General features: G+C 38.9%; 5 protein-coding genes across 14 annotated transcripts; 2 read left to right on the top strand and 3 right to left on the bottom strand.

Annotated features, from left to right (window-relative positions):
• Positions 1-1,544: 1,544 nt before the first annotated feature.
• DCLRE1C (DNA cross-link repair 1C) lies at positions 1,545-39,160 on the top strand. 5 transcript variants are annotated; one of them, XM_037141274.2, is made up of 14 exons: positions 1,545-1,720; positions 5,257-5,308; positions 7,690-7,774; positions 11,823-11,882; positions 15,879-15,934; positions 16,482-16,583; positions 16,971-17,043; positions 17,194-17,334; positions 20,680-20,781; positions 23,031-23,167; positions 23,875-23,929; positions 27,393-27,481; positions 28,153-28,247; positions 36,216-39,160. In XM_037141274.2, exons 1-14 carry the CDS (start codon positions 1,612-1,614, stop codon positions 37,127-37,129), a joined length of 2,070 nt encoding a protein of 689 aa, XP_036997169.2. In that variant the 5' UTR covers positions 1,545-1,611; the 3' UTR covers positions 37,130-39,160. The 5 variants fall into 5 exon arrangements, with proteins under 5 accessions (XP_036997169.2, XP_053521701.1, XP_053521702.1 ...); XM_053665728.1 differs by lacking the exon at positions 11,823-11,882 and adding an exon at positions 6,551-6,635 and having other exon boundaries at positions 1,683-1,720; XM_053665726.1 differs by lacking the exon at positions 11,823-11,882.
• Positions 39,161-40,555: 1,395 nt separating this feature from the next.
• On the bottom strand, positions 40,556-68,660 carry SUV39H2 (SUV39H2 histone lysine methyltransferase). 4 transcript variants are annotated; one of them, XM_037141278.2, is made up of 6 exons: positions 68,559-68,660; positions 65,855-66,000; positions 47,788-48,456; positions 45,991-46,137; positions 43,964-44,093; positions 40,963-42,944 (listed from the first exon to the last, which is right to left on the bottom strand). In XM_037141278.2, the coding sequence occupies exons 1-6, from the start codon at positions 68,587-68,589 to the stop codon at positions 42,838-42,840; spliced, it is 1,230 nt and encodes a 409-aa protein (XP_036997173.1). In that variant the 5' UTR covers positions 68,590-68,660; the 3' UTR covers positions 40,963-42,837. The 4 variants fall into 4 exon arrangements, with proteins under 4 accessions (XP_036997174.1, XP_036997173.1, XP_036997176.1 ...); XM_037141281.2 differs by lacking the exon at positions 65,855-66,000 and adding an exon at positions 55,255-55,364 and having other exon boundaries at positions 40,982-42,944; positions 68,559-68,616; XM_037141279.2 differs by lacking the exon at positions 45,991-46,137 and having other exon boundaries at positions 40,556-42,944.
• An 11,635-nt stretch (positions 68,661-80,295) lies between these two features.
• HSPA14 (heat shock protein family A (Hsp70) member 14) lies at positions 80,296-114,769 on the bottom strand. Of its 2 annotated transcripts, none has more exons than XM_037141267.2 (14): positions 114,621-114,769; positions 113,367-113,447; positions 113,209-113,291; positions 105,661-105,709; positions 105,426-105,531; positions 104,494-104,584; positions 103,713-103,817; positions 101,963-102,124; positions 98,783-98,938; positions 95,449-95,551; positions 84,430-84,642; positions 83,655-83,828; positions 81,372-81,442; positions 80,296-80,514 (listed from the first exon to the last, which is right to left on the bottom strand). In XM_037141267.2, the coding sequence occupies exons 1-14, from the start codon at positions 114,675-114,677 to the stop codon at positions 80,436-80,438; spliced, it is 1,530 nt and encodes a 509-aa protein (XP_036997162.1). In that variant the 5' UTR covers positions 114,678-114,769; the 3' UTR covers positions 80,296-80,435. The 2 variants fall into 2 exon arrangements, 1 of the variants encoding a protein (XP_036997162.1); XR_008391723.1 differs by having other exon boundaries at positions 80,340-80,514; positions 83,655-83,779.
• Positions 107,191-113,290, bottom strand: MSANTD7 (Myb/SANT DNA binding domain containing 7). Of its 2 annotated transcripts, none has more exons than XM_053665808.1 (3): positions 113,209-113,290; positions 110,544-112,206; positions 107,191-110,035 (listed from the first exon to the last, which is right to left on the bottom strand). In XM_053665808.1, the coding sequence occupies exons 2-3, from the start codon at positions 111,103-111,105 to the stop codon at positions 109,512-109,514; spliced, it is 1,086 nt and encodes a 361-aa protein (XP_053521783.1). In that variant the 5' UTR covers positions 111,106-112,206; positions 113,209-113,290; the 3' UTR covers positions 107,191-109,511. The 2 variants fall into 2 exon arrangements, with proteins under 2 accessions (XP_053521783.1, XP_036997164.2); XM_037141269.2 differs by having other exon boundaries at positions 110,544-111,269.
• A 230-nt stretch (positions 114,770-114,999) lies between the features above and the next one.
• On the top strand, positions 115,000-143,580 carry CDNF (cerebral dopamine neurotrophic factor). The gene is made up of 4 exons (XM_037141266.2): positions 115,000-115,304; positions 133,375-133,502; positions 137,311-137,452; positions 140,122-143,580. Exons 1-4 carry the CDS (start codon positions 115,190-115,192, stop codon positions 140,298-140,300), a joined length of 564 nt encoding a protein of 187 aa, XP_036997161.1. The 5' UTR covers positions 115,000-115,189; the 3' UTR covers positions 140,301-143,580.
• Positions 143,581-144,179: the final 599 nt, after the last annotated feature.

Here is a 144,179-nt window from a genome sequence, read left to right as displayed (position 1 = left end):
GAGCATCCAGAGAAAAAGACCATTTGAGGACACAGCAAGAAGCTGGATAGCTGAAGGAGAGAGAAATCAAATTTGCTGACATGTTGATCTCTGATTTTCAGCTCCCAGAGCTGTGAGAAAATAAGTTTCTGTTGGTTAAGCCACCCTGTCTGTGAACCCAGCTACCAGGCCCACTGCAGAATTTGTCTTTTAGGTATAAACAACCTAGCCAATGCAATAGCCCTCCTTTGTTTTAAGACAAACCATCTTATACTGAATCAAAGGTGTTGGCAATAGTATATTAGCAGAGTGCTCTACTTAAATTAATAACCATGGTATCTATGCCTCTCTATCACCACCACCATTATTTTCTTTTCTTTTCTGTCCTCCACCACTTCCTCCTTAAAAAAAAAAAAACACATTTCCTAAGGATCTGTATTTGAACAGAACTCTTAAGTAGCATGGCTGCAGGAACATGTTGATATTCTCAGAGGGTGGCATTCTGATTCTTGATTCCCCTGGTGAGAACTCAGTTGTTCCTGGATTTATTCCTATATTACTTTGTGTCCCTGTGGAAACATTCATTTAGAACGTTCTTCAAACTTGTTGTCTCTGATCACTACTCGAATGTGCACCTGAGTTACCTATGTAACCATTGCAAGGCTTGTCACTGTGCTATGCACAAAGCGTTAAAAGTGAGTTTTTTGTTTTTATTAATATTCTGGTGTCAGAGAATTACTAGAAAGGGAGTGACAAATGCCATTGTGACAATTTGGTGAATCTTAATACTTTAACAAATCTTTACATAGAGTTGTTTTGGTGCTTAACAAATTCCAGACCATTGTCCCATCATTCTACCACATTTTCTGTTTGTTTTATGCAATTCTCAAAAAATATAACTCAAAAGGGCAGTGGAAGGGGGAGGGAGGCTAGCAGCTAATATATCCTTGGGATCTTTACAAGTCTACCGTAAGAACATGCATCTGAGTTGTGATCATCAGGGATCTTGTATTCAGTGTGGAGTTACAAATGGAAACGGGAAGTAATAGTTACCACGAGTCAGATATAATTTTTTTCTCATATCATCCTCATGGTTATCCCATAAGGCAGAAAGTGGGAAGAGAAGGAAAACTGAGTTCTGCTTTCAAGCTGACAGTGGACAAGCAGGAAGAGAAGCACAGACTTGATTTCAAGAAAAGCTCCGCACCCACTTTGCATTTTTGGGTGGAGCCGCCTGCTACCGCTGTTGTTTCTCTTCGCACTACTTATTGTTCCAGCATGGGTATGGACTACTCTTCACCAATACGATACCGTGCAGCGTCAAGGTTTCCGGCATGGGCCACACTCCTCGCGCGACACCCTAGATCTAACCCGGCTGCCCTAACCCTAGGCTCAGAGGCCTCACTACAGAGCAGCGCAGTTCTGTAGTTTAAACCCCCTGGTCGCTGGCGGAGAAAACGCTCCCAGGCTCCTCCCCCTCGCCGAAGAGCTCCCATGATTGGATGTGGCTGAGCCCAACCGGCCAATGGTGAGGCCGCAGCAGCTTCCCGGAAGTGTAGGCGCGGTGGGAGCGTTCCTTGGCTTCCGCGGCGGGCTTGTGGGGAGGCTAATCCGCGGGGGTTGACTGGCGCTATGAGTTGCTTTGAGGGACAGATGGCAGAGTATCCTAACATCTCCATAGACCGCTTCGACAGAGAGAATCTGAAGGCCCGTGCCTACTTCCTGTCCCACTGCCACAAGGGTGAGTGAACGAGGCGTGCCGCCCGCTTCCGGGCACCGGAGCACCTGAGCACTCGGGCTGCGCGGGTTCTAGCCCTGCGGGGATATCGCCCGCGGCCTGGAGTGGAGGAAAGTAGGGAGTCCGGGTCTTGGAGCGAGGGAGTGCGGGCTGTGGGGGGTTAGGAGAGAGACTCGCACCTGCACCTTGTCCTAGTCTGCCTCTTCAGCCTCCGAGGCTTTATTATTATTATTATTATTATTATTATTATTATTATTATTATTAATTATTTTAATCTATACAAATTGTCAGTTGCTCACCGAACCGGGACAGTGTGATCAGGGACAATGATTGTGTTCTGGAAGCTCTCCTAGCGGCCAGGAGTCGTAGACATTTATTAGCAAGAAGGCACACTCGCACTGTGAAATCAAACATCCTGTCTCTAAGCTCAACAAACAGCAAGCTCTCCCCCGACCCCTGCTCCGCTTTAGCTAATTTGTCCATATCCAATAGAAAAGATTCATTTGAGTCCCGAGGCAGCATATGGTTTACCATATATACGTAGATGGCCGGCTCAGGCAACTGGAAGACTTCAGATTTCACAGGTGGATCCTGTTAGGGATGAAGCCTGAAGCTTCACCCCTAACGATACGGCCTCCAGGCTAGATGCTCCCGACAAGGCTAGAGTGTCTCTAAAACATTTCAGCCAGTCTTCGGAAATGAAACACGACTAACTTCACAGTCATTGTCCTTTTAAAATACCTATTATGCTGATTAAAGAGTCCCTAACTTCACCAAAGAAACAGTTTTAACATCGTTATGTTAATTAGCACTGCCTTTGGCACTGATGAGAGGCGAAAATAAGCTGAAGCTGCGAGTAGCTGCTAGTGGGAGGCTCCCGCCGCTCTTGGAGTGGATTGGAGCGCAGACACGTCACACGGTGTGATTTTAAAGTAAATTATGGATATCAAACCCTGCCCTTCTTCACGGGGTTGGTGTTAGACCAGCTGTTGTCTTGCGTGAAATCAATCACTTTAAGTTGGTGTAAATTGTTGGCGGTTACTGCTTCGGGTGAGCACAGGGTCCCACAGAAGTAACGCGTGCTTGAGTGTGGTTGGTAGGGAAATAATGTGGGTGTAATAATTTATAGTTTTAATTTGAACATTTCACCTAAAATGTTATGTGGTGTGCTTGAATGTGATATTGTTATGTTACAGGATTACATGCTTATGATTTTGTAATAAAAAGGGCATTATTTGTTCCAGATTCTGTACTTTTCTTACTCAGAGCCACTAATTATCTCTCTTTAATGAGGAAAATTTGAAGCTCCTCTCTCCGTTTGCTAAACAGCACTGTGAGCCTCTTTGAGGGTTTTTCTGCGTATTCTTGAGAATAACATTATTTTGGTTTGGTTTTTCACTGAGAGTCTGCTGCTGGATAAGGTGCCCCTGGGTGGTTTTTTTGGTTTTTTGTTTTTTACCTTTTATGTTAAATGTCTCTGGAGTTTCTGAATGTGTTAGCCATGATTAAAGTTTGGCAGAGGGGTTTGCCTTCATGTTTAGGAGTAATGAGTTTGGAGAAAGAATTTATCTAAAGAAATCTGTGAAGTCAAATCATTAGTTTGTATATTGAGGAAGAAATTGACTTTCGAGAAGTTTATAATGCTTCCTGTTCTGGAGTCACCTGTGGGTCTGCTCACTCCTGCAGGGTGTAAACTCTTCAAGGGAAAGCACCCAACTTCTGCTTTTGGTGGTTTCCTCTGTTGCCTGACTTTTTTTTTTTTTTTTTATGTTCTGTGGACTGAATTGTGGCTTCTGCCAAATTCATGTTTTGATGCTCTAGCCCCAGTGAGACTGTATTCAGAAATAGGACATTTAGAAAGTAATAAGGTGAGATGGGGTGATAATGGTGGGAAGAGGAAGAGCTCTCTCCCTCTCTCTCTTCGCACACACCTAGGAGAAGTCAAGTGAGCAGACAGCAAGAAGGTGACTGACCGCCTGCAAGCCAGGAAGAGAGGTCTTACCAGAATTCAACTTTGGACTTCAGACTCTTGACCTATAAAGAATAAATTTCTGCTGTTTAACCCCCCCTCCCCACCCCCATTTTTGGTATTCTGTTATGACAGCCCTAGTATACTATCTGATAAAATCCATGAACTCTTTTGCTAGAAAAAGTGCACATAAACATGTTTTGATACAATTTGGGGTAGGCCGTGGACCCACTTGATGCTAGTTTACGGGCCACCTGGAGCCCAGTGCTGTTTGGGGTGGGGGCAGGCATCACTAACCATCAGCGAGGGCTGGAGGATCAGAGGGGACACATGGCCTGAAGCAGTCACCCTACTGTGTTGGGGAGGGTTTACCCTGGTCAAGGAAGAAGGGCCCTGGAAAGGAGTCTGGGTACACTACTAGCAAACTCACTCAGGCTCTCTTGGCAACCAGTCAGGAGTGGGGGTTGGGGCGTCTTGATAAAACAGCTCTAGGGTTTTATCCAGAAACTAAAGCCTGCTGACTTAGTTTCAGAGCACAGAGCAGAGTCCTGAGCCTGCCTCCTTTTTGCCATGGCACCAACCCTCCAGAAACCCCAGTTACTGAGAGTCCCACCCTCTGGCGTACCCATAGGCTCTAAGGGCCTGGGCTACGAGTGACCTGAGGAGATCCACCCTCTGAGGGGGGCAGCTGGACCGTCCAGTGGAGGCACCTGTGAAGGCCTGCCACGTGCGGTGTGCCACGTGCCTGCCTTGTGTTCAGTGGAGTCAAGGATCGCTGCAGATAAGCTGGGGCGTGTGTGTAGGGGGTAATAATTAGAATTGGTTTAACGAAACAATTTAGAAGTGTTTGGTCATTGTTATCTAGGCCTTTGTATGCTCAAGATTCAGAATGTATTTAGAATGCACTGTGTATTAATGTGCTGTTTGGTTTAAATGTTACCTGTCTTTAAATGTCATTCTGTGTCTGTTAATCTAGAAGGCTGAGGAGCAAGCCTGTGTGGATAGAAATGTCCCACTTTCAACCCAGCAGTCACAGGAGGCAGGAAGAAAACAAAACCCTTCTCATTCTGGCCTAAGCCTGAAGGATTTCCTAGAGGATTCCATGAAAGCAAGATTGAATTTCACAATGGACTAACTTAAGTGACTGGAATTGAATGGGTCACAGAGAGCAAGGACTGAGGGGTCGTGGGATTGAAATGAAAGAAGGGGGTAAAGGAAATTGCTGGAAGCAGTTCTGAATGAATGAGGCCCTGGTCACTCATTCTTCTCTGGCTACTCAGAGTGATTTATACTCAGACCTAAGATTCAGGGGACCATTCTCCTTTTAAGTGGCTTCTGATTGTTCCAAGGAAGAAATGGCCAACCCTTAGTAGTTTCTGTCCTATTTTCAGATGGATTCTTCACCTGCAGAAGAAAGAATCCATGAGTTTGCTCTCTTATAAAAGTGTACCTGTCATGTACTTTCTCTTAAAAGGAATTTTAAAAAAGAGCAGATGACTGGTTTTCCTTGGGCTAAGTGAGCATCTGAAGAAATAATGTGTTTATGATATTTTATTATTTTTGTTTTTAGATCACATGAAAGGATTAAGAGCCCCAGCCTTGCAAAGAAGGTTGGAGTGCAGGTAATGTATTTTGCTACTTATTTGTGTGTGTCTGTCTTTAAGTCACCATTTTAATTGAGTTGTAATACCTATACAGAAGAGTACATATATCATGTTACAATCTGATGAACTTTTACAGTTGAACACATTTTGAAGCTTCCACCCAAATCAAGAAATAGAACAAGCTAGCTCTGGCTGGTGTAGCTCAGTGGACTGAGCACAGGCCTGCGAACCAGAGGATCGCGGTTCGATTCCCAGTCAGGGCACATGCCTGGGTTGCAGGCCAGTTCCCTGCAGGCCAGTTCCCAGCAGGGGATGTACTAGAGGCAACCATACATTGGTATTTCTCTCCCTCTCTCTTTCCTCTCTAAAGATAAATAAGTAAATAAATAAATTTTTTTAAAAAAGTATTCCTCTTCCTCCTCCCAGTCAGCCCCCCTCTCCCTAAGGTCACCTCTGCTCTGACTTTTGTCATCATGGTTTAGATCTGGCTTTTGACCTTCATGTCAATAGAGTCACACTGAATGGACTTTTCTGTTTCACTTAACACCTTTGTGTGATTCACCCATGCTCTTGGGTGCGGCAGCAGCCCGTTTGCTTTCATTTCTGTAAGTGTGTGTGTGTGTGTGTGTGTGTGTGAATGGTTGTCTTACTCTAAAGAATCATGTAATATTGCTGGGCTTTTAAAGAAAAAGATTTTATTTATTTATTTTTAGGGAGAGGTGGAGGGAGGGAAAGAAACATGGATGTGTGAAAGTAACATCCATCAGTTGCTTTTCGCATGCCCCCAACTGGGGGCCTGGCCTGCAAGCCAGGCATGTGCCCTGACTGGGAATCAAACCCTAGATGTTTTGGTTTGCAGGATGATACCCAATCCACTGAGTCACACTAGTCAGGGCAGATTGTTCCTTAAAGCTGAACTATTGTATTGTTTTCCTGCAGCCATTACCTAAATCTAAACTCCAAATTCCCAAGATACATTTTGGGAAAGGGTCCCACTGACTTTTTGACTTTTGAACCACTGAATGTCAAGTTCAGTGCTGTCTGTTAAGGGATATCAATGGTCTGTGTTCTTGATAATGATTGTTATATTTCTGAGTACTTATATATATGCTAGGCACTACATGTTTATTCAGCAGCTTCTCTGAGTGCCAGTGTTGGGAATGCCATAGTCAGCAACCCAGATGAAAATCCCTGTCTTTTGATAACTTTAATAGATATTATTTAGGTATTATTATTATAGATATTATTTCTGTTTTACAGATGAGGAAACTGAGGAACCAGAGAGGTTAAATTAGTTGCCCAAGGTCTCACAGCCAATAGGTGGCAGGACCAGGATTTCAACCAGGTCTGTCTGATTTTAGAGTCTGAATATTAGGTACCCATTGCTGAGTAACAAATGACCCTACAACATAGTGACTTAAGTCAACTAATTATGTATCCTCTCTCTCTCAGCCTCTGTGGGTCAGGAGTTCTGCTGGGGCCCAGTGCGGGTGGCTGGTTTCTTCCTGACCGGAGCACCCTGTGGGGGCCGACCTTATCTCAAGGCTCATTCCTGCCTTGTGTGACTCCTGGGAGAAGACTCAAACAGCTGGGGCACCTTGGGCCTGCCTAGCTCTAAAGAAATCTCTTCCCATGGTGGTTTCAGGATAGCTGGACTTCTTAAATGGAAACTCAAAGGAAAAAAAATGCGTTATGTCCCAGGAGAAAGCTAGCAGGCAGCCATATGGCCTGGAGATCTAGCCTCAAAAATTCTGCAGTGTCCCTTCCATCATGCTCTGTCGGTTAACACAGGTTAAGTTCTACCCAGGTTCAGGGGGAGGTTAACGCAGAGACCTCGGTCAGTGGAGGGATTTCCATGTCCATTTTGTAAGAAGACCGTGTATGGATGGGATATTGTCAGTGTGGCTGCCTTTGGAAAATACAGTTTGCCACAGACTATATTCCTAACCGTGAAGCTATACTGTTGAGTTTTTAAAATTTATCATGAAATTGATCTCTGTGCACTTAAAAAAAAACAACAAAATATGTTCATATGAAGCAAAACAGAAGCTTGCTGTCCTCCTCTCCACATTCCCTTTCCATACCCAGAGGCAGCTTAGCATTTGGTGATCAGACAGAACTGATCAGGTACAAGCATGCACCTTTAACAGAAAATTGGTGAGGGCCGACCTTTTGAGGTCAGAGGACACTTTTTTCCATCTGTTTCTTCCCTGTTCCTTCACACTCTCCATGGGACTGAGAGAGTCTCTGGGGCGTCGGCATATTGGGGACCCTCTAACACTCCTCGTGCCAGTTCACTTATTCCAGATGAACTGACATGTGATGAAATGTGCTCCCTGGTCACCAGGGTGGCTCACTTTGGATCTGACTGAAATCGGTTTTTTCCCTTTCTCTTTCAGCTTGAAGGTTTACTTATACTGTTCGCCTGTTACTAAAGAGTTGTTGTTAACTAGCCCGAAGTACAGATTTTGGGAGAAAAGAATTGTAAGTTTTATTTTTTTGAATGATGCTAATTCTTCTTTTGTGACTGGGGAATATTTTTTGAGGTGGACTGAACAAAGTGTTGGGGTTCCCACTTACTCACACACTGTGTTTATCTACACTTACCACAATATTGGTGGTCTTTGTAGTGCAGCAGTTCAGAAGAGGTCAGCATTTTTTGATTTACTTTTCTTGTCCCTCAACAGTTTGATCTTGGTTCTTAGTTTTGTTTTATCTCATTGACCCTCTTGCTAAGTTGCATTTTAATACTCCAAGTGTCAAATGGTTATTAACATAATTAATAAATCCTATATTTACAACATGGGAAAAATAAGACTTAGGGGTTATAATAAGAAAGGGCTAATAACCAGAATAAAAACAGAATGAGTAGTTTTGATTCTGGCAGAATAAACTAGATCTAACTAATGGAAGGCAGATACAGGGGAGAAAAAAGAAGTATGTGAAGATGGCAGGAAAGGTTCTGTTATAACAGCAATTACGGTAAATATCAGTGGACTTAATTCAATTATTGATCAAGAGACAAATTCTCAGGTTAAAAAAATAAGAAAGGTCCACTTGTCTTAGTCTACAGGAGACATAGTTAAAACAGAAGGATATATGCAAGTTGAAATGGGAAAAAAAGGAAAATGTGTACCAAACAATTAGAAGGTAAAAATGCCAGAGTGGCAATTTTTATAGCATATAAAGTAGAATTGAAGGCAAAAAAAAATCACTAAGTTTCAAAGAGGATGTTATTTACTGTTAAGAGGAACAATTGATCAAGAAGATATGAACATACATGAATCGACAGAGTAACCTCAAACTGGATGAAGTAATAACTGATGGCCCATGTTTGATGAGATAAATGACCCTCAGTAAATGAATAGAATTAGGGTTCATTATGTGGGTTAAACCCTAAATAATGTGGAAACTGGCACAGAAGTCTGAACAGGTGTCATAGTCTGTCTGTTGTTTGCTGACAGCTTTCAACTTCCACTTCCTCTCTGCTTCTGCCGCACACCTGGGCAAGCTGATACAAAAGCCTACCCCCCTGGGGCACCCACTTGGAAGTTCAAACCAGGCAAGCTCAGCCCCGCCTCCAGCCTCCGCGAGAACCAGGGCCACTCACCCCTGCTCTCTCTCTGACCCCATGAGCCACTTCCAGTTGGGGTGGGGTCCATCCTCCCTCCACACAGGGACACAATACAAGACTGTAACCTTGCCCTTGGTATTAGGCCTTGGTCAGCAATCAGGAAGGAAAGCTGAGAAAGAAGTGGAGAAGAGCAGAGACAGGCTGGAAGCTGCGTCTGTCCTTCCCTCCTCCCAACCCCAGTAGTGCTGCCACTCCCTTTGCCACCAAGCTCCACTCACCTGGCCCAGGGCCCTGAGAGGTTGAAGGAGGACAGAGATCCCGCAGAGGATGGGGCTGCTGCCATCCTGCCGCGCGCGCGTGCGTGCGTGTGTGTGTGTGTGTGTTGAGCCAGCAGATCAAAAACACACATGAGCTGTTACAATTTCTGGTGTCCTTCTGAGCATTAAAAATGCCTGTTGGTTTACTTCTGCCTTCTCCATCTCAACCCTGAGTTGGAAGTTTACATGGACTTCTAGCACTGTTTCGGCTCAGCTAAGTTGGTACAAGGCCACCACACAGTTGAAGCGGGCAACAGGCACTCAACAGTTATTGCTGGCATGCTTCCTACAGCACTCTCAGAATCCAGAAGATGAAGGAAGCAGGAAATAAGGGAAAATGCAGAAGAGTTGAATGACATAATTGATCAAAGTGAACTAATAGAAATCCAGAGCTTCAAACACAAACCGAGAAAACAAGATCTTTTATCAAATTGTCTATGTATTATGTCACAAAAGAAATTTTAAGAAATCCTAGTGATCTGTTCTCTAACCATAATGCCATGATGTTGGAAACCAGAAATAAAAGGAGAGCTAAAGTCATCCTATTGTGTGCATCTGGGAATTAAATGTGTACAATGAACAACTCTTAGGTTAAAGATGAAATTGTGAAGAAAAACATACACTGTGTAGAACCGAGGGGCAATGAAAGCAGAACATGTCCAAATGTGCAGGACAGCTGAATTAGTACTTGGAGGAAAACTGGTAGCATTAAATATGTTATTTAGGGGAGAAAGACTAGAATTAAATGGAGTATCTTCAACTCAATAAGGAAAAGGAGCAACAAAGCAAATCTAAGGATATGTGAAGAAGGAAATTGTCAATGTAAGGAACGTTCAAACCGATGACAGGAGCCTGGAAGCAAAACCTCAACGGATTGAGGAAATGCCCCAGAGAATGTCAGTTCTGCACCCTGCCTCATCCCTTACAATCAGAAGACGTCAGCGGGTTACAGGAAATCTGTCGTGATAGATTAGGGAGGTAGAAGAAAGCAAAGCATGGAAAACTTTGGGGTTGTATAAAAAGCAAAATGATAGACTCATACTTCTTTTACATAGGTGGGTACAGGATAGTTAAGAGTCAACAATTAACTCAGTAATAATAGAAGTGAGGGGATTTGTGGTCTTTGGTGCTCTGGTGCAGTCCTGTGCTTGAGGGGTCGGGAAAAAGGGAATGACACTGACATTCCACAGGCCTGTTATTGTAGGTGTCAAAGGACAACAGACGGGCTTAGTTAAGGCAAAGATTTACCTTTGTCAGGAAAGAGCCTAGGACATGGCTTCCTGCCATAAACTGCTTTTAGTTAGGTAATAATTTTAAATTTCAGCCCATCGCTTGTGGTTACTGTAGGTCTCAGAGCCTTAAAAAAGGCTCCAATACAGGCCTCCCTTGAGCTCAGGAGATTAGTGTGTGGCCTCTTTTTTATTCCACAAAATAATTTTTTAAAAAGGACGAGATAGTGATATGGAGACTAACAACTACCACAGGAAAAGGAAGATAAACAAAACTAAAAGCTGGTTTTCACCGAACTAGAGAAAAATTTCTGCCAATATTGATTTTGAAAAGATTCATGTAAAAGTACAGAATGACAAAAGGAAAATAACTATTATTAACCGCAATGCATTTTTGACAATTATTATGGTGGTGTATTTGATAATCTAGACAAAGTGGATAAATATCTGGAAAAGTGGGAAAATACAAAATTGAGGCAAGAAAAATGAAAAACTTGAATAAATCAGTAACCAAGAAATTAAAACTATTTATCTATTTATTTATTTATTTATTTATTTATTTATTTATTTATAAGAGCAGGGAGGGGAGAATCAAGGGGGTGGGGGAAGGCAGCCAAGAAGAGGGAGGTGGAGAGGGGACAGGCAGGAGGAAAAGGGAGAGAAACCTAAAACAATTCTTAATGATCACTTCTTCAATAAAGCCCCAGGGTTAGATGTTTTTTTTATAGGTGCATTCTGCTAGATGTTGGAGAACAAATAATCCCTATACTAGATGAATTATTGTAGGAGATAGTAAAAAGATAAAACCTGCTGGCCAAATAGTTAATAGTAGTACAAAGGAGGAAAAGGCCATTTCATGTGTGAACGTAAGAGATGAAAAACTATGCTGCTTCATTCATTCCCTCATTCACTCATCATCTACTCCACGTTAGGCGCTTCTCCGTGTTAGCTGCTGTGCTAGTAAATGTGCCAGTCTGCTTCGGAGCACTCAGCAGCAGCTCAGGTCTGTGAGCCAGACCAACTTGTCACGGACAGATCCAGACTGTTCTGCAGTACAAAGCCTAAACACGTAGAACACAGGACTACATGTTTTACACAGACTCAAGTTCAAAGGGGTGGGAAGGTGAAGGGAGGAAGATTGAATTTGTCAAAATAGAATTGCTGTAGATACCAGTTTATAAGGCAGTTAATATACTTTGCCACATCAGCCTTGAGAAAGGTATTATTGTAGCTTCATCATGTTTTCAAGCTGTTTATAACATTTATTATGGTGAAATTAGAAACTGTTAGAGAGCCTGGAACTTCTGGTAACCCCCTTTCTGTGTTTGAGATGGCAAAGGCATATAAAGCCATGGAAAACTGTGAAAGTATCCACGGTGATGTACACATGACCTCTTATTTTATTTTAATAGATATCAATTGAAATTGAAACTCCTACCCAGATACCTTTAGTTGATGAAGCATCAGGCGAGGTAACTAAATATTAAATATCATGTTTTTGAAAATTATTTATTGCTAAAATGATTATTTGCTTTTCTCCTTGAGTTTGAATGCTCATTTAACCATAAATAAAAATTACTGGAATTGAGTGACTTTGTGGGGAAAAACACCATATGCAACATATTTATTTTCTTCCTCTGAAGCCTTGGGTATGACTTCTGTCAGGATGGCTCCGTCTTAATATTATGTGCTGATGATGGAGATGTCAGTTATTGATATTGTGTGATGTCATTGTCACATTCAATAAGCTTATTTTAATGTTCAGGATATAAAACAGTCCTTAATCTTTTTGCAGGAGATTTATGTACATTGTGATTTTTTTTCTGAAAAAATTTTTTAAATTTATTGATTATGCTGTTACAGTTGTTCTATTCCCCCCTTCATTCCCCTCCACTCTACCCCCCCGTCCCCACCATTACCCTCCCTTTAGTTTATGACCATGTGTCTCAAGTCCTTTAGATTCTATATTTCCCATACTATTCTTGCCCCCCCCCATCTATTTTCTATCTACTGTCTATGCTACTTATTTTCTGTACCTTCTCCCCCCTTCTCCTCCTCCCACTCTCCTGTTGCTAACCCTCCTTGAGATCTTCATTTCTATGTTTCCACTCCTGATCTAGCTGTCCTTTTAGTTTGCTTTTGTTTTAGGTGTGGTTGTTTAGGTGTGCGTGTTTGTTGTCCTTTCACTGTTCATGTTTCTTTAACTTCTTTTTCTTAGATAAGTCCCTTTAACATTTCATATAATAAGGGCTTGGTGATGATGAACTCCTTGAATTTGATCTTATCTGAGAAGCACGTTATCTGTCCTTCCATTCTAAATGAAAGTTTTGCTGGATAGAGCAATCTTGTTGTAGGTCTTTGGTTTTCATGACTTGGAATACCTCTTTCCAGCCCCTTCTTGCCTGTAAGGTCTCTTTTGAGAAATCCGCTGACAGTCTGATGGGGACTCCTTTGTAGGTGACTGTCCCCTTAGCTCTTGCTGCTTCTAGGATTCTCTCCTTCATTTTAATCTTGGCTAATGTAATTATGAGGTGTGTTCCTTGGTGTGTTCCTTCTTGGGTCTAGCTTCTTTGGGACTCTCTGAGCTTCCTGGATTTCCTGGAAGTCTCCTTTACTATTTGTTCAAATAAGTTTTCCACTGGTACCTGTGCCTTTCCCCCTTCTGGTACCCCTATAATTCGGATGTTGGAGCGTTTAAAGATGTCCTCCAGGAACCTCCAGGTTCCTAAGACTCTCCTCATTTCTTTGAATTCTTGCTTCTTGATTCTTTTCTGTTTGGCCATTATTTGCTTTTTTCTGGTCCACTCCATTGATTTGAGTCCCAGTTTCCTTTTCATCGCTACTGGTGTCCTGCAATTCATTATTTCAATTAGTTTCGCCTTCATATATTTGTCTAATTTGTGGCTATAATCAACCAGTTCTGTGAGGATCCTGATCACCAGTGTTTTAAACTGTGCGTCTGAGAGTTTTGCTATTTTTTCATCGCTTCGATTTATAGGCTCTGGGGCTTTGAGATCTTCTTGAGCCATTTTTGGTCTCTTTGCGCCCTTTAAGTGTGAGGAGCGGAGCCTTGGACTCCCAGGTCGCTGGGTTGTGACGCTGTATGTGGGGGTGTGGTCAGAGCAGGGAAATGGCGACCCCCTCTGCTGTTTCGCACCACTGGATGAGGAGCAGAGGCTTAGGTGGTTCACCAGGGCCAGGCCACTCAGAGTCGCTGGGTTATGACGCTGTATGTGGAGGTGGGGTCAGAGCAGGGAAATGGTGGAGCCCTCCCTGCCGCTTGCTGTGGGGACCCGCTGGGTCCCGGTCCAATTGCCCACTCCCTCGCTTGTCTATCCGCGCACAAATGTGCGACCACAGTCAACCCGCAGCCCTGCTCCCTCGCTGTTTCCCCCTGTGGTTGCTGGCTTGGTCGCTTGCTCGGTCGCTCACTAGGTCCAACCCTGCGCCTGGATTCTACGCGCCTGAGTCCCTCTGACCGAGTTTTCCTGTGCAACCCCGCTCCACCAGCTGCTGGTTTCGCCCCTTACTGGTCAGGCTGAAGAATTTGTTGTTAACGGACTTCCGAAAAGTTCAATTTTCTGTGTTCTGGCTGTGTTTTCTGTTGCTAATATTTAGTTGTCTCTAAACTTGGTTGTGTGAGAAGGCACGGCTTATCCACCTATGCCTCCATCTTGGCGGAAGTCCTCTGAAATTTTTTTTTTATTCAAGAAAAAGACCCTGTCCAGGTGGATCCAATATATTTTTTGTCCACAAATTTAAAAGCGAGTTGCCCTGGCGGGTAGCGCAGTTGGTTAGAGCCTTGTCCTGATACACCTAGGCCGTGGGTTTGATCCCCAGTCAGGGCCCATACAAGAATCAACCAATTTATGCATAGCTACTTGGAACAGCAAATCGATGTCTCTCTGTGTGTCTCTCTCCTTCTCTTTCTCTGTTCTTCCTTCCCTCTTCCTTCCTCTCTCTAAAATCAATGAAAAATTTAGAAGCAGGTGTTTTTGTGTTGTGAGTATATTGTTATAATAATAGTAGGCCTGTGGACCTACCTTTTATTTATTGTCTCCTAGAGCTGGGAGGTATTTTCCTATTTTTTTGTGAATCTAGTGAATATTTGTTCCACAGTCCGGTTATGACCTGCTTTGTTGACAGGGTGAACTCTGAGGGTGTCCTTTGCTGTGAGGCTGTGATCAGACAGTCAGGGGCTGACTTTTCCCATTTCCTTCTTGGAGAAGATAGGCTTTCCCAGTTGTCCTCATCATATTATTGTCCTGAGGGAGAACTGCACGGCCAGTTTAGGAGGGGGGGGAAAGGGGTGGCCTGAGCGTTTCTCACCGCCATCCCAAACTCTGTTTGCTGACTTGTTTTGAGTCTTTTCTCATTGCCTCTCTGCCTTGCAACTATGTTGGTGGGAGGCTTTCTCAAATTGGGCCCCAGACAGCAGGCAGCTGTCACTGAGCAGTCTTGCTGTCCCCCTGTGGCTCTTTGTTTTTTCTTGTGCTCTGTGGTTTTTGTGTGTTGTGTCTCAAGCTCCAACCAGTGGGAGACCCTGTTTTAAAGCAGCCTTTGGAATGAATGTTGGGCTTGTAGAAGGAGCTGGTGTGTCCAGAGCTCTGCACCCTGACCCCTACCTCTGTCCCAAGGGCTGAGAGGCGTTATTGACCATCAGGCTCAGCCCTAACAGGACAGGGTGCAGTAGGGTGACTGGGAGCCAGGCTAAATCATGCACACACACACACACACGTCAGCTTTATTGAGATACAATTCACACACCATCATACAATGTCACCCTTTTGAAGGTATACAGTTTAATGACTTTTAGTATATTTACAGAGTTGTATATCTATCACCACAATCAATTTTAGAATATTTTCATCGTTCAGAAAGAAACTGTACCCATTAGCAGTTGCCCCCTCTTTCTCCCTCCTCTCAGCCCCTGGCAACTGCTACTTTCCTGGAAGTGTCTATAGGTTTGCTTATCCTGGAAATTTCATAGAAATGGAATCATACGAATGTGGACTTTTGTGACTGACTTCTTTCAATTTACCTAAAATGTCTTCAAGGTTTACCCATGTTTTAGTATATGTCAGTATCTTATTTCTTGTTATGGCCAAATAATATTCCATTGTATGGGGAGACCACATTTTATTGGTTCATTCACCATTTAATAGGCATTTGGGCTGTTTCTTCCCTTGGCTGGTACGGATGAGGCTGCTGTGAACTTGGATGTGCAGGTGTCTCTGTAAGTGTTCATTTCTCTGTGCGCATGCGTCAGCGTGGAATTGCTGTGTCGTGTTGTAACTCAGCATTTAACTCTTTGTTTTGTGGGTAAGGACTCCATTTGTTTCCAGGGTTTGGAGAGAGAGGAAATGAGGAGAAAGGGCACATTCTAGAAGTACTCTAATATGTTTTATTAAAGAGGGCTTTGTGTAGCTGGGTCCTAATGATAATTATTTTCTTTATTTTCTTTTTAGAAGGAAGAGATTGTCGTGACTCTCTTACCAGCTGGTCATTGCCCAGGATCAGTTATGTAAGGGGACTTGTCTAGTTTGCCATTTTATTATGTGTAGATATGTATAATATTTGTAGCAATATTACATTTTTAGGGTCTAGAAAATAATATGAATAGGGAGATTAGATTTTTTTTTTGGCATTTTCTGTAATCTTCGTTTCCAAATTGGACTTGCAGTGTGGGGGGCTGAAGTGCAGATCAGGTTCGAAATGTGGGTTTCTCATCATGGGAGTCTTCAGCAGCTGTTTCTCCATTGGCTTTGCACTTCCCTGTCACGTAGATTCTTCTCTCCACGAGCAGGGATGATCTCAATGTATAGTCAAGCGTGCTAATCTCTTTCAGGGGACCTCTGTCACAAACTCAGTGGCATCTCCGTTGTGCCATTTCCCCCCAGGGAAGAGGTGGCAGTTGAGTGCCCGGTGTGGTTTAGAGCTATTGAAATTCCATTAACACTGTGCCATAGCAGCTGCGTGTGGCAGCAAACACTTGCTATGGCTTTAGTATATACTGCTTACTAGGGTTTTGTGTGAGACTGAGAAGTCACCGATGTGTGTGTTCTTTACAGGTTTCTGTTTCAGGGTGACCGCGGAACTGTCTTGTACACGGGAGACTTCAGAATGGCCAAAGGAGAAGCTGCCAGGATGGAGCTTCTGCACTCTGGGGGCAGGTGCTGAGCTTTGTGTGACTCTGAGTGTAAGACCGCATCGTCTAGAAAGTGCTGTTGCCCAGCTTTCCCCAAATACAAGCCTTTACTTCTCTTGGAAATCAAACTTGATTGAAATATTTGTAGCAGTACACTAATTTTTCTTCTTGGAACAGGGTGGTGGTAACACTCTGTGTTGAGTGAGGTAATATTACGTGTATTTGTCAGGGTTCACTGAACCACACATGCAATGTATATGTATTTCATTGTTTGGAAATCATTTTTTGACAAAGTTGTTTTAACAAAAAAACTCCAAATGGAATGAAATATCATGTGAAATAACCGAGAGTCTGTAAACTTTCTACATATTTGATTTCACATGAGAATAACACCAATTGTTTTTTCCTCCAGAGTGAAAGACATCCAAAGTGTGTACTTAGATACTACTTTCTGCGATCCAAAATTTCATCAAATTCCTAGTCGGGTAAGTCTCTCTGGAATAGTGCGGCAAGAGCGGACATGGCATATTTCTAGTGGTCTGTGGGATACCGAACCCGATCACAGCTGCTCCCACTGCATTAATACCTGTGCATGCTGGGAATGTGAGCGTTAAATGCCTTTACCACCCCGCCAGGGAGAGTGTCTGAGTGGGATGGTGGAGCTGGTTCGGAGCTGGATCACGCGGAGCCCGTACCACGTGGTGTGGCTGAACTGCAAAGCAGCTTACGGGTATGAGTATCTGTTCACCAACCTTAGTGAAGAATTTGGACTCCAGGTATGGTGGCGGCTCTTTCTTTTCTGCTGCCCTCTTCCATCCTCCCTTCACCTTTCCTCCCCTTCCCCCCAAACCTGCAAGCAGTAAAGATGCAAACAACCTCCGCAGCGTGAGTAGGGCTGCCACACTCGGCAGCCCCTGTGAAGGAGCGCGTCCGCTTTGTTCATTGGTGTCCTCGTGGGGGGACTTGACGGTGGCCCTTTGGTGAAACGTCCCATAGAGGAAGTGTTTTCAAAACCTGTGGGTCATGAAATAAATTTAGTGATTGTGATCAGCACTGAAAGTTAAGTTTAAACTAGAAAATACTCAAGTGTATTGCTTATGGGCAGTGAGAGTAATTATTGTTTTGTGAAAATTTATGGTAGAATCAGACATGTATATGTGTATGTACTGGGTAGCCAGGGAAAACATATTTCCTACTGTGGGTCATGGTCAAAATGTCTCAATAACCTTGTCTTGGAGCACTGAGCCTTTACGGATCCGTACCTGACCCGGCTGGGACGGAGCTGTCCTGTCCCTTGCGAGTGGCTCAGTGCTGGGCTCTCGGGACGCGGAGCAGCAGAGCCCAGTGTGTGTGAGCCCGTCTGCCGAGCAGGGAGCCGGTGCCTGCAGCGCCCTGGGGAGCCCGGGGCTTCTGCTCTAGTCCGGGAAGACAGGATGGACCATGTTGAACAAAACAAAGCACTGGGGCTAGCTGGACATTGGAGTCCTACCTCACTTTCTATCTTTTAATGTAGCTCCCCTAGCTAACAAACTTGTACAAAGAACTTAAGGATTATGTGCAATATAATTTAGTACAATAAAATGATGTAGTGGGGTTTTTTTTGCATTTGAAATTGAAAAATTCTTTCCTCCCTCCCTGCCTATAAATCGTTACTTCCTAGGTCCTTCTTTAATTCCTTTCTTCCTGAAATCCTTCTGTCCAAATATACTGGCATGAAGTTGCCAGTTCTCCATTTTAGGAAGGATTTGCTTTCATTCTGAGATTTTGGTGTTAAATGGCCTTTTAAATTAAAATCACAATGATAATAGGTTGTGTGTACACACATACACAGAATTATCTACAGCACCCTCCACCATTTTTTCCTTCCTGTCCTGTCTTGGCAGAAGATAAAGGTAGTAACTACTTCCCAGTCCCAAATTTGTTTTGTAAGTTTTACTGGTGTGTGAAACTGAGCCGACTGGACGCTCCTGCCCCGCAGGCCTGGCCAGGAGCGACGCTGCTGAGGAGGGGCTGGCGAGCAGGTCTCGGGTGGTGCCCCAGTCACCCCGCAGGGAGCCCTCTCTTAGCTTGTTTCTGGGACAGATGCAATCTCAGATCAGGAATTTAAAAAGGGAGACAGGTTTTTGGTTAAGGGACCTATGGCCACTTTTTTCAGGCTTCTTATTTTCACAAGGATGAGTTTCCTTATTGCTCTCTGTATATCTCAGAATATACCTCTTTAAATATTTCCTTGTTAAAGAGGCCAGAAAAGCAAATTCATTGTTACTTCTTAGTCCTTAATAAACAGATAGTGAGTGGAACAGGCCACAGGTTAAGTAAGTGATTATGCTAGGATTCTTTTTATACTTGTCTCAGTATTAACTGCCACAGCAATTTGACATTATTCTAATATCTCTGCTTCAAAGTGACAATACTTTTTTTAGTGCCATTTCATAATTCTCACTTCAACTTAGGTACCGCAGGTTTTTGAATAACATTTCATTGAACATCATTTCATTGTATCGGTGAGATGCCCTAGGACAGGGGTGTCAAACTCATTTCCACTGGAGGCCACATAGGCCTCGAGGTTGCCTTCAAAGGGTTGAAATAATTGTAGGACTGTATAAATGTAGCTACTCCTTAACTGTTACCGAGTTGAAATTACATTCATCCCATCGAAGGCAACTGGGAGGCTGATGAAAATGAGTCTGACACCCTGCCATAGGAACTTAACTTTCTTTTAAAAAAGATTTTATTTATTTATCTGTAGAGGGGAAGGGAAGGAGAAAGAGTGAGAGGGAAACATCAATGTGCAGTTGCCTCTTGTGCGTCCCCTGCTGGGAACTGGCCTGCAACCCAGGCATGTGCCCTGACTGGGAATTGAACTTCGATCCTTTGGTTCGTAGGCTAGTGCTCAATCCACTGACCTACACCAGCCAGGGTGGAACTTAACGTTTTTATTTTTTTATTCATTGATTTGGGGGATGGGGAGGGGCAGGAAGAAAGAGACAGAGAGAGACATCAATTTGTGGTTTCACTTATTTATGCATTCATTGGTTGATTCTTGTATGTGCCCTGGCTAGGGACTGAACCTGCAACCTTGGAGTAGTGTGGCCAGGCTCTAATCAACTGAGCTACCTGTCCAGGACTAGGAACTTAACTCTTGCTTATATCAAGTAGTCTACGATAAAACTGGCTTTGCTATACATCATTCTGAGCAGTTCCAAGAACCTGCCGATGACATTAAGTAAGGACTTACTGTATGTACATGTTATTTAGTTTGAAGTAACTAGAAGAGAAACTTTAGGTAAAACTGACACATTAGTTTTATTCTTCAAACTGTATTAGCCTTAAAATTCTAAAGGTGGCCAAGGTTTTATTTTTTACTTGTTTATTTATTTACCTGCATCTGCACTCCCCCTTTTCACCTGGTAAAGAGGAGCGCGGTCAGGGAGACTGGGCCTCTGCTTCCCAGTCCGGCTCCCGTCCCACGCCATCTGCCCTTCACCGGCATGTTGTGTGTATGTGTTCGTGAGTGACTCTTGATCGCTCGTCTGCTTGCATTCACTGCTGCATTCCCAGTATTTAGAACATATATAGTAGGTGTACAGTAGCTATTAATTGACTAACTTTCTTAACACATTTTTAAAAGATTTCATTTATTTATTTTTAGAGAGGGGAAGGGAGGGAGAGAGGGAAAGAAACATCAATGTGTGGCTGCCTCTCACACGCCCCCTACTGGGGACCTGGCCCACAACCCAGGCCTGTGCCCTGAGTAGGAATCACACCAGCGACACTTTGGTTTGCAGGCTGGCGCACAGTCCACTGAGCCACACCAGCCAGGGCTAACTGAATGACTTAATGGACCGAAGGGCAGTGTTAGCGTGATCCAGTGAAATCCACCAAGTCTCTAGATTTCTTTTTTACCACCAACTGTAGGCGGTAACATGGCTGGTGGGAATGTGATCTTTGCCCTCTGCCTATTGACATCCTGACAATACTAATGTGCACTGAAATGCCAAAAACCAGGTTTCAAGAAAGAGTTAGCTCCCTAACTGGATGACTGACCCCTGTATAATGACTCTTGAGTAATTTATTTACAGAAGTACCATTAAAATAATTTTCTCTGTAATTTTCCTCAGGTTCATGTGGATAAGCTAGACATGTTTCGAAACATGCCTGACATCCTTCATCACCTCACCACGGACCGCAGCACTCAGATCCACGCGTGTCGCCACCCAAAGGTGCCGAGTCACTTGCTCTCTACATTGTGTGTGGGATCCGTGAGAAACAGAATTTCAGGTCCATAAGGAACCTCAGGAATTTGATTTTCTAGGCGCTTCTTCAATTTACAGTTAAAAACTGAGGCTGAGATCTTATGTTATTAGCCCAAGGTCATGCAACTGTACATTGTTGATTCCATGACCATAAACTTCATACGTAGTAAACAGATACATATACTTGTGATTTTTAACGCTATGTATTCATACCCATTTGATACATGTTTATCTGTAATGCTTTATGTAATAAATAATTCATTTATAATGAAATTAGTAAAATATTAGAACTCATAATTTAAGAAAACATTAACAACCCATTGCTATTTTTTAGACTCACGATACGTATGCATTTATAAACTGTATTTTTATTCTCATTTGGGGTAAATATCTAGATATAATATTGCTTGGAATTTTGAAATAGTTACATGTTTTGCTGGTCTGATTTCAAGTGAATGTTTCTCATATCTTTGCAACTCATGATCTTTTTTTTTAAGATTTTATTTATTTATTTTTAGAGAGAGGGGAAGGGAAGGAGAAAGAGAGAAACATCAATGTGTGGTTGCCTCTCACACACCCATCACTGGGAACCCAGCCCCACAACCCAGGCATGTGCCCTGACTGAGAATCGAACCAGTGACCCTTAGGTTCGCAGGCCAGCACTCAATCCACTGAGCCACACCAGCCAGGGCTGTGATAGTTTTTTAATGCCACCGTAGAACTCCCTCTTATTAAATGGCCTTCTGTTATTAAATCCCGGGTATTAAGTTTTGAATTTGCCTTTCACATTTAAAAATTTTTAAATTTTTAAATCACCAATACTAAGTAGTGATCTTCAAATGTACTAGTATGCATGATCGTAATTTTCCTCTAGATATAAAGTTTCTTAGTATTCAAGTGCTAAGTACTTTTTATTTTAGTAAACACTGCCTGTACACATTTAGATAATTATTGTGGTAGTAATATTGGCTTCATTGGATAAAAACCTAATGTAAAGTTGCTCAACCCTAAAATAAAGCATAATTTAAAAAAAAAAAAAAGAATTCTTATCCACAGCATGGAGTACCACTGCAGGGGAGCTACCAGGGAGGAAGTTACTTTGATGATCAGCAGGCTGCATATTGTAATTCCCATTCATTAGTCTATTTCATCATTTCGTTTGTGTATATACACATACGCACACACAGCCGGTGAGTTCATGGATGGACAGAAGCGATGTAGATACAGAATGAAACTGTCCTTTTTTTGCTGGACTTGTAGTCTTTGGTTTCCCCTACAGCCCATAAATCTCACAACTGGCCAATTTTTTTTGCTCTGAGTTTTCTCACATCCCACAAAGTAGTGTAATTTGTAACTGCTACTCCTGTCATTTCCCTCGTAGCTACTTGCCTTGAGCCACTACTTCCAGTGGCTTAAGAGATTTCTTAAGTCATGTCGCCCTGACAACACGGAGTGGAGGAGACAGCAGTAAAGGCCCTGGGTGACGTGTGGTCTTAGTGGAGGGCGTGTGCTTTTGAAGGGTCCTGATCTAAACATGTTTTTGGGAAAATAGTCCCATTGTTTTTCAACCTTTTAGAAACATTTTTCTCCAACTTTATTTTGAAGAATTTAAAAACAGTAAAATTATGAGATTGGATCCCCCAGTTAATGCTTTGCCACATCTGTGCTCTTGCCCCTCTGCCTCTGTGTGAACAGCCCCCCCAACTCCACCTCTAACCCATTCGAGACTCAGTCACAGACTTCGTGGCACTTCACCCTAATCCTTCGCTTGTATCACTGCGGAAGGGACATTCTCCTGTATCACTACAGTGCGATTCCCACACTCAGGAAATTTAACACGGATATGATACTGTCGGGTGTAATACAGTCTGGGTTCAGTTTTCCTCAGTTGTCCCATTAGTGTCCTTTATAGCCTACAGAGGGGATTTAATGAAGAACCACGTGTTGCATTCGCCCAGTCCTCTCTAGTCCCTTTTGATGTACATCACATCTCCAGTTTTTATTCTCCTTCCATCACGCTGATATTTTTGGAGTCCAGGCCAGTTGTTCTGTAGTTAGTTTCTCACTTTGAAATTATCTGATTGTTTCCTCATGTCTCCAATTTTTTATGTCTAAAAATTTATTTACTTCTTTTGTTACTGAGATCCTGCCTACACATATATTTGTTGAAAATGTTAAACTGCTTCACTATATGTTTAAATTTTTTTTTTTTTTAGGCAGAGGAATATTTTCAGTGGAATAGGTTACCCTGTGGAATTACTTCCAGAAATAGAATTCCACTCCACACAATCAGCATTAAGCCATCCACAATGTGGTTTGGAGAAAGAACCAGAAAAACGAATGTAATTGTGAGGTAAGAAAGCAATGTCACAGGTTTTCTCAGGCAAACCCTGCTTTGAGGTAGGTGATCTGATTTATTTTACTTTACTTTATTTTATTTATTTTTAGAGAGAGGATAAGGGAGGGAGAGAGAGGGAGAGAAACATCAATGTGTGAGAAATATCAATCCTTTGCCTCTCACACGCCCCTTACTGGGAACTGGCCTGCAGCCCAGGCATGTGCCCTGACTGGGAATCGAATCAGTGATCTTTCAGTTAGTTTAAATGCAATCTAGTCTAAGCCCAAGAAGAGGATATATTATAATTGTGGAAAATAACTTTTGACACTTAAAGTGAAGACAAGCTGCTTCCAAACCTACCTCATGGCTAGTTGCATCAGCCAGTCCTTCCTGAGGCCTATCTCGTTGGGTAGACAAGATGGCTGGAGGTTGAATCTTGCCGGGCAGGGGCTCGCGGATTGCTGTCGGAGGGCACAGAGCCCTTACTGAAGTAGAGGTGTACCATAATGATCATCATCTTGGGGGAACAGTTCCTTAATGTTGGCTCTTTGGAATGTCTACAAATATTTATATATATGGAAAGAGTTCTCTCATGTTCCAGGAAGAAATTCTTAACTGTAGGGAATTTTTACTGGAATAGCCTAAATGGAAAGCCTCAAATTTAGAACTCAGTGTAGTTTTGATAGGTGACCTTTTAATTTTGTGTTTTCATTTCCCTTTAGGACTGGAGAGAGTTCATACAGAGCTTGTTTTTCTTTCCATTCCTCCTACAGTGAGGTAAGAGGACCCCATATACCCAGCACCCTGCTGCTGACGGCTCAGCTGCCTTCACGGCTGAGTGCAAGTCCCCTTGACTTCCGGCAGCATCTCTTTTTCTACTGCTGAAGAGCGGCTGTGGTGTTTCCTAAAGAAACTGCAGGGAAAACATCTCAGTGGATGAGCTATGTTACTAAGTACCAAGGAAACTGCAATTATTACCTGTTTTCAGCCCAAATATTGAAGGGTATATTTATGATTAAGGTTATCTTCCCATCTTGCTTCCTGAATTAACTTCCTCACTTTGATTGTCATATCGAAGAATCATATCATAAAAGAATCTTACCACTTATCATAAAAGAATCATAAATATTATTTGAAGGAGTACTACTGGTAAAATAACCTTTAATGTACAGATTCTTGGCCTCCTTCAAAATTTGATTGTATTTAAGCTACTTAAAAAATAGTCCTGAATATTCAGCATTGGGGAAGAACAAAAATGACTGCACTTGTCCTTAAGGTTGTAGTATACTAGAATTATCCAGTTTTAAGAGGAGTTAAAATGGTTCAGTTATGGTACTTTTTATGTAGGAAACTGACCTGCCAAAATGGGAACTTGATATATATATAATTTATTTGCAAAATCCTCCTACATTTCCAAAGTAAATGCCAGCAACTAAGAAGTCCAGAGATTCAGTAATTTCTCATAATGGAGAAAAAACAATATAAAAGCAGGCTTTTGATGACACTTTAAGACATACATAATTTTAGTTTTGCCATTTCTGCACTTAAAACCCCATTTCTCTGACAACTATTATTTTTGTATTTGGGCTATAACTACAACCCTGTAGCAGTGAGCTGCAGATGTGTTAATTATTTGAACAGGTAGATTCTTCCAGAACTCCAAGTAGTGGCATCCTTATCAAGTCAGCCATAATAACGTAAACAATTCTTCGTCATATTCTCTAAGTATCACCATGACATCTCTATTAAATAGCTGACCTTAACCTTCATGTACAAACAGGTTATGAGAGTAGCTTGGAAATAATTCATTTTGGTGCTGTAATTTACTTGTGTTCTTCACCAGTTCCTCCTGAATCTTAGGTTGGTGTCAAACCCCCTTCCTGGTGATTTGTCTTTGGTGTGGCACCTCGCTCAGCATCAGGGGCCCCTCCTCTTACTGACAGAATATCCTTCTGTCTCAGCCACAGGGAGGGCACCCGGGAAAGGGCAGGCCTTCCTTTTTTAATCCAATCTACTCCTGTCCGATTTCTCTTCTTCAGTATAGTTAGTGGCCAAGCTGGCAAGCGTGAGCCTTCATGGGACTTTGTAAAATTGCCACCTGTTAAGGATATGTGTCCCTGTGCCTGGAGTAGCGAGCGAAGCAGACCTGCTTCTCTTCCTGTCCTCAGGTCAGGGCCAGTCAGCACACACCGGGGAGGGTCACTCTGAGCTCTGCTTAGTCACCTTCCTTCACAGTTCTGGTGAGAGGCAGGCTTTCCTGAACATTGGTTTAATTAATTTGCCTATATCCTATATGTAGAACATGAACTGTATTTAAAAATGTAAATAGATATAAATATTTCCTTTCAGTTTTTTCTAAATACAGTTGATCTTCTGCATTTATGGATTCCTTACCTGCAAATTGCCCCCTCAGGAAAATTTCTTTGTAAGTTGAAAATTGATACAAGCAGTGCTTTGTGGTCACTGCAGACCCGCACAGCAGAGTGGGGGAACGTGGGTCGCCCAATGTGCGTGTTCCCAACTCAGGTGGACCAGCTGGCATTGTGTCTTCTTGCTTCCGCTCTCAAGCCTGTGGGCAGCTGTCCTGTCTGCAGTCTATTTAGTCGGTCTCATTTGGAGCTTTCGCTGTTTGAAGCAGCCCCTGAGCACAGTGCTGCAGTGCCGTCTGCTGTTCCTAATGCAGGCGTGCGCCTCACGGAGAAAGTGTTTGGTAGCTTCTTGCCGGCATGAGTTATAGTGCTGCTGTTGGCCATTAGTTCAATGTTAGTGAGCCAACAATATATACATGAAATAAGGTATTTTTAAAGCAAAATCACACTGAAACAAGGTGATGCTATTGATCAGTTAACAAAAACACTGAGCAGAGGTTTCCAGGAACCTACCCCTCCATTTCCCCCAGAAGTAGTTCAGAGTGTGCTGGTTCAGTGTTCTTGGTGACTTTACACAGAACGTGACTGCTGTGAGTAGCGAGAACTGACTCTGTTAATGAACTGTGGTAAGGCAGGCACCTGGCGAAAGGTCACGAAGCTGTGCAAGTGAGAGAGAGGGCGCCCTCCTACTGGGTGTTTCTCGTCTCCTGTGGTCACTTCATTGGAGTACAATAGGTGAATCAGTTATGGTACAGACTTGGCCTTACTTTTTAAATCCTTGTTCCCTTCAAAAAGCCTCTGATTTCTACCAGCCTCAACTTTGGATTGATTATTGCAAAATCATACAGGTTGTAGGCAGGTAAATAATGGTTTCTATTTGCATGTCTGCTCTGCAAGTAGAAAGGAAATTATTTATGAAAAACATCTGAAGAATGGATCTTCCTGTCTAAGTGAAGTTATCGATAATTCCTGGGTCAATACCTCCTTGGATATGGTACTTTATTTGAGAAAGTCAGGTACTAATAATTACTTTATGCTTCAATATCCCCATTTGAAGAAAGGAATAAAAATCTTTGTGCTGTCGTCATCAGCTTCGCAATGGATGTTACCAAATAGTTAACCAGACCCAGTACTGGGCTTAGCAGTTTACATGCATTCGTTCATTTATACTTCTCGATGAAGAGTCAGAGATGTACAAGACTCTAGGTAACTTGCCTGAGAGCACGAGCTCACCAAGACGAGTAAGTTGAAGACTGTCTGGTCTGTAGAGGTGTTTTGCGGACTAGTGACAGAGTTCCTCTGTTTAGCATCCTGAGCTTTGCAGAAAAATCAAGGTATTCATGAAGTTTTGCAGGCAACTGTCCTCGATGGGGTTGGAATAAACTATTACAAAAAAATCAAGCAACCCCAAAGGTGCAGTTCCCTTGGCGTTGCCAACAATGATGTAGGCGGAAAGAAGTGTACTTCTAAGACCGTTTTCTTGTGTATTAAGCACTCAGCTAAATCTAACATGAGGGGATGTTAAATATGACTGCCCTTTTTAGATGAGGACACTAAGGTCTTATGAAGAAATACAGAATCTCTGAATCCCATTAACCAGTGACTCTCAGTCCTTATTGTGGAACAGAACCACCTGGAGAATAGAGTCCCAGGCCCCACCGGAGCTTAGTATTAAAAGGATCTCTGGGGTGAGGCTGAGTGTTGGGTATTTCTTTTTCTTGAGAGGTCCCCAGGTGAACCCCACATGCAGCAAGCATTGAGAACACAGCCATGATTTTCTTGCTGCTTCCCCCTGGCCTCCATTACTTGCCTCTCGTACCCAGATTTTTCACTGTTGAGATGAGTGATCCTTTTTATTTCCCTTCTTCTAGATTAAAGATTTCTTGAGCTACATCTGTCCTGTGAATGCATATCCAAATGTCATTCCATTGGGCACCACTATGGATAAAGTTATAGAAATGTAAGTTGTTGGTACTTGTAACTTGTGTTATCGAACGGGATGGATCCAGAGAACAGTACTGGGCCTGAGAACAGCGGCAAGGACTTATAGTGGATGAGGCTGTGACTGTGTCAGGTTTCGAGCGTAATGGCTTTTCTTCACGTAGGTGTTATATGTAGTCCTAACGGCTTCTGGGAATCTGGCATAAAGGAGCAGTTGGCAATAAGGGCTTCGAAAAAGGGCAGGGCACCCTCAAATCTTATTTCTGCGCCCTTTTATATTTTATCTTACTGGGTCTTAGTTTCCAGCCACTAGAATAAAGTGATCGAATTTGTGAGATTCTTGCAAGAGATTAGTAAACATCATTAAACAGGGAAGGGAAAACAACTAGCTGTATTGTATTCCCTGTAGGCCAAGTGTCACTGTATTAAGTTTTTAAGAATAGGGACTAGCTTTTTTACAGTTCGAGAGCAGATACGAGTTTTGCTTTCCCTCAATCCTACAGTTAGACACCACCAGGTTGTATTAGCATTTTATTATACTGAAGTGATTTTAAATCATTGAACATTACTTTTCAGCTCTTAAAAGCAGTTATGATTTCCCCTATGGCAATGTTTTTATAATCTATAAATGATGCTTACATTCCAGCAGCTTTCCTAGCAAGAACAATAAAATATTTGTATTCATTTCAGCTTAAAGCCTTTATGCCGTTCTTCGCAAAGCACTGAGCCAAAGTATAAACCACTTGGAAAACTGAAGAGAGCTAGAACAACTCAGCTAGACTCTGGTAAGAATGACCCTAGGCCACAGGTGTGGGTTTTCCTGCAGAACTGCCTTTCAGGATGCTCTGGTCTGGTGAAAGGTGCATTGGGCAGAGGTGGACCAGGGACTAGCTACCACTCAGACTTGTCATGGGGTCTCAGGAAGTGCACAGCCTTCCTGTCTTCAGCTTATAAAGCCATGAGTTCCATCTCCTTCCCAGGTTTAGAACAAGTGAAAAAGAGAACTTTGCCTATATTGAATGTTCCCAGCTTTCTGGAAATATGCCCCATGGTTGGTTAGGCCATAGGAGAGACTGTTGTTTCCCTTAAATACTTCAAGATATAGAACATGCTGATATGGGAACTTTTCTTGCCATCATTTCTGATCAGATTGATCAACTGTACTTATACAAATGGACTTTCTCTATACTTTCTTTCATCGCTACTTTCATTTCTCATTAAAAATTAGGGGAAAGCTCTGAGGTGGAAATCAGAGCTTCCGATTCTCAGCAAAACTGCTGCTTCACATGATTTCGTGGTTAGGATTCTGAGTTTTCACTGCTCTGGTGGAGAGCCAGTCAACTGTAATACTGGCTAATGCACGACAAAAATATGGCAGATAAAAATGATACCATTTATTGAACACCTAACTGCATGGCAGGTACTATGTTAGGTCCTTTCCATATATTATAGCTAAACCTCAAAACAGACCTGTAAGGGGTCTCATCCAATTTTACCAATGAGGAAACCAGAGCTGTTGGGTGTTTTGTATATCAGGTTAGTTGATGATATTTGTCTTTTGTATCGTCACTGCTCTACTTGTACTTCTATCAGTTATTCAAAGTTGTTGAAATCTCTGTTTATCATTGTGAACATGTACTTCTGCTTACCGTTCTATCACTTTTTGCTTCATCTATCTGAAGCACTGTTACTAACAGTCTTACTCATGTTTAAGACTGTTATGTCCTCTTGAGGAACTGACTCCTTTAATTTCAGGAAATATATGTATTACTGGTAATAGTCTTAGCTTTGAGGTCTTTAATAGATATTAACACAGCCATGCCACTTCACTTCCTTCTAAGGTTAGCAAAGTATCTTTTTGTGTCCCTGTATTTTTAACATACAGGGTGGGTTTATTGTTCGCAGTGTATTTTTGGGTCTTGCTTTTTATAGCCAATCTGACAATTTCTGCCTTTTAATTGGAGTATTTAGGCCATTTTAGGTTTGATGTGATTGACATGGTTAGGTTCACATTTATTACCTTGCTAATTTGTTACATCTGTTCTTTGTTCCTTCTTTCTCTTCTGCCTTCTTTTAGATTGAATACCAATACATTCCTTTTAATAATCTCTTATTGGTTTATTAGCTGTAATTCTTTGTTTTATTTTAGTGATTTATACTGGGTTGGCCAAAAAGTCTGTTTAGTTTTTTCCATAAAATAAAAGACACATTTTTCATATTCACCAATAACTTTATTGATCTGGATATCTTGAGTATGTCAGCTATCTCCCACTACTGGTTGCTAGTGGGTAGAGGCCAGGGGTGCTGCTCAATATCTTCCGATGCATAAGTCAGCCCCACAGCAAAGAATTATTGTTCCGAAATGTCAGTATTACCAAGAAACTTCACAAACTACTTTGACACACTCGATCCGTCAGAACCTTTTCCATATGCTGCATACCTGCTTCCATCTTCAATATTAAAATGGCTGCATAAAAATTTACCAATTTTGATAAATTTTTAAGAAATGCACACTGAAATAACGGCTGTCACAATACAATCTAACAAAATTGTTTTGAATGAAGTTAAAGACAACTAAGCACTATTGGAGCCACCTTACAGGAAAAATGTAATAGACTTTTTCGCCAACCCAATGGTATACATTTTTGACCTATGAGAGTGAAAAGTAAAATATTATTCTACTTCAAGTATGTTATAAGAAGCTTCCAACAGTCTAGTTCCATTCCTTCCCCCTCAGCATGTACTATTACCATCATACATTTTACTTGTTATAAGCTCCACAAATACATTACTATTTTTTTTTGCTTTAAACTGTGCATTTTTAAAAGCTTTGTTGAAATATAATTTATATACCAAAATTTCACCCTTTTAGGTGAACAATTCCATTATTGTTACTTTAACAGAGTTGTGCAGCCATCACCGGTATATACCAATATTTTTTTTTGCCGTGTATGATGCATACCTACGTTTTTGTGTGCATTGTACAGATTTATTATACCCACGGCATGCAATCATTATACCCATGTATAATGTGCACCCTTATTTTTCCCTCAAAAATTGGGGCAAAAAAATGTGTGCATTATACATGGCAAAATATGGTAATTTGAGGTATTTCCATTACTCTCAAAAGAAATTGTGCCATTTCAAGTCACTCCCCTTAACCACCTCCAGCCTTAAGCAACCAGTTACTCTATGGTCTGTCTCTATAGATCTACCTCTTCTGGACATTTCACATCAATGGAACCATATATTTGGTCTCCTGTGCCTGGATTCTTTCACTTAGACAATATTTTCAAAGTTCATCCATCCTGTAGTATGTATCAGTATTTCATTTCTTTTTATTGCCAAATAATATTTCTTTGTATGAGTATACCACAGTTAACCATGCACCAGTTGATGGGCATTTGGGTTTTTGGTACTTTCTAGTTACAAGTAATGCCATGAATATCTGTATACACAAAAAGTTTTTATTTGGACACATACTTTATTTTAGGTGTAACATAGAATTTCTGGGTTATATGGTATCTGAGCTGCCATAGCAAAATACCACAGACTGGGTAGCTTAAACAAACTTCTTTCTCATTGTTCTGGAGGCTGGGAATTCCAAGAATAAGGGGCTGGCAAAGGTTTCATTCTGAGGCCTCTTGTCTTGGTTTGTTGGTGGCTGCCATGTTGCTGTGTGCACACATGGTCTCGACTGAGGGTAGGGGATAGAGGGCGTGTCCTTATAAAGGAGATGACGTCTCCTTATAAAGACAGTAAATCTGTCAGATCAGGGCCCACCCTTAACTTTCCTTCCTTAGAGGCCTCATTTCCAAATTTAGGGCTTCAACATGATTTTTTTTTTTTTGCAGGGGGGACAGGAGGATACATTTAGCCCTAACATGTAGTAAATCTGTCTTAACATTTTAAGAAACTGAATTTTCCAAATTCAATACATCATTTCCATTCTCACCAGCAATACAGGATTACAATTGTTTCACATCCTAGCTCAGATATTATTTTTTTAATTGTAGTCAGTCTAGTGGGTGTAACGTGGCATCTCATTATAGTTTCAATCTGCATCTCTTTTAATGTTGAGCTGTTTCTCCTATGTTTATGGGCCATTTATTGATCTTTGGTGAAATGTCTATTTAACTTTTGCCTGTTTTTAAATTGGATTAACAATCTTGAGTGTAAATTTATGTAGTCTGCATATAAGTCCTTTATCAGATATTTTGCAAATATTTTCTCCTAGTTTACAGCTTGTCTTTTTACTTTCTTGATGTCTCTTCAAGTGCAAAAATGTCAATTTAAGCCCAGTTTATCTAGTTTTTCATTGCATGTGCTTTTGGTGTGATATCTAAGAAACTATTGCTTAATCCAAGATCATGAAACTTTATCCCCATGTTTTATCATTTTTTGGGTCAGTTTTGACTTTATTTTCCCATCTTTCTGCATGTCAGGTAATTTTTTTTTTTATTCCATACATCTTGAACTTATACTAAGTTCTGTGTAATTCTGAATTTCTAAAGAATTAACTTTTCCCACCACTGAGGTGAGGCCCTTGGTTATTCTTACAGTAAAATATCTCATTAAATTAGTTGTTCCACTCTGGCTATTGAGAACAGGCACAATTCCCAGCACTGTGTGTGTTCTGGGCATTCTCTCCTTTCATGGTTGAGTGACCCTTCCTGCAGCTGTGAGGGATGTGCTGCATCCCAAGCATGCACTGTGGTCAGTATGCTGGATACCCAGGGGGCCCCGCTGCAGCTCCTGGGAGCAATTCTGACCGCCTTCTCCTCTGGGAACTCCAGTCACCTTGGCTTCCTCAGATTTCCAGTTATACCTCGACTTGGGAGTGCCAATGAGCTCTACTTCAGTGTCCCCTTTTGCCTGGAAACCAGTAAACTGGGGTAATCTCTGGGTCATTTCTCAGGTGTCACTGTCCTTTATTGACTAATGTCCAATTTCTTTCAAGCCTTTGTTTCTTACATTTTGTCTTGCTTTTAGTTGGTTCAGGTGAGAGGTTCAATCTAACCCCAGCTACTTTCTTGGCTGGAAGTAGAAATCATTAAAATTTTTAGTGAATTGAAGAGTTTGTACCTCTTTTGTACCTACCAAATGATGCTTGATTTTTAATTTTTTTTGACAATGCTTTTTGAATTGGGTCACTAGTGTAAAGTTCTTTTTTCACTTCTGTTTTATTCTTGCTTTTTCCATTTTGTCCCTTCTAGATTCCTTATGAAATAGCAACTTTTATAGCTTTAAAATTATTTAAACAGGTCTAGTTCTTTCCACAATCCTTTGTGTCAGTTTGTAGTAGATGTTTTCAGATGGATTTTGTAAGCTACAGGTATCATCATGTTCATACACCACTGACTACCATTCCTATTCTGTCCTGCGCTTTAAGGTTGCTGTGGCGATCTCCAATCTCCAACTGGGGTGGGGGTGGGGTTACCAGTCTGTCAGGTTCTCTTCTTGATGCAAGTCATTGTTAATACACGTGGCATTATCAGTTGTTTTAAGATTTAGTATTCCTGTTTCAGAATCTGAAGTGCAAGTTCAGAAGTCATTCTTCTCTTAGCCTCTTTAAAAAACATTTTAGTGGAGCTCTTTGTACTCTGCTTTATCTTTATATAATTTAATAGTTAACCATTATTTTAATTATCCCTATATAATCTAGAAGTTAACCATTATTTTAATTATCCCCATAGACCAATTTAAAAAAACTGTTCTTATAAAAGCATATACTCACAGTAGATAATTTAGAAAATAGTTATATAGAACTCTCTATAGAACTCTAAATTAGCATTTTAGTATCTTTTATTTTTTTCCTATCATTTATATAAATATCCACTGAACTCAAAGGGGTAGACTGACAATGTTTAAAAAGCAGCATTGGGTAGGCACCAACGAGAGCAATATTAACTGTGGTGCAAGAGCAGTGTCCTAAAGTGCTCCAGCTGTTGGATTGTGCAGCGATGGGCACAGGAAGGACACGGGGATTAAGGAAAGGCCTGCTTACTAAATAGTGTGGCAGTATGTAAGTAATCTAACAATTATATGACTATACACTTGTATACAAGCTGAAAAGCAGCTTGGATCACTGTATATACATGGCTGTATCGACACATCCACATATATACACACACTAACTTTTTATTGAAACAATTCTGTTATTCAAAAACACCAAACTTAATGGCTGTATATTTTGCATTAAGACTAGATAATGGTGTATTTCTATCATTCTTTGTCATTACACATTTAGGTTATTTTGAACTTTTCAATGCTATAGATAAAACAGTGATGAACAATACTGTATATTAAGTCTATTTCAGTTTTCTCATTATACTGGGTTACATTTTAGAAATTCAAGTGCGTGATACATATTGCCAAATTGTCTTCCAGTATGATTATACCAATTCATATTGGATGATATGTGAATTTTTTGACATTTGTCCCTTTTTAAATTGGGTTTAGCTATACCAGTTTGTAAACACTATTAAGAATTTCAACACTTTCATATTTGTGATATTTTCTGTGTCATCAACTACTTGCTTCAGATGTACACAGGGGAGTTAATGTTTGGACAGATTAAAGTATTAGTATTTTATAGCTGAAACATACCATGATGCCAGCAAGTCACAGATCCAGAATACGAAACTGTTCAACTTAGGATACAAAAAAACATTTCGTAAAAAGATAACTTTGGCACAATAGTGGAAGAGCTAAAACAAATCCATGCCTTATAATAAAGCCATACCTTGTAAACTATGATGACTCCAAATAATGTAGCTAGACCTCGTTTTTCAGAAAAGAAGGCTAAGATAAATAGCTCCTTGTTTAAACAATTATTAATTGTAACAGAACATGGAACTTGAAGAATTGGGTTTGATTCCTGGCTTTACCTTTTGACCTGTGCATTATCATATACTTTTCTCTGGGCCCGCCTCCTCATTGATAAAATGGGACCTGGATGGTGGTCCGTCCATCTTTTTAGTGGCTTTAAAAAAACGTAGTCTTGCCCTGGCCGGCATGGCTCACTTGGTTGGAGCATCATCCCTGTACAATGAAGGTTTGCGGGTTCAATTCTCCCAGTCAGGGCACATACCCAGGTTGCAGGTTCAATCCCCAGCTGGGGAGTGTACAGGAAGGCAACCAAATGATATTTCTCCTTCACACTGTTTCTGTTTCTGAAAGCAATGGAAAAAAAAATGTCTCTGGTGAGGATTAAAAAAAAGGATTTAGCTACATCCCTTATGACTGGGAAAATAGTTATTTAAAGAACTAGGTAATTATAAGTTAATATCAGATTCAGCACTAGAACAAAAAGTAGTCTTGTGAGCATTCAATTTCCTTAGTTTAGGTGCTATTATGGGGCAGTAAAATATTTGTTTTTCCAAGTCTGTGCCTTATTATTTTATGTAAATTTTATATATTAAAAGAATTTCATTCTCTAAGTAAGATTTTAAGAATTTATGTGGACTAGACTTACTATATATATACTAATGCAGCATGCACGAAATCAGCAGAGTAAATTTTCTTGACTTTTAGTTCTTGAGATTGATGTGTTTTATGCAGTATTTTGGTTAAAGGTGAGTAATCTGTAGGTTCCCCTGAGTGTTCTGTCAGAGCCTTGTGTGCTATCCAGCTCTGGCTGCTGTAACAAATGCCATAGATCAAACGACTTAAACAACAGACATTTACTGCTCACAGTTGTGGAGGCTGGGATGTGCGGGATCAAGGCGCCAGTAGATTTGGTTCTTGGTAGAGGCCCTCTGTCTGCCTTGTGGACAGCTGCCCCCTCACTGTGCTCTCAGGCCTTTCCTCTGGGCGTGGGCACTGAGAAATCTGCCCCTTTTCACAAGGGCACTAATCCCGTCACATGGGCCCTGCCCTCAGGTGCTCATCTAAACCACTATCTTCTGAAGGTCTCATTTTCAAATACCATTACATTAGGGGTTAGAGCTTCAAATTATGAATTTTGGGAGGACACAAGCATTCAGCTCATAACAAGCATGAAGTAGGTATCAAAATATTTTTACCAGGAAAACTTTAGAAAATAGTTAACTGTTGCCATATTAAATCATACAATTTGAACAGAGTATTTGCAAACCTCTCTCCTAGTCTGGGTGGTTCATAACCTGGCTGATGAACACAATCAGCTGCAGAACTTAAAATACAGCAAAAATCAAAGTACTGGGTCCTACCTTAAGTCTTGAGTGAACTATACAAAGTGGTGGTGTTTTTCAAGATTATTTATTTATTTTTAGAGAGAGGGAGAAAGAGAAGAAAAACATCACTGTGTGGTTGCCTCTAGGGTGCCCCTTACTGGGGACCTGGCCCACAACCCAGGCATGTGCCCTGACTGGGAATAGAACCAGTGACCCTTTGGTTTGTTGCAGTCTGGCAGTCAATCCACTGAGCCACCCCAGCCAGGGCTAAAGCTGTGTTTTTTAAAAAGCTTGCCAGATGATGCTAATGATCAACCAGGTTTGCAAACCAGTAACATAGGTATTGTGGCCTTAATTTGGTGAACAGAGATCTATATTCTCAACTCATTGTCTGACATAATATATTGAAGGGTGGTACTTAAATTGTTCAGAATATCCCAAGAATAGGGGCCTTTTAATTTCTCTTGAAAGAGTAAATTCCCTATTATTTGTAATTCTGTGAAGTAAAAACAATGCTAGAAATTGGATTTTTAATTGAAAACACAAGTTGGTTCCCTTTGCATTGTGTGTTTCTTATGAACCTGGTTTGTCCCCCAGAGGAGGAGGAGGATGATGAACATGACCTCTTTGATGATCTTCTGCCAGTACCTTTAAGGCACAAAGTTCCAATCCAGCCAACTCTTCACCCTAAGGTATTTCAAATGACTGCAGTATCACAAAACCAGCCTGAAAAACTAGGACAGAGAACAGGATGCAACAGAGCAGAGAGCATGCAAACCTCTCTTTGGGCAAACTTTATAGACTGTGAAGAATCCAACAGTGAAAGTGAGGAAGAATCACAAGTCCCAGCATCATTTCAAGGAGATCCGTGTCCTGTTACACATCACCAACAAAAGGCAGATGCAGAAGTACCACAGTGGGAAGTCTTCTTTAAAAGAAATGATGAGATGACAGATGATGGTTTGGAAAACTTCCTTTCCTCCACGGAGGGAGGGGGCTCTCAGTCGCCAAAGCTTTTCAGTGACTCTGATGGGGAGTCAACTCACATCTCTCAGAGCTCCTCCCAGTCCACACACATCTCAGAACAAGGAAGTCAAGGCTGGGACAGCCAGCCTGACACTGTTTTGTTATCTTCCCAAGAGAGAAACAGTGGGGACATGACTTCCTTGAACAAAGGCGTCTATAAACCAAAAATCAAAGAGAATCCTCCTACCTCTCAGATGGAACAAAATGTACTTTGCCCAAAGGACTCTTACTCTGAAGATGTAACTCTAGTTCCCAGTGTTGGAGAACCAACTACTGTAAGCAGTGGGAAACACATACCTCAGGAAAGAAGGTTGTCAACTCTTAGCACCAATGCAGACTCACAGAGCTCCTCTGATTTTGAAATTCCCTCAACTCCAGAAGCTGAGCTACCTAAACGAGAGCATTTACAGTATTTGTATGAGAAGCTGGCAACAGGTGAGAGTATAGTACTTGACAAGAGAAAAAGCTCACTTTTAGATACTTAAGAATTCATTCCAGAGCCACCACTAAAGAAACCTATACAAAGAGGTAATAGTCGAAATCTTAATAGATAAATTAAAATGCTCATATAACCTAAAAGAAAGGAGTAAAGGGGAAACAGGAACAAAAAAGAGGGGAAAAAAACAGAAAACAAATACAATATGTTAGGACTAAATCCAAATAGATCAATAATTACATTACATGAAAATGGCCTACACACACCCATGAAAAGACAGTCTGGAAAAATAAAACATAACCCAACTATATGCTATCAACAAACAACTCACTTCACAGGATATAGGTTGGCTAAAAGTAAAAGGATGGGAAATATACCATGACAGGTGGAGTGACAATAAGAGGTGCAGTTCACTAAGAAGATACAATTTTAAATGTGTATGTACCTAATAACAGCTTCAAAATATACAGGCACACCTCAGAGAGATTGCAGACTGGGTTCCAGACCACTGCAACAAAGCAAAAATCACAATAAAGCGGGTCAATGAAACTTTTGGTTTCCCAGTGCACATAAAAGTTATGTTTACACTATATTACAGTCTATTAAGTGTGCATAGCATTATGTCTAAAAAACCCAGCATGCCTTAATTTGAAAATACTTTGCTAAAAAATGCTAACCATCACCTCAGCCTTCAGCAAGTTGTAGCCTTTGCTGGTGGAGGGTCTTGTCTCGATGTTGATGAGAACGCACTATAGAATGTGCTGTGAAGCGCAGTAAGACGAGGTATGCCTGTACAAAGCACAAACAACTAAGAGGAGAAACTAATGCACTATTATAGTTGGGACTTTTAACATTCCTCTCACAGTAACAGTTAGTTTACAGGAAATCAGCAAGACCATCTACCAAATGAATCTCACTGATACTCTATCCAACAAGAAAATACATGTTTTTCAAGAGGACATGGGGTATTCGCCAAGATAGATCATATACTAGGTCATAAAAACACTTCAAACTGAAAGAATAAAAACTTGGACCTATTACTATAAACTGATGGCTATGGGAAAAGCCAGCCCCCTACTTAACTCAAGAGATGTTACAGAATTTACGAATGTTGGTGTGAATACAATGGCAAAATTAAAACTACAAAATTTAGGACCTAAAGGAAAATAATTAAATGGCCAAAGTATACATGTGTTCTATGAGTCATTCAACTTTCCTAAAGTCCATCAATAGGATATGATTTTGCACAGTATACATGTGGATTTTATATAGTTTTATTAACTCATTAACAAGCACTTTAGTATGCTGACATTTTGTAAATTAATGTAACAAAAGCTGAGATTTCTCTTAAAACTAGTTTAAGTAGTCTCTAAAAACAACGTTTATCAATTCCACTAACAAGATATGCGTTATCACTATGCTGCAAGGTAATTAGACCAACAGTAAGTATTGGATCCACAAGACTAATTAGGGAACAAGACTTATAGTTAGGGGGAGAGGAAAATAACCGGGTACTCAGAGGAAGCAAAGCCAAGAGGACCAGGAAGCCAGTCCTCACTTTTCCAGAAGGGAATATTCCATTCCCAAATGTTGGAGGACAGATTTGCCCCTGTCCATTTACATGGGGAAAAATTAGACAGTGGCACCTAGACTTTGCATTCAACTAAGAAAGTGACACAAGAGGAGGGATGAGGGGAAGACACTGACATCGTTATAAGGGATAGGGCTGAGACTAAGGACCTGATCATTTCTGATTGGTAAGGACATGCTGGGTCACAATTTTAGGGAAGTATCTACCCTGAATTACTCAACAGTGTTTTATCAACATCTACACTGATGGGAATGGTCTCAGCACAGTAAGGTACCTGGAGCAAAAGAGTATAAGGAAGGACACTAGGAGCTTTATGGGAATGCTGAACCTTTTTCCCTTGATCAGCTGCTGCTCTGAGCTTTGGATGAATTACAATCTGCAGACTTAATATACGGGGCAGGGCTAGAGTTGTAGTCATTCCATTTTGCCCAGTAGTAGTCTGAGTACTACTTCCTGAATTCCAAGTGAATATAAAGGCTCTAGAGAGAACCAATGAAGACTGCAGATCATTCATTTGTTGAATATCTGGTAATAACTACAATAGGCCCATTACTGAAACCCAGAGACTTCATATTTTATTTATAGCTCTAAAAATTTGTTTTAGTTCATTATCATAAATCATGTAATCAAATATATAATTTGTATATACTGACACTTAAGATTTCATCTTAATAGTATAGCTTATGATCCAAGGGATGGGGCAGTGTTCAAAACATGCCTATAAACATTCTTCTGAATATATTCTTAGCATTTTATGATCACACCATCAATTTAATACTGTATACTGCCACATTTTCATTGTGTTATATATGAATCTAGCATAATAAATGCTGGCTGAATGAATTTAAGGGCTAAGAACATTAGAACAGACTTGGGTCACAAAATATGTTTAAGTAAGTACAGTTGACCTTTGAACATGGGTTTGAACTTATCCATGGACCCCCAAGTTCAAACTTGTGTTGTTCAAGGGTCAAATGTATAAACCTGTACTGGTTAAAGTACAGGTACTTTATAAACCATACTTAAAGTACAGAATAATTATAGCTAATGCTTAATATGGTACTTACTCTGTGATAATGCTTAATTCTTTTACATACTGTATATTACCTCCTTTAATCCTCACAGCACCCTTTGAGGTAGATACATTTGTTATCCCCATTCACAGATAAGGAGGCTAAGGCACTGAGAGGTTAGTTCACACAGCTAGTAGAGGGTGAAGCCAGGAATCCAATACAGGCAACTCAGGCCCCAGAGTCCATGCTCTTCACCACCATGCAATAAGGCCTATCAAAAAGAGCTTAAGGGTGGGCAGGATTAATTATAGTGACTACTTTACTTGAACTATAAAGTATAAAATGGAAGGGAAAAAACTTTCAAAGTGCCATGGTATGTATATCAGAGAAGAAACTCAGTGGCTACCCACATTTGCCTTAGAGAAGAATCCAAGGCTTAGAAGTTTGTTTAAACTACCAGTAGAAATTGGTTTTTAAAAAACTGCCTGAATTTGGCTAAATTCATTAAGAATAGGTGTAGTTTACTGCCTCCTAGCTAGGTGATCTTGTTACCTAACCAGCTGCAACCTACTTCCTCCAGTTTACTGTAGGGATGACGGCACCTACCTCACAGATTTAGGAGAAGCACATGATTACATATAAAGGCCTAAGACTTGCTCAAGAAATATTAGTTCTAATTCTAAAATTCCTTTGCAGTTCTAGGCAGTACTTAGCAAAATTGGTTTAAATACATGGTGACAAATAATGATCAAAATTTTTAGAAATATCCATCCACATTATGCTAAGTGTAAAATTATACTTTAATATCCAAATGTATGAACTGTGACAATAAACTTTTTCAAAAGAAAAGTTTGAAAGGAATGGTATATAAACCTTTGGTTAATCTCAATAGCAGGCAGTCAGGAATACATCAGTATTTCCCCCCCTTTTCGTAGCCTTCCTGGGAAAGATAGTAAGATAATTAGAAACAAAGCTAACACGTGATAAATAGAAAATCAAATGCCAAACTAGATTTATTTGCTAAATTAAAACTGTTGAACTATAATAAGTGCTATTGATATTTTGCATGTATGAAAAAAACCCCTGAGATTACCAATTGTGTATCACAATCCTCATATGTATCTACTTCAGTATCTACTGAAGACAGTGGTATTATTACAACTTGTACAGTGGATTGGCAGTTTAAACTTGATCTAAATATTGCCCTTGAATATTTGCTTTATACTGAAAATAAACTCTGACAATTTAGGCAACTAATGTAAAGAAGCTAAATGTTGATTTTAAATGGTTAATGCTCCTAACAGCTTCATTTTTAAAAAGTTTCTATTATTTTACTGCCTAAGTTCAGCTTTTTAATAACATAAGGTTAACACAGATAATTGAAGTCTCAAAAGCCCATTAAATTTGTATGGGCAAAACAAGACAAAACAAGTTGACTGGAAATAGCCATTTTCCCTTTGCCCTCCAGTTTTACATTATAGAACAAAAAGTAGACAAGATTAAGTTACTAGACAGTAAAACACTGACTTTTTAAAAAAGAACGTGAAAATTATATCTTTAAACTTACCAATTATAATTCAAAATGTGCTTGGCCACTGGGAGCAACCTGTAAAATCAATGATGCTGTCTCACCTGACACCATGTGACTATTGTTTCATAAAGAAACATGAAACGGCACCAAAAAATGTATGTTTTCCTGATACCTTCTGCACGTTTTGGTTAGTAGATATACTTTGAGGCTCCAAACGTAAACAATTTACCCTATATTATGAAAGAGCAAAGTCAAGTAATACCAATATAATACTGAAGTGAAGTGTAGCTTCTCCCCAAAAAAGAAGTTTAAGGGTTAAGATATTTGACATGATGCATTTGTGAAGTCAGTTCAGTTTACTCAAGCTTATTTTAGGTCATTAAAGTCTGGGGCAATGAGCTTAGGAATACTGAGAACTGGATTTATTGGCTGCAATTACCTTTATGTTGGCCACTATGATTAGAAAACCAAGAATCAGAAAGAGGTGAAAACCGTTTTTCCTGATTGTGGTTTTACTATGCAGGAAAACAAACAAAACAATGAATATATTCCATTTCAGTCTTCATAGTTCAAGTAATAAATGGTCTTATAATTCAGGCACACACTTTGGCCAAGCCAAGTTTAGCTTTATCACATTTATAAAATTCATATATAAAATAAGTATTAGCTCAAAATATAAATTATTTTAAAGAAGAGCTTGCAGGAAATATAAAAATAGTTAAATCTGGTGGAAAGGAAATGTTAAAAAGTCTGCCTCCAGAACCCATAGTGTTGATGTGTGGAACATGGCTGCTTTCAGGGGCCTCCTGCTTCAAGCACTCTTTAGACCAGAGGCACTAAACATGGGTCTCCACGTAACGCTTTTGAAAGGGGCCTTTGGAGCAGCCCCCTTCCCGCGCCTGCAACGCCAAAGCACCTTTTTGGTCCCACTGCTGTGTCATTTCCAAGAGGCCATTATGCCTCTTGGAGACCTTTTGAAGATTTTTCTTCTACAAAGAAAGACTTGCTTTGACTTGCTTCAAAATATGAAATTGAGCTGCAATTAATTTTCTCATGTTTAATTTTAGACCTTAAATTTCTGTATCAAGCTCTCAATGTTTTAATGAAAGTAGAAAATAGGGTATAATTCAGTATCACCTATATGTCTCCAATACAAGGATAATATTTACAGTAATAAATAGGTAAACAGGAATAGTAACATAACAAAAATAGAACTTTTTGCCTAAACTAAATTACCTATTTTTCTAAATTCAAGGTGTATGGCAACTTGAACGTTTGATCTTATCGTGTAACAAATCAGATTAACACTTAGAAGACTGAAGGAGGCATTTCTCTATTTACACAGACTTCTTAAGTATGTGTATGCTGACCTGTGCTAGTTTTCCTTGCTTGTTTGACATCTAACCACTAATTAGGTATATTTCAAATTGGTCTATGTGACCCTATGTTCCTCTCTTCAGAAGCATCAGTAATGCATTTTGGCCAATGGTTTGAAACAGGCATTGTAAATTAACATAAGAGTATAATCTTCATAATATGAAAAGGGTCCCAAATATTTATTTTAAAAATGTTAACATTGGAAAACAAAACTACAATTATCCTCAGCTTTATTTCCTGAAAATTCAGTTGAGGTAACCTCTGCAAGTCACAGCTCCACATTTGCACACAGTCCTCACTCTCTTTTTGGCTGGGCTGTAGTCAATAGAGTCTGAAGATATATCCCCAGAACCTGAGTATGTAGAAAAAGAAATACAGCAGAAAGAGAGTTAAGACAATTCAGTATGAGTTTCAAATTTTCTATCAGCTTTAAACATTTAAATGTGAATATTCAGAGACAAATCATTGTGAATTTCCTTGAAAGAATGACGTGGGCTAATGAGAGGTAAAGTGAGTGTGATTAACCCACGTTTATAAGAATGGATTTCTGAAGTGATGGAAGTTACTGGGAAAATCCAATATACAATCATTTATTGCTTATACTTTTTAAGAGCATAAAGTGAAATCAAGTAGTAACAATATGTAAAAGACACCATGCTTATTAGCAAGACAATGGAAAGAAAATATTTATAGTATCACAATAAAGCAAATACAACTAAATGTTCTTTTTAAAAGTCAAATTCCACCCTGGCTGGTGTAGCTCAGTGGATTGAGCATGGGTTTGTGAAGCAAAGGGTCGCTGGTTCCATTCCCAGTCAGGGCACATGCCTGGGTTGCAGGCCAGGTCCCCAGTGGGGGACACATGAGAGGCAACCACACATTGATGTTTCTCTCCCACTCATTCTCCTTCCCTTTCCCTCTCTCTAAAAATAAATAAATATTTTTTAAAAAGTCAAATTCCAGTAAGAATGTAGTAATAAGTTCATGTGTGATTTAAATCACATTTTAAATATTTTGAATATCCACCTCTTAGTAAAGATTCAGAAATGTAGGTTTACAATTTTTTAAATACATCTCTCTCTGTGTTGAAAAAGGATGTTTTCAAATAAATAAGCTTCCATAATGGAAGTTCTGAGAAAAGCAGGTGGTAATAGTGATGTAGAAGAAATGACATTACTCAGTTCAAGGTCAGGGATAACTGGATTCCAGTTTTAGTTTTTGGGTTGGCCCTAAGACCTTGAGTAAAAAGACACTCTTATAGCTCAGTTTTTTCATCTTTAATATATCATTTGGTTCAGATGATCTGAGGCATTCTCCAACAGACTCCTCATACTAAAACACCACCAATGGAACTATATTTGAAAGCCATACCTTTCATTTGATAATCGAAAGTGAGCTCTTCTCCAGCATTTATGGTTCTTGTGGAGAACAGCGCTATCCGGGGAAGACGGGTATCGAGGTTATCAATGAAAACATTGAACACCTGAAGATTTGGGTCACACTAAAAAGAAAACATGAGAACCCATTTAAGTAAAAATGACACGAGTGAGCTCTTCTCATGCCATTTAAAATTTTCAATTCCCCAGAGGATTTGTTTTTTAAGATATACGGGAAATTAAGTTGATTATTTAGAGGTCTCTGAGACATGCACATTTAAAAATACTGTTTTCACTTACAGAAAATTTCAGACATACATAAAAGTAGAGAAAACAATATTAAGTCCACATGTATCCACTATGCAGCTTCAACAGTTATTAACATTTTTGCCAATTTTGTTTTATCTATTCCTGACTTTTAAATTTTTCTGAAGAATGTTACTGCAAATCCCAGGTAACATTATCACTTCACCTGTTAATATATCAGTAAGGCACACTTAAAGAATTAGAACTGCATTTAAAAAGTCAAGTTAGAATTGTAGAACTCAAACTTCATATTGCATGGGTTTCATTGCTTAAATTGGTGTTTGGAATTGTTTGATATTTGGAGAACTCTACGCTCAATTCTGGAATATGTAACAAGAAAGATCCAGTCAATAATACTAAGAGCCCAAAATAAGTATTTAATTGTCCTCAAATAGAATACATCTATTTTGAGAGTATCTCAAATTTATTGTTAAGAACAAAATTAAAGTTTAAGTAAATCAGAAAGCTAACAAGGGAGTCAGAAGGTCTCTGGCATTTCACCACTAGTCATAAATTAGTCTAGGTGTAAAATCCACAGAAAATTTAACACAGTCTACTACCTTATATGGTCAGCTATATAACTCATTCCTTGAAATACATTTCCTTTTAATCTATAAAATGGAGATATCAACCTCACAGGACTAATACTATGTTATCTGCATGGCATGCATTAGGTGCCCAATAACTATTAACCTCCCTTAGTTTTGGAAATAGTCTTTACAGTATAACATTCTGGGGTTAAGGTCCCAGCTGTATTCTAAGTTTTTTTCCAACACAAATTAAGAATATTAATTTATAATTTAGCCCTGACTGGTGTGGCCAGGTTGCGGGTGGTCCTGCAAAGTGAAAGGTGGCTGGCTTGATTCCCAGTCAGGGCACATGCCTGGGTTGCAGGTGGGATCCCCAGTTGGGTTTGTGTGAGAGGCAACTGTTTGGTGCATCTCTTACACACTGATATTTTTTTCTCTCCCCCTTCTTAAAAATAAATAAAATCTTAAAAAGAAAAAAGAGTGCTAAAGTAAAATTTAGAAAAATAGTCCTAAACCCTGGTTGGTGTGACTCAGTGGATTATGGGACTGCCTGCAAATCAAATGGTCACCGGTTCGATTCCCAGTCAGGGCACGTGCCGGGTTTGGTGGGCCAGGCTCCCAATAGGGGGTGTGTGAGAAGCAACCACACGTTGATGTTTCTCTCCCTCTCTTTCCCCTTCCCTTCCCCTCTATCTAAAAATAAATTAAATCTTTAAAAGAAGATTAAAAAAAAAAATAGCCCTAAATACTTCAATACTCTACAAATTTTTAAATCTTATAAAAATGTTAGAGACTACAACTATCTTTAGTTATATATCCTAAAATTTAGCTGTGTAAACTTTTGTACGAAACCTATGTAATTGTGTGTTTCTTAAAACATTCTACTTTCTACCCCTTAACTCCTATGCTCATTAATTTCCCCCTCTATGAGGATAATACCTATCTTAAAATGTTGCCGAAAAGTTTAAATGAAGTAACATAAGTAAGACTTGCAAAATTCATGCTATTTACATTTTGAGTTTTCCTAATAGAGCAGTAGTCATGACTTAACAGCAGAGACTGTTGTCCTAAAATACTCTGAATACACTAAAAGACTCTGTGGTTCAAATATATCCTCAACTATGGAAAAGCATTAAACACAGTACTAAGTTAATCAGGCCTGTCTATACTTTTAAGTATTTCTTACACTGTGATTCACAAAATGAGATACATTTCCGTATCGAGCTGCATCCACTGTGAATTCATCAGATTCATAGTCCAGATCAAACAGATATGTGATTCCTTTGTTGTCATATAACTGTCCCCGTCTCTCAGCTTCTTCACTTGTGATCACCTAAAAAGAAAAAACTATAGTATATTCTATAGCTATTGCTGAACTAAAGAAGCTCTCATCCATAATTCAATTAATCAACATACTAGTGCCTACAAATATATAAAAAGCACACATCCACACAAATGACTCCAGAAGAACTTGACAGAAAGAGGTGGGAGAACAAGGGAGGAGACATGATGGTACAAAACAATTATAGCTGTTTAAAGAGGAATTAGGACAACTGAACAATTGACAAGTTGAAACCATGCAGTACTCTCATTCTAAATTACTGAGATGTTAAAAAAGCTACATAACTATAGCTCTTCATAGGATATAACAGAATATAAAGGACTAGTTTATAAGTATATATGCTTTAAGTGGATATTTTTCATATAACTAATCTGGGTGCAGTTACAAATGAAATTTTGTTACAAATATAGAAGAGAAGGTATGTTAAATTTGCAGTCAAATAATGGAAAATTTCATTTCATAGAATAGGTTGTTTTCATGAAATTTGGCAGCTGAAAAACCATCACTTACAGTTCTGTTCTAAACAACAAAGCTTTACCACGTGATCAGCTTAAGAAATCAAAAATATCTAGTCACTTATTGTGTCAACCAAAATTTAGCTTGTGCATTCATGAAGCCAAAAAAGAGAATAGTTGTGTAAGATCTAGTATCCGAAATAGTGATTTATAGTAATCTGCCATCATCTAAATATAGAAGGATCAATACAGGGATCCAATTTAATCTTTGAATTAAGTGGTCCAATTCAAACAACTTTTAAAATGTCAGATTTTACAGCCCTGGATTCACAGTCATACTCATGCCTTTCTAGTCACAGTTTAACCCACCCTTCAGTTTGAGGAAGTGTGGTGAAGTGCACTGATTCTGGAGCCTTGATTTTGAATTCTGGCTCTTCTTGACTACCGTGTGACCTTGGGCAATGTGCTTAATATCTCTGTGCCTGTTTTCTTGCCTATAACAATGGAGACAATGCCACTACCTCAGAGCTGGGAAAAATTAATGTGTTAGTACATAAGGTGCTTAGAATAATATGTGGCACAGGGTAAATACTACTTTTGTATGTGTACATATATATATTTAAAAATTTGGTTATATAGGAAATAGTCTTTGTAGCTGAGTTACAAAGAGTTTGTATTTTCTTATGGACATAATAAATGCTTTTATGTTTGTCCTACAACTCTTGCCCATAAAGCACTGGTCTATTATATAGTAGTTTTCAAGTTGAGACAAAATTGAGTTTTGGCAACTACACTTAACCCAATATTTGGTCAAAAGGATGAAGTAAATTACAGTTTAAAAGTTTCAAAGTCAGCGTGTGTTTAGACCTAATTTTCTTCTTAGGAATTCTGTGTAAAAATAGTTGTTACTTTAAAATTTACAAATGCCAGTTCTATGGACTATAAATGGGTGTTCATTGAAAAATGACTATTTCATTTTTTTCATGTTTCTATCTTTTTCATATTTTTGTTTATATTCAAGTTTATATTTCTATGCTAGTGAACCCCTCTCTTAAATCTGAAATGTCTGCATATTTGCAAATGATAATATCAAAATTTACCAACTGTTTGTCACTGAGGTAAACAGGTAACTTTTCAAAAGCATAATCCTTCCATGGACATTATGTGTTCTGTAAGTTGAACGTACCTCTCCAACATATTCCATGACAAAACTCATTCTTTTAATCTTCACAAGGGTCTTTACACCCCAGCCACAGCCATTGCTAGTTCGAAAGATGCAAAGTGAATACTGTGTGCCTTTTTGTACAATCCTATTGGGACAGTCAGGTCCACATTGACATCTTGAGTTGCATTCATAAATGGGAGTACCAGGTGGGATTTTAATTTGTTGGTTTTTATTATAAGCCAAAAGAACTCCAGCTTCAGCAGGACAACATTTCTCCAAGAAGCAATCTGTGCATGAACAACCAAAGGTAGCTTCATTTACTAAGCTGATTCCAGGAGTGGGTTTGTATTCATTAATGTAGTAGAAGTCTGAAGGTGGGCCCTCTAAGTCAACAGTATTTTCAACAAAAATCATTCCTTTATGATTTTTTCTTCTGTTGAGTTCATCTTGCCATCTCTGCAGAGCTATTCTTTGTTTAGCCTTCTTTACAATGTATTCGGCAATGGCAGGTTTCAAAGCTTTGTTATTGTTTAGAGTTACTGCTCTGCCTTTCTTTACCCGAGATAAATAATTATGCTTGTCATTAGAAAATTGCCGAAGTAGTAATGGGCACTTGAGATTTTGCAAAGGTTCCCAAGTATTTGTAGAATCTGGCCATCCTTTCCATTTTACAAGATAATATTCCATATCCTTAAAATACAAAAGAAAATGCAAATCAGATATGACAGTCCCAATTATTTAAATAACATTGTAAAAAGCAAGGTATCCATTCTCATTTTTCTAAATAAAGTTCAGAATATATAAAGTCAGAAATTTTCAGCAATTAATGTACAGATCATAAAAATAAAACCTTTTCTTTATATTACATAAAATATTTATAGAATTTAGATGTGGCAGAATATGCTTGACCACAGGCAAAAGAATTGCACCTACAGAAAAAGTACTGAAATTCACAAGTATTTTACCAGTGACTAGGCTGAACAAAAAAGTATTTCTCTTGATCATGCAAATGGCCAGTCCCAAAACTAATCTAGATGAGAGGCTTATTTGGCCATCATAGATGTAGGTATCCTTTAGCAGGGGTGTCCAACCTTTTAGCATTTCTGGGCCACACTGGGTGAAGGGTTGTCTTGGGCACACTAAATACACAAACACTAACAAAAACCGAGGAGCAAAAAAAAAAAAGGTTTTAAGTAAATTTATGATTCTGTGTTGGGCGACATTCATAGCCATCCTCAGCTGCATGCGGCCCACAGGCTGCGGGTTGGACATCCTGCTAAAGGTCTGTAACTTAATATTTTATAGTAGATACGAGAGTAGTTTTGTTTCTCAATGTCATGGGCACATAAAGCCTAGATGTTCTAGATATACATTGTCCAATACAGTCACTGGCCACATGTAGCTATCAAGCACCTGAAATATGGCTAGTCTAAACTTGAGATCTGCTTTAAGTATAATATACACTTTAAAAAATTTTTGATTACACACTGAGATATACTGGATTTACTAGATTAGATCAGATATATGATTGAAGGCAATTACACCTGCGTCCTGTTACTTTAACATGGTTACTAGGAAATTTTCAATTATACATCTGTAGGCCGTATTATGTTTCTATCAGACAGCATGATTCCAGAGAATTCTTACCTTTTTTAGACTAAAACATGACTGGATTAGGTAGCTTTAGGTTGGCATTCAAGCTACCAAAAATCAAAATATTTTGCTTTATCCCTCATCCCACTGTTGACCACTGAGGTGCCTGTGTTCTTGCCTTCCTACCCCAGTGACCTGCCTGTGCTTTCTCCCCTTAAAGTCGAGAATGCCATGCCACATTTCTCTTTAAAAAGGCAGTCGAGTGTGTGTATAATCAAAAAACTTCTGAAGCAAAGTCTCAATATTTAGTTTTTGTCCTCTTGAATAACCAACATCTACATGTGCCCTTGGGTAAAATACCTTCTCATGTATGAAAAGTGATTAAACTGCATTCTATAATTTTTAGTTATTTTAATTCGTAGATACTGATAAAAACTTAATTGGGACACATTTATTTTTCCCTGAAATTGTAAATAAAGTTTTTATTATAAAGTAAGGATGACCATGACAGCTGCTTTATGTTCATCACTGGGAAATGCCAAACAATGGGAAGATCTAGGAAGCGCGGCGGCGTCAGACGTGTTAAGGAGGCACGAATCGGGCTGAGGAGCACTGAGGGGGCTTCGAAGAGTGAGAGCTTATTTTCTCCCCACTGTCTTCATCCCAGTGTTTTATGTATTTCTGTTCAATAAACAGTAATGCTTGTGAATTAAAAAAACTTTGCTTCTTTATAAAAAGTCAAAATGTTTTGTTTTAAAAAAGTGGTTAAATTGTGGTGTGAGAATATGCACCAAAACTGTACTTCCACAGAAATCTATATTGTGATCCCCCCAAAACAAAACAAGCCTGGACATACATGTTAGTCAGGTTGGCTAAGACGCAACATGGCTTTCTCCCTTCTGCCGGGTAACTACTAAAATGTGGGGCTGTTGTTAGCAGACAGCTGCTCAACAACAATGAGACACACTTGGCAGTATCTGACTCCACTCCCCTTAACTATAAAAGTTTTTAATTTCTCTGATTCCAGAATAAAGCAATGAAACCTTGCTTGTCTTTTTTTCCTGTTACAGTTTTTCCTACTATAGCTCTGGGCTATGTCAAAGTTGCCAGCAAACACTGAAAGAAACAGAAACACCAGCTTTAAGTCAGATGATTAAGATCATTCATCATTCAGCAAAACTAAAAACACTATAACACTGAAGTTTGTTTTCAAAATAATGCTACTTGCATTTTTAGTGACTAAGTTTTGCATTTAACCACACAGTTACTTAATTTATGGAAGGTAAAGATGTTTACAAAACATGAGTATCTTTGTAAAATAGTGTAGAAATATTAGTAATATGTAATTTCTACTTTGTAGTTTTATTTTATATGCATATTTTTCAATCCAAAAAAGATATTTCCACTTTGAAAAATAGCACAAAATGGTTTGACTTAATTCAATTGATTCAATACCCTACATTCCAAATAAAAGCCAAAGTTTTATAAGACTCATATCTTATTCATTCTGATATACAATCAACTCTTGATTACCCACAGAAATGGAATACAGTCAAAATAATGGTCCATAAGTTACTCTTAATATGTGAAAATTCAGTCACTAGAGGGTGTGATGAAATGTAAAGTAATACTAGTCTTTAGGGGTAAAATCTCATTGGAAAAGAAGGGTAGTAGCAGGTAAAATAAGTAATAACGCAAACCAGTACAATTTTAACTGTAAACACAAGTAATACGATAAACACTAAACTATTAAGAGGGAAATGAAAACAGATCAATGAGAATTCAGAGGAAGTAGAATAAACTTCATGTGAGAAAGACTGATAGAATTTGTTAGGTAAGGGACAGGGCGGGAAGGCTGAAAAACATGAGCAAAAGCCTTCATGAAGCTAAGATTTGCATGAAGTATCCAGAAAACATGAAGAGATGGATTTGGCTAGCTTTGAAGTTCAGATATGAAAGAGATAAAACTGTAATGGCACCCTGACTGGTGTGGCTCAGTGGCTTGGACATCGTTCTGCAGACTGAAGGGTTGCTGATTCAATTCCTAGTCAGGGCACATGCCTAGGTTGTGGGCCAGGGCCCTGGTTTGGGGGGTATGCGAGAGACAACCAATGGATGTTTCTCTTTTGATTACATATTGATGTTTCTCTTCCTCTTTCTCCTCCCTTTCCGTCTCTCTAAAAACAAACAAAATCTTTAGAAAAAACTGTAAAGGCAAGGCAAGAACAAATTTAAGATAGCCTTGGACACTTGACTAAGGCTTTTTTTAATAAGCCAGTGTTTATTATTATAGTTCTTAGAAACCATGTTTCTGTGGGGAGCTTCATTAAATACAAATACATTTAATTCCATACTATTTATCAGGAATAATTTTACTATCTTCTAATTGCCCAGCCAACGACTCTTTAGTCCTCACCTTCTTGACAATTCTCCTTAGGCTTTGCTGTCACGATTCTCTCAACACTCTTGTTCCTTTTCTGCCTTCCTTGCTGAAACCATATCCTTCCCATCACTTAAAATCTACACAGCTGTAGTACTAAGGGCTCTGTCCTTAGTCCCTTTTCACACTAAACAAATGTTTATCCCTTTTGAGAATCTGAAGAAAGCTGTGGGCCTTTCCTTAACAAAAGTCACATATAATATTTTGGGTAGTTTCAGGCTATTTGGATTCCAAGTTAAGAACTGCTCTAAATGCTCTCTGTGGGCAACTCATCACTTCAGTGGCTTTAATTATATGGTGATGACTCCCAAAATTTAATGTGCAACCCAATGTATCCTATAACCTACTACTGGGTGTCTAACAGGTCCCTGAATCAACCTATCCACACAGAACTCATCACAGTTCTTCCCAGATTCTTTCCATTCCGTGTTCCCCAGCAAGAGGAGTCTTAAACCTATCTGCCTAGTCACACAAGATACAAACCAGGGAATCAATCTCGATTCTTTCTCCTCCTCAATCCAATCCATCATCAAATGTCTTTAGATACTTGTTCCTGTCCATCTCTATTAGCTATAGTTATTTCAGGCCTTTAAGTGGTTTCCCCGACTCCACATTGACCATAAATCCAGTCTACCCTTCTTTACTAAAGAATAGTTTTTTAAAAATAATAAAAATCCACTACTCCAGTCATTTTGTTATTTTCTTGCTTCAACATTTTAATGGCTTTCCCACTGTCTAAAGAATTAAATCCATACTTCCTATTATAAACAAAGAAGACCATTCTTGACTGGATCCCTGACAGCTCTCTACCCCAATCTTCCATTATGGCCCCATTCACACACCTCTGGCCACCCTGAGCTGCTATTAAGTACCTGGATATAACAGACCTTTTCATACCCTCCTGTTGCTTCATTCAAAGTTCTCTCATTAGAATGGCTTCTTCCATTTGCCTAATGAATGCTTGCTTATTTCAGTCTCATCTTTTATGTATAGAAAAACATACTCATCTGTAAAATTCAGCTCAGATGTCATCTCTTTCTTGCTTCTCTTGCTCAAGGAGAACTGATCACTGCCAACCACTTATGTTCCCATTTCTAACCTAAACTATAAGCCGTTTGTGGGAAGAAATGGAATCTTATTCCTTGCAGTCCCAGAACCAAGCACGATTGCCTACTACAGCTTAGGCTTCCTCTAAATATTTATGAATGTCTAACAAAAATGACCACCAACTTGTATGCAAGATAAAAATTACAATAGTAATTATATGAGTCCTTAAAATACAAGCTGCTAAACTTACCCTGGAGATAGTGGTGTTCAATATTTGTTCTGAAATCCGCTGTCCATAGCAATAAGTTGTAGCAAGCACAAAAACTTTAAAAATATATACATGGGAGGACAGAAAACAGCAAAAATCTACCCTCCCATTAGCTAATTGTTTTCTGCAAGTTCTGAAGCAATCATCACATGCAGCATTAGCAGAGGAATGGCCAGAGTCTGATTATGATGACACCAATGTCCCAAGGGAACACAGTCTGACGATCAGAATGGTCCATGGGAAGCCACTAGATGTTCATGCCAGTGACTGACAGAAAGGAGTTGTGAGACCTGGTTAGAGGCCCAAGACTGACACATACGAGCAACATGACCTTGAAACTGTCCTTTCTTGTAGCTCTGTTTTCCTGATCTCTGAAATTTGAATCTTAGTCTAATGATTTCTATGTTGTTCCTGTTCTTGACAAACTATTCTAAGCGCAATCAGCCTTTAAGGAATATTAACCTATTGTTAGATGTGGAATATTCTGTTAGTAAGTACCATGGAGTACAGTGGTGGTTCTAAAGATTCAGAATTACCTTGATACTTTAAGAAGGCAATTTATCTCTTAATATTTGCTTATCAAGGGAGAAGCCCCACCAATGTATATGGAGGTTCCAGTTTCTCACTGATGAGCTAAGTATGTTAATAAAGAGTACCCATAGTTTTGTCGGAAATTTCTCTGGATGAAGTAGTGACATGGCAAGAAATGGCATGAAAAAAATCAGAGCACTGAGCTTGACTATCTCAGTTTACATCCTTTAAGTTAACTGGAACCCAATAAACTCATAATAGTAACAACCCTGTTGTTTCCCCAGTTAGAATTCTTTCCATTTCCTAAGTTGGCTAATTTAAACCTCCTCCACTGTTTGCTCAAGGACCCATCCCACTACTTTCCTGTTGGTTTTAGTAGCACATGAACTTTGCTCCTAATGCAGAGAGAAAACAGAAACCACCGGGCATAAATTCCCTTGATTTCCACACGTTCATGGACATGTAACCAGAGAAGGTGAATGCAGATACAACAGAAGAGACGTACTTTCTTCATCAACTATCCCTTCTCTCCTATCTCTTCAGCTTCTCTCAATGGTCCTAACACTGAAACCTCCCTCATTTTTAAAAAGCAAAATTAGTCCTGGCTGGTGTGACTCAGTGGACTGAGTGCTGGCCTGTGAACCTAAAGGTTGCTGGTTCCATTCCCTGTCAGGGAACATGCCTTGGTTGCAGGCCAGGTCCCCAGTTGGAGGCATGCAAGAGGCAATGTTTCTTTCCCTCTCTTTCTCCCTCCCTTCCTCTCTAAAAATAAAATAAAATCTTAAAAAAGTAAAAGTAAAAAGCAAATTTAAACTAAACCTCCTTTGAGATATAAATGCTTAAATATGTAAGCAATCTCTAAAAAATACAATAAATTACTAAAAGTTGAGAGATTGGAAATAAGGTTACAGGGGTGGAAGATTTCAGTATATTGCCATTTCAGTTTTTTAAATGATATACATATATTACCTACTCAGATTTTTTTTTAATTTAAATTCATAAACACCCTCATACCTTACATTGCCCTTCCTCCCTTTCTTCAAAATTGGAATTCTTGAAACAGTTGTCCATACCATTTAAATCTCTCACCTCCAATTTATTCTTTAATTCTTTCTACTTTGGTTTCTTCTACCCATGCCACTGAAACTGTTCTAAGGGCATCAGCAACCTTCTTCTACTGCTCAAGTGGTACTGCAGTTCTTTGACCTACTGGTCACTACTCTATTTTGCTGATATTCTCTCTATCAGGCTTCCATAACTTACTTTCCCAGTTTTCTTTCTACCTTTCTTCCTACTCGTTTGTCTCAGTCTTTGACAGTTCTTCCGGTGACCTCTCCCTAACTATTCCTCAGCCCTTGTTCTCACATTTTCTTTGCTTCGATTACTGCAAATAGCTTCTTGTTACTATCAGTCCATTCATGGCATTGCAGCCAGAGTAATATTTTTAACACATCCATCTTATCATATCATTGACCTGTTCAAAACTACTAAATTTTTCCCTACCTCTCAAAATAAAGTCCAAAATTCTCTTCTTGGCCTATAAGGAATTGCATTTCTGGGTTCTGCTTATCCTTCCTGCCTCATTCCAATCCCTCTATGTTCCACTCACACTTTCTATTCCTTGAAGTCAGGTTCTCTTCTACCTCGAGACGCTGCCCTGCTTCTCTTTTCATTCTTCAGCACTGAGTTCAAGCAGCAGTTTCTCACGGACATCTGTCTCTGCAGGATAAGTTAGATCCTGTTACATCAGCACTTACCGTGACTTTAATGAAGTACTTTGTACAATGATATTTAAGATTCTTCTACTGTCCCTAAAAGAAACTCCACGATACCAGGGACCTCTGTGTCTTTCATTTCTGAAGCCTGTAGTGCCTAGCATATGATGGGGAAGATGGCCCATAAGTATCTGCTGACTTAACACGTAACTGCATCTGTCCCTTTAGCTTCATTTGCTGTCTTTCTGCCAATTACTTCAAGTTCTACATTTCCAGTTAGTTCTCAGTCTTGGTTAGAATGTTTGCCACACCCTACTGGTCAGCTCACTTCAATGTTCTCAACCTTCTCATTTTTCTTCTCCAAAGCCATACTAGTCCTCCTACCCTAATCCTCCTATATTCCTGGACTTTGGTAAACAGTATTATTACCTACACTACTGCAAGTCAGAAACCTATGTTTTCTAGATGTGGAACCCTCACTGCCAGGTCCCCACCTAACTGCCTGACCACTATACCACAGAGTTATAAATGTCACATCCTTGGTAACTAAAAAAAATTTACCTACTTCTCTTCACCTTCACTGTGATGACTTTAGTTCACGCACCATCGCTTCTTCCCTAAACTGTGTAAGTGTGTGTGTCATTCCCCTTCCTGCCAATCTACTCTGCGCACTGAACAGAGAAAATTTTGTGAATTATATATCTGACCGTGCCACTCTTTCTAGAACCTTTCGAATGACTCCCATTGCTTAGAATGGCTGAAAGTTCCTGCACTCATCTTTCATTTTCTCCCACTCCTGTATCATACCCTATTTTCTATAGTAAACCCATAATCAATCATAACACCTGTTTGCTCAATCCCTGTTGGACATCAACTCTTCTAGGAAGTTCCTGTGCCCTGGCCTTGTGTACTTCCCACTGACACTGTAGTAACGTCGGCCACGGCACTCATTGTACTGTATTGCAATGGATGATTTACTTGTCAGTCTTTCTCAACAGGCTATGAGTTCCTTAAGCTGAGGGACAGTTTCTTGTTAATCTGTATTTTCCCAGGGCACAATGTAATACCTGACACACAAATGGAAAATGTTTACTGAGTGAAAGTATATAGAAAGAAAAAACAGAAGACACTAGTCAATAGATTGCTACTATATTATTAACATCAAGTTATGGTCTAGTCTAATAGTGACTGTGAGGACTAGAGAAATTACAGAAGCAAAAGCCAATTAATAACCACAAACTAAATATCCATTATGTACTAAGGACTACAGTAAGACATAGTCCTGGTCCCTAAATGGCTGACAATTTAGTAGAGAAGTTATGAAACAAAGCTATATAATGTGACAAGTTCTAGAAAAATGACAAGAACACTGCTTTTTAAGTCCTGAACATAAATCAATTAATTTTACTGGAGGTGTGACAGGGAAGAAGGCTCTGTAATAAATAGTAACCTTTCAGCTGGACCTTGCAGGTCAAGAAAGATTTTGAGAAGGGAAACAATAATATTCCAAAGAGGGAAATGGATGAGAAATCAAAAGGGCATGTGCAAAGGTGCAGGACTGTTCAAGGAATCAGAATACAAGCCGTGCCTGTTCTTAAGCTATGATTCCAATGAATGCTTAACGGACTGCCCAGCTTATAGTAGGTGGTTAGTAAATCTTAGCTTGATGGAAGAATTTACAAGTATTTCAATGTGGATAGAAAGACATGAAGCTAGAATGGCAGTTAGTGGCTAGATGATAAAGAACCTCAGAAAGAGTCAGCTTAAAGTGACTGACAACAGGGAACCATTAAAAGGTTTAAGCGAGGCCATAATGCAACTAGAGCTGTGTTTCAGAAACAACTGTAATGAGTTTGAGGAATATGGCCTTGCAACAGTGTCCTTTATTAACTGTATAAATGGAGGGGAAAACACAAGAGAAGAACAGTGTAATAAGATATTTCACCTGCCTGAATATCTCTCTCTCTCTCTCTCTCTCTCTCTCTCTCTCTCTCTCTCCACACACACACACACACACACACACACACACACACACACACACACACACACAGTGAGAGAGAGGTAGGTATGTGGCTATAGATTAAATAATTTACACTGCCAGTCAAGATGGCAGAGTAGGTAAATGCTGAGCATGCCCCCTCCCATGACTGCATCAAAATTACAACTAAATTATAAAACAACCATCACTGAGAACCACCTGATGACTAGCTGAACAGAAGTCCTACAACTAAAGTTATAAAGCAGCAGCCATGATGAGATTGGTAAGAGGGGACAGGGATGCAGAACAAGCTGGCCCCATACCCATGGTATGGCAATTCAGAATTAGGAGAAATATCTCAGCCACAGAGGTATTTGCAAGGGGGTAGCAAGGGGTCCCAGCCCCACACTAGGCTCCCCAGGCCAGGCACCAGTGACTGGAAGTAAAGTCCCCATAACATCTGGACGTGAGAACCAATGGGGATCGCATCCGAGTGAAATGGAGGGCTGTGGAAGACAGAGGTGATCCTCTTGAGAGGCCCACCCACAGACGAACCCGCTCACAAATCTACTTGCTCTGGGTTCCAGTGGGAGTGGCAGCTCTACGAGTGCCAGGGACACCCATGGAGGAACTGAACTGACTAGCTTCAAGGCAAGGGTTGGAGGGGCAGCCTTCTCTGGAGACAGAGGCACTGACAGGTACCACCGCTCCTTTGTTGAGCCTGCCACCCACGCAGGTGGCAGGTGCAGGTGGGTGCCAATTCTAAGCTCTCCATTCACCCTGCCCTGGTGATTCCCCAAGACCACCCCCCCCAACCCAAGTGCTGGGCTGAGCAACTTCCAGTGGCTTTTCCACATAAGTGGCCTGCCTTGTCTCATGCTACTTACTTTCCTAAAATCTATCAAAGGTTCACAAACCTGTACTAAGCAGGGGCAGGCTGAGATGTATCCCAAACCTCTTGCTAAGTGGTCTCAAGCATGACAAAAGAAGTGACCAGTCTTAATCTCCCCAAAGCCTGGTATGAGTTGTGGCCAGTGTTGGCCTGGCATGTAGCTTCAAATAAGTGACCATGAACCTAGCACCAGAGGTGGCTGGCCACAGTTCACACTGTGGTGCCCATGAGAGTCCCAAGCACAGCACCAGTGGCAACTGGCCTTGATTTATAGCATACCTTCTCACAGGAGCCTCTAAGCCCAGCACAGACGGCTATCAACTGCACATCACCTTCTAGCTCCCACCAGGCAGCCTCAAGGTAGTACAAAGGGAGGCTAAATGTGGCCTGCACTGAAGCACATCCCAAGAGCCTTCAAAACCAACAGACCTGGTGGCTGGCTTTAGACCACACCAGAGCACTACCCAACCAGCTCCAAAAATGAAAAACCTGAAGGGCAGATTCAGCTAGCACCCACTCTGTGGCATAAGCCCCAATATAACAGCTCATCTGCTGTAGTCATGGCAATCCCTCATATCCAGTCAGGCTTAGGATCAACCCCAATCACTAAGGCGCCAATAGTAATCAACGTTCAACTACAGTGGGGGGCACATACAACACACACTAGGGGCACTTCTGGAGTACCCAGCTCAGGTGGATAAGGAGAATGCACCACTGGGCCTCACAGGACACTGACTATATTAGGCCACCTTGCCAAGACTTGGAGACAAAGCAGATCTACTTAAGAAAAAACAAAAGGAGTCAGCCAAAATGAGGAGGAAAAAAACACATCTCAAATGAAAGAACAAAACAAAACTCCAAAAACGAACTCACCAAAATGGAGACAAGCAACTATCAGATACAGAGGTCAAAACACTGTTTATAAGGATGTTAAATGAACTTAGGAGAACAGATGAACTTCATGAGAACCACATCAGAGAGACAGAAACCATAAAAAAGTCAGAAATGAAGAATACAATAACTGAAATAAAGAGTATATTAGAGGCAATCAAACAGATTGGTTGAAGAAGAGGATTGAAACTGAACTAGGAGACAAGGTAGCAGAAAACACCTAACTGAAATAGCAAAGAGGAAAAAAATGATAGTTTAAGGGATCTCTGGGGCAACATCAAGCACACTGTTTGTAACACAGAGGTACCAAAAGGAGAAGAAAGAGCAAGGGATTAAGAATCTATTTAAAGAAATGACTGAAAACTTCCCAACCATGAAGGAAAAAGACATACAAGTCCAGCAAGCACAGAGTCCCAAACACAATGAGCCCAAAGAGGCCCACTCCAAGACACATCATAATTAAAATGCCAAAGGTTAAAGACAAGGAATCTTAAAAGTAGCCAGAGAAAAGCAGTTAGTTAAGTACAAAGGGAATCCCATCAATCAGCTGATTTTCAACAGAAACTTTGCAGGCCAGAAGGAAGAGCCATGAAATATTCAAAGTGGTGAAAAGCATAAGATCTGCAACCCAGATTACCTTACCCAGCAAGGCTCTCATTTAGAATTGAAGGAGTGATAGTTTCTCAGACAAGAAAAAGCTACAGGTGTTCATCACCACTAAACCATATTACAGGAAATGTTAAAGAGACTTATTGCAGTAGAAAAGAAATGATAAAAAATACAAATAAGAAAATATAGAAAAGAAAAACATTCTACATGACAAAGGCAAGCACTTAAAATTAGTAGCTCAACAAACTATAATGCTAGTACAAAGGTCAAAACTAGGAAGATCCTATGTGATTACAACAAATGCACATGAAAGTACAAAATAATGATAAAAACTTAAATGTGGAGGGTGTGAGTAAAAACTGTAGTGATTTTATAATGTGTCCAAACTTCAAACACCATCAAGTTAAAATAAAATGCTATAAACATAGCCTGATATACATGAAGCATATGGTAACCAAAAACCAAAAATCTGTAAGAGACACACTACAAATAAAGAAGAAGGAACCAAAACACATTATAAAAAGGCATCAACATACAAAAGAGAGCAAGAGAACAACACAATAAAGAGAACTAGAAAAGCAACAAGAAAACAATAAAGACAATAAGTACATGCTTATCAATAATTACTTTAAATGTAAATGATTAAGGTATAATGAAGACAGAGGCTGACTGAATAGATTGAAAAACAAAACCTGTACATATGCTGCCTATAAGAGACCCACTTCAGACTGAGATACAGACTAAAAGTAAAAGGACAGAAAAAGATGCCCTGGCTGATGTGGCTCAGTGGATTCAGCGCCAGCCTGCAAACCAAAGGGTTGCTGGTTCAATTCCCAGTTAGGGCAACCACACATTGATGTTTTTCTCCCTCTCTCCATCCCTTCCCCTCCCTAAAAAATAAATAAAATCTTTAAAAGAAAAGAAAAAAGACATGAAAAAAAAAAAGAAGCTAGGATAACTTTTATCAGACAAAGTAGACTTTAAAGGGACGTCACAAATGACAAAGGGCATCTCATAATGATAAAGGGATCAATCCAAAAAGGGGATACAAAACTCTTGCAAACATCTATGCACACAATGTAAAAGCATCCAAATATGGAAAGCAAATATTTACCAGCATGAAGGAGAGATCAACAGCATTAGTCTGAACAGGGAATTTTAACACCCTTTGACATCAATGGTTAGATGATTCAGACAGAAAATCAATAGTAGCCTTAATGAGATATTAGACCACATGGGCTTAAATGATATTTTTAGACCATTTCACTTCAAAGCAACAGAATACACATTCTTTTCAAGCACACATGGTACAGTAGCCAAGATCAACCTGCCACAAAACAAGTTTCAATCATATCGAGCATCTTCTTCAATCAATGGTATGAAACTAGAAATAACTATAAGAACAACACTGAAAAACATAAACACTTGGAGGCTAAATAACATGCTACAAAACAATAATTGGGTTAACAAGTTCAAGGAAGAAATCAAAAGATACACTGAGACAAATGGAAATGAATACACAATGAGCCTAAATCTGTGGGACACAGCCAAAATAGCTGTAAGAGAGAAATTCATAGCAATATTGGTCTACCTCAAGAAACAAGAAAAACCTCAAATAAGCAATTTAACCTTACACATGAAGGAACTAGAAAAAGAACTAACAAAGCCCAAACTTAATAGAAGAAAGGAAATAATAAAGATTCAAGTGGAAATAAAAGAGTCCAAAAATACAAAATATTTCAAAATGCAAAAATACAAAGAACGAAGAGCTGGTTCTTTGAAAAAATAAACAAGACTGATAAACCTTTAACCATACTCATCAAGAAAAAAAGAGAGCCCTGGTCAATGTGGCTCAGGTGGTTGGGCATCATCATACAAACTGAAAGGTTGCAGTTCCATCCCCAGTCAGGATATGTGCCTAGGTTGTGAGTTCGGTCCCCCATTGGGGCATGTGCAAGAGGCCACCGATCAATGTTTCTCTCCCTCTTCCTCCCTCCCTCCCCCTCTCTCTAGAATAAAAGAAGAAAAAAAGGAGACAAAAAAATAAAATCAGAAATGAAAGAGAAATTCCAAATGACACCACAATAATACAAAAGATTTTAAGAAAATACTACCAATAATTACATGCCAACAAATTGGACAACCTGGGAAAAATAAATTCTTAAAAAACATATAATCGTCCAAGGCTGAATCAGGAAGAAACAGAAAATCTGAATACTAATGAAATCCAATCAGCAGTTACATTCAAAGAAAATTTAATACCTATTTTCTCAAACTGTTACAAAAAACTGAGGAAGGCTCCCTACCTCATTTTATGAAGTCACTATTACCCTTATACCAAACCAGTCTAAGACATTACAAAAAAAGAAAATTATAGGCCAATATCCTTGTTGAACATAGCTGCAAAAATCCTCAATACAAAAATTAGCAAACTGAATTCAGCAATACATTAAAAAGATCATATACCATAGCCATGTGTATTTATTCCCAGGATACAAGGCTAGTTCAGTATCTGCAAATCAATGTAATATATCCCATATACAAAATGATATAAAACCATGATATCACTAGATGCAGAAAAAGCATCTGACAAAATCCAAATCCATTTATGATAAAAACTCTCAGCAAAGGGGGGATAGAGGGAACATACTCAACAGTATAAAGGCCACATATGACAAACCCACAGCTAACATCATACTTGATGGTAAAAAGGCAAAAGCTTTTTCTTTAACATCAGGAACATGACAAGAATATCCATTCAACATACTATCAGAGGTCTTAGCCATAGCAATCAGACAAGAAAGAAAATGCATCTGAATTTTAAACTGTATTGAATTATTTGAAATTTTTCTTGTTTCATGGGGATTTTTGCATCTATGTTCAACAGGGATATTGGCCTATAGTTTTATTTTTTCAGTAATGTCTTAGCCAGGTTTTGGTATGAGGGTAATAGTGGCCTTGCAAAATGAGGTAGGGAGACTTCCCTCTTCAATCCTGTGGAATAGTTTGAGAAAAATAGGTATTAAGTCTTTGAATGTTTGATAAAATATACATGTATGTCATTATTTGCAGATGACATACTACATAGAGAACCATAAGGAACATACCAAAACACTGTAAGAACTAATAAATGAATTCAATAAAGTAGCATGGAACAAAATTAATACTTAGATATAGGTTGTAATTTTGTATATCAATAATGAACTATTGAAAGATAAATTAAGAAAACAATCCCACTTACAACTGCATGAAAAAGAATAAAATACCTAGGAATAAATGTAACTAAGGAGGTAAAAGAACTGTACTCGGAAAATTTTAAGACACTGAAATAGGAAGAAGACACAAATAAATGCAAATTTATACAGTGCTCATGTATAGTAAGATTAATATTTTTTAAATGTCCATACTACCCAAAGCAATTTACATAGTCAATGTAATCTTTATCAAAATATCAATGGCATTTTTCACAGAACTAGAACAAATAATCCTAATATTTATTTGGAACCAGAAAAGACCCAATATCCAAAGCTATCATGAGGAAAAAAGGAATAAAGTTGGAGACATCACACTACCTGATATCCAACTATACTACTGTAAGGCCATACTAATCAAAACAGCATGGTACTGGCATAACAACAAACACAAAAATCAATGGAACAGAATAGACAGCCCAGAAATAAACCCATGCCTATATGGCTAATTAATCTATGACAAAGGAGGTAAGAATATACAAAGAGGGAAAGACAGTCTCTTCAGTAAATGGTATTAGGAAAACTTGATAGATACATGCAAAAGAATGAAACTGGATCGCTTTCATATGCCATCTACAACATGGATTAATTACGTAAATGTAAGGCCCTAAACTGTAAAACTTAGTGATTATTTCTTGGAATATGTCTTCTTGGGCAATGGAAACAAAAGAAATGAAAAAATGGGACTACAGCAAACTAAATAGTTTCGGCAGTGAAGGAAACCATAAACAAAATGAAAAAAAAATCTACTGAATGGAAGAGGATATTTGCCAATGATACATTCAATAAGGGTTAATATCCAAAATACATAAGGAACTCATACAACTTAACACCAGAAATAAAAATCTGGTAAATTAATGGACAGAGGACTTGAACACACATTTCTCCAGAAAGGACAATATGAAAGATGTTCATCATCACTCATCATCAGGGAAGTGCAAATTAAAACCACTTCACACCTCACAGAATGGCTATCAATAAATCCACAAACAAGTGCTGGGGAGGATGTGGAAAAAAGAGAACCCTCATGCATTTGGCTGAGGGACTGTAAATTGTTGCAACTACTATGGAAAACTGTATGGAGGTTCCTCAAAGAATTAAAAATAGAACTACCATATGACCCAGCAATTCCATTTCTGGGTATTTATCTGAAAAATCTAAAACACTAATTTAAAAAAGCTGTATGTAACCCTATGTTCACTGAAGCATCATTTACAACAGTCAAAATAAAGAAGCAACCTAAGTGTCCATTAATAGAGAAATGGATAAACATGTGGTGCATATATACAATGGAATATCACTTAGCCATAAAAAAATAATGAAATTTTGTCATTTGCAACAACATGGTTGGACCTAGAGGGTATTATTATGCTAAGTGAAAAGTCAGAAAAGATAAATACCATAAAATTTCATTTCTATGTGGCATATAAAAATAAAATAAATTAACCAAGAAAACAGAAACAAACTCATAGATATAGAGAACAACTTGATGGTTGCTAGATGTGAGTCGGGTTGGGAGCTGGGTGAAAAAGAGAAAGGCATTAAGACGTGCAAACGGCCCATCATAAAAAGTCATAGGGATAGTTTTACCAATTGGATAAACCTGTGGAAAGAGAGAGCCTGACACAAAAAGACATCACGGATTAGGTAAAGTCCTAAAGATAATGGATAACAAACAAGACCAATGGTGATACCTCTGAAACTATATATAAGTGGAGATCCAAATAACTGGTATGAAGGTAATTTGAGAGTTTATTTTTGAGGGATGCTATTTTTCACTGACATAGAAAGAGGTCTGCAAAGAGAGGGTGAGAAATAGAGTAAGAGGTCCAGAAAAGTGGAAAAAAAAAAACACCTGGGGAAACTGCTTACAAAAATGTGGGGGGAAACAAAAAGCTTATCAAGTATAATTGAACTCTGTGAGATACAAATAAGTATTATAATGGAGCCAACAGGTATGATTATATGATTCAGCTAGATTATTCAAGCCAGAGTTTATAAACTGTGAAGGCAGACTGGGCTCTTTTGGTATCAAATGAAGATTCTTACGAAGAGTGTTGGTGAAGTGCTTGATTATAAAATCCCAGAGTGAGGAAGCTAGTGATATGAAAAAATATGGAGGTTTCCAAGGAAGAACTGGATTTAATGACTGAATGGATATGGAATCTGATAAAGGAAAGCAAAGACTTAAACAAGATTCCTGATCATCTGGTAGAACTGACAAGGCCAATGTCCAAAACAGAATTCTTGGAGAGGGAGTAGGCTATACAGATTACTCAAAAATTTATTGTAAGATTTAGATTGGAAAAGTTTAGACAACAATCTTGCCATTTTTAAAAGGAGTAAGGTAAGTCCTAGAAAAGTTAAGTGTCTTTGCTGAAGTTTAAGGCACTGAACAAAGGCTAGAAATGACTTTAAATTCCAGGCTGTTCTATTACATCACAGAATCTCACTTGACATGATAGCAGGAAATACAGATGGTGATGCTTTTTGAGGAGATTCAGTAACACTAAAATTGGTTTGTTTCTAGGTTCATTTTAGGTAATAGTGGGGAAACATGATTTAGGAACAAAAAATGAATCCCAGGTGAAGCCAATCTGAGATAAAACATTTCCTCTGGTAATCCACATGGAGATAATCAAGAGTTGGATGTAGAATGATATAAGCACCTTAAAATATTCTAATGCAAGAACATTTTATGCTTCAAAATCCTCTCAATGTTACTTGGCAATACAGATGACAAATAAATTATTATGGCTTAGAATCTTAAACATTAAGAAGAGCTTTGCTTACTTTTAAGATTCTTTTTATCTTACACAAATATGAAATACTGAAGTCTGATTCTCTTTTAAGGGGCTAGATATTTGCCTTACCTTTACTACCTTGTAGTCACACAAGTATTCCACCTCATAATTGTTTAGATTCCTTTTCGTGATTCCAATCGATTTACATGTGAGCTTTTCTTTTCTACATAATTCCTGAAGAGTATCAAGTGAAACTAGGCAAGGCACACACCAAGCTACAATAAGAAAATAGAACTCTTTACTAATGAAATAGCTACTGAATAAAATCAAAAAAGGAAAAGGAAAAACTTAACACTTCTATATCCCCACCTTTCTACTGGCAATTTTATAGGACTAAAAATTCTTATGACAAGAAGCCATTTTTGTGTCTTCAAGACAAAAAATGAATTAAAGAATTATTGTGGTAAATTGGTCTTCTTGGACTTTCTCATGGGTTCCTACACTACCATGCATAACTGATGTCAATTAATTTCTACTGAGCCACCTGAACAAAATGTTTCACAGAAAGTCTGGAAGCTTTCTTAACATTACATATAGATTCAAAAATCAAAAGGGATAATGTTTTTGACTTTTCCAGTATAGTCTACAAAAAATACAATTGCTGTTTTAATAAAATATAGATATCTAGGATATACTTATTGCTAAAAATATCTTAAATGTATCTTAAAACAATCTTGTAATTTGTTAAAAATTTAAAACCTTTTCTCCCTTTCTCTTGGTTGGATAATCTAACTGAAATAGAGTTCTATAGTTACTCATGCATCATATGTCCTACTTTTCCCAGTTTGCAATGTAGCATGAAATTTTAACTCCACTTATCTTGCCCACGCTCCAATGTTATTATTATTATGAAGGTGAGTAATCCCCAGAGTTATAATAAAACAATGGAGAGTATGTTGAGTTTTGCCATACTCATTTCCTGTATTGTTTTTTTAAAATCAAGAATTACAAAACAGAGTATTCAATTTACATGACCCATACACCAAGCTTGAAGAAAATTAAACACATTCATAATCAATCTTACAGTAAGCCAATACCTTATTGTACTGCAGGTTTTACCCTCAAATTTCTGCTCCCATAGTGCTAATAAAATGTTAACACAAACTGATGTTTAGAAATCTGTAGTAAGCTTGGTTTCATGGTAGTGTTATGGTAAGCACTAGAGAGGACCAAAGGTCCTCTGCTCCAGCCTTTGCTAGGCCACTTAGCTATATGACTTGAGCTGGATTTTCACCAGGTTTCAGATTCACTGAGAAAATGTGGGAGTTGAAGTAAACTGGGGTTACCAAACAAAATCTTTCAGTAAACTCAAGCTTTACTTGGTAGCTCTCCAAGGTAGTTGCGATAACCTTTTGTGTTTTGGCTTCAGAGACCACAGCTGTTCTTGCTAGATCCACTCCTCACCCTCAGCTCACACAGGGATTTCATTGTCAGAAACCCTGAAACAAGGTTCCACTCCCCGACCTTCCTACAAAGGACAATTCTAGATCAAGAAATAAAAGACATCCCCCCCTCAAAAAAATAATTGGGAGGAAGAGGGTGCTTGCTTTGGAGTGGTGGTTTGCGGGTAGAAGTAGAACAGAAATGAACCCTTAAATCCTTTTCATCAAAAAAAACAACTTCAGGATGTTTTGTGTAGTTAACCTCATTATGTTGATCACGTGCAAAAGAGGTACCTCTAGAATATCTATCCCAGGTGAGTTGTCTGCTGTTCCTACCATTCTCACCTAGTTGTAGTAATAAGATTCAAGACACAACCCTTGATGGAAATGCTGGTGAGAGCTTAAAAAAAAAAAAAAAGGACAAAGAAAAAGCGGGGTGGGGGGCAAAAAACACTTTTGGCAATAATCTCGATTATCTATAATGTAGGGGGAACATTCACTTACAAGATTAAACATTTCATTTCCACTACAAAAACCTCACAATAGTTCACCATAACCTCGAGTGGAAAAACACCTGGGGAATAAAAACTTGATAATCTATGTGGGGAGGAATATTCTGGAAAACACCTTCAAATTCTAGAATGCAATGAAAGTTCCAGTCTTTTTTAAAGGGCGCACAAAAGTGCATACAAGTTCAGTAGCTAATTCTTTGGCGTCCACGCAAATAACACACGAGTTTCTGGTGGATATAAAAATGACCCCAGGCTAAAGGATACATCTTCCAATACCCACTTACTAGGATAAGCTCCGATGAGGAATTTCACCTCCTAGTGAGACCCAACTGGGGTGTATCCTCGCTTAATTTCCTTTATTAGTAGTCATAGTTCAGGCCCAATTTCTTTCTTTTCCTCTGATACTGAGGTCACATTTAAACCACCGGTACCCAGCTAAAACGCCAGCCCCAACACTAAACGTCCCGCTCAAACCACCACAAAAGAGTCAAGGCACACGAGCGCCCACAGGAACGCGACCCCCCTGGGGATCAGCCGGCGTCGCGGCGGCCGCCTGAATACCTCTACAGGACCACCGGGTGGGGAGGGGCCGCGAGGCCCTAGGGACCTCGGCGGGGCGGAGGGGGCCGATCCCGGCGGCGGGCGCACCGGCCCGGGCGCAGAGGGAAACTCCGAGGAGCGTGCCGGCCGAGCCGCGAGAAGGGTCAGGGGCCGGGGGAAAGGTGAAACCCGCGGCGCGCATCTGGGGGCCCAGGTGTCAGCAGGGCGGGAGGCGGCGCCGCACTCGGCCTGGACCGCGCGTCCCGGCACGCTTCCCGGGCCTGGGGAGTTTGCCGGGAGAACGGGTGCTAGTGAGGGGCGCCGCTCTCTAGCCCTCACCTTCTCGCGCCTCGGCCCCGGCCGCCGCCATCTTGAAGAGCTTTCATTCAAACTGGCGCGGTCAGACGGGATAGTGCAACGGGCCGACACTCCGCCCCAGCACGGCTAGCGCGGGAGTGGGGGGCCGGGCTGAGGGGCTGGACCCCGAGAGGCGTGCTGACGTCACTGGAGGCCGACCCCCGGCCTTAGCGGCGAGCGCGCTTGCGCTCCTCGTCGCGTACCGGCGCGTGGGAGGGTGCAGGAGGGAGCAAGGGCTGTGGAGGAGAGGGTCTTGTGGTGGGGTGGCGGGACAGGCGGCGCTCCGTTGGGTTATCAACCACCTTTTCCTGCCTCGCTGGAAATCAAGAGGCACCTCTGTCAGGCTTTCCCACATGTTTTAGCTTTACATGACATTGCATGAGCACTGTGCAAAATCCAAAACACCGGGACTATATGGTGCATTCCCCTTCCATGCCTGTTCCTCAGCTAACCGTTTTTTTAAAGAAGATTTTATTTATTTTTACACAGGGAGAAAGAGAGTAAGAGAAACCCACCAACTGGGGACCTGGCCCGCATGGGAAATGGAACAGGCTACCTTTCAGTTTGCTGTTCAAACGCCCAACTCTCTGAGCCACACCTATCAGGGCAGCGGACTAATCTTTGTTCTGTTTCTTCCCATGCTACTCAGATCACAGGCTATGGAAATTGGCTGAACATTGGGGGTTCCTTCTAGAGGGGTTTTGCTTTCTGGCCCCACTCTGGGAGGTTGATTTAATTGATATGGGGTGTGGCCTGAACATTGAAATCAGGTGAACAGCTCCCCAGGTGATTCCAATGTGCGGCAGTTTGAAACCACGGCCTAGATCAGTGTTTCTCTCACACCTGAATGGGCATAGGAATCCCAGATTGTGTTAAAACGCAGATTTGAATGGTAGATCTAGGCTGAGTCCTGAGGTTTTGCATTTCTGGTGAGTAGTATTCTGATGATGCTTCTGGATTGGGGCCACACTGGTGTAGCAAGGCTGCGTTCACACCCAGGCCCTCTACTAGGACTACAGGAGCTCCTAATTGGTCTCTATTTCTCCCCACATCCATTCTTCACACTGCATCCCTGGTGGCTGTTCTAAACCAATGATTTTCAAACTTTTTAATCTCACAGCACACATAAACTAATTGCAAAAATTCTACAGAACACCAAAAAAATAATTTTTTTGCCCTTGTGACCAAAAGAATAGGTGTAATTTTGATTCATTAACACTGGATGGCTATTGCTATGTTGGCTATTGTCATTTTTTTTAGTTGACGATCTAAGGGAAAAGTGCCCCTGACTAAATAGTCAAATATTGCATGTTTTAAAAATTCTTGTGGCTCACCAGTTGAAAATCACTGTTCTAAACAATCAAAAGCAGAGATCGCAGAAGAGAAAATCACAAAAACTTCAGTGAAAAGCAGTTTGCCAGACTTCTGGCCAGGTTAAAGGCATAGGTAGACACATTGTGCCTCCTTGTACAACCAAAAGAATGACAACAATAATTTAAAAATAAAAAACAACTAGAACTGACAGAAAATTGAACTGTAAGGAAGTCTGACAACCAGGGAGTTAAAGGAGAACATATTCAAAGAGACCGCTAGGAGGGGGGGAGTCGGGCAGCCAGGGCAGAGTGGGCGTGCAGCAAAGCAACTGCTGGCGGACCCTGGGTGCACAAGGTGGTGGCTGGTGGATCCAGTGAGGTGGCAGATTGTGGGGTATAGCACACAAGGTGGCTGGTAGACCAGGTGGTCCCACATTCGTGCACAGATAAACCAGGTGAAACTGGGGAGCAAGACAGACCGTGCAACCCAGGGTCCCAGCACGGGGGAATAAAGCCTCTAATGACTGATTGAAATACCTGTGCAGGTTGAGGTGCTGGGAGAGACTCCCAGCCTCACAGGAGAGTTCACTAGAGAGACCCACAGGGTCCTAGAACATATACAAACCCACCCACCCGGGAATCAGCACCAGAAGGGCCCAGTTTGCTTGTGGGAAGCAGGGGAGGTGACTGAAATCTGCCAGAGAATGGAGCAAGCGCCATTGTTCCCTCTTAGACCTCTGCCCCACATACAGCATCACAACCCAGTGACTGGGTCGCCCTGCCCTGGTGAACACCTAAGGCTCTGCCCCTCACTCTGTAACAGGTGCATCAAGACAAAAAAAAAAAAAAAAAAAAAAAAAAGGCCCAAACGAAAGAACAGATCAAAGTTCCAGAAAAAATACAACTAAGCAAAGAAGAGATAGCCAACCTATCAGATGCACAGTTCAAAGCACTGGTGATCAGGATGCTCACAGAATTAGTTGAATTTGGTCACAAATTAGATGAAAAACTGGAGGCTACACTAAGTGAAATGAAGCAAAATGCACAGGGAACCAATAGTGATGGAAAGGAAACTGGGACTCAAATCAATGAAGTGCACCAGAAGGAAGAAAGAGACATCCAGTCAGAAAAGAATGAAGAAACAAGAATTCAAAAAAATGAACAGAGGCTTAGGAATCTCCAGGACATCTTTAAACATTCCAACATCCAAATTATAGGGGTACCAGAAGGGGAAGAGGAACACCCACGAGTGGAAAACTTATTTGAACAAATAATAAAGGAAAATTTCCCCAATCTGGCAAAGGAAATAGACTTCCAGGAAATCCAGGAAGCTCAGAGAGTACCAAAGAAGTTGGATCTAAGAAGGAACATACCAAGGCACATAATTACATTAGCCAAGATTAAAATGGAGAGAATCCTAGAAGCAGCAAGAGCTAAGGGGACAGTCACCTACAAAGGACTTCCCATCAGACTGTCAGTGGATTTCTCAAAAGAGACCTTACAGGCAAGAAGGGGCTGGAAAGAAGTATTCCAAGTCATGAAATCCAAAGACCTACATCCAAGATTGCTCTATCCAGCAAAACTTTCATTTAGAATGGAAGGACAGATAAAGTGCTTCTCAGATAAGATCAAATTCAAGGAGTTCATCATCACCAACCCCTTATTATATGAAATGTTAAAGGGACTTACCTAAGAAAAAGAAGATAAAAAAGATGAACAGTGAAAGGACAGCAAACTCACAGTTATTAAGAAGCACACCTAAAACAAAAGCAAACTAAGAGGACAGCTAGATCAGGAGCAGAACCATAGAAATGAAGATCACATGGAGGGTTAGCAACAGGGGAGTAAGAGGAGGAAAAGGGGGGAGAAGGTACAGAAAATAAGTAGCATAGATAGTAGGTAGAAAATAGATGGGGGGAGGGCAAGAATAGTATGGGAAATATAGAATCTAAAGAACTTGAGACACGTGGTCATAAACTAAAGGGGGGAATGGTGGGGGAGGGGTGTGCAGGGTGGAGGGGAATGAAGGGGGGAATAGAACTGTAATGACATAATCAATAAAATATATTAAAAATAAAACTTCAAAAAAACAAAAACAAAAATAAACTAAGCAAAAAACTACAACAGGAACAGAACCACAGAAATGGAGGTCACATGGAAGGTTATCAACAGGGGAGAGAGGGGAAAAACGCACAGAGAATAAGTAGCATAGATGGTAAGTAGAAAATAGGGGGAGGGTAAGAATAGTATGGGAAAGGTAGAAGCCAAAGAACTTATGACACATGGACATGAACTAAAGGGGGGGAATGTGGGTGGGAGGGGGTGTGCAGGGTGGAGGGGAGTGAAGAGGGGAAAATGGGACAACTGTAACAGCATAATCAATAAAACATATATTTTTTAAAAAGCAGTTTGCCATCTACCAAGGATTTTAAAAATAAATTTACATAAAAAGATAAAAATATTTGAAAGCACCTATAGATTTTGCAATGATCAGAAATAAACACAGAACATTAAAGAAGTTAATATTTGTTTTCATTATGAAATAGTGTCTAGCCATTACAAAAGATCTTTAGGAAGCCTTTAGGATGGTGGGGTTTATTTAATATGTTAAGCAAAACAAAAACTTGTAAAATACACAAAATTTCAACTGTGTAAAAAAATGTATAGGAAGATAAATATAAATTATCTGTGGATAATTTTTAAAGTCAAAAATTTAAACTTATCATCTTTACAAATTTAAGCAGAAATCCTACCAAAGATGGGGGAAATATAGGTATTTTCTAAGCAAGGAGCAGAGACCAAAGACCTAGGGATAGGGAACAAGGAATACTCAAAGTTATGAATTAGAATAGGAGGAAATGATGAGTAATGAGGCTTGAGAAGTGGACAAGAACCATATCAGAAAGAACCTCCTGTGATAGGGTTGGATAGGACCTTTTATTCCTCTTTATCAAGGTGATGGATAAGGGGAGAGGACTTGGGTAGAGCCCTACCTCCTAATCGGGGCTTCTCTCACCCCTCCTTCCTAAGTGTACTCACTGTAAGTTCTGACAGCACCTCTTGAGTATCCATTCTTATGCAATTTCTTTTCTGGTTTTCCTTCTACCTCAATAGCAACTTTTCACTTCCCTTTCTGGCGGCCTTTCCTCTATCTAACCTAAATGCTGGGGTTTCTCAAGGCTACGCCCCAAGACATTTCTCTTATGTTCTCTCCCTAAATGACTGCCTCAGTCCCCATGGATTTAAATACCATCTTTATCATCTTCATGCCTTTTGTCTCCAGCCCTGATCTCTGTCCTGAATTCCAGACCTTAATATCCATAGTGCCTAGTTCACATATCCACTGAGGTGTTGTACAAACACCTCAAATTGAACATACTCATGAAAGTACCCTTGATTTTTGCCACCAAACCCAGTTCTCCCCACAAACTTTCTCATCTCAATACACTGGCACCATCTATTCAGGTGTTTAAGAAGGAAATCTAGGTGTTCTTGAGTGGCTCTCTCCTCACATTCTCCAAACAAATTCCATTAGGAAGTCCTGGCAATGGCATGTCCAAAATATAAGGTCTGTCTAGAAAAAGTCAGGCCATTGATAATATAACAAGAACAGTTTGCACGACATTGATATGAACTGACAGCCAAGGAGAATGGACTGGAATGTGAATGTGTAAACAGTGATGACTTCATTGCACTAGTCAGTGGGTGGGGGGGGTAGATGCCATTGAGTGAGCATGTGAACTGTGTGGCTGTCCCATTCAAGATGACTGAGTAGAGCAATGAATCTGCATCAAATTTTGCATTAAGCTTAAACATTTCCTCTATGGAAACTTCAGATGACTCAGAAGCCTTTTGGGGACGATGCAATGAGTGCAGTGCAAGTAAAGTTATGGCACAAAGGCTTCAAAGGTGTTTGAGAATCTGTTGAAAGTGATCCATGTTCTGGAAGGTCTGCAACAAGCAGAGCACATGAGTATGTTGACTGTGTATGGGCTGCAATCATCAAAGATCAGCAATTGATGGTACGAGGACTAGAAGCTGATCTGGGGATTCCAAAAACGACTGTGTCTGAGATTCAGACATAGGATCTTGGTATGAAATGTGTCATAGCAGAATTTGTTTCACAGCTTCTGTGACCAGAGCAAAAGGAACATCGTGCAGCAGTTGCTAAGGTCTTGATTCAGACTGTTACCAATGAGCCAGATTTCCTACAGCTGGAGATGAATCATGAGGTATCATTGTCCTATGTACAATGTTTCTTGTATCTTGTATCCTCTTCAAAAAATGTCTCTATTTTTCATATTACATGTCTGGTACTTTCTCATAGACCTCACTTCTGCCCCATTTCCCCATTGCTACTGCTATTATCTTAGTGGTACAGGCCATCATTTCTCAACTGGAGTCCTGTAAAAGCCTACCTGGTTTCATTGCCACTATTGCTACCCTCCAATTCACTTTCCACATAACCTCAAGTGACCTTAAAACATAAAGGAAAAACATTTCCTTTGCCTGCTTTTAAATATTTCCCAAAGGACCCAAATTAAATTCAAACCTTTGGATCGTCTACGTGGCCTCATGTGATCTAAACCCTGCCTCCCTAACCTACTTTGTGCCACTTTCCCCTTTGATCATTATCCTCTGGGACTATTTTTCACTCATCCAGACATCATTTATTGTGGATCTCCTCTGTGCCAGGCATTGTATGAGGTGCTGGGAATGTAACAGTGGACGTGAAAGAGAAAGACCTGGGAGGAACAGATAAAATGAACAACAAAATAAGTAACTTAAGGCAACTCTAAATCACTTCCTAGTTTAGAGGATATGCTCCCTGGTTCTTCACGTGACTACCTTATCACTTGGGTCTTAGCTTAAATGTCACTTTTTCAGAGGCCACTCTTGGTTGTCCTATCTAAAGTAGGTACTTCCTATTTTCCATTCTTTCTTCTTCCCTCCCTTAAATGCACTTATCAAAATCTGTAGTTATCTTGTCTATTTTGGGGGGTCTACATCAGTTTCAGTAAAAATTTACAGAACAAATATATTACACTCTTTTGTAAATCATTTCCTTCATTTTCCTAGTCTGGAATCCCATTAATCCCAGGGGTAGATTAGGCCTTGTTTCTTTAACAGGCATCGCTGTGTCTATCGTGTAGAGCAGCAACTCTCAAAGTGGGTTACCGGCAAGCTCCTAAATTCAAAACTATTTTCATAATACCAAGATGTTCCCTACTTCTTGATTCTCCTTTCATGAGTATATGGTAAAGTCTTCCAGACGTACACAACTTGGGTACTGCAGACTGAAGAAGCAGGTACTAGGACAGAGCTATCTCTGTAAGTTGGATAGTACAAAGATTTCATAAAATATTAAAAAATGCCACTCCTTTTTTGTGAAAGTTATTTTTCATAAAATGTTTCATTTAAAAGTGAAGAGTTATTTTAAGTCTCTTGGTTTTAATTTCTATATGGTAGAAATAATATATTTTTCACCAATATAAACAAATACTCTTTTGGTTCTCAGTTATTTTTAAGAGTGTAAAGGAGTTCTGAGACTAAACAGTTTGAGAGTTTTGGTAAACCCTCCCTGTAGATGGAGAGGAAAATTAAAAGCAACTGAGAGACATACACACTAGTGTCCTTAAGGGAAAAATAAGGTATGCCTGTACCCCATAATTTTTTTCATAAAGACCATTGAAAACATGAGGTCCATGAAGTGTCTACTCTTCCATTGAAATATTCTTCTTCAAGAGGCAAAGAAGAATCTAGAATGAAAACTGGAAATATCAATAGAAATAATACATGTAACATGCTTATAATGGTAAGCAATCAAAAATGTTTTAAAAAATCTGAATATTAGTTCAAAATTCACTGTTTGTTTACTTTGAGACCTTGGGTAAATTATTTCACTTCTTTGAATCTACTTCCACATCTAGACCATAGAAATACATGCCATAGTACTCGCTATGTATTGCAACTACTAGGGAGATGAGGATTAAAAAAGATAGTGAATAAAAGCAAATAAACACTGGTGTTGTTATACATGTTACATGGCCACTTGCTGTAGAAACCCTGACACTACCCCATAGGACCTGTGCTCGGACAGTCACTCACACATGCAAAGGCTGTCCGTCTGTGACCACACACTCTGTGACCTCCCAAGACTTCCGCAGTGGTATATGGGCATTTCTTTCTATTTTTCTATATGGGCCTGTTCTTTAAGCTGTTCCGATATGTAAACAGGCAAAATTATGGCAATTTGACAAAATCTTTTGCTGGTGAAAATGCTCAAGTTTTAAATACATATGTGACATGGCAAAAATAACTGGCATATGCATGAAAAGATTATTAAAATGTTCACCAAAAATATCTTAACAGTTGTTATCCTGGGTGGTAGAATATAAGATGATTTTATGTTTTCTTCTTTTTTAGTTGTACTTTTAAAACTAACATGTATTATTTTATGATCAGAAGAATGTTAAAGCTATTTTCACCTTGAAAAATAAAAAAATGCTAGAACATTTAATTGGAGAATCTTATACAAATTTAAAAAAAATAGCTTGTCATCTCAGAATGCAAGAAAATTTGGGAGTATATTTCATTAGGTAACAGCAGTTCTGATGACAATATCAAATTTGGCATGTTTGGGGGAAAATACATACAAATCTGACCAATAAAGTCAGAGCAGTGGTATTTCTCTCCTTATCAACAGACCATAAAATATGCAGATGTCCTTACTGGCCACGTTCCCATGGGACACAAAGATGACACTTCTTTTTTCTTCCGTGTAACTGACTGACGTGTAGACACTTACTGAACACCTGTGTCAGGCACTATTCTCTGGGCTGGGACGCAGTGATCACGGAGATGAGAGTCTCTGCTCTCACAGCGCTTATAATCTAGTGGTGAAAGCAGTCAAATAAGTAAATTATTACATGGGTATAAAACTTTTTTTGTATTTTTTAAACTAATTCTCACCTAAAGATATGCCTATTGATTTTAGAGAGAGGAGGAGGGAGGGAGAGAAAAAACATCGATGTGAGAGAAGCATCAATTGGTTGCTCCTGCATGCACCCCAGCCCAGAATTGAACCTGTAACACAGATACGTGCCCTGACCAGGGATCAAACCTCCAACCTTTTGGTGTACAGGATGACACTCTAACCAACCCAGCCAGGAAAAAAAGAAAACTCTTGAATAAACCCTTATGATATTTGATTCTACAAGTTTCAAAATCTACTTAGGGGGTAAAAAATTTTTCTATAAAGGGCCAGACTGTAAATACTTTAAACTTTGTAGGCCACAGTCTCTGCTGCCATTATTCACTCTATCATTCCGGTGTAAAAATGGCCACAAACAATACATACACAATTCAGTGTGCTATATTCTAATAAAATTTTATTTACAAAATTAGATGTGGGGTAGAACACACTGGCCATGGTTTGCTAATCCCTGATCTAATAGTAAAAAGAGCTAACACTAATTTCAAACTAAAATCTTAACACACTTTTCCAAAGATAACTGAAAATATTTAGACTTAGCAGTTTACCTGAGTTGGTATCTTCCTGTTTTCTGAAAACTTAATGACTTACACATATGATTATTTTATTTCACAGTTTTTATAACTTTGGGGAAAAATCCTAAGATGCAACTAAGCCTTAAGAAGGTAGGCCCAATCAAAAGGCTGCTTCTTTTTGAACTTCAAATCATATCTGAGTTCTCTTGGCCACTGATTAAAGATATTTCCTCTTCTCAAGTCTACTGGGCCTTTGGAGAGAAATAAATGGAAAATCCTCTGTTGGTAATAAGATCTAGGGTCTAATGTGTGCTACTCACCTTCCACCTGTTTCCTCAAGATAGGCAGATCAGTTGTCTTCTTTTATGTAGAGAATAAGTTTTTTCTTTACTAACCCACTGAGGATCTCAATGTTCTAGTGAATATTTTCTGATGAACAAAATGTAGCTTGCCCTTTTTAAAATACAATTTTTTTTTATTTCAAAAGAACCTTATGTTTGTTTGTAAGAGGAAACAATCAAACTAAGTAAAACTGTAGAAAGAGAAGTCTAACCTTTGGGCCAAGACGGAGGTATAGGTAGATACCCTGTGCTTCCTTGCATGACCAAAAGAAGGACAACAACAAATTTAAAAACAAAAAACAACCAGAACTGCCGGAAAATTGAACTGTATGGAAGTCTGACAACCAAGGAGTTAAAGAAGAAATATTCATCCAGACCAGTAGGAGAGGTGAAGACAGGCAGCCAGGGCAGAGAGTATGGGCAATACAACAGATCTGGCTGAGCAAGAGGGCAGCTGGTAGATCAGGTGGTCCCACATTTGCGTGCTCAGAAGGCTGGGAGGAACAATGGGAGAGAGAGACGGACCACACAACCCAGGGTTCCAGAGTGGGAAACTAAAGCCTCAAAGCCTCTGGCTATAACAACCTATGGGGGTTGCAGCAGTGGGAGAAACTCCCAGCCTCACAGGAGAGTTCACTGGAGAGACCCACAGGGTCCTAGAATGTATACAAAGCCACCCACCTGGGAATCAGCACCAGAAGGGCCCAATTTGCATGTGGGTAGTGGAGGAAGTGACTGAAAGTGGGAGGAGAACTAAGTAAGAGCATGGTTCCCTCTTGGACCCCTCCCCCACATACAGCACCAGAATGCAGTGATGTGGGTTGCCCTGCCCTGGTAAATACCTGAGGCTCTGCCTCTTCCTATGTAACGGGCACGCTGAAGCAACAAAATATTGCCTAAATGAAAGAACAGACCAAAACTCCAGAAAAAGAACTAAGTGATGAAGAGAAAGACAATCTAGCAGATGCAGAGTTCAAAACACTGGCAATCAGGATGTTCACAGAAATGGTTGAGTATGGTTGCAGAGTAGAGGAAGAAGTGAAGGCTATGCAAACTGAATAAAGAAAAATATACACAGGGAACCAACAGTGAAGGGGAGGAAACTGGGACTCAAATCATTGATTTGGAACGAAGGTAGAAATAAACATTCAACTTGAACAGAACGAAGAAACAAGAATTCAAAACCATGAGGAGAGGCTTAGGAACCTCTGGGACAACTTTAAACATCCCAACATCCAAATCATAGGGGTGCCAGAAGGAGAAGAGGAAGAGCAAGAAATTGAAAACTTATTTGAAAAAATAATGAAGAACCACCTCCCCATTCTGGCAAAGGAAATAGATTTCCAGGAAGTCCAGGAAGCTCAGAGTCCCAAAGAAGTTGGACCCAAGGAGGAACAGCCAAGACACATCATAAGCAAATTACCCAAGATTAAAGATAAGGAAAGAATCTTAAAAGCAACAAAAGAAAAGGAAAGAGGTACCTACAAAAGGGTTCTGATAAGGCTATGGGCTGATTTCTCAAAAGAAACCTTGCAGGCAAGAAGCGGCTGGAAAGAAGTATTCAAAGTCATGAAAGGCAAGGACCTACACCCAAGATTACTCTATCCAGCAAAGCTGTCATTTAGAATGGAAGGGCAGATAAAGCGCTTCCCAGATAAGGTCAAGTTAAAGAGGTTCATCACCACCCAGCTCTTACTATGTAAAATGTGGAAGGTCCTTATCTAAGAAAAAAAAGATGATAAAAAATATAAAAGTAAAATGACAGCAAACTCACAACTATTAACAACTAAATATAAAAAAAAAACCCAAAACAAACTAAGCAAACTAGAGCAGGAACAGAATCACAGAAATGGAGATCACATGGAAGGTTATCAGCAGGGAAGGGGAGGGGAGAATGGGGGAAAGATACAGGGAAGAAGAAGCATAAATAATAGGTACAAAATAGACAGAGGAGGGTAAGAACAGTAGAGGAAATGGAGGAGCTGAAAAGCTTGTATGTACGACCCATGAACATGAAGTAAGCGGGGGGGGGGGAATTCTGGAGGGAAGGGGGTGGGGAGTGGAGTAGGAATAAAGGGGAGAAAATAATGGGACAACTGTAACAACATAATCAATAAAATATACTTTAAAAACTGTACAAAGAAAAAGTTAAAGTAAAAGCATGCCCCCTATGTTTCCCTTCACAAAAGAAGAGTTTGCTGTTGTCTTTTAGGCTGTCCTATGTGTGACATGCACATCCAAACACAATTGTTGAGTTTATGAGTTACTTTTATCTTTTAAGCAAAAATGGCATTTTACTTCATACTTGGTTATGAAACTTTTTCATTTAATACCAAAGACTTTTCAACTGTTCTCTTACTCATCTAATAATAGTAGACTTTTTAAAATTTGAAGTGACAGAGCAAAATAATTTTAAGAACACAATGTTAATAAGTTCCCAGTAAAACGCTCTTCAGTCCACTCAATTTAATTTTAAATACCTTCATGATAGAAAAAGTTCCTTATATTTCCCACTAATGATTCATCTTAAATAGAAAACAAAAAATGGTTGCAACATTTATCAATATATTGTAGTTTAATAGAAACAGATGATACATACAGTTCATCCAAAAGTATTTTAATATAAACATCACTTACAAACAAAACCAAATAATGTTGAGATTTCAGTTCTAAAAAAATTATGTTTTTTTAAAACACTAAGATGCCACCTCAATAGTGACTACTTCACATTTTCCAGTCTCTTGATCTGTGCACGTCACATGTAAAGATCCGTCCCTAAATGAACAAAAAAGAACACTCCATAAGCTCATTTTAGAAAAACAGAAAGTCCTCAAGCAATTAAATTAATTAATGAAGAAGAGAATTTTAATTTTTGAAAGAGTATAAGGATAAGGAAGAAACACAATTTCAGTGTCTCTAAATTTAGTATCATATGCTATAATTATGTAGTTTTTAAAAAAAATTTCCTCCTAGACCATTGAGGCAAAAGTTGGATTCTTTGAAAACCCACCATGATGAAGACTTTAAGTTTAAGACATTGTTGAAGCTCAAAATGCACCATGCCATTTTCAAACCCAGGCCAAGGCAAACCTCACTCTAATACATTCATTATTCTCACTAAGTATGGTCTATGAATTGTCCTGAATGTTAATTTTAAAATGATGTACTTGCAAGACATATTGTTAAGGATGAACTGCTGTTAGGGAAATGGTAACAATTGGAATTATGCAGTAATTTTTTTTTCGTAGAGATTTTCTGTAGCAACATTGAATTAAACTTATCCTTTCACAGGACAAATAATATGAATTCTGTAAATCTTTAGAAAGTTATATTTAAAATTAATAAAAATTATATCCCAACTTGCATGAAACAGTTTTTTGGTTGACTACACCCAAAATAATTAAAGAGTTCATAAAAAATTTAGAATACAAATGACCTGAGATATACTTTTCTTTGTAAAATACAATATTTCTGCAGGAAAAAAAAGAAATATAAATCACTAATAAAATATTTGTAAGTTTTGACTAAGTGATTTCCCCAGAAGAACAGTGGCTGAAGAATCAATAAACTAACAGAAAAGGTCAAGTCTCAAAGTGAATTTTCTTAGCAACAGCAGTAGTTTAATTTTGTACCTTTTCATAGTAAGAACAGCTAATATGTCATGTAATCCATTTTCTTTTTTATTTAAATCCTGGAGTATAACCTGTTTATAGGAAAACAACACAAAGAGGATTCAGTACTTTGACATATTAATAAAACAGATGCATCAATTATTCCAATGGACAAAATCCTACTCATTACTGAAATAAAACTTTTAAAATAAGGCAGTTTTCAATTTTCCTACCAGTTATCAAAATTCAGAAAACAGGATTAAGTGTTTTTAACTATGAAATGAAAAATCTCCTCTAGGAGGGCACAGAAGATAACTAATGTATTTGTCCCTCTTAAATGCCATGTCCTAGATTTAAATGTTTGCAGACTACTTTTCTTTTTAGTAATTAAGCCATACCAGTAACATGCAAATTACATTTTGGTAAGCCTTCTATATATACTTTTAAAAATTTTAATGTTTTAAATTGGAAAACATCCACTTGGAAAACACAGTTGAAAGAAATCTGTGGCAAATTCTTTTGTGCAACTAAGATTACATTTATAAGTTACAGATACTAATGACTTTACTATAAAATTCCTGTTTCCCAAAGACAGGTAAACTACTATAAACCAAGTTTGGAAGTAACTTTTCAAATTCTGTCATTATCAAGTTTTATGACCTTAAGCATGGCACGAAGAATCTTGCTTTACTCATTTGTAAAGGAGGAGGTTTGAACAGATGGCTTCTCTCAAAGATTCTTTCCAAATTCGGTGTGTGACTAACTCCTTTCCTTCTGACATCTGTGTGTGTATGTGTATGTATACGTGCATGTGTGTGTGTGTGTATATATATTATGTAAAGTGCTGGTAGTAGTTGCAGAGTCTCACAGCAGTATGTGAAGAGGAAAGGTGATAAGCGTATGAGAGAAGCTAAGGCAGTACCAGACCGCCCCCTGAGGTGAGAACTGTGACACACGGGCACGTGCTTATATAGTGATACCCAACTCTGGGTGAGTTCTGAAACCTTTACTAGGTGAAGGAGCCCTACTCCAGTAGATTTTGAGATGTTAAGCCTGAGGTGGAGCCCACACAAGTTATATATGTGTATTTTCATTACTCTTTTGTTGAAATCAGAAAATAGTTATAAAGCTGAAAATACACATTCTTTTTTTTGGTCAGCTACATTTGTTTTATTTTTACATAAAAGTAATTCATGCTGCCCTGGCTGGTGTGGCCCAGTGGATTGAGCGCTGAACTGCGAACCAAAGGGCTGCTGGTTCCATTCCTGGTTGGGGCACATGCCTGGGTTGCTGGCTGGGTCCCAAGTAGTGGGTGTGTGAAAGGCAACCATGCATTCATGTTTCTGTCCTTCACTTTCTCCCTCCTTTCCTCTCTCTAAAAATAAATAAAATCTTTTAAAAAAAAGGTAATTCATGCTCATGTCCTATTTATTAAAAAATTCAGTATAAAGTGTTAAAAAGTAAAAAACAAAACAAAAAACAAACAAGAAAACAAAAATCCCCAAACCTTCTTGGTATCTTCAAAACCACCCGTGTTTGTTAAGCTTCCTTAACAGTTCAAATACCTATAGCTATCTACATACTTACACACATCTACCCAAAAATACCACTTCCCTCACATGGACCCATGTCTTCAATCTTTTTAATGAAATACAAATGATATCCCACAATAAATATGGTCCTGTAGTCCTTGTGTGTGCATATTTTCATGTAACCATATTTCTTGGGCATGTTCTAAGCACATAACATTGCTCCTCTCAGTCTTTAAAATGATAAGAGGGGGGACTATATAGTATGAAATGTGTGGTATTTTGAAAAGCAAACCTCCCCTGAATCAGAAGCAACATGATTTAATGGAAACAACATGGGCCCAAGTATAAAATCAACCTGAGGACAAATCAGCTCAGCCAAGAAAATAAGGTATTTACTACCATAAGCCTGTTTCTTAATCATCTATAAAATGCACATAATGTCTACCTCACAGCATTTGAGAATATGTAAAGTGCACAGTACAGCACCTGGCATTTAGCAAACAAAAAATGTCATTTCCCCTGCCACACACTGTACCACCAAAGAGGGTCAAGGGCTCAAACAGAAAGAATATAAATCCAAGTTTATATTTTCCTGACACTTTCAACTGAAAATTGCCTGTTTCTTATAGAAACAGGTGAAAGTAATCCATTCATAGAAATGTGTTCGATGTCTTATACATTTTCTATTAATTAATATTAAACTGAATTTAATCCACAAAGAAAAGCTGAACAGTTTCACGTGACTAATTCCTAACCCAATCTTCGTATTCACCTGTGCGAACTTGTTTTCCTCTCTTGCAGAGTCTTTCCCCTCAGACTCGTAGAGTTCGAGACACACCGAGGATGTACTTCCAGGGGCCTGTAATGTGTGTTGTCTTCGAGCTGGCAAAGGAGTCCCTGATGGAAACAGTACTGTAAAACTGTTGGCTCCTGATTCATCAACTCCCTAATAAGCAGGAAAATAATATGCATATCCCTTGATATTTATTGTTACAGTGATAAACAAACATGCTTATTAAAAATGTAATATATATTTCTTGCTGATAATTGTTGCAAACTATAGACAGACAAGAGAGTAGAACAGAAATAATCCTTAATACCAACCCACTCTAAAAATAAATTAAAGCAGCCTCGGGCGAGTGGCTCAGCTGGTTGGAGCACTGTCCCGTACACCAAAAGGTTGCAGGTTCGATCCCAGTCCGGGTGCATATGACAGGCAACCGATCGATGTTTCTCACATTGATGTTTTTCTCTCTCTCTTCCCTCACCCTTTCTAAATCAATGAATATATCCTTGGGTAAGGGTTTTAAAAAATTGAAACATATCTCTCATATTAGAAATTTATGATTAAAATTACAGTTAATTAAGGAATTAATATGGCACATAAATACTAACTTAAGTATATAAAACCCATTAAAAGTAAAATTATAAATATAAATTTAAAATTTGTACCAGTACACAAAGTTTTATTGTAAAAACATGGTATGCGCGAAAACTTATGGCATCAAATTTATATCACTTTTACGGAAAAGGAAAGCTAAATGTACCTTAACTAAAATATCTTTGGCTGAACACTCTATCTTAAGAGAGTCTTCCACTAAAAGGTTTTCTTTCCCAATAAGTATTCCTGCTTCTATAGCCGCGCCAATAGGGATAACCTCATCAGGAAGGATAGAATTTAGAAGCTCGACAGCTGGGAAAAGATCTTTAATCAGTTGTTGCAGCCTTGGAATTCGAGAAGACCCTCCACAAAGGACAACCTAAAAAGTAAAAATAATTTTTGGTTTCTTACTTTTAGACCACTTTTTCTCAAAATTAAGTGTAACAGGCTGATAACAGGCTGACACACCTTTATCACACGTAATGGTATTAGAAACTGTATTTTAATATTATTTTGTTATACTTACCATATAAATTTATATATAAATCATTATCACTAAAACACTTGACGTAAAATTGCTCCTTTTTGAGTTTGTCCCCTAAACCACCTGGCTCTGATAGTGAATAGGCTTGCATTCACAGGACTGTAGCAAACTAACACTTACACCCAGACAGGAAGCATCTTATTCCCCAGGGCACTACACCTGGGCTCATCCACGGAGGGAGCGGACAAAAAGGCCCATTTCCCAGTGCCTCCCCAGAAGCAGTCTGACCATGTTCTGTCTATCATCGCTGAGGCCTGAGGGCCTGGCCTCCAATCAGCCTGTAACTAGATGCTGATTGGGATGGTCTTGGCACAGCCTCACCTACTAAGGTCCAGTGAGAACAAAGATGGTAGCTTAGATGTACACAAAGGTGTTAGAGGCAAGAAGGAAGTAGGGTATTCCTGATTAATAAGGTTCATTTCCTACAAAACCAGCCTGTCAAGACTGGAAGAACTGGAAGAACTGGCAGTTTTATGTAATGCACAGAAACCAACACAAGGAGTCAAGATAAATGAAGATACAGGTAAGTATGTTCCAAACAAAATAACAAGATATATCTCCAAAAACTGATCTTAATGAAATAATGATAAGCAATTTAGCTGATAGAGAGTTCAAAGTAACAGTAATAAAGATGTTCACTGAGGTCAGGAGAGTAATGCATGAATAAAGTGAGAATTTCAGCAAAGAGGTAGAAAATATAAAGGAACACCAAACTGAAACTACAGAGCTGAAGATTATAATACTTGAACTAAAAAGCTCAACAGAGGGGTTCAACAGTACAGTAGATCAAGCAAAAGAAAGGAACACTAAACTCAAATACAGGGCAGAGGAATTCATCCATTCAGGAAAGCAAAAAAAAAAAAAAGAATAAAGACAGCTTAAGGGGATTACGGGACAAGAATAAATGGACCAATATATACATTAAAGGGGTCTCAAAAGGAGGAGAGAAAAGGGCAGAAAGCTGATTCCAGTAAGCCCAAAAAGTACCAAAATAAGATGAATCTAAAGAGACCCAAATCAACACACATTATAATAACATTATCAAAAGTTAAAGAAGAATCTCAAGAGCAGTGAGAGGAAAGCAACTTTATATATACCAGGGAACCCCCATAAGACTATTAAGTAGGTACATCAACAGAAATCTTGCAAGCCAGATGGGAGATATTCGAAGTGCTGCAAGAAAAAAAAAATTGTCAGCCAAGAACCCTCCACCCAGCAGCAGTCCTTTAGAACTGAAGGAGAAAGTTTTTATACTCAAATAAAAGCTGGAAGAGTTCATCACCACTAGACAGACCTTACAAAAAAAAGTGTTAAAGGGAGTTCTTCGAGTTTAACAGAAATGCTAATTAGTGACATTAGAACATAAGAAAGCATAAAACTAACTGATAAAGGTAAGTATACAAATTCAGAGTAGTCTAATATTGTAATGTGGTGGTAAGTCATAACTCTAGTATAAAGATTAAACAACAAAAGCATTAAAATAACTAACTACAATAATTTGTTAATGGATATACAGTATAAAAAGATATAAATTGTGATATCAAAAACATAAAATGTGCCCTGAGTAGTGTGGCTCTGGGGGCTTGGGCATCATCCTGCAAACTGAAAGGTCGCTGGTTCAATTCCCGGTCAGAGCACATGCTTGGGTTGTGGGCCAGGGCTCTGGTTGGGAGCCTGTGAGAGGCAATGGATCAATGTTTCTCTCACACATTAATGTTTATCTCCCTCGTTCTCTCTCCCTTCCCCTCTAAAAATAAATAAATAAAATCTTAAAAAAAAACATTAAATGTGGCGGGGGAGTGAAAATATAGAGATTTTTGTATGCTCAAAGTTATCAGCTTAAAATAGGCTATTATAATTTTAAGATGATTTATGTAAGCTTGTGGTAACCACAAAACAAAAACCTATAGCAGATAAATAAAAAATAAAAAGAAAGGAAATGAAAACACATCACTGCAAAAAAAATCATCAAATCACCAAAGGCGGCAAAGAAGACACAAATTAATTAAAAAACAGGCAGAAAACAATGCACAAAATGATACCACTAAGTTCATACCTATCAAAATCACTTTAAATTATTTCTATACACTAACAATGAATTAATGGAAACAGAAATTAGGAAGATAATCTCATTTACAGTAACATCTAAAAGGATAAAATACTTAGAAGAAAAATCGTCAGTAATCACTTCTTATTTCATAGTCCTTTTGTAGATGTTCTCAAAGCTCAGTATGTTGGAGAAGAGGATCCACTGATGAAAACTAGGCCTCGTTAACATTGGGTGTGAAATGACAGGGTATGAGGAACCCAGCTGAGGGACTCAACGATAAAACAGACAAGCATGTGCCCTTGCCTGGTGGCTCAGTTGGTTGGCATGTCATCCTGTATACATCGAGAGGTTGTGAGTTCAATTTCTGGTCAGGGCACATACTAGGTTGTGGGTTCCATCCCCAGATTGGGGCAAATAAAGGAGGCAACAAATGGATGTTTCTCTCACATCAATGTTTCTCTCTTTTTGAAAAAACCAATACACACATCCTGGGGTGAGGATTTAAAAAAAAAAGTATGTTTGCTGTAGCCAAGTTCCCTAAAAGGGTTAGTAAAAAGAAGTCTTCTCTAAAATCTTGCGATCCCACATAATATCAGGAGGCAAAAAATGTAGACTATGGCCCTGGCTGGTTTGGTTCAGTGGCTCAGTGGCTTGAGTGCAAGCCTGTGAACCAAAGGGTTGCCAGTTTGATTCCCAGTCACGGCACATGCCTGGGTTGTGGGCCAGGTCCCCTGTAGGGGGTGTGCAAGAGGCAACCACACAGTGATGTTTCTCTCCCTCTCTCCCTCCCTTCCCCCTCTCTAAAAAAAATAAAGAAAATCTTTAAATAAATTCATTGTGAATTTTTTTAAAAGAAGAATGTAGACTATGTCTTTTCCAATTTTTCATACTTGACATTGAAAAGCTTTATTAATAAGCAATAAATGTTACTATGAACCACCCCCCAGATCTTAGCTTTTGACATTTTTATTTAAAAGGGTAAAAAAATATGAATGATGTTATTATTCATGATGATAGTAACCATCAAGTTTTAAATAAATTCTTTAAGCATCTAGACTGTAATATAAGATTCCTTTTGAAAACTTAAATTTTAATAGGAAATACATCTTTCAAACAAAAATAACTATTTTAATGTCTTTTCAACTACAATTTTCACAGTAATTTAATAAAATAAACTATTAAAAAAATCAAACCACCTTAACTACTTGGATATTTAAAAAAATGAATCTAAACAATGAGGAAAAATACCACAGGTTATTCTGAAAATAAAGAAAATAAAAATCTATCAAAGTTAGTGGACTAATACTAAAGCTATTAATAATTAAAACTGCAGTTAATCTTTTTATTAGGGAAAATTAAATGAAATAAATGAGTTAACATTCAATATAAGAGTTTAGAAAAATAATGAAAGTGTCCTGAGAAGGCTGGAATTGGTATTAGTGGCAGAAGTTGGGGTAAATAATAATACCATTATCTGTCAATCAGGGAAGGAAGAAAATAGAAAAACTCAAAAAGAAAAAAAGAGGAGAAAAATTGGACTGTTTTCATTCAAGTAACTTTTTTATACTTTTAAATTTTAGTATCAAAAGATACATAAAATTAAAAATTATGCCCTGACTGGTGTGGCTCAGTGTGTTTGCTGGGTGCCACCAGTTAAATTCCCAGCCAGGCACACACCTGGGTTCTGGGCCAGGTCCCGGTTAGGGGTGTGTCAGAGGCAACGGATTGATGTTTCCCTCTCACATTAATGTTCCTCTCCCTCTGTCCTCCCTTCTCATCTCTCTGAAAATAAATAAAATCTTTTTTAAAATTACAAGGACATTATACAAAGTTGTATGTTAAAAATTCAAGAAATCATTATGAAATAGGTCTATAAAATACTCAAATTCAAAATTGAAGCAATAAGGAGAAATTAGAAAAATTACAAAAATACTTCAGAAATTAGTTTCAGATAAAATCTGTTTATGGATAAATTCTTTAGAATTCTTGAGGAACACAGAATATCCATGTATTATATACTAATCTGGAGTACTTAAAATGATGAAAAAGTATTCAATTCCTTTTATAAGCAAGCACTTGTAGCCCAGGAACAAAACTAAAAACAAATATCAAAAAACAAAACCCTCTGGACCAGAGGGTGCAAGGTAGCAACTTGCAAATTATATCAGGCAAGACATGTTTTATCTCTCCATACAATGTTTTAAAAAGTTCTGTATTAGTTACTAACATTTAAACATTACAGTTTTTTTAAATTAAGAGTCCTTATTTTGAACATCTCTTAAAAAGCCAAAGGTTCCAATAGCACTAGCTTGCTTTCCTGAAAGGTAGCCATCGGCAGGTGGGCAGCAGCTGCCCCATTGGACTAGGACAGCTCCTATCTGTAGGTGGCACCCCCACCATGACCTGTTGTGGCCCTCACACCAGCTAGTGCGCATTTGCCATTAATAATCACACTTGTGCTCCTGCGTTCTTACAACAGAGCTCAATGTGAAACTTTTAAAGCTCTTTAAATCCACCTCTCAATCTAGTAGGAGAATGGAAGACCAAGAAGAGTGGTTGTTCCAAGAAAAATAGTAGAGAGCACACTTCTTTTTTGAAAAATGGAATGGTACAGGTAACTCAATAGTACTATATGGCTGCTAGCCAGCCTAATTGTATATTTTTCTATGTGTGGAAAGAAACTGACTTTTTAAGTACCATCTGTAGGAATAACATTAGCATAGATATAATTCAAATGCTGTTTTTCTGACATTATATTCTGCATAAACATTACCAATACTTCTGTCCCTATAGAGGATTGATTTGCTCATTCCTAGAGATTTTATGCAAGAACTTAAAAAATTCGGGACTTCCGCCAAGATGGAGACGTAGGTGGAGGAACCACCTTGCCTCTGTGCACAACCAAATCTAAGAACAACTATTTTTAACAACAATCACAACCAAGCCACACGGAAAATCGACAATACGGAGTCCAGAGGACAACTAAATGCTCAGCGAAACCGGTAAGAGAAGCGAAACCAGTAGCGGAGCAGGTTAGCAAGAAAAAATCCCCAGGTGGTGCACGGTGCAGCGAGCAGCCGAAAGGGGCTGATGCGAGCTAGCTATGGGAGCACACAGGGAAGAGGCGCGGAGGGCTGTCTCGGTCAGTCGCGCGCATTTGCGTGCAGAGAAACCAGTGAGAAGGGAAGCCTGCGCGGGCAGCAGGCTCGCACAATTCCTATCAGATAAACTCCGATCAGATAAACAAGCCTGTGGCGAGTGGTGTGACTGGATGGGCTGGGCTAGCGGAGAGGACCGCCATTGCTCCCTCTCTGACCACGCCCCCACACACAGCGTCACAAACCAGCGACCTGGGTCGCCCCGTCCTGGTAAACAACTAAGGCTTCGCTCTGCTTACTTAACAGCACGAATAGACCAAAAATGGCTCTAGGACAACTCAGAGCCCCAGAACCGATAGATCTAAGAGATGAAGAAATAGCCAGTCTTTCAGATGCACAGTTCAAAACACTGGTTATCGGGATCCTTACAGAACTGGTTGATTTTAGTCACAAATTAGAGAAACATATGGAAACTAAACTAATTGAAATGAATGGTAATACAAAGGAAATCAATAGTAATGGAAAGAAAATTGGGACTCAAATCAAGGGAGTGGACCACAAGGAAGAAAAAAATGATCAAACAGAAAAGAATGAAGAAATAAGAATTCAGAAAAATGAGGAGAAGCTTAGGAACCTCCAGGACATCTTTAAATGTTCCAACATCTGAATTATAGGGGTACCAGAAGGGGGAAAGGCACAGCCACCAGTGGAAAACTTATTTGAACAAATAATAAAGGAAAATTTTCCCAATCTGGCAAAGGAAATAGACTTCCAGGAAATCCAGGAAGCTCAGAGAGTCCCAAAGAAGTTGGACACAAGAAGGAACACACCAAGGCACATCATCATTACATTAGCCAAGATTAAAATGAAGGAGAGAATCCTAGAAGCAGCAATAGATAAGGGGACAGTCACCTACAAAGGACTTCCCATCAGACTGTCAGTGGATTTCTCAAAAGAGACCTTACAGGCAAGAAGGGGCTGGAAAGAGGTATTCCAAGTCATGAAAACCAAAGACCTACAACCAAGATTGCTCTATCCAGCAAAACTTTCATTTAGAATGGAAGGACAGATAAAGTGCTTCTCAGATAAGATCAAATTCAAGGAGTTCATCATCACCAAGCCCTTATTATATGAAATGTTAAAGGGACTTACCTAAGAAAAAGAAGATAAAAAAGTTGAACAGTGAAAGGACAGTAAACTCACAGTTATTAAGAACCACACCTAAAACAAAAGCAAACTAAAAGGACAGCTAGATCAGGAGTGGAAACATAGAAATGAAGATCTCATGGAGGGTTAGCAACAGGGGAGTGGGAGGAGGAGAAGGGGGGAGAAGGTACAGAAAATAAGTAGCATAGACAGTAGATAGAAAATAGATAGGGGGGAGGGTAAGAATAGTAGGGGGAATACAGAATCTAAAGAATTTGAGACACGTGTTCATGAACTAAAGGGGGAAATGGTGGGGGAGGGGTATGCAGGGTGGAGGGGAATGGAGGGGGGAATAGAGCAAATGTAATGGCATAATCAATAAAAAATAAAATAAAAATCTAAAGCTCTCTGGAGAAAAAGTATGCATAAAGATAATTTTTTAAAACTGCAATGTTAATAATGAAGGTTTACACCTACTCAGAAAATAAATTGCTTTTTGATGAGCAATTTGGTAATAAATACTGAATCTTAAAATTTCAGAATTAACCCCCAAATTTAATTTTCAGGAAAGCAAGAATGTTCACAAAGCCACAAAGACTGCTGTTTATAAAACCAAAATAACCTACACAACCAATGTCAAAAATTTGTTTTATAAATTATGATACATCAATGCAATGAAATACTATGCATTATTAAAACTGCAGTTGTAGCCCTGGTCGGCGTGGCTCAGAGGCTGGAGTGCCTTCATGTAACCAAAAGGTTGTGGTTTGATTCCTGGTCAGGGCACATGTCTAGGTTGTCAGTTCACCCCCAGTCTGAACGCGTGCCACCTTCGGTCTTGACACAGAATCCCAGTCTGGGTGCGTGCGAAGGCAGCCAATCAATCAATGCTTCTCTCACATCAATGTTTCTCTCTCTCCCTTTCTCTCTCTCTCTAAAAAAGCTAAGGGAAATGTTCTTGGTTGAGGTTAAGAAAGATGTAGCTGTAAAGCCTGGGAACTTGGTTAAAATGGAGGGAGAGATTGATTATATTAATTCATTGATATGCCTTTCCATAAGTCAACTAAAGTGAGAGTAAAGGGATTTAAGAAGATATAAATGGAAGAGAGATATTGAGTTTGAATTTTTAAGACATTTTAGAAGCTGGAAAGGAGAGATGTAATTGTCTTAAGGCAGATGAAGTTTCACACAACCAAAGAGAAAAAAAGCAAAGTGGTTTGACTCATAAAACCCCAGAGTGGCTGGGGACTCGGAAGCACCAAGCCTACACAAAGCAAGGGTGAAGTATGGAAGTGAAAGCATGAAAGCCTGGCATAGAGTTACTGAACCCTTACCGTTCCCTTAACCCAGAGAGGTGGCCACCAGCACCTTCTCCCAAGAGACCAAGGTCTGGACCACAGAATTATGGGACTTGGGTACAAAGTGGGCATGATGCTGAAAACAAGGGGAATGAGGGAAAGTCTTCATTTTCAAGAGGAGGAACCCTGAAGCTTCCTGCCCACAGAAGGCCAGACACCAGACATGTTCTTTCAAGCACGAGAGACTCCCTCTGGAATAACCAAATGCTCCGAAGACTAGACTTCCAGGACTTCTAGATACTAAAATAAGAAAGGCAACAGGCATAAGAACAGAGAAAGAGCATGGGTTACGGAGGTACACTGCCTGAGTTTTAACTCTAGCACCATCACTTATATGCCAGCATTAGAACTTGAAGCAAGTACTCAACCTCTTTGGAAACCTCTCACTTTCCCCATTTGAAAATGAAGATAATAGTATCTACCTCTTGGTGCTACTGTGAGGATAAAATGTTTCATGGACTTTAAGTTCAATCATTCCCTCCTCCTTCTCCGTAAGAAGATTAGACATCCCTGCCCACTGCCATTGCCCTGACTTTGAACCCCTCTTTGTAGTGAAGTAGGTTTCCCAGCCCTACTGTCAGGCCCAGCCTCTTCTCTAGCTCTGGACAACTGAATGTGAATACACTCAAGTGCACGTAGCTAAGCAGAGGCTTTAATCTGTGCATGTTCTAGAAGCTTTCTTCCTCTCTTCCCTCTGCCATGGGAACTGCATGTCCCAGTTAGCTGCTCCTTCAGCCTGGGTCACAGAATGAGAAAAACCATGTCACTGGACCTCTAGCCACCTCGGGCTGCCCACAGGAGCCACAGGGGAGGAAAAACTGTTTCATGTAGAAAACTACTGAGATTTGGGGGCTATTTGTTACAGGTGACAAGCTAAAGGGACAACTCTACTTTTTTAAGTTCTCAAAGGCCTGTATTTTAGAAATATCTGGAAGTGAATCTTTAACAACATTTTAAATACTAACAATGTATTCTCCTTCTATTCAAACAATTGAGAACTGTACCATTTATGATATCTAAATGTCAGGGCTCTATGACCAGTTAATGAAGAGAACTTAATTGATCACCCATAACATGCCATAGACAATATTTCATTTTTTCTTCATAACAAGTTATGAAGAAAAAGTTACACTTATATAACTCCAGAACAAGTTATACTTGTAATACTTACTTGTGTTATTACCCTCCTAATTAAAAGAGACAAATAAGACTTGGGAAATAAGTGATTTGCCCACTCTGCAACTATTAGCACTGTGAGTCTTCTGATTCAGGTGTGTCTGTCTGTCTTCAAGCCCATTCATTTCCCACCACCACTTTGCTCCCATTATATACTCTTGTCTTATTCTTCATAATCCACCCCCTAACTTCCAAGCACATAGCACAAAGCTTGACATATTATATATGATCCAAAAAATTACTTACTGGATTGCAAAGAAAAAAATGACTTTCATCATATAGCAATACCAAAATAATTAAAATATAAAAACGTTTAAACTATAAATAAAAAGAAAATAGTATTAAAATATTTGTCATATACCTGAACAAAGATGGAATTTATAAACTTAGAAGCAGCTGAAGAAATCTCTTGGTCTATTTAACAGACCAAGAGATTAAATAGATAAATACATGAAACTTCAGTGCGCCCAACACCCTTCTCCTTAATAAGACTGAAATTAAACAGTAAACTACATGCTTCAGAAGATCACAGTAAATAGCAGTTAATATTCTGATTATATAAAGCATCTGCACAAATTTAAAAATATAGATTTAAATAATTAAATAGGCAAATATGAAATATTTATGTACATTACATCAATATTAAAAATAATCCTTTAATAATCAATAAAATATCAAGTAAAAATCTTTCAACTTTTTCATGGAAAATTCATCTTTAAATGATAAAACTCAGAGCCAATAAAGTAATGTATATTCATATTTCTGATAGGAGTGTTAGTTAATTTAACATTTTTGGAAAGTAACTGAAGGTAAAAAATATAGTCTTAAGCTATTTAAACTCTTTGACCCCAAAATCTTACAGCTGGAATCTACTCTAAGGAATAGCCTTAAACACGGTAAAAGCCGAAGCCCAAAGATGGGCATCACTGTTCTGAGGGCAAAGAAGACCCAGTTTAGGTGTCCACGACGGAAAAGTGGAGTCATTTATAGTGCCTTTTCTTCTAAGCTATGAAGATCTATTTAACATTGAGTTGATAAAGACTATCCAGAAATACAGGGAAAGAAATTGGCTACATTATATAAAGAAAATAAAATCCAAAGTTGTATGTACAAATTAAATTAGTTTGAAATATTCTAAAATATAACACTTGTTACCTTTTTGTATTTTTCTGAGTTTTCTTATATGAATACTTACAATTTTAATAATGAAATTTAAAAATTTACATATACTTTAAATGAATATAAATATCCTTAATGAAAGTACAAAAAATTTTAAAAATTTGAATATTTTTGAAGTTCTCAAAATGTTTTCTTATGCCAGCAGAGAGGAGCAGTGTGGTGTACTGGTTATGGGTAGACTTGGGAACTACACCGAGTTAAATCTTGGGTGTACCACTAACCACATGCTCTCCAAGAATCATTTATCTCTTTGCACCTTGGTGCCTTCACTTATAAAATGGGAATAAATAAGAACACATACCTCATGAGTTGCTTGGTGAGCATTTAATGAGTAAATCCAAGTAAAACACTTAGAAATTGTGTTTGACACATGGCAAACATTCAAATACCTGTCAGTCATTGTTTACATACTAAAAAATATACTGAAAAGGAACTACTCTTTTTTTGCTAGGAAACTGATATAAACATCACTAGAGTCATCAATCAAATTTTAATCAATTTTCCTTACTCATTAATACAAGCTTGGGAAATATTTAAATTCATAAAAATATTCTTTCAGTACCAAGGGGCTATTTCCTAAATTCCAAGCCTGAAATTAGTCCTAAAATAAATAAGTAAAATATAAAAGTATTACCTTGTTGATATCATCTGCTGTAAATCCACTTTGTTCTAAGAGTGTTCTGATTGCTTCTATACATTTATTAAAAAGTGGAGAACAGAGAAGTTCAAATCTTGCTCTGTACACACACATACACAGGAGAAAAAGACAAAGAAAAAAAGCTCATTCAATTAAACAAGACCTCTTTTTCTTGTGAGGAGTAATGCCAAAACCTAATGTGACAGTTCTCTTAAGAATAGGTTTACGATCAGAACAGGTTATTTAGCACCTAGCAATGTAGTAAAATGGGAGAGAACATTCAAGTTATTTACCTTAAAATGTACGAAGAAATTTTAAGATCAAATCCAGGTTGGAGATTCTTACCCATGACCTACTGAGAGGTTTTATATAATGAAAATGAAGACTCAATGTATGACAGTCCCAACAAAAATCTACTGATCTAAATCAAACCATCATCTAGAAGTGTTTGCTATATTTATGTGTTAAAGTTTTAAAAATTATTTCTATTTTTCTTTAAAATCTGAAACTATATTATACCTAAGTTAAGCTCTTTGGCACCATCTGGGAAACCTGAATGCTAGTATATAATTTTTTTTAAATTGTATTTTATTGATTATGCTATTACAGTTGTCCTGATCTTTCCCTTTTGTCCCCCCTTCACCCAGCACCCTGTCCCCACTCCCTCATATAATCCCCACACCTTGTTCATGGACATGGTAATCAATTGTTTGGCTACTCCATTTCCTATACTGTACTTTACATCCCCATGGCTGTTCTGTAACCACCTATTTGTACTTCTCAATCCCCTCACCTCTTCACCCACTCTCCCCCACACCCCTCCCATCTGGCAACCATCAAAATGCTCTCTGTCCATGATTCTGTCCGCTCTTCTTGTTTTTTAGATTAAATTGCTGATAGATTTGTATTTTTTGCCATTTTACGGCTCATAGTTTTCATCTTCTTATTTTTCTTAAATAAGCCCCTGCTAATATATAATTTTAAGAACAATTTATGCTCATGAAAAATGTACTCCCTAATTTTATACTGAACTTCTTAGATAGAGACTGATTTTTAAATTTATTTGTGCTATTTCTAGAAATTGAAATATATCTTGTGGTTACAATCTTTGTGATAAAGGCAAAATTTCCTAACAAAAAATTACGAATTCTAATACATTTTTAATAACTGATATTAACAAGCCAATATATACTGAGTACCTGAAAAAACTTAGCACTAAGTTAGAAATTCTGAAAATAAAAAAAATAAATAAAGATACCCTGCCCACCGTTCTATCTTTTGGGTTATAGCTTGAAATCTCTCTTAAAAGACCTAGAGCAGCGCTGTCTTACAGAGTTTTCTGTGAGCACCGGAACTAAGTGCTCCTGAGAAACAGAATTTTTGGTCACCTTTTCTAAGTAATTTACATTTAAATTGCCACAAGTGGCTAGTGGCTATGGTATTGGATACAAAGATCCAGAGTCTTCAGAAAAACCCATGGGACTGTGGAAGCTAAACTATAATGGCCAGATAAAGAAAGAATTCAATAAAACACAGTGTAATGCTAAAAAGAATATAATGCTGTAATTCTGAACATTTTTTACTTTGTTTCCAAGTCACCTATTAGAAGTTTGGGAAGTTTAAATAGTTTAACTAATGTTAGCTGTTATTGTTAGTAATATGCAATGTAAAAATAAGGCAACATCCTCCCTTTGGACTTTCTGGGTAAAATTACAGTAACTTGTAACCAAAAGACATGGGCATTAAAAATAATTTTGTGCACATTGTATGTAGATTACACCTGTGTTTACTGAATGTCATAAAGCTATTAAATTTTAAAATGTGGATGATGGATGACAGAGCAAATGAACCCAAGAGAAACATCAATTTTTAGTATAGTGTAATAAAGAGTATCAATTTTGGTGTCAAACTGGCTGGGTTCAAATCCCAGGTCCATCACTTACTAACTGTGTAACCTCGGGCAAGTAATGAAACCTCTGTGTGTTTTAGCTCCCTCACATGTAAAATAAGGACGACAGATTGTTGTGAGAATTTAATTCGCCGATACTTAGAATACAGGCTGCCACACAGAGTTAACCGTTAAGTTATAGCAAACCACCACTGAAGCATAGGCAAGGTCCACACCAAATTTAAGCTCAAAAGTAGTAATAGCCATACAGTCCATCATGAGACTGCCATTTTGTAAGAGAAATCTGAAAATCTCAAACTTAAGTCTCCTCTCCTCTTTCTTTAAAAGATCTAGGATGCCTTTTTCACACATTGCTATTTGCAAATAACAAGCAATCACAACTGACACAATTACTTTGGGAACAGTTACTTGTTGGGAGCTGACCAACAGCCATCCCTTGACATAGTCGGGACTGATGGGATGCATCTGCACAGCAGAGGCAACTGTCTATCCTCTAGACAGGATTTCCTGTCTATCTCTCCCTTGCATGTTTGAATTTCAATGAAGTTGTACAAAATGATTTCTTGGCTATAGAACAAAAGTTCCCCCTGATGGAGTAGCCTCCGAATGTCTAAAAGTTGATGGAGTAATAGCCCCTCCTCTACCTTGGACAGGAATATATATATATTAATGGAATTAGACAGGTAAGAAGCAGGAGAAGCTGGTTAACTGTTATAAACGAAGCATGTAGAAACAATTACCAAGGAGTTAGAGTCCATAGTACATAAAGAAATATTTTAGACAGAAAGATAGTTAAGTTAGACACCACAAAGGCCTTGTAATACATTTCCTATAACCACTGCTCAGTCTAGTGTATCCTTCTGAACCATGCCAAATTCTAAGAACTTCAATAAACATCCATTCATCAATAAGACATTTAAAACTCTGTACATACAGCTATTTCTAATTGTCTGATTAATGGCTCTCCTGGTCAAAATAACCTTTGTTTAGCATAACTGAATCTATAAAATTTTCTTTACTTTCCTAGTTACCTCTGTACTGATTTTTTCTGCTTAACTGATCATGCCATATACCTGTTCTTTTAATGTTATGCAAGAACCTGTAAAAATAAAGCTTAAATCAAACTCTGTGAGTTCGGTAAGACCCACAGAGGCTGGCTATTCTCTGGCATCCAATCAGGTGTCTGACTCTTCATTTGTCGCCTGCGACATCCATCCTTCAAGGACCCTGAGACCTGCCGAGGCTGGATGGACCCCGGCAGTTACTTAAAAACTGGATCCCAGAAGTAAAAACAGGAAAGTTCTCCTTTTAGATAGCTAATAAATCTCAAATGAACAAACAAGAAACCCAAAGTGAGAAAATTACACATGAAAATGAATGTACCTGAAATTTTTACGAAAGTTTTTTGAACTTCAGTTTTACCTGGACACAGTGCAGTCAAAATCTTGACCTTCATATAATGAATCAAGGAAACAATTGGCACTTCCCAAGGTGGACAAAGAATGTTTTGCAATGTCAGCACTGTTCATTAATTTCACCATGGCTCGGGCATTTCCTTTGATATCATGTTTGAAGGATCTAAATTAAAAATATAGTCTCTGAAGTTTAAAAATTACTAGGTCATTTAGAATTAGTTATAATTAAAATTTGGATAGTCCCTACTAGTATAATAAGCAATTCATAAACCAATATTAACACCAGATTTTAGAATCTGGCTTCTAACCCTCCAAAATTTCTGAAGAAAATTCTCTACAATTGTAAGAAGAGTCTCTCCAAGAAAAATCAATAACCAATATACTTAATACTGAGAATTCTGCATTCTGTACCCTCAAGTACAGAGTGTACTTTGAAGAAAGCAGAGTAGCTATCATTTTTCTTGCAGATAAAACAAATGGAGATTGAAGGAAATTAATGTGACTGGGCAAAGTCTCATATTTCACCCTTCACAACTGCAGGACAACCACTGTTTAATGGTATAAAATTATCTGTCCAGCATTAAAAAAATAAAAGTGCTTCTTCAAAGATATTTGACACACACATAATGTGTAAAATTACAGTTCCTTTACCTCCACAATGAATAACACTGCTTTATAAGCAGTAGTCAATGGTCTTGTTTCTAAACATGTTTCATAAATTGGAATCACGAGTAAAATTAACAACACTCCACCTTGAATTGGGACACCTTTACAACAAAAAGCGGTATAGTTTCATTTAACAAATGAGAATTACCACTTTTTCAAGACTTTTTTACCCAGTTTAGCCAAACTGATGTAAGCACTGTTTCAGCTATATTTTTTAGAGCCATAATGTCCAAAATATAATCTTCATGTTATATTTGACTCTTGATATGCCACACAAAATTAAAATTTTAAATGGAATAATTACATGCAGTTACAAAACTAAAATATTCCTTGTGGCAATAGATTAGTAATTAAATAAATACTCCATTCATTCCCTGGAATGTGATGGAATGTGACTATAAACACGGTAATCTTCAGATCTAAACTTTTATTTATTTATTTATAAAATATATTTTATTGATCATGCCATTACAGTTGTCCCATTCCCTTCATTCCCCTCCACCCTGCACACCCTCTCCCCCACCATTCTCCCCTTTAGTTCATGTCCATGTGTCACAAGTTCTTTAGCTTCTACATTTCCCATACATTCTTGCCCTCCCCATCTATTTTCTACCTCCCGTCTATGCTACTTATTCTCTGTACCTTCTCCCCCCTTTTCCTCTTCTTACTCCCCTGTTGCTAACCCTCTATATGATCTCCACTTTTATGGTTCTGCTCCTGATCTAGCTGTCCTCTTAGTTTGCTTTTGTTTTAGGTGTGGTTGTTAATAACTGTGAGTTTGCTGTCCTTTCACTGTTCATCTTTTTTATCTTCTTTTTCTTAGGTAAGTCCCTTTAACATTTCATATAATAAGGGCTTGGTGATGATGAACTCCTTGCACTTGACCTTATCTGAGAAGCACTTTATCTGCCCTTCCATTCTAAATGAAAACTTTGCTGAATAGATCAATCTTGGATGTAGGTCTTTGGATTTCATGACTTGGAATACTTCTTTCCAGCCCCTTCTTGCCTGTACTCCTTTGTAGGTGACTGTCCCCTTAGCTGTTGCTGCTTCTACGATTCTCTCCTTCATTTTAATCTTGGCTAATATAATTATGATGTGCTTTGGTGTGTTCCTCCTTGGGTCCATCTTCTGTGGGACTCTGAGCTTCCCGGACTTCTTGGAGGTCTATTTCCTTTGCCATATTGGGGAAGTTCTCCTTTATTATTTGTTCAAATAAGTTTTCCACTGGTGGCTGTTCCTCTTCCCCTTTTGGTACCCCTACAGTTTGGATGTTGGAATGTTTAAAGATGTCCTGGAGGTTCCTAAGCTTCTAGTCATTTTTTTGAATTCTTGTTTCTTCCTTCTTTTCTGTTTAATTGTTTCTTTCTTCCTTGTGGTCCACTCTATTGATTTGAGTCTCAGTTTCCTTTCCATCACTATTGGTTCCCTGTGCATTTTGCTTCATTTCACTTAGTGTAGCCTTCATATTTTCATCCTATTTGTGACTAAAATCAACCAGGCTGTGAGCATCCTGACAACCAGCATTTTGAACTGTGCATCCCATAGGTTGGCTATCTCTTTGTCACTTAGAAGTTTTGGCTCTGGGGCTTTGAGTTGTTTTTCTCCTTGAGCCATAATATTTTGGTCTGCTCAGGCCTGTTACGTATGAGGGGCGAAAGCTTAGGTGTTCACCAGGGCGGGTCAAACCAGTTGCTGGGCTGTGACTGGGGGTGAGGTCAGAGAGGGAACAATGGTGTTTGTTCTGCTCTCTCCCAGATTTGTCCCCTCTGCCGCTTCCCACAAGCAAATTGGGCCCTTCTGATGCTGGTTCCTGGGTGGGTGGGCTTGTATACGTTCTAGGACCCTGCGGGTCTCTCCAATGAACTCTCCTGTGAGGCTGGAAGCCTCCCCCAGCACCTCAACCCCTGAAAATTTTTTCAATCAGTGCTTTTAGGCTTTATTTCCCATTGCTGGGGCCGTGGGTTGCGTGTTCTCTCACTGCCCATTTTTCACCTGGTTTATCAGTCTGGATGAATGGTTCGTTGTTGTCGGACTTCTGTACAGTTCAATTTTCTGTTTTGGTTGTGTTTTTGTGTCTAAATCTTTGTTGTCCTTACATTTTGTTGTATGAGGAGGTACAGTATTTCTACCTATACCTCCATCTTGGCCGGAAGTCCAGATCTAAACATTTAAAAACTGTTCAGAAGGCAGTAAGGCCTCAGTGCCTGTACTTTTCCCTTCAGCAAGACATAAGAGCAGCACATGAAGAATTAAGAAATTGAACCTGAGATCCAACTTCATGCAGTTCGGTGTCTGGTAATCCCTTAAACTAAGTAAAAAATCCAAGCCCACTGCACTGGGCAGCTTGGCCATTACTTTCCCATGTCTGCCCGGATAGACATTATTAACTCTAGACACAAAAATATCCAGTACATTGGAAAAAACACATCCTCCTTCTTAGCAGAACTCCAAATAAATTAGGGAAAAAACTAGAGGGAATCATCAATCAAAATATATAATCAAATCCATTAATATTTACCTCTGAAACTCAGAAGCTAGATGCTGTGCTAAGGTTTCTGTAAAATGTGTACCTCCAATGTTATAATCAGTGTTTGTTGAAAGAACACGGTATATTCCACTGTTAACTTCCATGACACTGACAGATAACGATGTTCCTCCTAGTTTGAACACCAAAATATTGCTTAAAAAAAGAGACAACATGAGTGAGTTATGAGAGAATCAACATTTTAAAGCTAGGGTGGACTTTTTACACTAAGGAGTCACTTATTTCAATCCCTTTAAATCAGAAGTGAGGAAACCAAAAATCTCACACAAGTAACTGAGTTGTACATGGTCATCACTTATTGATAAATCAAGCCTAGAAACCAGATCTCTTGATTTTAAGTTAATTATTTTGTGTTTAGTTGCGCTGGTAAAATTGCATTCTTCTGAGTAACTGGAGTTCAAAACGCCAACTTTTTTTTCCCCCCCTTCAATAAAGGTTTTATTTATCTATTTATTTTTAGGGAAAGGGGGAAAAGAGGGAGAGAGGGAGGGAAACACCAATGTGTGGTTGCCTCTCGAGCGCCCCGTTCTGGGGACCTGGCCTGCAACCCAGGCGTGTGTCCTGACTGGGAATTGTACCGGTGTCCCTTTGGTTTGCCAGGTGGCACTCAATCCACTGAGCCACACCAGGCAGGGACCAAACACCAACTTTTCAAATAAAGAAAAGATTTGTGATTATAGTGAATTGTAAAAAAATTACAATGAATTGTGATTGTAAGAGAATTAAATACAGAAATTTTGTGTTAATATTATCCAAGTTCCTACTGTAATAACATATTCTATAAAAATGAAACATAAGCAAAACTAGGAGCTAACTTCCTATGTATCAAAATTCATAATTTGATATTTTACATCTACCTAGTTTACCTAAAAATAATTTTCCTATGATTTATACATATTTATTTCTTTACTCAAGGTGTGAAATATGAATCAGGTGAAACATTTAGGGGACATTAACACATCCGAATTAATTTCTCTAAAGTCAGAGAAATTGGTACATCAGATCTGTGAATTTGCTCTGCCGTGTGTGGAGGTTCAGTTGGTTGGGTGTCTCCCCCAAAGTGAAAGTCTGCCAGTTCCATTCCCAGCCAGGGTACATGCCTGGATTGTGGTTCAATCCCAACTGCCTCTTATACAAACTGGGGTTTGTATAAGAGGCAAACAAATCATATTTCTCCCTCACATTGATGTTTCTCTCCCTCTCTTTCTCCCTCCCTTCCCCTCTCTCTAAAAATAAATAAATAAGATCTTAAACAAAAAAGACAATTTTGACAACTAAATTAGGAGTATGCGTTACTGTTTCATAATCAAAAGAATTCTTAAATCACCATGCTGGATTTCTTGCCATCTCCTGTCAAGATGAATGTATATAAAACTACTCACTGGTTATAAACACGTTCAATAACTGAAATTGGTAGTAAAGTTAAATGTCCTAGCTAGAGTTGGAACATGGCTGGGATTACAAATTTCAAATCTGTCTCCATTAAAGGGACAAAATGTGGTGACAAGAGGAGGGCAGGAAAGCTCAACCTTTCGTCCTACTATGCCCTTTCTCTGCTTTCCTAGGACATCGTGCTCATGTATTAGAAAAACTGGTGGAGAGTTCTGATGTTTTTTTCATTCACAAAGGCTTGTAACCACTGCATTTTATAATCACCTCTACTAATATAGTTGTTATAATATTTTCTGCACTGAAAACTTAAAGGTGCAAATACAGTTTTTACCTTTTTCCAGTAGGAGAGTCTTGTCCAACTCCATAAGCCAGGACAGCTGCAGATGGTTCATGGATTAACCTCAAAACATTAAAGCCAGCAGCTCTGGCTGCTTCCCTGTGGACAATTTGCTTTCAATGAATTTAATATCATATGTTCAAGTTTACGTTTTAGAAAAGATCTGCTAAAGATTTTATGCAATAGCAAACAAGATTTAGTAATTAGAACATGAACAGTAATGATTTTTACAAGCAAGATACAGAACATAAGAAACAGATGTAACTCTGTAAGAGTAGATCATGTTCCATTTAAAACAATAATGTTCAGAGTCTAATTTCTTAACAAAGAAAAAAAACATGTGCTTATATTGAGCAAGGAAAAAAAAGCTTTCAAAAATGCCCATGCTTACAAACTTTAGATCTAAGGTGAAGAAATAGTTACAAATATATTCTAAAATTGCATATTTTATATAATTTCAGCATAAACCCTAATTACCTAAAAGGCAAAGTGATTCATAAATATCAACTTAACCTGGTAATTAAAAACATTTCCAATCAAAACAGCTAAAAGGGTACATCTAATTTTATGTTGTCTTGCCATTTCATAAAAGATAGAAAATAGTGATCATTAACATACTTTTACCATACTATTTACCGATATACACATATTTACAAATATAATTTTATTGCCCAAGGTATTTGTAAATGCAATTTATTTTTTACTATATGGTAGTATTATGAAATTTGTATTTCCTTTAACGAAGCAAGTAAGATAAATCCCATATTATACTTACCCAAGAGCATTTTTTTGTGTTTCTCCAAAATCAAATGGAACAGTAATGACCACATCATTTGCATCTGAGCCCAAGACAGAATGTGCTGTTTCTGTATATTAAAAAAAAAAACGACATAAAAATAAGTTCTGATGGACACAAAAATATGTCAAGTGATACCTGCGTTTATCAATTTGTAGCAAAGATCTTCTAACTACAAAGATTTGCCAGTCCACTTGTTTGTCCTGTTTATTTTTTACTCTTGTTCTCTTAAATCATGCACTACTTTTTGTGATTTTGGTATAGTTTGTGGACATAGAACTATGTACTATGTCCTAGTTCTAGGTGCCTAGCTTTTAAGCTTCAAAGTTTCAACTGTCTCCCAAATTAGACTCGTTTCACTGAGAATGAGTTTCTAATGTGTCAGTGTAAAGACAAACAGCACAACATCAGTTCAACATATTAAAGGGCTGCCTTACATCCCACGCCTTCGTGACATAATCCCAGCGCTGATGTGACCCTGATCAATAACCTGCTCCAAAATTTCCTAAATTGTTCCTAAGAACGTAACTTAGCTTCAGACAAGGGTCTGAAGTGCTGATGAAACCAGATCTATGTAACCTGCCTAAATATTGTTGAGAGCGTACTGTCCATCTTAAAGAGGAAGATATGATATTCACTCTTCATTGCTTTTATTTAGCCGCTTCATCTTAAGAAGTTCTGAAAATGTTAATCTGGCCCAAACCATTTATATTACTTCTACGGAAACCAAAGTCAGGGAACTTAAGTCATTTAACTATGGTCACGTAGCCAAGTAGTGGCCCAGTCAGATACAGAGATTAGGTGTCCTTACTGCTAATCTGTTCAATCATCATACTGCTTCTCCCCAGGTCAAAAAATACATCTAACTTTTTAAGGTCAATTTTTAAAAGATTTTCTCTTTGGCTCAATACCTTTCATTTTACTAAATATCAGTCTGGCAACATCTTCTGGATTAACAAATTTGGTTTCCTCTCCAGTCTCTATTTTATATCGTAATTTCCCATTTTTTTCAATGACCTAAAAGAAAATTATAAGTGTGTTAAATGAGGAATAATTTTAATAAAAATACAAAGTTATAAACCCATATTATAGGTAAGCGCCTTAGCAATTACTTTGTGTAACAGGGAATAATAGAAGCATACTCACTAAACATCTACTTTCTGTGATGTATTTCTGAGCCTGTGGATCATCAGAGCTGTCCATAAAGATAAAGATAGTTAAGCATTAAAATCAGTACCATCCATATATAAGGTTTAAAGAACACTGTTTTTTCCTATAGGACTGAATATAAAAAACAAACAAAATTAAGTTGCTTAATATTAAAAAAATTTCCAAGTATTACAGACTGATTAAATGAATGGATATTTACAATGGTTATAGTAATTCTATTAAAGTGTTCATCTTTGCATTTAGCTAGCATTTACTTGTTCTGCTCTTGCTGACATTAAGATGCTATACATTTGGTGGTGAATTTTTGTATCAATGATTTTGTTGTATACTTTCACATCTATAATCTGAAAATACAACCACTGGGATATGAAGGGCAAACCAGCTTGCCTAACACCATCTTGGTTGTTTGGCCTATGAATTAACATCCAAAATCAGGAGTGAGCAAAAGTACAAATGTTATGTATGAAAAGGCGCAGAGTATTACAGGTAGATAGACCTATAATGTACTATATAAAGTGGGTACTAAGTAATGTCCATGGCAATGAAGAACTACTGGGTGTTACGTTGTTCAAAATAGTAATATCAGTTTATGTAGACTTTAAATTTTTTCACATATATTATCACTTGATCTTCACAATAAGTGGCGTTAATTTGGCAGGTATTTAGAGGTAACAGGTTCACAGAGGATTAATGACTTATTAGCTAATAAGGGGCAGAGTCCTATTTGATCCCAAATCTTCTCTATCAGGGTATAGTTGTAGACACTTTACCCAACTGCCTGGCAGTAAGAAGGTACATGATTAAAGTACTTCTGCCCCTTGAGCAGAAATAGGAGTGTTTGATCCTTGGTTTAAGTTCATCTAGAAATTAAGTAGTAAATCCTTCCGTTAAACTATTCTTCCAGGGGGCTGTGGCTATTCTGTTCAGAAGCCAGTGTTAAATGTTTAATAAGTGAAAATTAATAGTGGCTAATTGCTGAAGAGTCACTGAACATCTGATGACCCTAATCTGTATAAATAAAATTCAAGGGGCTGAAAATTGACTAATTTGGCTTAGAACTCTGAATATTTGTATATTCTTCATACTTCCTCCTCTATCATCTAAAAATTGTTAGAGAAGGAACAGGTTTTAAGAGTAAGAAAGATGAAATATGCCCATAGTGATTTTTTTGTACCAATATTATAATCCATGCACATTTACCATTTTTTTTTTTTAGTATAGAATATAAGTCAATCAGGATGATTTATCCTATTATGTGTAGGCTATCTACTACTCAGACAAGATACTTGCTGGGAAAGAAGTTTATGGAATACACGGAACTCTTAGAAATGGAAAATTATTTCTCAACTGCTACACTTATGTGAGGACAGAAAGCACACATAGCTCTCAGGGCCATGTAGAGGCAAGACCCTGGAGATTAGCCAGCAGAAAAACAGAAAGAGAATGCAGGTGACGGCAAATGATCACAGATAGTGCCAGAAAGTAGTGAAGTGACGGACAACTACATACAAGTAAAAACTTTATTTGTCCACACCAGGATTATGTAACAGAAAAGCAAAGGGTGGTGGGAGATTGGTACACACAGCACCTCATTTACATCACGATCTTTGGGAGGCAGTGTTAATCCTACCATTGTATTACAACCTTTACCAGCAATTCCACTTTCTCTTCCTCGTCTTTGCAGTCAGCAGGTCCTCGGACCTGGCACACACCGGCACTGACGAGCTACAGAGTTTCCTTTCCCACTACTGTCACAGTATGGTGCCTTCTACGTGCGCGAGAGCATTTTTACATTCATCTATTTCTTGACGCTCACAACATTCCAGTGAGGTAGGTAGGATAGTTATTAATTTCCCACTTTATCAGTGAGAATCCTGAGTTACAGAATGGTGAAATGACCCACCTAAGGATGGATAGGTAGTAATGGTTGGGCCCAGAGCTTAGGCAGGATTTCTGGGCTTGTTTTTCAATACAATGTTCCCTTATTACAACTTTCTTCCTCTTAACAATATTTTGCCCTTTTCTCTGTTTACTTCTTTAAGACCGTTCCCTTTAGTTTTATTCCCACGTTAAGGCCACTTCACCCATTACTTTTTACAGTACTACCTCCAAAGTTTAACTCCACTTCTGTACTTCAGCACTTCTATTATGCGAAATAAATCCTTATGTATTTTGCTACCATTAATAAATTTATATAGTACAGGCCAAATTGTTCACCAAGTACTTCCCTGTTTTTCCAAAAAGTTTACCTACCTACATTCATGTAACCTAGTTATAACTGACACTTAACCCTCCATATAATGGACTATTCAAATGATTTGCCAATTTAACTGTGACAGGGTTAGAACCTATGAGTTCTAACTAGATTCCAGTGTATGCTACCACATCTGCAGCCTCCTATGTCCACCACCCACTCATCAGAGCAGCTCACTTGCTTGCCATCATGGCTTAGGTATGTTCCCACTGTTTCCTGGACTGTTTCTTCAGCTATTGGTATTTCCAGCATTAAGTATCCCAGCCTGCAAAATATAAAGCCTCTCCCAACATGCTTAGACATTTGTTTCCAGCCTCTAGAATGAAGAAAAACTTTTTAAGTAGGAAATATGGCTTAACACTTTTCTACATCCCAAAGGGTATGTTTTTGGCATAAACAGAATGTATTTGTTGAGAGCTTGGGCCTAAAAGGAGTTATCTGTTGCAGGTGGTCTTTATTTACATCACCCTCAACTGTTCCTAAGGTTGTTCTCTTCCACTGTATGCCACTAACTAGGTGATGTTTCATCTATACCATGTGAGAAAAAGTGACTTTGGAAAGTTTGCTAGAAGGGAAGTTTTCTAGGGATTCCCTTCTGTAACACGAGAAACAAGACTAACAGAAAAGAATGAAATTAGCTATAAGAACTTAGGAAACTGATATAATCCAAATTCTTTCCATGATATTCGAATAGCAACCCAAACTTAAAGATATATAATTGTGCATGTAAGGGACCCAAATAATATGGAATGCAAAGAACTTACTTATATTTAGTATTTTATAAAACCGCCAATATCTCATTATATCAGATTACAGATATGAACCATAACACATGATTGGGGCTCCCTGTCAGTTCTGAATTGTATTCTTATAGAGATGAAGAACTATGAAAATGGAGGGAAAGATGGCATGACTGTTGAGCGCTTATTAGTAGGTATGTCGCAGACATAGCAGTGAAAATAACAGAAAGATACAAATACATGTTGTGTCTATAGCAGTTTTGAACTATAGAGGGTTTTAAAAAAATGAAGACTTTAAACTCCAGAAAACAGTCAGGTTAAACATATATTCAAGCAATGAGGTCATGGTATACAACCATGATTCTATATCTTTTCAACTAATGTGACTCACCCTCACCTTATGTTGGCCAAGGTCATATACATTAATAACTTATATGTGTATAGTACCTTTAAACTTTTAAACCCTTTCATATCTATTAGCCATTTGATCCTCACAACAACCCTGTGAGGTAGGCATGTCAGGAACTGTTAGCTAGCTCCCATTTTACCGATGAAGAAACTGGTTTAGAAAGGTAAACTAAATTCCCTCACATCAGTGTCAAAGCCAGGGCTAACTAGCTTTTTGGACTTGGCTCCATCCGTTTCCCATTAGGCCACCTCTCACATATCCGAAGTCTTCCAATTAGTGGAGAAGTTTGGGAAAAGCAACTAGCACGTATATTCCTACTCTTCTGTATATTTATGGCTCATCCACTCTTTTCTGAGGACATGGAAAAGGAGCCAGGGTACCAAAAGGCAAGTGTTTAGGATATACGCCCTTTTATAATCAGTTCCTAACTTTTGGTATTTGAAATTAACCTCTGAAGCAATTTTTCAAGCCCTAGCTGAAAAGCACCGGTTGCCTCTTCCACTGCTGTCGCCAAGCGTCTGACTGCGATCACGGCATCCCTGCGGAGCTCGTTGGCCGCATCTTGCTGGGCACTGGCCTCCTCACCAATAGCAATCAGCCTGTCCAATTTTTCTTCCTCACGCTTTGAGAGTTCTCGTGCCAATCTCCTGTTTTCTGCCAATTCAGCTGCAATAGTCCTGGCCACTGACCGCCTTCGTCGCCTTGCCCACCTTGGAGGGGGCTCACTGGTCAAAGGCCTATCCCCACCAGAAACAAAAGGAACTCCGGAGGAGGAGATTGGAGGCTGCTGTGTGGAGGCCACCCCAGGAGTGTTTCGGCTGGTGCTGGTGCAGGGACTGGGCTCACCGGACACACCCAGTCTGGTCATGGGGCTGCTCTGACAGGGAGCAACTGCACCTCTGAAAAGGTGGTGGGAACTGCTGTAGCTGGGGGTCCCTTGAGAGCACCCTGAAAAACAAAGCAACAATGTTGCAGAGAGGACATTCCTGCTAATGGAATGCATGGAGCCAGCAGCAGAGCTGAGAGACAATTACAAAACTGTGGTCATTCCTGAAAGGCCTCCTTCCACAACAGACTGGGAAGAATTCATCTCCTTGGTCTGGACATTTTATTTTATTGTAGTCTTTCCTCCAAAACCTCCCCCTTACCTCCCTGAGCCCCTTTCCACTTCGCTATCCAACCCACTCTATATCCACAAATGACTAATTAGCCATTATAAATAATTCCAAAATAGTTTGGTTCTAAAGAGTACTTCTACATTTAAAGAGTTCTAATATTTTATATACCTAGAGTCATAGCTTTTAAATATCTGGAGCTCCTTATCTTACTATTAGGTTTTTAAAAGAGGGAAGTGGTAAAAAAATAGGGACGATGCTGAAAGGAACACCACCCAAACATATACTGTTTAGAACCAAGTGACTCTGGGACCCCAATCCTTCACATATTTGGGAATTACCTGCGCCTGAGGATTCATCCCAGGAGTCCTCAAGGTCACTGGTTTCTTGCGTCTGGTCACTGATTCTCGGTTGACAATCCTCATCTGATTCCTTAACTGCTTTCGAGATAGGCTGATGATCTGCTGCCTGAGTGCTTTTTGCTCTCAGAATGCTGGTTCCCTCTTCCCCTGGGGTGTCAGAGACCCCTAAGTTCTGATCATACTGTTTGGCCCAAGAAGCATCCTCCATTAAGTTGTCTGGGTTAGTCACTACCTGATTTCGGAGAAGCTGATCCAATGTATCATAAAATGGACAGTGTGGTGGGTCACCCATACTTGTGGCGTGGGCAACGTATGCCTTTAAATATAATGCCTTCAGAACTTTAAACTTGGAGCGGCACTGACGTTCCGTGCGGCGGAAGCCTTCCTGTTGCATTCGCTTAGACACAGCCTGATAGACATCTGCATTGTGATGCACAGTCTGGAGGCGTTGAATGTACTCTGCCTCGCCAAGTATGGAGAGAAGAGTTCGTGTTTCCTGTCTGGACCATCGGATGCCCGCACTGCTATTGGAACTGGCCATAGTGGACTGGGAAGGCTAGCTGAAGAAAGCTCCTGGGCAGCAAGGCGCCAAATCTGAAGGGGTGGGGAAGCTCTGGGTGCTTTCAGTCTATTTCCAGGAGACAGCAGATTCTTCCCTCTTAGGGCTAATTGCTGAGAAGCCAGGTCCAAGGACCAAATTTCTGGCTGGAAGGCCACAGGGGAACGAGAGTTATAGTAAGGATAATTGTGGCAGCAAGTTAAGCAATGCTACCTGTAAGTAGGTCGCAAACAAACAGGATGCCAAGATTGAGAAAGCCTAACTCTGGGAGTTCATCCAGGATGGACACTGGACCAGGGACTAAAAAGGGCTTTACTGGCTTGATAAACAAGGGGACTGGCTCTTCCACGAAGGACAGAATGCTTCCAAGGCTGAAACCTGGTACAACTGAGTGTCTGTAAAAATCACCATTGTCTTGTAAGCAGACAGACGGAGATGGGAAACACCTGGAGCATGAGGCCGCTTACTCTCAAGAAGTGCTAGCAGAACCACGGTGTAGCAGTTTGTTTGAAGGGTGCTCGTCTTTCACTAATCTTGGCCTAAGCAGCATGCTGTGGCTATATATTACCCATCTGACTGTCACCATTGCACTGCTTCATTAAAAGATATCTTTTAGAGCCAGAAAAGTTATTCCTATTAATATAAAACTTTTTGTATAATATAGAAGACAACAACATCATTACTCCAACTGTCTACCCCAAAACAGCAGCATAAAACAAAGAGGGCTACCAGGGGATATAAATCTATGGACAGATTCTAGATCTTGATTGGATCAATGTATTTGCTTGTGATATTACCCTATATTTTGCAAGATGTTATCACTGGAGAAAGTGGTAAATCCAGTAATACATAGGATCTCTTTGTATTATTTCTTATAACAGTATGTACAATTACTCAAAAAGTTCAATGAAAAACTCATATTGTCAGCTGCTTAAAGTGAATCTAGCTTCAATTATCTATAACTAACTGCTTTTTTTTATTTACAATTTGAGTATCTTTGACACCAACTAATTTGTCTTCATCATTACAAAAATTTGAATTTGCTCTTAAATACTACAGTTTTTGGCTTGGTGCACAGATACCCTAAGGGAAAAAAAGTGTCAAGTTCAGTTTAACTACATACAGGTAAGGAATAATAAAAATATCTTATGTATAAAAATATTAAATTTAATCTGTAATCCCCAAATTCTAACATCAACATAAGGAGACTTCTATTTACATTCTCAACCGAACAACATACAAAGGAAACAATCTGGGCTAAGGGTTAGAAGCCTGAACTGCAGTCCTATCTAGTTCACCCCTCTAACTAATTTAGGGTACCTTGATTTTCTCATCTGTAAATGGGGAAGGATTAAAACCTACCTTACCAATCTTATAGGGATTTGAGAGGATTAAATAAAATAATAGATGTGAAAGCACTCTGAAAACTTAAAAAATACTATATCAAGTATTACTAGTCCAGTGAAACTGAAACCCCCTAATTATAGTGGGAATCTATAATTTGAGAAGACATGAGTCTGGGGAAGCAGGCCTCTTTAATCTTTTAATTAAAGTTATAGCAGATTATTAACCTGATTCTTACTTAAAACATTAATTAAGCTATTTCTCTAATGATTAAATTTGTAAGCCACTGAAAAGCTAGTTCCCTGAAAGTGTCACAAAAGAACCCAAGGAAGAAAATCCAGTGTCTACACAAATTATGACCAAATATAGTAGACTTAGCACTCAACCACAAGGCAATGAAGTCATCAAATTCCCACAAAATCTTTCAAGTTCCCTCAGTTAAAAAATATAAAGCTGTAAAGAGTCCAAATTACCACCTCTGAATGACACAAGCTGTCAGAACTAAAGGAATGTTGGCATTTGTCAATACAAACAGAACTGTCAGCAAGTCTGAGTGAATCCCATCCTTGAGAAGACTCAGTACTAATCATCGAAAGAAACAGCCTACTGGGGTACTCTCTGAAATGATTCAGTTGTCAACAACAACAACAACAAAGTGCTTCTAGCTTCATTTCACATTATGTTTAGAATGTATAAACACATTTTTATTACCATATGTAAAAATAATATTTTACTCCATACCTTCTGCCAAGAATCTGCTTTACTTTCATTACTGTATTTGAAATATTTCTTATTCTACTTTGCTTTGCTGCCAATCCAACAACCTGAAAAAGAGTAATATATTACAATGCATGTAATTTTTACTTATCTCAAGGCACAAGAATGAGGGGGAACAGTACCTCTTCATTTTCTGAGTAAGCAACAACAGCTGGAGTAACTCTGTCTCCTGCATCATTTGCAACAACATCAGCCCGGCCATCCTGGAGAAAAACACACAACTACATTAGTTCTTCGGAATAAAATATATAGCCTCATTAGGCATATTCAGACGTATTCTGCCAGTGTTACTGTGCCATATATGTGGAAAGAAAAACTGCTGTATCAAAGTTTTAAACTTGTAGATTTAATTGCTACTATTAATTTCCTAGACTTATAAGGCCAACATTCCATGAAAAACTGCCGCATCTTTTTTTGTCTTCTCTGCAAAGTCAAGAATTGGAACAAACACAGTAACAACCTATCTTTATCCAAAAACAAATCTTATTACACCACCCTTTCTACTTCTCTTCCTTTCTCTGCAAATACATCTTTATTCCCCTTTCTACAAAAAATGAAGTGGCACTAATCCCTTTGCCTTTTCCCTACAAATCACTGGACATTTAAACGCAAGTGCCAGGTAAGTGCAGTATTATTGTTCCTCCCGTCTCCCCGCTGAGAGGAAGGCCACAACTCTCTCAAGCTCTCTTAATTTCCAGAAAGGCCAAAAGTCAACGCAGACCATGCACCATCAACTCGCTTCACATGCTGCACGGGCATGCAGGTGAACTAGAGCTCACAGCTCTAGTTCCAGATGACGGCCACCCCGCCCTTTCCCAGCAAACGTCCAGAAAGCTCCAGGCCTCCTGCGACCACTACATCCCTGAGAACCTCCGGGTTTCTGCAGCCTTGACATCTCCAGGACCGCCCCAACCCCGGGGCCTCCCGCGCCTACGACGTCCCAGGGGCCGCTCCCCTCCAGGACTCAAGGAACCGCGACGTCCTCGAGACCCTTCCACACCTCACGGAACCCACGACGTCCCCAAGACCCCTCTGAGCCTCCTCTGGCCTTGACGTTCCCGGGACCGCCCCCTTCCGGGCCTCGTGGAAACCACGGTGTCCCCGAGACAGCTTCGGGCCTCCAGCGGACTCCGCGCGGAAGCGTCTTCACGACCCTCCACCAGGGCGCAGCTGGCTTTCCGGGGTCGCAGGGGAGAAGGTCGGGTCCGCCCGGCTCTTGGCCTCGAAACTTCCCCACAGTAGCGCCTCTCCGCGCGACCTTCCTAGGCCGGTGACATGCCTTTCACAACGCCATAGGTAACCAAAGGACCTGGCTTCGCACTCAGAGAACGGGGTGACTGACATTAGGCCCCTAGTCCAGCCCCTCATTCCCTCACCTTATAGACGGCCACACAGGCTGATGTGCAACCCAGGTGAACTCCGATGGCCGCCATGAGGCGGCAGAGACGGTAGCAGCAGTAAAGAGTGCTCGCCGGCTAGCTACAAATCTCGGGCTCCCAACAGCCCCATCAGGCACCGCGGAGACTTCACGTTCCCGCCCACCCACTGCGTCCCTTCCGAACGCCGCGGCCTCCCGCGTCGTCGCCAATCAGCGGGAAGGTCCCGCCTCTCGCAGAGCAGTTAACGAATAGCTTTAGTGCCTCTCTCTCTCCCCCCCACGCCCCGATGATAAGGCACTGCATGTACTCTAGTGCGCACGCGCCAGTAGGGAGGCGGGGAGAAAAATTAAAAAAAAAAAAAGAAGGAGGGGGGAGCTCTCCTCCGCCCCGCCTGGTTTTTTGCTAGTTTGATGGGACCCATTTCTAACTGTGGGTTGACTGGCGTCATTTGCCCTAGGAACTCCGGGTTTGCTCCGCTCCCTGGAGTACTGTAGCAGCTTCCGGCGATAGTTTGGAAGCTGGCGTTGGGTGCAGGTGTCTGAGGAGTTTGGAGCTGCCGGTTCAGGATGTGGTGCGCGAGCCCAGCCGCAATGGTGGCCTTTTGCGCCTGGCTCTGGGTCTCTAACCTGGTGCCGACACAGGGCCAGGAGGCTGGGGGGCGCACGGGGGCCGACTGTGAAGGTGAGCGGTGTGAGACCTGCTTGCATGGCGGCGGCACCGCGCTGCAGCTCAGCTGTTGTCGGCTTTATTTTCTTTTTTTCAGGTTTTGGCTATAAATAATATTTCACTTCGAAAAAGCGAGCCCTTTCTCTAGTTTCCTATCGCCTAAGCCCGAGTCTGCGCGAAAGTTCGAGCTGGGCCTCTTGACACCCCGAGGCACGTCCTGCTCTGTCTGACGGTTAAACTGCGTTGTCAAGGCTGGTGGGTTTTGATCTGGATTCGATTTTGTGCAAACGCGTCTACATTCAGACGACCCTGGCGCCGAATTGATTCAGCTTCTACTAACTGGCGAGATTTGCACAGGAGATGTCTTTTAAGTTAAATTAGTTTGCAACTCCCCAAAGGAAAATAAAACCTGACACGTTGCCTGTAATTGAGTTGAGGTGGCTTTAACTAAGGACTCTGAGGCCATAACTAGCGTTTTTTATGACTACAAGGAAAAGCTGATTTACAAAGGAGGACAATAACTCTTTAGAAAATACAGAAGAACGATTCCTTTGAAGTACATGGAATCTCAGCTATGGATTGAAATCAGAACACGTACTCTCTGGCTCTGGCAGACTTACCTGTTTTTGGCAAAATCAGCGTGATAATATTTCCTTCTGAAGGCTGTTAACATCAAAGATAATTAGGTCCACTAGCTTCATCCTTTTGCACTACAGTAGCACTTAACCTGCATTGAAACAATTTAAATGCATATCCTCACCCTTCTGTAAGCTTGCAATCATTACTTAACTGGAAATTGTAAATTCACAATATGTGTTGAATGAACGGGTGTGTATAGTCTATGACAGCTAAGCTATGGAACACAAGCCAGTTTTCTGTCAGCCCTGCAGTAATTAAACTTTTCTCCAGAAATTAAGAATGTGACTTCTGAAAACTTTATATTGATATTTGCTGAGTTACAATGTTGTTTAAAGATCGCTTACACTTGTGTCCTATACATTTCAAGCCGAATTTTTGAGGCATAAACAATTGATTAGTCATCAGTAATTTATTTTCTGGAGCGTCTACCTAAAAACATTTCAGAAAAGCCAGAGTATCTGGATTAATAAACACGAAGCTTATGCCATCCATTCTTAATTTAATACGCATGTTGTGATTATTAACTTGCATGTCTGACTAACCTGGGTATATATTCCCTTTGTTAGATAAAGAAGTTATAGATTTATAGCAAAAGAAATACTAGTTTTAGAACAAGAAGAACTAGATTCTAGATCTGGTTGTCTTACTGCATATCAGACTTTCATTAGCCACTTAATTTCCTTTAAGGTATAGGATTAAAATGCTATATTATATGTAATTTAAGGCAAAGATAAGAAACTAATAGTCCAGGAGCCACCTGGGACCTACTGAAATAAGTTCACAAAGCATTTTGAAAAACATTTAAATCAGTTGGCTACTTTTAAAATTGGAAGACTTCTGCCTTTTCTTAAAGTACCAGGTGACCTGTTAAGACCAGTCCATGTGTCCAAGTAGTGGGAATTGGCTATGGCTGCTTCTTTTAGAAAGGACATGTGTTCTGTTTCTGAGTTTTGTTTCCGTCTTTCCTATACTGGAATTTCCTTACCCATGCATTTTATTTGCCTGGCCCCTGTGAATATTTAAGTTTCTGAGTCCTGCTTTAGGTCATGTGAGGCTTACTGGAAAAAAAACAAACAAACCTGTAAACATTTTCAGGTCTTTAAAAGTATTGTATTATGTGATTATTTTTTAAACTTTTTTATTTTGAAATAATTATAGATTTGCTTAGGGACTTTTGAATTTTATTTTGTTAAAAATTGTTTTATTCTTGACACCATTACAGATGTCCCCCATTTTCTCCCTTTGCCCCCCTCCACCCAGCTCCCATTTCATCTTCACTACATTGTTGTCTGTGACCATGGACCATGTATATATGCATATATGTTCTTTGGCTAATCTTTTCCTGTCTCCGCCCCCCCCCCCCCCAGATCTGTCTGTTCCATGTATCCATGCCTCTGGTTTTATTTTGTCAGTTTATTTTGTTCATTAGATCCTACATATGAGTGAGATCATATGGTATTTGTCTTTCTCTGACTGGCTTATTTCACTTAGTATTCCCCAGATCCATCCATGTTGTCGCAAAGGGTAGAAGTTCCTTCTTTTTTACTGTCATGTAGAATACCATTGTGTAAATATACCACAACTTTTTTATTTGTTCATCTACTGATGGGCACTTGGGCTGTTTCCAGACCAGGTACTACTTTTAATAAACAAAAAAAGCCCACGACATAAATAAAACGTGGATGGTTACTTGGTTATAGCAATAAATGCCTTTCAGGATCCTTAAATTACTAATTGTTAGGTGATTTATGGTGAGATTATTCTCTTCATGTAAGCCAAGGAATAAATTTCTATTCTTATCTTGGCTTCTCTGTGGCATGGAATACCACTGACTTCTTGCTCTTTCAGAAGCTTCCTTTTCTTGATAGCATCGATTCTGCTTTTTTCTTGCCTTTGCTTCCTGTCTCTCTGTGCCCACTCGTTCATGGTATCTTTCTGATTCTGTAGCCATGGTTTCAGTGTTAGACTTTTCCAGAGTTCTGTCCTCTGCCCTCCTTTCTTCTCAGTCTACACACTCTTCTGTCCAGTCAGAGTCTAGCTAACTAGAGCCTGATTCATTCCAAATGTTTATATCTAATCTGCTTCCTTTCTGGAGTCCAAGATTTTGCACCCAATTCATGACTGAACATTCCCATTTAGATACCTTACACCCTGAACTCAGTCAAGTCACAAACCAAAGTCATCAACTCCTCCCTTCACAGGCCCCCAAACCTACCTGGTAACTAGACCAGACGCTTTTTCCCTGACCCCCTATGCCCCTTAGTATACATTGATTCTACTTTCTGGTTGACTCCCTTCTTCCATTGCCTTGTTACAGATGTTCAACATTTCTACCTTCCTCACTGCCACAGCAGCATTCCTCCTGCTGCCTTTCCACCTCCTCTCTAGTCCCCTGGCAGTGTTATCATATAACTCCCTTATTTAACGTCTTTCATTGGTCACCCATTCCCCTGTTCCCCCAGGTCAGTGCCGCCCCTTTGTTTTCCCCACAGTACCTAGTATACTTCTCATGTTCAGTAATGGTTTGGGTCTCCTCCATGTGTGCACTCCTTGAAAGTCAAGACTGTTCTCTCTCACCACATCACCTCCAGGACTAACACAATGTGAGGTGTAAGACAGGCACTTAATTTTGTCGAACAAATGTATGCATATATGTTGCAATAAAATTTTATGTAACTGTGAGTGAGTCAAAGGTATATCTTTGAAAGTACAAGTTAGAATTCCCAACCCATCATCTAGGTAGTAGATTAGCAGAGCAACAGTTAAGGTCTAGAAATCATATAAAGATATGTTATGGGAATAGTGTAAGAGCTAGGAGGCACTGGGAACTGGGTTTCTTTTGCAGGAAAGTGTGAATTAGGGGTCACTGAGAGGCCTTAATGATAGTTTCTTCTGACTTGCAGCATTAATTATTACAGTAATATCTCCTCCCTTTCCATACTTGATATATTTGCTAATTAAACTTAGCAAACTAAGTATCGGCAATACCCCATTTTTCACATTCTGTGAGTATCATGTAACACAGCTGATTAGCACCCTCCCCATATACTGTACCATACATTGCACAAATCTGTTTTTGCGTTCCAGTTGCATTTTTACCTTTCTCAAAATAATAAAGCAGAATATGCCAAAAATGTTGCATATCTTCTTCAATCTTCAATATTAAAATGGCTGCACAAAAATTCACCAATTTTCATAAGTTTTTAAAGCAATGCATGCTGATATGACAGTTGTCACAATACAATCTGACAACATTGTTTTGAATGAAGTTAAAGACAACTGAGCACTACTAGAGCCATCATATGGAAAAGAAAACTAAAAGAGCCCTGGCTAGTGTGGCTCAGTGGATTGAGCACAGGCCTGTGAACCAAAGCATTGCCGGTTTGAGTCCCAGCCAGGGCACATGCCTGGGTTGCAGGCCATGTCTCTAGTAGGGGGTGCATGAGAGGCAACTGCACATTGATGTTTCACTTCCCCTGTTTCCCCCTCCCCCTCTATCTAAAAATAAATATATAAAATATTTTTTTAAAACTAAATGAAATTTTTGGCCAACCCAATGCTATTTGAATGTTTATGTGCTACAAATTTAGGTAGGTAGACCTCACCCTCTAACTCAAGATTTATGTGTCCAGCTGCTTCTCACAGCCTCTCTTTGGATTTGTATTATACGGTGTTCTCCAGAGAAACAGAACCAATAAGTGAGAGATGGGGGAGAGGGGGGGAGATTGATTTATAATGAATTATCTGGTTATGGAGGCCAAAAAATCTAAATTTCATATTCTGTTCACTAGAATACCATCTTGAGGGTAAGGGCTTTTTCCCTTCATTGCTGGATCTCAAGAACCTAGAGTACTGTTTGGCACTTAATAATTGCTCATTAATATTTGTTAAAGCCATGACTGACTTATATTTAGTGTTCTGCTCCTATTAACAGCATTAGAAATAAATACAACTTATAAAAGATGACATGACTTGCCTTCCAGCTCAAAATACTAAAAATACTGGATAAAGTAAAAATGTAAAAATTATTAAAAATGTAAGTTAGTAAGGTATACCCAGAGGCCAAAAACAAAATAAAAGTGGGAAGCAGGTAAAGGAGTCCTGAGGCTGACTTTAAAATTTTTTTTATTCTTCTTTAGAGAGTGAGGAAGGGAAGGAGAAAGAGAGGGAGAGAAACATCAGTGTGTGGTTGCCTCTCATGCACCCCCAAATGGAGACCTGGCCTGCAACTCAGGCATGTGCCCTGACTGGGAATCAAACCAGTGACCCTTTGGTTCACAGGTCTGCACTCAATCCACTGAGCCACACCAGCCAGGGCTGTGACTTTTGTTTTGAGGGCACTTGCTACCCAGTGAGCTGAAGGTAGGAATTCACAGCTTTGGTAAAATGAAGAGAATAAAGCCAAATCAAGGACTCTCCCAAGTATAATACTACATTATGCCCTGCCCCGCCCAGTTAATTAGGAATTCCACAGAGCTTCATTATAACAGGTAATGGGAAATAAGTACAACTCTACTACCATCTTTATAGACTACAGGAAATTGCATTACTTGAACTTTTTACTGAATAACAGGGGAATCAAAAATATCTCCAGATAATTGATAATCACAGGCTAACCCACATATAAGCTGAAGCCCAAATTCATATTACTTGCATGGATCAAAACATCTCAAATCAGGAATTTAGTTTCAAGAGATTTCAAGCAAACATCAGCAAATGCCAATCTTACAAATAGGAATCCACCTTCTACCTAGTCCTCAAAGAATTCCCACAGCTGAAGTTCTAAGAAATAAAGCTTACATTCAGAAAAATGACAAAGCCATGTGGAAGAAGGGCACCATAAGTGACAGCCAGATGAGGCGAGACAAGAAGCGAGAAGAGAGAAGCAAGGAGAGAGACTGAAAAGGCTTCAGGTACTGGAATTACTAGGGAGAGAATATAAAATGTTTATCATGTTTAAAGAAATAAAGAAGGAATTGAAGATATAAAGGGCAGGAGGCTATTAATAAAAGTCCAACCGTATTTGGAAAAACACCAAATAAACTCCTATAAATAGGAATTAATGGGGTTAATCATAGATTAAACAGCTGAGCAAATTAGTGAATTCGAAGATGGAAGTAATTATCAAGATGGAATCCTTGAGCGTTTAAGAGATAAAAATGTGAAAGATGATGAAGCTACAATGAAGGTACAGAGAAAAATTGCAGCACAGGTTAACTGGCCTGAAGAGAGGATAGCTTGTTTTCTCAAACCAATGCTGTCATCACTCCACAGATTGGGAAGTCCAATGTGCTCCAAAAGGTATGAATAAAAATATCTGATTAATATCTAATCACATAATAGAGGAATTGGAAAACACAAAGGAAAAAAATTTAAACACGGCCAGAGAAGAAAGAAAAGCGCAAATCCCCAGGTTTGGACCCAGAGAAGCTGAGGTTAGAGCCCAAGCACTGCCTTCTGAGTGTGGTGTTGGGAACTAATTTATTTAGGGCAACATTAAAACTAAAATTAAAACAATGAGGCAGTATACAAAATATTCATGAAGATCTGGTTACTCTTAAAGTCCTAACTCATTGTAACATGTGTAATATACTTAGTAGTTCTCCCCTACTCCTGCCACCACCCACTAATCTGGTGGGGTTTTTTTCTTTTACGAGATCAAGCTGGAGCAGACAAGGGGGGGACCGACAGCATGGATGGAACTGGAGAGCATTATGCTGAGTGAAATAAGCCAGGCAGTGCAAGACAAATACCATATGATCTCCCCTTTAAGTGGAACCTAATCAACAAAACAAACAAGCAAGCAAAATATAACCAGAGACAATGAAATTAAGAACAACTTAACAGTAACTAGAGGGGAGATGGGAGGGGATAATGGGAGGAAAAGGGGGAAGGGTTTTCAGGAACAACAATTAAGGACAGATAGGCAAAACCAAGGGGTGTTGGAAGCAGGGGAGGGAGGTGGCGATGGCTGGGGTGGGAGGGAGTGGTGGTGGGGGGAAATACAGACAACTGTACTTGAACAACAATAAAATAAAATAAAATAAATTATTAAAAAAAGAAGAAAGGCACTAAGGACATAAAGAGAGGAACTGACTGTGGGAAAAAAGAAGGATATAAAGAAGATATTTCAAACAAAAAAGGAATAAAAATAAACAAACGTAAAAATGTTTTTTCAAAATTTCCTCTTCTATTATTTTTCTTCTTCCCCTTTAAAACTCTTTTGCTTGATTTGGAATTTCAGTGGTGGTCTTTATATATTAGTCCATCATCTTCCCAGGCTGTTAACTTTCTTTTTAAAAAATTAAATTTATTGGGGTGATACTGGTTAATAAAATCACATAGGGTTCAAGTGTAAATTTTTTTTAATAGAATTTTTTAAAATATTTTATTTATTTACTTTTTAGAGAGAGGGGAAGGGAAGGAGAAAGAGTGGGAGAGAAACATCAATGTGCGGTTGCCTCTCGTGAGTCCCCTGCTGGGAACTGGCCTGCAACCCAGGCATGTGCCCTGACTGGGAATCGAACCGCGATACTCTGGTTCGCAGGCCCGCGCTCAATCCACTGAGCTATGCCAGCCAGGGCTCAAGTGTAAATTTTTTATGATACATGATCAATATATTGCAATCTGTGCCCACCACCCAAAGTCAAGTCATCTTCCATCACCATATATTTGCCCACCTTCACCAACTCCCACCCCTTTCCCTGCTCTCTATATCTTTCTGGAACTCATATAACTTAGGTATTTGGCTTCCTGAATTTCTTACCCTTTTTCTACTTCTTTGTTTTTTGGTTTATTTTCTGGAGATCTTTTTTTCAACTTAATCTTCTAAATAAATCTTGTATAGACTTCTCTAACTGTAGCCATCATATTTTTAATTATCAAGAATTCTTACTTGTCTTTTGATTGTCTGGATATTGTTTATATTTGATTTATCACTTTTTTTCTAAGAACTTGTCAATTTTTACCAGCTACTAGTTTTATTGATCTTTATTTTCTCTACCTAGTTAACTTCTGTTCTTTTATTATTCAATGTCTTTTATATTCTTTTGCTTTATATAGTTATGCTTTTTAAAACTCTTGCCTGAATACTTACTCATTAATTTTCCATTTTTCTGTTTTGAAAGGTACACATTCAGTGATATAAATTTCCTTCTAAGTACTACCTTAACTATATCCCTTAAGTTTTCTAGATAGCATTTGATAGGAATTAAGTCCTAAAAATTACACATTTACATTACTACTTCTACTTTGGCCCACTGATGACTAAGAAGTGTGCAATGTGAAAATATCCAGGCATATGACTGCACTGACCATGTTGCTTTTGTTACTGCTTTCTAATTATGTTCAGAGAATGTGGTCTGTTATGGTGCAGGGTTTTGGATACTTGTTTAGACTTGCCTTTTGCTCAATAATGGCAGGCTTATATAAATGTTGCTTACTTTCTCGAAAACATTCTGAATTTTCTAATTTGGAGGAGAAATGCTCCATATATGTTATTAGCTGAACTTTGCGAATAGTATTGTTCAAATGCTTAATGCCCTTATTAGCTTTAGTCAATTTGATTAAATAATTGTTGAGAGGGTATTAAACCATCTGCTATGATGGTGTTGATTTGCTATTATAAATCCGTCAGGATTTTGTATATTATCAGGCTATGTTATTAGGTGTACAATACTTAAAGTTATTTTATATTTCTGGTAAATGGTTCATATTATAATTAGTTAAGACTTTCGTTACTCACAATAAAGCTTTATATGGTAAACCAGATTTTGGATAGAAGTGTTCTCACATATCTTTTTAATTTTATATTATTTTTTAATTTTGAAATTATTTAACTCATTTAAAATAATAGCAATCAATCCATTACATGTTAACATAAATAACCTGAATTTGATAGAAAATAACTGCTTCCCAAAATGAAAAGTCAAAATAAATGGAGATTTCTACTCCAACCCCAGATGGCATAACAGAGACTGTTTTTACTTTTCTTTCTAAACTAGAAAAGCAGATGAAATATGTAAAGCAACGTTTTAAAGTTGACATTCAATGTCATTTTATATTAGTTTCAGGTGTACAGCACAGTGGTCAGACAATCATATCATCTACAAATTGATTCCTCTGATAAGTCTAACATCCTTCTGGTACTGTAGTTATAGTTATTAAAACATTATTGACTATATTCCTATGCTGTACTTTACATCCCAATCAGTATTTTGTAACTATCAAATTTTTATTCTTAATTCTTTCATCTTTTTCATCTACCTCCAAACCCTTTCCCTCGGCAACCATCAGTTTGTTCCCTGTATCTATGAGTCTATTTCTGTTTTGTTTGTTCATTTATTTTGTTGTTTAGATGCCATCTATAAGTGAAATCATATGGTATTTGTCTTTCTCTGACTGACATTTCATTTACATAATATCCTCCAGGTCCAAAGTGTTGCAAATGGTAATATATTATTCTTTTTTATGGGCAAGTATATAACATTCCATTGTATACATATTACCACTTTTTATTTATTTTTTAAATCCTCTCTTGGGGATATACTTATTGATTTGAGAGAAAGAGGAAGGGAAAAAGAGAAACATCGATTAGTTGCCTCCCATAGGGGCCCTTACTGGGAATTGAAAAGTATGTGTCCAGACCCTGAATAGAATGCACGGCATTTTTGTGCACAGGATGCTGCTCCAACCAACTGAGCCACACCAGCCAGGGCTGTATTACCACTTTAAAAAAATCCACTTGTCTATTGATAGGCCTGTCCGTTGCTTACATGTCTTGGCTATTGTAAGTAACTATAATGAACATAGGGATGCATGTATCTTTTCTTTGTAAAAATATATATTTTGGACTTCCGCCAAGATGGAGGCATAGGTGGAAGCACTGTACTTCCTCGCACAACCAAGTTTAAAAACAACAAAGTTTTAGCAACAAAAACATAGTCAAACTACAGAAAATTGAACTATATGGAAGTCTGATTACAATGAACCCTTCAGCCAAACCGGTAAGAGGGACAGAGCCAGCAGCAGAGCGGGGTCGGGCAGGAAAGACCCACGGGACCTACCCTGGCACACAACCCGGGTGCGCCGGAAGCCACAGGCAGATCCCAGGTGTGGAGTAGCGGGTGGACCCACTGAGGGTGCAAGGTGGTGGACTCACTGAGGGCTGACCATGGTCACACATTCGCGCGCAGATAAACTGGTGAAGGAGCGAACTATGAGACAGACCGTGCAGGCCCCAGTGGCAGGAAGCGGCAGAGGGGACTGCCATTGTCCCTCTCTGACCCTGCCCCCACATACAGCATCACAAACCAGTGACCTGGGTGGCCCCACCCTGGTTAACACCTAAGGCTACGCTCCTCATATGTAACAGGCACGAACAGATCAAAACATGGCTCAAGAACAACTCAGAGCCCCAGAGCCAATAAATCTAAGTGATGAAGAAATAGCCAAACTTTCAGATGCACCGTTCAAAACACTGGTGATCAGGATGCTCACAGAACCGGTTGATTTTAGACGCAAATTAGAGGAACATATGAAGGCTAAATTAATTGAAATGAATGGAAATACACAGGAAACCAATAGTACTGGAAAGGAAACTGGGACTCAAATCAAAGGAGTGGACCAGAAAGAGGAAAAAAATGACCAAACAGAAAAGGATGAAGAAACAAGAATTCAAAAAAATGAGGAGAGGCTTAGGAACCTCCAGGACATCTTTAAACGTTCCAACATCCAAATTATGGGAGTACCAGAAGGGGAAGAAGAACAGCCACCAGTGGAAAACTTATTTGAACAAATAATAAAGGAGAACTTCCCCAATCTGGCAAAGGAAATAGACTTCCAGGAAATTCAGGAAGCTTAGAGTCCCAAAGAAGTTAGATGCAAGATGGAACACACCAAGGCACATTATAATTACATTAGCCAAGATTAAAATGAAGGAGAGAATTCTAGAAGCAGCAAGAAATAAGGGGATAGTCACCTACAAAGGAGTTCCCATCAGACTGTCAGCGGATTTCTCAAAAGAGACCTTACAGGCAAGAAGGGGCTGGAAAGAAGTATTCCAAGTCATGAAATCCAAAGACCTACATCTAAGATTGATCTATCCAGCAAAGCTTTCATTTAGAATGGAAGGACAGATAAAGTGCTTTTCAGATAAGATCAAATTCAAGAAGTTCATCATCACCAAGCCCTTATTATATGAAATGTTAAAGGGACTTACCTAAGAAAAAGAAGATAAAAAAGATGAACAGTGAAAGGACAGCAAACTCACAGTTATTAAGAACCACACCTAAAACAAAAACAAACTAAAAGGACAGCTAGATCAGGAGCAGAACCATAGAAATGAAGATCACATGGAGGGAGAAGGAGAAGGGAGGAGAAGGTACAGAAAATAAGCAGCATAGATGGTAGGTAGAAAATAGATAGGGGGAGGGCAAGATTAGTATGGGAAATATAGAGTCTAAAGAACTTGAGACAGGAGGTCATAAACTAAGGGGGGAATGGTGGGGGAGCCGGTGTGCAGGGTGGAGGGGAATGAAGGGGGGAAATAGAACAACTGTAATGGCATAATCAATAAAATATATTTTAATTTATAAAATATTTTTTTATTTATCAGTTTTGGAGAGAGAAGGGAGGAAGAGAGATAGAAACATTGATTTGTTGCTTCACTTATTTACACATTCATTGGTTGATTCTTATATGCACCCTGATAAGGAAATCGAACCTGCAACCTTGGCATATCAGGATGATACTCTAACCAACGGAGCTACCTGGCCAAGGGTGCATATATCTTTTCAAATTAGTATTTTGGGTTTCTTTGTAAATATACCCAGAAGTGACATTGCTGGGTCATAACGCAGTTGCATTTTGATTTTTTTGAGGAACTGGCATACTGTTTTTCACATATCTTTTAATTTTTTAAACTTTTCTTTTTTGTACATTTATGCATATTTTAATTAATGATAGTTTGGGTTTTATTTCTCTCAGTTAATTTTGTGGGGTTTTAAAAGAAATTTTTGTGTTTTTTCTTGTTCTTTTTTATTTTACTGCCTTCTAGTGGACTGATAATGTTTTTAAAGTCTCTTCACGTCCCCTGCACCAATACTGATTTAGCAGTAATTTATTTACATTTTTCAGATATTAACGCTTACATTTTTAACATGTTTAATTTGCTAAAAATTAATATGACTTCACAATTTTGTTTTGCTACCTTCCTCCTGGATGATAAAGGACCTTGGGAAGTTGAACTCAAATTCATCTTTATTTCCTAATCCTAAGTGTTAGGATTGTCCTGTATTGGGGTTTACCTGTGTTTATGCCCTTACATGTTCTTTATTATTGTTTTTATAGTTAACCATTAGATTTTTCTCCAATTTCTCATTTTCTGTTCTTATCATTGCTTTTTTTTTTCCAGTTCCTTTTTTTAAAGTTGTTGTTCAAGTACGGTTGTCTCCATTCTCCTCCTCCCTCTGTCTCCATCTATCCCCGCCTCTCACTCTTGATTCTACCCCTTTTTGCTTTGTCCATGTGTACTTTATACCTGCTCCATGACAACTCTGCCCCTACTTTCCCCCTACTCTTCTCCCACTTCCCTTTGGTTACTGTCAGATTGTTCTTAAGTTCAATGTCTCTGGTTATAGTTTGCTTGCTTGTTTGTTTTGTTGATTAGGTTCCACTTATAGGTGAGATCATATGGTATTTGTCTTCCACCACCTGGCTTATTTCACTTAGCATAATGCTCTTCAGTTCCATCCATGCTGTTGAAAAGGGTAGGAGCACCTTCTTTCTTTCTGCTGCATAGTATTCCATTGTATAACTGTACCATAGATTTTTGATCCACTGGTTTACTGACGGGTGTGCTTCGGTTGCTTCCAGCATTTGGAATTTTACAATTTACAATCGTAAATTGTGCTATGAATGTTGGGGTGCATAGATTCTTTATCATCATTACTTCTTATAGCTTGATCCTTCCTTCTGGATTTTTGTCTCCTTTCTGAAGTGCATTGTTTAGTTAAGTCTCATACAGTGCTTCATATATAGAAATTGTTCAATAAATCCCTATTCACTGATTAAATCAATGTATCAAATTAACATAGTTTAAACAACTTTAGGTGTCTAGTTTGTGCATTAAGGTGATTTATGTATCTTGTCCCATTTGCCAGGCAGACAGATAAGACAAATGATTACTGGGGTCTAGAGGACAGAGCACATTGCCTCGCTCTAATGAATACCATGAATTAAGAGGAAGCATAGAGAGAACCAAGGGTCTATGCCTGTCTAATTTTCTATGCTATGTTTCCCTAGAAGTCTCTTTCAAATATTAAGGCTATATTTTTCCAGCTTAAGCTTCTGGCCTCTGTTTGTTTCTTGGTTTGTTGCCCCATCTGAGAAAGCAACATGGGAAAGCATCCCCCTCCTACTGTCGAGTAACTGAATCAGTAAGTGTGGGCCCAGAGTCGCACCACCCGGATTCTTATTTCCTCTCTACCACTTATTGGGCAAGTTAATTGGCCTTTCCTTGGCTCATTTCTTCGTCTATAAGATGAGGATGGTAATGTATCTACATCATACATTTTGAGACTTCAATGAATCCCAGAATGAGCTTAGAACAGAAGGAGCCTGGAACAGTTCCGGCACCAGTAAACACCCAACACATGGCTGTTGTTGCCCTTGTCTCTCATGAGCCTCATTTATTCACTGGCTCTTTACCCTGGGATCAAATACAATTGTTCATTTTGGGGTTTAATGTCAGGCTCATGCTGATGGAACATATAAACAGATGCAGACCACCTTTGAAAGAAGGGGCTTCATTCAAAATGCATATTCAGGTTTTCTTCCATGCTTCAAATTAAATGTCCCTTGAGTGTAATAATGAGGGACATTTATACCCCATTGACATCAATGGCTAGATCTTCCAGACAGAAAATCAGCAAAGAAACAGCAGCCTAAAATGACATACTATACCAGATGGATTTAATTGATATCTTCAGAGCATTTCACCCCAAAGCAGCAGAATATGCATACTTTTTAAGTGCACATGGAATTTTTTTCTAGGATAGTCCACATGTTAGGACACGAAGCAAGTCTTAATAAATTTAAAAAAGATTAAAATCATATCAAGCATCTTCTCTGACCACACTGGTGTGAAAGTAGGAATCTATCACAAGAGAAAAACCTGAAAGGTGCACAAAGACATGGAGGCTCCATAACATATTACTAAACATGAGTTAACAGTGAAATTAAGGAATAAATCAAAAGATACCTCAAATCAAATGAAAATGAGAACACATCAAACCAAAATCTGTGGAATGTAGCAAAGGCAGTCCTGAAAATATTCATAGCATTACAGGCCTAAGTCAAGAAACAAGAAAAATCTCATTTTTCTTTACCTTGCACATAAAGGAACTAGATAAACAACACAGCCAAAAGTGAGTAGAAGAAAGGAAATAATAAAGATCAGAGCAGAAATCGAAAAAACAGTCTTAAAAAAACAACACAGAAGATCAATGAAACCAAGAGCTTATTTTTTGAAAAGATAAACAAGATCGATAAACTTTAACCAGACTCACAAGAGAAAAAAAAAAGGACCAAAATAAATAAAGTGAGAAATAAAAGAAGGAAAGTAACAACTGACACCACAGAAATACAAAGGATTGTAAGAAAACATTATAAACAACTATATGCCAACATATTGGACAATTCGGGAGAAATGGATAAATTCCTAGAAACATACAATCTCCCAAAACTAAATCAAGAGGAAACAGTAAGTCTGACTAGATCAATTACAACTAGTGAAACTGAAGCAGTAACCTAAAAACTTCCAACAAACAAAAGTCCTGAAATGAATGTCTTCACAGGTGAATTTTACCAAATGTTCACAGAAGAACTAACACCTATCCTCAAACTATTAAAAAAATTCAAGAGGAGGGAACACTCCCAAGCTCATTTTTGAGGTCAGTGATATCCTAATTCCAAAACCAGGTAAAGACACTACAAAGAAAGAAAGTTATAGGCTAATATCCCTGATGAACACAGATGTAAAACTCCTCAACAAAATATTAGCAAACTGAATCTAGCAATACATACATACAAAAAAATCATACACCATAATCGAGTGGGATTTATTACTAGGATACAAAGTGTGTACAATATCTACAAGTTAATTTACATGATATGCCACATAAACAAAATAAAGATAAAAATAATATGATCATATGAATTGATTCAGAAAAATACCCATTTACGATAAAAACTCTCAGCAAAGTGGGAGTAGAGGGAATATATCTCAACATAAGAATGGCCATATATGAAAAAATTCACAGCTAGCATTACATTCAATGAGGAAAAACTAAAAGCATTTCCCTTATGATCAGGCACAATTCAGGGATGTCCAAGTTCATCACTCTTATTTAACATAGTACTGAAAGTCTTAGCCACAGCACTGAGATGACAAGAAGAAATAAAAGGCATTCAAATTGGAAAGAAAGAAGTAAAACTGTTATTATTTGCAGATGACTTGTACTGTATATAGAGCATCCTAAAAATTCCACCAAAAAAGTACTAAAAATGATATATGAATTAAGCAAAGTAGCCAGATACAAAATAAATATCCAGAGATTGGTTGCATTTTTATAAACCAATCATAAACTATCAGAAAAGGAAACTAAAAAAAGTTCGATTTATGATTGCATCAAAAAAATAAAATACCTAGGAATAAATTAAACCAAGGAGGTGAAAAACTTGTACATGGAAAGTTATAAAACATTGAAGAAAGAAATTGAAGAAGATACAAATAAATGGAAGCAGGTACTGTGTTCATGCATAAGAAGAATTAACATTGTTAAAATGTCTATACTACCCAAAGCAATCTATAGATAGGTTCAATGCAATGCCTATTAAAATACCAATTATATACAAGGGGGTATCCCTCCAAACTGGAATTATCTTCTAGAGGGTAGGCCCCTTGTAGTACAGGCTCCCTCCACTAGATGAGTGTTCTAGGAACTCATCTGTATCAGTGTACCAACTGGGCTTGTTGCGAGAGGCTGCATTTGGTTTCAGTGAATTTTTTTAAAACATTCTTTCAATGCTTTTGCCCATTTCATAAGGGGTGATTACGAGTGCACCTGCCCACACTGCACTGAGTGTTCAGCAGTTTTTGACCAAAAGTGGCATGACCCCTGTGCCCTACTGTCTCTATTCACCTGATCTCACCCTGAGCGACTATTTTTGTTTCCCTGATGAAAAAAGTTATCAAAGAGAAATGTTGTGGAAGAGGTGAAACAAAAATGTCAGAAGCACTAAAAGGTATCAAAATTGACACATTCAAAACTGTTTTGAGCAGTGGAACAAAGATCTCAATAGGTATATTGAATTAAATGGAGAATATTTTGAAGTTGACTGATGTTTAAATACGTAATAACAAATACACATATTTTTATAAATAAATCTAAGGGGGTTTTGGGTGCCCTTTCATAGTTCACAGATCTAGAACAAATATTTTTAAAAATTTATTTGGAACCACAAAAGACTTTGTATAGAAACAGCAATCTTGAGAAAGAAGGACAAAGTTGGAGGAATCATGCCACCTGATATCAAATTATACTACAAGGCCACAGCAGTCAAATGAGTATGGTCCTGGCATAAAAACAGACAAATAGATTAATGGAAAAGAATAGAGAGCCCAGAAATAAGCCCATGCCTATATGATCAACAAAGGAGTCAGGAATATTCAATGGGGTAAAGAGTCTATTCAACAAATGGTGTTAGGAAAATTGGACAGAAACGTGCAATTAAATGAAACTAGATGACCTACTTACACCGTGTATAAGAATAAACTCAAAATGGGTTAAAGACTTAAATGTAAGACTTGAAGGCATAAAACTCCTAGAAGAAAATAGGCAGTAAATTCTCTGACACCTCTCTTAGCAATATTTCTTTTGATATATCTCCTCAGGCAAAGGCAACAAACAAACAAAATAAACAAATGGGACTACATCAAACTAAAAAGTTTTTGCATAGCAAAGGAAACCACTGACAAAAGGAAAAGCCAGTCTACCAAATAGGAGAACACATTTTCCAATGATACATCTGATAATAGGTTAATATTCAAAATTTATAAACAGCTCATATAACTCAACAGCAGAAAAACAAGCAATTCAATTAAAAAATGGGCAGAGGACCTGAGTAGACACTTCTCCAAAGAGGACATACAGGTGGCCAATAGACATATGAAAAGATGCTCAACATTTCTAACCATCAGAGAAATGCTAACTATCCCACATTGAGATATTACCTGATTCTGTCAGAATGACTATCATCAATAAATCAATAAGCAGCAAGTGTTGGAGAGGATGTGGAGAAAAGGGAACCCTCGTGCTCTCTTGGTGGGAATGTAGACTGGTGCAGTCACTGTGGAAAAAAGTATGGAGACTCCTTAAGAAATTAAAAATGGATCTGCTTTATGACTTAGCAATTCCACTTCTGAGTATATATCTGAAGAAACCTAAAACACTAATTTGAGAGAATATATGCACCCCTATGTTCATTGCAGCATTATTTACAATACCCAGAATATGAGAGCAACTCAAGTGGCCACTGATACATGAGTGGATTAAAAAGTGGTGGTACATAATACAATGGAATTATTATACTCTGCCATTAAAATGAATGAAATCTTACTATTTGCAACAGCATGGATCCTTTATGCATGGGCGTAAAGGACCTAGAGGGTATTATGCTAAGTGAAATAAGTCAGAAAAAGACAAATACCATATGATCTCACTTATATGCAGAATTTAATGAACAAAAGAAATGAACAAACAAAACAGAAACAGACTCATAGGTACAGAGAACACAGTGATGGTTTCTTTGGGGGAGGGGAGCTGCAGGTCTGGTTTTTTTTAAAGGTGAAGGTATTAAGAACTGCAAATTGGTAGTTAAAAATAGTAATAAGGATGTCAAGTACAGCATAGGAAATGTAATCAATAATATTGTAATAGCTATGTATGGTCCTAGGTGGATACTTGAAATATCAAGGGGACCACTTTGTAAATTATGTGATCATCTAGTCATATGCTGTACACCTGAAACTTATTCAAAATAGTATTGAATATAAAAACAAAACAAAACAAAAACATGTCCCAATCATCACACCCTATAAAAAGCTGTATTTTCTTTAGGGCTAGCCAAATTTTGTAGGAATGTTCTTGATTTAGGTGGAACTTGGTTCCAGAGATTGATTGATCGATTCTATAAACTCATGTTATTCAAAGTCCAATCCTAAGCTAATAGCTACAGGCCCTAAATCATTCTTCCAAATATTTTTGATTCACTGTCATGATGTGTTAAATCATAGTTATACTTTTTATTGGATGAGTAGGACATATACAGAGGTGTGTTAGTGGTTGTCTTGTACATAAATATGTAATTTCTTTATTCCTTCTAGTATGTGAAGAATTCTTGAACCGGTTCTACAACTCATTGATAGCCAGAGGAATTAATTTTTCTTTGGACACCATAGAAAAAGAATTGATCAGCTTTTGCTTGGGCGTCAAAGGAAAAGAAAACCGCCTGGTATGGTAAATCTTCACATTTCATTTTTCCCTGAGGCTTGAAGGAAAATGCTAACACTATTATTTCTGATCTTAGGCTTACTGTTCTCCTGCTTAGATGCTGGCCCCAGGCATGTTCACTGTAAAGAGCAAGTAGGAACTTTTCATTCAACAAAATGCAGTCATATGAATTTTAATCTAGAATACATCAGTTTTCATTTTGCTTTTGGAATAAACCACAGAAAAATCAAGCTCATATTTTGTTAAATAAAATTATACAATTGAATGTCTAATTGAGAATTTATTGTTCTGAGTTAAAAATGGGAAGACTTTCTATTTCTTACCAAGACAATTAGTTAAAGCTTTCAAAATATTTTATATCCTTGTTTATATATAACCATGAAGTATTCATATTTTCTTGTAATGATGTTTATGTAGTGTTTCCTGGATATACACAAATGACTTTGTCAATATACTGGTTTATATCATGAAAAATAGTCTTAGGCCAATTTGTTTTGCCTAAAATTGTATGCTTAACTTTTTAGTTCAGTTTGCACTGTAGGCATCTCACCACTGGCACATGGTAAAAATCTCAGCATTTATTTGTACCATTAAGTTTTATATTGGTAAATATAAAATGATTAAGTTGGGTGGCTTGAAAAGCAGTATAACATTAAAAGTGGCCTGAACTATAGAGCCAAAATGTTAGATTTCTTAAAATTCAATCTCCTTCTGCCCTCAGCTCTTCGCTGGAGGAAGCCAGCCCTAAAACACAGATTGGCCCCTCCCTCGCACACCCAGGCCTAGTAAAAGCAGCCAAAACAGTGAACAGCATGATAGCTCCAGACAGGTAGCCCAAGGTCAGTTAGACACAATGTCTAACATCAACCAGTATCTGAACCCTGAATAAATGGACCCAGAACCAACACAAGCAGTGGTGGTCCTCAGATCACACCAGAGCTCAACACGACTAACCACACTAGCAGCACACCCAAAGGGGGATTCCCGCAGGCACCAAACCCTACTGGGAACAATTCTGCCTGCATGGCATCTCCTACATGGTGACCAAGGTTTACCCTTACAGTCAGCCAGCCTGAAGGGTTAACTCCACCCATGAAAAGGCCAACAGCATTCAAGACTCAACTCCAATAGGGTGCACATAACTCACAAGAAACCTTCCTGGAGCAGAGTTCAGGTGATTTGGAAGAGTGTGCCACTGAGGCTGTCGAGCCACCTTCATCATAAAGCCATCACAACAGATTTGGGAGTTAGAGTACATTTACCTAACACACAGAAATAAAATAGGGAGACAAAAAAAAAACATGCCCCAAATGAAAGAACAAGAGGAATCCCCGGAAAAAGAATTAAATGAAATGGAAACAACTAATATTCCAGATGCAGAGTTTAAAACAATTGTTATAAGGATGCTCAAAAACCTTAGGGGAAAAAATGGATGATCTCAGTGAGAACTTATGGAGGCAGTAAACATTAAAAAGGACATAGAAACTATAAAAAAAGAACCAGTCAGAAATGAAGAATACAATATCTGAAATTAAGAATACACTGGAAGAAATCAACAGGGGGTTAGGTGAAGCAGAGGACTGAATCAGCAATTTAGAGCACAAACTGAGAGTAAGCACCCAAGCTATGCATCAAAAAGAAAAGAAAATGTAAAAAAATGAGGCGAGTCTAAGAGACCTCTGGGACATCATCAAGTGTAACAATGTCTGCATCATAGAGGTACCAGAAGGAGAAAAGAGAACAGGGACCAATAACATAGTTGAAAAAATAAGGGCTAAAATTTTTCCTAAATTGGTGAAGGAAAAAAACGCACAAATTCAGAAAGCACAGAGAGTCCTGATCAAGAGGAATTTAAAGAGATCCACACCAAGACACATTATAATTAACATGACAGAAGTTAAAGATGAAGAGAGAATCTTAAATGCAGTAAGAGAGAGACAGTTACCCAAAAGAGAGTTCCCGTAAGGCTGTCAGCTGAATTCTCAACAGAAACGCTTCAGACCAGAAGAGGTTGGCATGAAATATTCAAAGTGAAAAGCAAGGACCTACGACCAAGACTATTTAATCCAGCAAGGGTATCATTTAAAACTGAAGGTGAAATACAGACCTTCCCAGACAGCACCCCCCCCAAAAGGCTTATAGAACTTATCATTGCCAAACCAGTATTGCAAGAAACATTAAAAGGCCTGCTTTAAAAAGAAGAAATAGAAAGTGAGAGGAACCTAGGTATAAAGAAAAAATGGCAATAAATAAATAAATAGGCTATCAATAATAACCTAAAATATGAACAGATTAAGTGCTCCAATCGAAAGACATAGGCTAGCTGAAAGATGAATATTATATGATCTCACCTACAAGTGGAACTAATCAACAAAACAAACAAGGAAGCAAAATAGAACCAGACATGAAAATAAAGAGCAAACTGACAGTGAACAAAGGGGAGGGGGAAGGAGTAACAGGGGAAAGAAGGGAAGGGTCAAGTCAAGGAGCACCACATTAGGAACCCAAAAACATGGGTCGGGGGTGGGGACTGACTGTGGGAGCAGGGGAGGGGGAATAGATGGAGTAGGGGAAAGCAATGGGGAAGACTTGGGACAACTGTAATTGAACAACAGTAAAAAAATATTTTATTTATTTATTTTTAGAGGGGAGGAAGGGAAGGAGGGAAACATTGATGTATGAGAGAAACATTGATTGGTTCTCTCTCGTACATGTACACACACAGACCAGGGACCACACCCACAACGTGGGTATGTGCTCTGACCTGTAATTGAACTGGTGACCTTTTCTTATTCAGGATAATGCTCAACCAACTCAGTCACATCAGTCAGGGCTGGAACTGTGTTTTGACACAGTGGTCCCACTTCTGGAAATATATCTTAAGAATCTTGAAACACTAATCTGAAAGAGTATATGCACCCTTCTGTTCATTGCAGCCTTATTTACAATAGCCAAGATCTGGAACCAGCTCAAGTGCCCATCAGTAGATGAGTGGATAAAAAAGCTGTGGTTCATTTACACAGTGGAATACTACATGGCTGTAAAAAAAGGAAGGAAATCTTACCTTTCGTGATAGTATGGATGGAACTGAAGAGTATTACACTAAGTGAAATAAGCCAGTTAGAGAAAGACAGATACCATATGATTTCACTTACATGTGGAATCTAATGAACAAAAGATGCTTCTGAACAAAATAGAACAGAGTCATGGACACGTGGAACAGACTGACAGTATCAGTGAAGAGGTGGGTAATGAGGCTGGATGAAAGAAGATGAAGGGATTAGTCAAAGAAGCATATATATTGGACATAACACACAGACACAGACAACAGTGTAGTGAGAGCAAGAGGGAAAGCAGGTGGGGGTTAGGTGGAGGTGGGTAAAGTATACTGGGGACTTCTGTAATAGCATCAACAGTAAAAAGAAAGTTTAAAAAAATAAAATGAAATAAAACTCAATCTCTCCTCCTTGCTAGCTGGTGGCCTGCAGTTGGCTTGGGTATAAAATGGGTATGTAATAGTACTGACTTCACAGGATTGCTATGATAATAAGTTAGGACCAGTTAAACCCTGGGAGCAGTGCTTGGCACAGGGAACACTCAGCAAGCCTTGGAAAATCATATGAACTGTTGGGAACTTCTAATTAGGATGCTTATGGGAATGGAGGCACTTGTTTCCTGGTGTGTGAGCTGTGCTTAAAATTTAAGAGCTGGCCCATGAAAACTAGGTTAACCTCTTTCTTACTTCTCAAAACCATATGACTTGCTTTTCTCAGTGTCTGAGCTACTACATTCTCTTCATTCTCCTTCAGTGCTACTACCTAGGAGCAACCAAAGATGCAGCCACCAAGATCCTAAGCGAGGTCACCCGCCCAATGAGTGTGCACATGCCTGCAGTGAAGATCTGCGAGAAGCTCAGGAAGATGGACAGCCAAATCTGTGAGCTGAAATATGGTATAATGGAGTCCCATGTCTTTTTTTCCATAATGTCCAAAGTAGTGCCAATTCTCAAAACAGGCTATGTTTCTAGAAAGTCAGTGTTGGAAGGGAAGGAATTCTCCACTTGCCACTAGGTTGTTGGGCTGCTGAATGGTGCTTAATGCCGTCTGGCCTTTTGGGGGCTGAGAGAAATGAACACTGGCACAGTCAACTTTAGGTAAAACTGTCATCCCAAATAGGAAAGTTTAAACTCTTAAGTCACCAAGACAGTGTCAACTGTGTACATCAAGGAGAATTCAAAGTATCAAGGGAACAACTACTCACGGGGATTTAGCTCTTGGTAACCCACTGAAAGAAGTAGCATTTATTCAAAGGTGATACCAGGACTCAGAAGTTTTAAGTGTGTCTGTATCTTTTCCCCTAGATTTGTCTGTCTATTATTTTGCCTGCCAGCTTTAAATTTTAGGAAATAGGTTATTTGTAGCAAATCAGGTTTTGCCTGATGAAATAACCTTTTTGAGGGTACCTAAAATAAACAGCCGGGAAAGATGTCCTACTTAAATCATTACCCTTGGCCTTATATGTTTCACATAGATAAATTTATTATTTTTGTACTGAGGATTTCTATCTGGGCCAGCCTTTTGGGTAGACTGGGTAGGCTTGGGTAGACTTAAAGGCTTTTGGTGGGGGCAGGCGGCAGTTCCTTTCTTAGCTTATCCTTAACACCTGAAGTTCCACCAGTACAGACCCATTTCTTTTGCTCAAGTAATTGTTTTATGTTACATACTCAAATCCACTGTAGTATTGTAAACTACCTAATTAGTACCCAGACTGAATTATTTTAATCTTATTTTCTAACATAGCTGTGTAAAATTGTTATGCACCATCATTACATAACCGGCCTTAAATAGATTTAAGTTTGGAAGATACTCAAAACAACCTGCTTCTCAACTTGCCAGGGGCAGGCCCCAGCTTCCAAGGTAGTGATTAAGGGACAGGCATCCCTTTTTATTGGCTTCCAAGCAATGCAGGCGAGGCAGGAATCGCTGAGGCCATATAAACAATATTCTTAAAAGGGAAAAACCTGTGCTGATTCTTTAGTTCAACAAAGTTATTTAGAATGTCTTCTATCATGCGCAAGAGAACTTACTGGGTTCCTTGATAATAGAAATATTCATCGGATATTATTAATAAATGAATATTTACTAGTGTTTGGACAATGCTGGCCACTAGAGGCCCTTGGGGAGCCACGAACTAGTTTTAATTTTGGTATCAATCTTTTCCATGTAGTTTTAGGGGGTCACAGAGGTTTCCCCTTTTTAAAATTAATGACAGATTCTAAATTGTTTAGAAAAGCTCAAAGAAACTACTGACACTGCAATGAAGTATATTTCTCACTCAACTTTATTTTGAATAGACCACTAGGCCCAATGTTTTGTTTCCTGCTTATTGTTGGCAAGAAACCTGAGATTGACCAGGGGTCTTTGAACTGTGGGATAATAATAATCTGGACTATAAATGCTTCTACTTTTAGAGGTATTCTGTTAAGTCAGTCATGAAATTAACATCAAGATAAGTATAGAGTTGGATTATGTTTTCAATGAGGAAGTTGTCTTTTGTTTTTTTGACCTGAAAATTTTTTTTTGCTTCTTCTGTATCTTAAGAGGGTGGATATCACTATAAAAAATGTAAGGGTAGCTGATCCTCCAAATAAACAAGGCTTTAAAATCCAACTTTTATTCATTGTTTTCTAGATTTATTGGGTTAAACTGACTTAAAACATTATATAAATTTAAGGAAAACTACCCCTTTTGATAGGGAAATTATAATCATAAGTATAGTACAGATTAATTGTTGTTGTTGTTGTTTGGGGGCTGGACAACAGAGAAGTAGTTGAGTTCTTGACATTCTCTGCAGACAATTTGTAAATGGAAAAACAGTGGTCTTGGTAAAGGAGTTAAAAGTCGGAGACAAGTGTAACTGGCAAGAATAGTAGAAGCCAGATTGACTGGGGCTGAAGTGCTGGCATTAGAGAATTGGGTGCACCCCAAAGGACCACAGCGAATGCTGTAGTAAATCAGTAATCCCCGCAGGGATGGGGATCAGGTGAATTTAAACAGAGATCCAAACCCAATAAGGATCAATAAGAATACTCCTAATTATATTCACCTGTTTGGTTTCTTCAAATTTATATTTAAAGACTCGATGCAGTGTAATATATATGCTTAGCTGTTTTATTGAAGACATGTCTTTGTATATAAAAAGTGAGCCATAACTTTCTAGTTAATTATAATCTATGGATTTCTGTTGGCCGCACACAAGGCTGTCCCAAGGCATTTCTTTTTACCAATCATGCTCCTTTTTACCTTAGGAGCGGCTTTTAGAAGGCTGCTCTTCTTCATTTCAGTAATGCTCATCATGTGAAGCCATGGTAGCAGATACTGCAAAGCTACCCGGCTTCGACCCTTGTGTTTTGAAGCACGTATAATCCCGAGGCGAGAAAGTCTGATAGAACACCATTTGTCCTAATAGCTTTGTGTCTATACACTTTCCTTAGGTATGTCTTGGTTTCCATAGAAAATGGAACTGTTCTCAGCCCCCAGATTAAGTAACACCATTTGCCTTTATCAGTGTTTCAGAGTTGCTGTTTTTAAAGAGTTGTGTGTTTCCTTTTCGTCATTTAGAAAAGAAATTAGACTTAGCATCGGTGGACCTGTGGAAGATGAGAGTGGCAGAGCTGAAACAGATACTGTACAGCTGGGGAGAGGAGTGCCGCGCCTGCGCGGAGAAAGCCGACTACGTGAATCTGATCCGAGACCTGGCGCCCAAGTATGCAGCAACGCCCCGGAAGACAGAGCTCTGACCCTCCAACTTTGGTGCACCGGGGACTGTAATTATACATAGAATGGCTGTCCAGGATACGGGCCTGTTGGTTAAGAGTAACTAGGTATTGCTCTGTGTGCGGTCTCATACATTTTGTTTTGGTAGTACACTTTGGTACTGGTTGCTTAGGTTTGTAAGTAAAACTGTTAGTATTAGTGGTAGCTTACATTTTCACTGTACCAAAACTTATAGGTGCCTTTCTCATAATTTTCTTGTAAGGACTGGGTAAATGATCATTGGCTCCCTCCTAAAACTGGGAAAAGAGAACTACTGAAAAACTGACTGAGTCAATTGATTCCGAGAAGGAGGAGAGCGCTCAGAGGCGCCTCTTCGGGCACTAATACTTCATTCAGTAGATTGGATTAGGACAAAAAGAACAATGCTTAGCATATTAACTCCTGGCGTAACCAAAAGTGTTTTTTTTTATTTTAAAGTAAACTGCATTTTCAACTGCAAATCACTCTACTTTTGAGCTCTCTGTGGTATCAGAAATGAGAGGTCAAGAGGTAACTACTTGAAACTAGTGTCTTGCATAAGAAGAAAACGTATTTGAAACCTATTTAAACATACTTAAAGAAAATAGGTGAAGGATCCACTCACGGATAGCCAGTGTTTTAGCAAATTGTATCAATACTCACAAGGCTAAGTGAGCAAAGCTCAAGGCTTTCTGCATGCCTTCCCATCACACAGTAGATTAGCTTTTGACAACGGATTAAAAGACACTCAGGGCACAGGCAGGCAACATGGGGCTTTATGGTTCCTAGTGCTGTCTTATCAGCTTTCAACCGTAAAATCATTTTTGGCTCCATTTTCTGGCCAAATATGAGTAAGACCAGACTGTAGGAGTGGCTGCCTCTGTGTGGCAAGTGGAAACAGGGAATGAAAACTCGAGGGCACTTTCTGGGGGTGATGGGACCTCCTCAACCTTCATGGTGGTCACATGGGTGAGTATCATTGTCAAATATCTGTTAGTACAGTGAAGATCTGGGTATCGATTGTGTGTAAATTATATCTAAAATGCTGCTGTAGAAAAGTTATTTGAAAATTAAATAAAATTAATTGATTAAAAACTTCTTAGGCATTCAAAGAATTGCAATTACTAACTAGGTGTCCTTTTGGGGAGTGGAGGAGAAATTTTCCAGACTGAAAGTATACATTGGAAGTGTTATTTTAATTTTCAAAATGCCACCCACACAAACAAAATTTCAGTTGAGTAGTTGGGAATGTAACCAGACTTGTAAGAGAATTAGTGGTTAGTAACTTAAAAATGAGAATAAAAAAGCTTTGGTGTAATAAATAGCCAAAAGGGTTATTGGTTTTGGATTTTGGCAGCTTTATCATTATGTGTAAAGTACCCTACGTAATTATGAATCGTATCTTTAAAATGCCTAAATTTAGGTTTTTATATTTGTTTGTTTTGCTTTTTATAAACTTATGCTTGTTTTTCTTTAGTGCACTTTGAACCATTGAGAAAGTTGTCATTTGAAAACAGTATGTCTGATGTCTAACCTCAAAATCAGGTCATATTTCTCAGTGTGGTTTTTTTTTCCCAGAATATACATCTAGGCAATAAGAACACTGCCCAGCAGGTCATTGAAATTCATGATATTTAGTCTGCTTTTCCAAAGGGCATTTATTCTAAGTCAGAGCTACTCAAACTTCTCAAACTGTGCATACAAATCACCCAGGATCTTGTTAAAATGTGGATCTGGAATCAGTAGGTTTGGGAGGGGCCTGAGCCTCTGTATTACTAACAAGCCCCAAGTGATATCCAGCCTGCTCTTCCGGGGACCACACTTTGAGTATCGAGGGCCTGAATCTTGGGTCCTGTGATTGATTTTTTCCCTTCTACTTGTCCCAATCAGTTAGGTTTATGATAGAGCTGAATATAACCATAACAACAAAAAACAAACAAAAATAAAACCACAAGCATTGATTCTTTCAAGTAAAATAATTCCAGAGGTAGCCAGTCCAGAGTAAATGTGGCAGTCCCACAAACTTATTGAGGACTCCCTTTTCTTTTTGCTTCATATCCTAGTGGTGGGTTCCATTCTTACCCATGGCCCAGTTGGCTGCTGGAATTTTTTGTTCCAGAAGGGAGAAGGCATTAAAAAACCTGCCCCTGTGTACTGAGCCAGCCACTTTAGGGGAGCCTTCCTCCTCTCTCTCCCCTTTCTCCTCCCATTCATCTCCACCCACTCATAATTCAATATCCCACTCAATCATCTGCCTATATGTCACTGACCAGAACTTAATCACATACCAAATGTAGCTGCAAGGGAGTTCGGGAAATAACATCCTTTGGTTGGATCCATTGCTACCAAATCCCCCTCCCCCAAATCAGGAAAAAGGGAGAAATAGTTTTGGGCCGCAAGGTACCTCTGTTACATGGTACCAATTTTTCTTTCCCACGAATCTTAGTTGTAATTTCTGGTTGCTATACCCTAAATAACTCTTTCCCCTCCTTGCTATTTGCTTCATTCATAAATGTAAGCAGTTAGGTCTTTTCTTCATTTTTGGTTTGTCAAGAAGTAGCTACCGTTTTTCTATTTCATTTTCATTTTAAATCTTTCTCTTTGTCATGTGTGTATGCTTTTTTGTTGTTGTTGTATCTTAACCCCAAATGCATAAGCACACATGGTTTAGAAGTCAGACATTCTGACAGAAGGGACAAAGCTCTGGGCGAAACTTTCATTTAAACAGTAGTGGTCTGGGCAGACGTCCTTCCCGATCTACTCTGGATTTCTACAATGTCAAGCAGTTGGCTCTTTACTCTGCTTCCTAAATACACATGGGAGACTAGATAGAACATTTAGAGCACAGCTTAAAACTTGTGGTTTTTATCTGAGTGTGGATATCTGTATTCTACTGAAGAGTGTTAAATTTAAAACAAACCAGCTTGGCATATAGGACAAGAAAATATTTGACTATCAGATCCTTAAAACCAGCAGAGCATTTTGTGATCCAGAGGCCCCCCTCTGTGGGTTCGAGCAGTTCTTGATAAGTGACTTTTCTAAGCACATGTCCAAGTTTATCCACTGCCTGTCATTTGGAAGAAGTGATTGTCAGGTGTCCACTCTTTTACAGTGTGCTTGAAATAAAATAATTCCACCAAGAGAGAAATGAAAATAGAATGAGTAGTATGTAGTATTATGTCTTCTGTGTGCTTTTCACTGGCAAAATTTTGAGAATTTGGGATTGTGCAGGCACCCATGGTGTTGAATTTCTAAAACTCACCAGGATTTAAATTAAAATTTTGGTGTGTGAGACTGATAAATTAAACTTTTAAATGTGGTAGTTGACAGAGATAAGGTTGTTAGCTATCTGAAAAGTGGATCAGTTTTAAGGCAGTATTGAACAATAATAAAAAATAAAAAATTTATTCATATTTTAAAGGAAAAAAAGTCAGTATTTCTACAGCTTCAGTGGCGATTGCCCTGTGAGGCTGTCCTAGGCGTCTTCCATATACCGGCTTCTCTCAGCAACTTGCCGGTGGTGCTGTTTTCTCGGTGCGCAAAGCTCAGCCTGTGCAGTTTGGCTCTTCCAAAGTTTGGTGGTTGACCTTGCAGCCTGGTCTGGCAAGTTGTGGGTTTCCTGTGAACGTATGCCTGTTAATTAAGATACTGTGGATTAGTTGAATTATACTGTGTGAGAGATGGATTAACTGGCATTTAGAACAAAAGAAAGAAAAAGAACACATAAGGAAGTGGAGTAGAGGTCCATAGTCCATAGCCAAAACACTTGGAGCTATGAATTCTTGGAATTCATAATTTTGTCTTCAGATCATGGAAAGATACTATGGTGCATCTAGTAAAGATTTCACTAACCCCTAGGAGCTCGGGGGCAGCACCCTGTTACA

The sequence above is a fragment of the Artibeus jamaicensis genome, unplaced genomic scaffold (genome assembly GCF_021234435.1).
Source record: "Artibeus jamaicensis isolate MK-2021 breed Jamaican fruit bat unplaced genomic scaffold, CSHL_Jam_final contig_426, whole genome shotgun sequence".
NCBI classification, from domain to species: domain Eukaryota; kingdom Metazoa; phylum Chordata; class Mammalia; order Chiroptera; family Phyllostomidae; genus Artibeus; species Artibeus jamaicensis.
The sequence above is the reverse complement of the archived record's forward strand: the minus strand, read 5'-3'. Positions and strand labels throughout refer to the sequence as shown.

What these genes read in the sequence shown, in the direction of transcription:
- DCLRE1C (XM_037141274.2), top strand. Translation starts at nt 1,612, where the DNA reads ATGAGTTGCTTTGAGGGACAGATGGCAGAGTATCCTAACATCTCCATA. An exon ending in GATTTTGGGAGAAAAGAATT is followed by an intron (nt 7,775 to 11,822) that starts GTAAGTTTTATT and finishes TTATTTTAATAG; the next exon opens with ATATCAATTGAAATTGAAAC. An exon ending in TCCATTCCTCCTACAGTGAG is followed by an intron (nt 23,930 to 27,392) that starts GTAAGAGGACCC and finishes CCCTTCTTCTAG; the next exon opens with ATTAAAGATTTCTTGAGCTA.
- SUV39H2 (XM_037141278.2), bottom strand. Translation starts at nt 68,589, where the DNA reads ATGGCGGCGGCCGGGGCCGAGGCGCGAGAAG. An exon ending in TCATGGAATATGTTGGAGAG is followed by an intron (nt 46,138 to 47,787) that starts GTACGTTCAACT and finishes TTTTCTTTTTAG; the next exon opens with GTGATCACAAGTGAAGAAGC. An exon ending in CTCATTTTGTGAATCACAGT is followed by an intron (nt 44,094 to 45,990) that starts GTAAGAAATACT and finishes TTTTCTTTTTAG; the next exon opens with TGTGACCCAAATCTTCAGGT.
- MSANTD7 (XM_053665808.1), bottom strand. Translation starts at nt 111,105, where the DNA reads ATGGCCAGTTCCAATAGCAGTGCGGGCATCCGATGGTCCAGACAGGAA. An exon ending in GGATGAATCCTCAGGCGCAG is followed by an intron (nt 110,036 to 110,543) that starts GTAATTCCCAAA and finishes TTTGTTTTTCAG; the next exon opens with GGTGCTCTCAAGGGACCCCC.
- HSPA14 (XM_037141267.2), bottom strand. Translation starts at nt 114,677, where the DNA reads ATGGCGGCCATCGGAGTTCACCTGGGTTGCACATCAGCCTGTGTGGCC. An exon ending in TCACAGAAAGTAGATGTTTA is followed by an intron (nt 105,532 to 105,660) that starts GTGAGTATGCTT and finishes ATTTTCTTTTAG; the next exon opens with GTCATTGAAAAAAATGGGAA. An exon ending in CCAAAGATATTTTAGTTAAG is followed by an intron (nt 83,829 to 84,429) that starts GTACATTTAGCT and finishes CCTGCTTATTAG; the next exon opens with GGAGTTGATGAATCAGGAGC.
- CDNF (XM_037141266.2), top strand. Translation starts at nt 115,190, where the DNA reads ATGTGGTGCGCGAGCCCAGCCGCAATGGTGGCCTTTTGCGCCTGGCTC. An exon ending in CACGGGGGCCGACTGTGAAG is followed by an intron (nt 115,305 to 133,374) that starts GTGAGCGGTGTG and finishes TATTCCTTCTAG; the next exon opens with TATGTGAAGAATTCTTGAAC. An exon ending in AAGGAAAAGAAAACCGCCTG is followed by an intron (nt 133,503 to 137,310) that starts GTATGGTAAATC and finishes ATTCTCCTTCAG; the next exon opens with TGCTACTACCTAGGAGCAAC.